This window comes from Hypomesus transpacificus, chromosome 3, assembly GCF_021917145.1.
Source record: "Hypomesus transpacificus isolate Combined female chromosome 3, fHypTra1, whole genome shotgun sequence".
Classification (NCBI taxonomy): Eukaryota; Metazoa; Chordata; class Actinopteri; order Osmeriformes; family Osmeridae; genus Hypomesus; species Hypomesus transpacificus.
The window spans coordinates 7,149,901-7,285,720 of record NC_061062.1 but is presented as its reverse complement, the minus strand read 5'-3'; the positions used below and the strand labels follow the sequence as shown (position 1 = coordinate 7,285,720).

At 47.2% G+C, this 135,820-nt stretch overlaps 13 protein-coding genes and 2 long non-coding RNA genes across 38 annotated transcripts in view; 7 read left to right on the top strand and 8 right to left on the bottom strand.

The window, feature by feature from the left end:
- The window catches only part of LOC124485555 (neuroblast differentiation-associated protein AHNAK-like), a 23,831-nt gene extending 4,918 nt beyond the window's left edge, over positions 1-18,913 (bottom strand). Inside the window, exons 1-7 of one of the 3 annotated variants that reach the window (XM_047047248.1) lie at positions 18,626-18,913; positions 13,598-13,635; positions 13,049-13,147; positions 12,777-12,893; positions 12,425-12,578; positions 11,988-12,157; positions 1-11,855 (exon numbers count right to left, since the gene is read on the bottom strand). The exon at positions 1-11,855 is cut by the window's left edge and continues 4,918 nt beyond it. In XM_047047248.1, coding sequence (XP_046903204.1) covers positions 1-11,855; positions 11,988-12,157; positions 12,425-12,578; positions 12,777-12,893; positions 13,049-13,147; positions 13,598-13,635; positions 18,626-18,680 — 12,488 coding nt within the window. In that variant the 5' untranslated portion in view covers positions 18,681-18,913. Of the gene's footprint in view, positions 11,856-11,987; positions 12,158-12,424; positions 12,579-12,776; positions 12,894-13,048; positions 13,148-13,597; positions 13,636-15,597; positions 15,677-18,625 lie in introns of those variants that run through there. The other 2 variants (XM_047047255.1, XM_047047263.1) reach the window with 2 other exon arrangements.
- Positions 18,914-26,688: 7,775 nt separating this feature from the next.
- Positions 26,689-31,924, bottom strand: LOC124465206 (cell division cycle-associated protein 4-like). Of its 5 annotated transcripts, none has more exons than XM_047016982.1 (3): positions 31,763-31,924; positions 29,211-31,209; positions 26,689-28,861 (listed from the first exon to the last, which is right to left on the bottom strand). In XM_047016982.1, exons 2-3 carry the CDS (start codon positions 29,391-29,393, stop codon positions 27,935-27,937), a joined length of 1,110 nt encoding a protein of 369 aa, XP_046872938.1. In that variant the 5' UTR covers positions 29,394-31,209; positions 31,763-31,924; the 3' UTR covers positions 26,689-27,934. The 5 variants fall into 5 exon arrangements, with proteins under 5 accessions (XP_046872938.1, XP_046872939.1, XP_046872941.1 ...); XM_047016983.1 differs by having other exon boundaries at positions 29,211-29,914; XM_047016985.1 differs by having other exon boundaries at positions 29,211-29,334.
- Positions 31,925-32,081: 157 nt separating this feature from the next.
- On the bottom strand, positions 32,082-34,632 carry LOC124466376. The gene is made up of 3 exons (XR_006955931.1): positions 34,426-34,632; positions 33,816-33,983; positions 32,082-32,779 (listed from the first exon to the last, which is right to left on the bottom strand). It is a non-coding gene; the product is annotated as an uncharacterized LOC124466376 (long non-coding RNA).
- A 327-nt stretch (positions 34,633-34,959) lies between these two features.
- Positions 34,960-39,216, top strand: ahsa1b (AHA1, activator of heat shock protein ATPase homolog 1b). The gene is made up of 9 exons (XM_047018380.1): positions 34,960-35,185; positions 35,886-36,076; positions 36,208-36,290; positions 36,466-36,583; positions 36,933-37,018; positions 37,116-37,241; positions 37,700-37,801; positions 38,009-38,060; positions 38,376-39,216. Exons 1-9 carry the CDS (start codon positions 35,106-35,108, stop codon positions 38,546-38,548), a joined length of 1,011 nt encoding a protein of 336 aa, XP_046874336.1. The 5' UTR covers positions 34,960-35,105; the 3' UTR covers positions 38,549-39,216.
- LOC124466486 (dr1-associated corepressor) lies at positions 38,570-40,926 on the bottom strand. Its single transcript, XM_047018381.1, has 7 exons — positions 40,885-40,926; positions 40,735-40,807; positions 40,421-40,514; positions 40,168-40,281; positions 39,903-39,972; positions 39,717-39,788; positions 38,570-39,361 (listed from the first exon to the last, which is right to left on the bottom strand). The coding sequence occupies exons 1-6, from the start codon at positions 40,924-40,926 to the stop codon at positions 39,744-39,746; spliced, it is 438 nt and encodes a 145-aa protein (XP_046874337.1). The 3' UTR covers positions 38,570-39,361; positions 39,717-39,743.
- Positions 40,927-41,581: 655 nt separating this feature from the next.
- LOC124466484 (phospholipase B1, membrane-associated-like) lies at positions 41,582-45,631 on the top strand. The gene is made up of 16 exons (XM_047018379.1): positions 41,582-41,640; positions 41,795-41,847; positions 41,942-42,047; positions 42,123-42,181; positions 42,332-42,399; positions 42,668-42,711; positions 42,822-42,942; positions 43,319-43,370; positions 43,455-43,535; positions 43,642-43,707; positions 43,960-44,051; positions 44,262-44,343; positions 44,655-44,756; positions 44,834-44,929; positions 45,025-45,096; positions 45,199-45,631. Exons 1-16 carry the CDS (start codon positions 41,589-41,591, stop codon positions 45,304-45,306), a joined length of 1,254 nt encoding a protein of 417 aa, XP_046874335.1. The 5' UTR covers positions 41,582-41,588; the 3' UTR covers positions 45,307-45,631.
- A 541-nt stretch (positions 45,632-46,172) lies between these two features.
- Positions 46,173-59,483, top strand: larp1b (La ribonucleoprotein 1B). 5 transcript variants are annotated; one of them, XM_047015541.1, is made up of 19 exons: positions 46,173-46,960; positions 47,956-48,017; positions 48,604-48,660; positions 48,811-48,985; positions 49,789-49,890; positions 50,432-50,540; positions 51,549-51,693; positions 52,269-52,446; positions 52,675-52,835; positions 53,180-53,221; positions 53,451-53,807; positions 54,879-54,993; positions 55,180-55,361; positions 55,645-55,751; positions 55,875-56,029; positions 56,563-56,707; positions 57,217-57,326; positions 57,446-57,573; positions 57,660-59,483. In XM_047015541.1, the coding sequence occupies exons 1-19, from the start codon at positions 46,588-46,590 to the stop codon at positions 58,395-58,397; spliced, it is 3,441 nt and encodes a 1,146-aa protein (XP_046871497.1). In that variant the 5' UTR covers positions 46,173-46,587; the 3' UTR covers positions 58,398-59,483. The 5 variants fall into 5 exon arrangements, with proteins under 5 accessions (XP_046871497.1, XP_046871499.1, XP_046871493.1 ...); XM_047015537.1 differs by having other exon boundaries at positions 46,174-46,960; positions 54,876-54,993; positions 55,878-56,029; XM_047015529.1 differs by having other exon boundaries at positions 46,174-46,960; positions 54,876-54,993.
- A 559-nt stretch (positions 59,484-60,042) lies between these two features.
- Positions 60,043-63,862, top strand: pgrmc2 (progesterone receptor membrane component 2). 5 transcript variants are annotated; one of them, XR_006955936.1, is made up of 4 exons: positions 60,054-60,429; positions 61,475-61,630; positions 61,726-62,953; positions 63,018-63,862. XR_006955936.1 is itself a non-coding variant. In XM_047018235.1 (3 exons), exons 1-3 carry the CDS (start codon positions 60,087-60,089, stop codon positions 61,821-61,823), a joined length of 597 nt encoding a protein of 198 aa, XP_046874191.1. In that variant the 5' UTR covers positions 60,043-60,086; the 3' UTR covers positions 61,824-63,862. The 5 variants fall into 5 exon arrangements, 1 of the variants encoding a protein (XP_046874191.1); XR_006955935.1 differs by having other exon boundaries at positions 62,986-63,862; XR_006955934.1 differs by having other exon boundaries at positions 61,726-63,113; positions 63,271-63,862.
- Positions 63,863-64,144: 282 nt separating this feature from the next.
- On the top strand, positions 64,145-68,114 carry asmt2 (acetylserotonin O-methyltransferase 2). 3 transcript variants are annotated; one of them, XM_047015154.1, is made up of 10 exons: positions 64,145-64,401; positions 64,792-64,883; positions 64,982-65,156; positions 65,486-65,615; positions 65,714-65,782; positions 66,233-66,351; positions 66,617-66,754; positions 66,891-67,013; positions 67,447-67,654; positions 67,787-68,114. In XM_047015154.1, exons 2-10 carry the CDS (start codon positions 64,803-64,805, stop codon positions 67,929-67,931), a joined length of 1,188 nt encoding a protein of 395 aa, XP_046871110.1. In that variant the 5' UTR covers positions 64,145-64,401; positions 64,792-64,802; the 3' UTR covers positions 67,932-68,114. The 3 variants fall into 3 exon arrangements, with proteins under 3 accessions (XP_046871110.1, XP_046871103.1, XP_046871118.1); XM_047015147.1 differs by having other exon boundaries at positions 64,753-64,883; XM_047015162.1 differs by having other exon boundaries at positions 64,753-64,883; positions 67,447-68,114.
- Positions 68,115-69,147: 1,033 nt separating this feature from the next.
- On the bottom strand, positions 69,148-71,412 carry LOC124462523 (zinc finger MYM-type protein 1-like). Of its 2 annotated transcripts, XM_047014134.1 has the most exons (3): positions 71,253-71,412; positions 70,701-70,979; positions 69,148-70,473 (listed from the first exon to the last, which is right to left on the bottom strand). In XM_047014134.1, exons 2-3 carry the CDS (start codon positions 70,966-70,968, stop codon positions 69,194-69,196), a joined length of 1,548 nt encoding a protein of 515 aa, XP_046870090.1. In that variant the 5' UTR covers positions 70,969-70,979; positions 71,253-71,412; the 3' UTR covers positions 69,148-69,193. The 2 variants fall into 2 exon arrangements, with proteins under 2 accessions (XP_046870090.1, XP_046870097.1); XM_047014141.1 differs by lacking the exon at positions 70,701-70,979.
- A 27-nt stretch (positions 71,413-71,439) lies between these two features.
- On the top strand, positions 71,440-86,394 carry jade1 (jade family PHD finger 1). 4 transcript variants are annotated; one of them, XM_047014120.1, is made up of 11 exons: positions 71,440-71,629; positions 72,938-73,027; positions 78,840-78,910; positions 80,501-80,658; positions 80,997-81,181; positions 81,311-81,522; positions 81,690-81,857; positions 81,973-82,089; positions 82,249-82,809; positions 84,105-84,222; positions 84,335-86,394. In XM_047014120.1, exons 2-11 carry the CDS (start codon positions 72,979-72,981, stop codon positions 85,183-85,185), a joined length of 2,490 nt encoding a protein of 829 aa, XP_046870076.1. In that variant the 5' UTR covers positions 71,440-71,629; positions 72,938-72,978; the 3' UTR covers positions 85,186-86,394. The 4 variants fall into 4 exon arrangements, with proteins under 4 accessions (XP_046870076.1, XP_046870066.1, XP_046870059.1 ...); XM_047014110.1 differs by lacking the exon at positions 71,440-71,629 and adding an exon at positions 71,808-71,953; XM_047014103.1 differs by lacking the exon at positions 71,440-71,629 and adding an exon at positions 71,808-71,957.
- A 2,521-nt stretch (positions 86,395-88,915) lies between these two features.
- Positions 88,916-100,838, bottom strand: nsd2 (nuclear receptor binding SET domain protein 2). 2 transcript variants are annotated; one of them, XM_047018318.1, is made up of 22 exons: positions 100,726-100,838; positions 98,728-99,341; positions 98,397-98,541; positions 98,100-98,260; positions 96,077-96,466; positions 95,758-95,959; positions 95,544-95,644; positions 95,260-95,353; positions 93,930-94,045; positions 93,549-93,641; positions 93,194-93,383; positions 92,856-93,056; positions 92,327-92,506; positions 91,940-92,096; positions 91,616-91,818; positions 91,229-91,332; positions 90,804-91,073; positions 90,580-90,696; positions 89,961-90,102; positions 89,750-89,856; positions 89,460-89,658; positions 88,916-89,332 (listed from the first exon to the last, which is right to left on the bottom strand). In XM_047018318.1, exons 1-22 carry the CDS (start codon positions 100,796-100,798, stop codon positions 89,145-89,147), a joined length of 4,047 nt encoding a protein of 1,348 aa, XP_046874274.1. In that variant the 5' UTR covers positions 100,799-100,838; the 3' UTR covers positions 88,916-89,144. The 2 variants fall into 2 exon arrangements, with proteins under 2 accessions (XP_046874274.1, XP_046874276.1); XM_047018320.1 differs by having other exon boundaries at positions 96,077-96,463.
- Positions 100,839-101,910: 1,072 nt separating this feature from the next.
- letm1 (leucine zipper-EF-hand containing transmembrane protein 1) lies at positions 101,911-118,139 on the top strand. 3 transcript variants are annotated; one of them, XM_047017259.1, is made up of 15 exons: positions 101,911-102,315; positions 105,855-105,912; positions 106,019-106,517; positions 110,244-110,387; positions 110,687-110,824; positions 110,919-111,122; positions 111,224-111,343; positions 111,545-111,676; positions 111,883-112,047; positions 112,493-112,612; positions 114,085-114,219; positions 114,664-114,857; positions 115,344-115,376; positions 115,785-115,923; positions 116,404-118,139. In XM_047017259.1, exons 1-15 carry the CDS (start codon positions 102,237-102,239, stop codon positions 116,551-116,553), a joined length of 2,310 nt encoding a protein of 769 aa, XP_046873215.1. In that variant the 5' UTR covers positions 101,911-102,236; the 3' UTR covers positions 116,554-118,139. The 3 variants fall into 3 exon arrangements, with proteins under 3 accessions (XP_046873215.1, XP_046873206.1, XP_046873225.1); XM_047017250.1 differs by having other exon boundaries at positions 112,490-112,612; XM_047017269.1 differs by lacking the exon at positions 115,344-115,376 and having other exon boundaries at positions 112,490-112,612.
- A 1,801-nt stretch (positions 118,140-119,940) lies between these two features.
- Positions 119,941-121,891, bottom strand: LOC124464799. The gene is made up of 3 exons (XR_006955763.1): positions 121,671-121,891; positions 121,350-121,471; positions 119,941-121,247 (listed from the first exon to the last, which is right to left on the bottom strand). It is a non-coding gene; the product is annotated as an uncharacterized LOC124464799 (long non-coding RNA).
- A 10,473-nt stretch (positions 121,892-132,364) lies between these two features.
- The window catches only part of fgfr3 (fibroblast growth factor receptor 3), a gene marked incomplete at its 5' end in the record, with an annotated part of 9,295 nt that continues 5,839 nt past the window's right edge, over positions 132,365-135,820 (bottom strand). The window contains one exon of the mRNA XM_047051706.1: positions 132,365-135,820. This exon is cut by the window's right edge and continues 20 nt beyond it. Coding sequence (XP_046907662.1) covers positions 135,673-135,820 — 148 coding nt within the window.

Genomic DNA, 135,820 nt, shown 5'->3' with positions numbered 1-135,820 from the left:
TGAAAATCAGGTAGTTGGACCTCTGCCTTGGCTTCAGGTAATTCAACTGCAGAGCCTGTTTTTGACAAACTTAAGTCAGTTTCAGGACGTTTGACTTTCGGCATTGAGATTCCAAACTTTGGCATCTTAAACTTGCTCCCTTGTCCATCAACGTCAACTCCCTTGCTCTTCACATCCACATCTATAGATGGAGCTTCTATATCAACTCCAGGTTCCTCCACTGACATTGATAGCTTTGCTTCTGGAACGTCAACCACACCAATTTCTACTTCTTTCTTTACATCAGGTACTGCCACAGTGACATGTGGAGATTCCAGACCAAATTTAGGGAGCTTCATTGTTGGTAGTTTGAATTTAGTTGGGGAACATGTCACTTCCATTTCACCTTCTGGTGCTTTAATTTTGAGTTCTGGTTCTTTGGCTTCCATCTTAACCTCTGGTAGAGAAATGTCCACCTCTGGAAGACTGACATCAACTTCAGGGCCTTTAATGTCTGGCTTTGAAAATCCAAATTTAGGGAATGAAAACTTCCTCCTGTTAACTTTCACGTCAACATCTGGAGCTGCTGCTTCCGGTAGTGCGGCATCACCTGAAATATCTTCAACTTGAAAATCAGGTAGTTGGACCTCTGCCTTGGCTTCTGGTAACTCAACTGCAGAGCCTGTTTTTGACAAACTTAAGTCAATTTCAGGACCTTTGACTTTCGGCATTGAGATTCCAAACTTTGGCATCTTAAACTTGCTCCCTTGTCCATCAATTTCAACTCCCTTGCTCTTCACATCCACATCTATAGATGGAGCTTCTATATCAACTCCAGGTCCCTCCACTGACATTGATAGCTTTGCTTCTGGAACGTCAACCACACCAATTTCTACTTCTTTCTTTACATCAGGTACTGCCACAGTGACATGTGGAGATTCCAGACCAAATTTAGGGAGCTTCATTGTTGGTAGTTTGAATTTAGTTGGGGAACTTGTCACTTCCATTTCACCTTCTGGTGCTTTAATTTTGAGTTCTGGTTCTTTGGCTTCCATCTTAACCTCTGGTAGAGAAATGTCCACCTCTGGGAGACTGACATCAACTTCAGGGCCTTTAATGTCTGGCTTTGAAAATCCAAATTTAGGGAATGAAAACTTCCTCCTGTTAACTTTCACATCAACATCTGGAGCTGCTGCTTCCGGTAGTGCGGCATCACCTGAAATATCTTCGACTTGAAAATCAGGTAGTTGGACCTCTGCCTTGGCTTCTGGTAACTCAACTGCAGAGCCTGTTTTTGACAAACTTAAGTCAATTTCAGGACCTTTGACTTTCGGCATTGAGATTCCAAACTTTGGCATCTTAAACTTGCTCCCTTGTCCATCAATTTCAACTCCCTTGCTCTTCACATCCACATCTATAGATGGAGCTTCTATATCAACTCCAGGTCCCTCCACTGACATTGATAGCTTTGCTTCTGGAACGTCAACCACACCAATTTCTACTTCTTTCTTTACATCAGGTACTGCCACAGTGACATGTGGAGATTCCAGACCAAATTTAGGGAGCTTCATTGTTGGTAGTTTGAATTTAGTTGGGGAACTTGTCACTTCCATTTCACCTTCTGGCGCTTTAATTTTGAGTTCTGGCTCTTTGGCTTCCATCTTAACCTCTGGTAGAGAAATGTCCACCTCTGGAAGACTGACATCAACTTCAGGGCCTTTAATGTCTGGCTTTGAAAATCCAAATTTAGGGAATGAAAACTTCCTCCTGTTAACTTTCACATCAACATCTGGAGCTGCTGCTTCCGGTAGTGCGGCATCACCTGAAATATCTTCGACTTGAAAATCAGGTAGTTGGACCTCTGCCTTGGCTTCTGGTAACTCAACTGCAGAGCCTGTTTTTGAAAAACTTAAGTCAATTTCAGGACCTTTGACTTTCGGCATTGAGATTCCAAACTTTGGCATCTTAAACTTGCTCCCTTGTCCATCAATTTCAACTCCCTTGCTCTTCACATCCACATCTATAGATGGAGCTTCTATATTAACTCCAGGTCCCTCCACTGACATTGATAGCTTTGCTTCTGGAACGTCAACCACACCAATTTCTACTTCTTTCTTTACATCAGGTACTGCCACAGTGACATGTGGAGATTCCAGACCAAATTTAGGGAGCTTCATTGTTGGTAGTTTGAATTTAGTTGGGGAACTTGTCACTTCCATTTCACCTTCTGGCGCTTTAATTTTGAGTTCTGGCTCTTTGGCTTCCATCTTAACCTCTGGTAGAGAAATGTCCACCTCTGGAAGACTGACATCAACTTCAGGGCCTTTAATGTCTGGCTTTGAAAATCCAAATTTAGGGAATGAAAACTTCCTCCTGTTAACTTTCACATCAACATCTGGAGCTGCTGCTTCCGGTAGTGCGGCATCACCTGAAATATCTTCGACTTGAAAATCAGGTAGTTGGACCTCTGCCTTGGCTTCTGGTAACTCAACTGCAGAGCCTGTTTTTGAAAAACTTAAGTCAATTTCAGGACCTTTGACTTTCGGCATTGAGATTCCAAACTTTGGCATCTTAAACTTGCTCCCTTGTCCATCAATTTCAACTCCCTTGCTCTTCACATCCACATCTATAGATGGAGCTTCTATATCAACTCCAGGTCCCTCCACTGACATTGATAGCTTTGCTTCTGGAACGTCAACCACACCAATTTCTACTTCTTTCTTTACATCAGGTACTGCCACAGTGACATGTGGAGATTCCAGACCAAATTTAGGGAGCTTCATTGTTGGTAGTTTGAATTTAGTTGGGGAACTTGTCACTTCCATTTCACCTTCTGGCGCTTTAATTTTGAGTTCTGGCTCTTTGGCTTCCATCTTAACCTCTGGTAGAGAAATGTCCACCTCTGGAAGACTGACATCAACTTCAGGGCCTTTAATGTCTGGCTTTGAAAATCCAAATTTAGGGAATGAAAACTTCCTCCTGTTAACTTTCACATCAACATCTGGAGCTGCTGCTTCCGGTAGTGCGGCATCACCTGAAATATCTTCGACTTGAAAATCAGGTAGTTGGACCTCTGCCTTGGCTTCTGGTAACTCAACTGCAGAGCCTGTTTTTGAAAAACTTAAGTCAATTTCAGGACCTTTGACTTTCGGCATTGAGATTCCAAACTTTGGCATCTTAAACTTGCTCCCTTGTTCATCAACGTCAACTCCCTTGCTCTTCACATCCACATCTATAGATGGAGCTTCTATATCAACTCCAGGTCCCTCCACTGACATTGATAGCTTTGCTTCTGGAACGTCAACCACACCAATTTCTACTTCTTTCTTTACATCAGGTACTGCCACAGTGACATGTGGAGATTCCAGACCAAATTTAGGGAGCTTCATTGTTGGTAGTTTGAATTTAGTTGGGGAACTTGTCACTTCCATTTCACCTTCTGGCGCTTTAATTTTGAGTTCTGGCTCTTTGGCTTCCATCTTAACCTCTGGTAGAGAAATGTCCACCTCTGGAAGACTGACATCAACTTCAGGGCCTTTAATGTCTGGCTTTGAAAATCCAAATTTAGGGAATGAAAACTTCCTCCTGTTAACTTTCACGTCAACATCTGGAGCTGCTGCTTCCGGTAGTGCAGCATCACCTGAAATATCTTCGACTTGAAAATCAGGTAGTTGGACCTCTGCCTTGGCTTCTGGTAACTCAACTGCAGAGCCTGTTTTTGACAAACTTAAGTCAATTTCAGGACCTTTGACTTTCGGCATTGAGATTCCAAACTTTGGCATCTTAAACTTGCTCCCTTGTCCATCAACGTCAACTCCCTTGCTCTTCACATCCACATCTATAGATGGAGCTTCTATATCAACTCCAGGTCCCTCCACTGACATCGATAGCTTTGCTTCTGGAACGTCAACCACACCAATTTCTACTTCTTTCTTTACATCAGGTACTGCCACAGTGACATGTGGAGATTCCAGACCAAATTTAGGGAGCTTCATTGTTGGTAGTTTGAATTTAGTTGGGGAACTTGTCACTTCCATTTCACCTTCTGGTGCTTTAATTTTGAGTTCTGGCTCCTTGGCTTCCATCTTAACCTCTGGTAGAGAAACGTCCACCTCTAGAAGACTGACATCAACTTCAGGGCCTTTAATGTCTGGCTTTGAAAATCCAAATTTAGGGAATGAAAACTTCCTCCTGTTAACTTTCACATCAACATCTGGAGCTGCTGCTTCCGGTAGTGCGGCATCTCCTGAAATATCTTTGACTTGAAAATCAGGTAGTTGGACCTCTGCCTTGGCTTCTGGTAATTCAACTGCAGAGCCTGTTTTTGACAAACTTAAGTCAGTTTCAGGACGTTTGACTTTCGGCATTGAGATTCCAAACTTTGGCATCTTAAATTTGCTCCCTTGTCCATCAACGTCAACTACCTTGCTCTTCACATCCACATCTATAGATGGAGCTTCTATATCAACTCCAGGTCCCTCCACTGACATTGATAGCTTTGCTTCTGGAACGTCAACCACACCAATTTCTACTTCTTTCTTTACATCAGGTACTGCCACAGTGACATGTGGAGATTCCAGACCAAATTTAGGGAGCTTCATTGTTGGTAGTTTGAATTTAGTTGGGGAACTTGTCACTTCCATTTCACCTTCTGGTGCTTTAATTTTGAGTTCTGGTTCTTTGGCTTCCATCTTAACCTCTGGTAGAGAAATGTCCACCTCTGGAAGACTGACATCAACTTCAGGGCCTTTAATGTCTGGCTTTGAAAATCCAAATTTAGGGAATGAAAACTTCCTCCTGTTAACTTTCACGTCAACATCTGGAGCTGCTGCTTCCGGTAGTGCGGCATCACCTGAAATATCTTCGACTTGAAAATCAGGTAGTTGGACCTCTGCCTTGGCTTCTGGTAACTCAACTGCAGAGCCTGTTTTTGACAAACTTAAGTCAATTTCAGGACCTTTTACTTTCGGCATTGAGATTCCAAACTTTGGCATCTTAAACTTGCTCCCTTGTCCATAAATTTCAACTCCCTTGCTCTTCACATCCACATCTATAGATGGAGCTTCTATATCAACTCCAGGTCCCTCCACTGACATTGATAGCTTTGCTTCTGGAACGTCAACCACACCAATTTCTACTTCTTTCTTTACATCAGGTACTGCCACAGTGACATGTGGAGATTCCAGACCAAATTTAGGGAGCTTCATTGTTGGTAGTTTGAATTTAGTTGGGGAACTTGTCACTTCCATTTCACCTTCTGGCGCTTTAATTTTGAGTTCTGGCTCTTTGGCTTCCATCTTAACCTCTGGTAGAGAAATGTCCACCTCTGGAAGACTGACATCAACTTCAGGGCCTTTAATGTCTGGCTTTGAAAATCCAAATTTAGGGAATGAAAACTTCCTCCTGTTAACTTTCACATCAACATCTGGAGCTGCTGCTTCCGGTAGTGCGGCATCACCTGAAATATCTTCGACTTGAAAATCAGGTAGTTGGACCTCTGCCTTGGCTTCTGGTAACTCAACTGCAGAGCCTGTTTTTGACAAACTTAAGTCAATTTCAGGACCTTTGACTTTCGGCATTGAGATTCCAAACTTTGGCATCTTAAATTTGCTCCCTTGTCCATCAAGGTCAACTCCCTTGCTCTTCACATCCACATCTATAGATGGAGCTTCTATATCAACTCCAGGTCCCTCCACTGACATTGATAGCTTTGCTTCTGGAACGTCAACCACACCAATTTCTACTTCTTTCTTTACATCAGGTACTGCCACAGTGACATGTGGAGATTCCAGACCAAATTTAGGGAGCTTCATTGTTGGTAGTTTGACTTTAGTTGGGGAACTTGTCACTTCCATTTCACCTTCTGGCGCTTTAATTTTGAGTTCTGGCTCTTTGGCTTCCATCTTAACCTCTGGTAGAGAAATGTCCACCTCTGGAAGACTGACATCAACTTCAGGGCCTTTAATGTCTGGCTTTGAAAATCCAAATTTAGGGAATGAAAACTTCCTCCTGTTAACTTTCACATCAACATCTGGAGCTGCTGCTTCCGGTAGTGCGGCATCTCCTGAAATATCTTTGACTTGAAAATCAGGTAGTTGGACCTCTGCCTTGGCTTCTGGTAACTCCACTGCAGAGCCTGTTTTTGACAAACTTAAGTCAATTTCAGGACGTTTGACTTTCGGCATTGAGATTCCAAACTTTGGCATCTTAAACTTGCTCCCTTGTCCATCAATTTCAACTCCCTTGCTCTTCACATCCACATCTATAGATGGAGCTTCTATATCAACTCCAGGTCCCTCCACTGACATTGATAGCTTTGCTTCTGGAACGTCAACCACACCAATTTCTACTTCTTTCTTTACATCAGGTACTGCCACAGTGACATATGGAGATTCCAGACCAAATTTAGGGAGCTTCATTGTTGGTAGTTTGAATTTAGTTGGGGAACCTTTGACTTCAACATCAGGTATTTGGACTTCTGCTTTGGCTTCTGGTAATGTCATGTCCTTGTCTGTTTTTGACAAACTGAAGTCCATTTCAGGACCCTTGACTCTTGGCAGTGAGATTCCATACTTTGGCATCTTAAACTTGTTTCCTTGTCCCTCAAGTTCAACCCCTTTGCTCTTCACATCAACATCTATAGATGGAGCTTTTATATCAACTCCAGGTCCCTCCAATGACATTGGTAGCTTTGCATCTGGAACATCGAACTCACCAATTTTCACTTCCTTCTTTACATATGGGACTTCTACATTAACATGTGGAGCATCCAGTCCAATTTTAGGGAGTTTCACTGCTGGTAGTTTGAATTTTGTTGGGGAACCTTTGACTTCAACATCAGGTATTTGGATCTCTGCTTTGGCTTCTGGTAAAGTCATGTCCTTATCTGTTTTTGTCAAACTGAAGTCCATTTCAGGACCTTTGACTTTTGGCAGTGAGATTCCAAACTTTGGCATCTTAAACTTGTTTCCTTGTCCGTCAAGTTCAACCCCTTTGCTCTTCACATCAACATCTATAGATGGAGCTTCTACATCAACTCCAGGTCCCTCCAATGACATTGGTAGCTTTGAATCTGGAAAATCGAACGCACCATTTTTCACTTCCTTCTTTACATCTGGGACTTCTACATTGACATGTGGAGCATCCAGTCCAAATTTAGGGAGTTTCACTGTTGGTAGTTTGAATTTTGTTGGGGAACCTTTGACTTCAGCATCAGGTAGTTGTATCTCTGCTTTGGCTTCTGGTAAAGTCATGTCCTTATCTGTTTTTGACAAACTGAAGTCCATTTCAGGACCTTTGACTTTTGGCAGTGAGATTCCAAACTTTGGCATCTTAAACTTGTTTCCTTGTCCCTCAAGTTCAACCGCTTTGCTATTCACATCCACATCTATAGATGGAGCTTCTATATCAAGTACAGGTCCCTTCACTGACATTGATAGTTTTGAATCTGGAACATCGACCACACCAATTTCTACTTCCTCCTTTACATCAGGTACTTCCACAGTGACATGTGGAGATTCCAGACCAAATTTAGGGAGCTTCATTGTTGGTAGTTTGAATTTTGTTGGGGAACCTTTGACTTCAACATCAGGTAGTTGGATCTCTGCTTTGGCTTCTGGTAAAGTCATGTCCTTATCTGTTTTGAACAAACTGAAGTCCATTTCAGGACCTTTGACTTTTGGCAGTGAGATTTCAAACTTTGGCATCTTAAACTTGTTTCCTTGTCCCTCAAGTTCAACCCCTTTGCTCTTCACATCAACATCTATAGATGGAGCTTTTATATCAAGTACAGGTCCCTTCACTGACATTGATAGTTTTGAATCTGGAACATCGACCACACCAATTTCTACTTCCTCCTTTACATCAGGTACTTCCACAGTGACATTTGAAGCATCCAGTCCAAATTTAGGGAGCTTCACTGTTGGTAGTTTGAATTTTGTTGGGGAACCTTTGACTTCAGCATCAGGTAGTTGTATCTCTGCTTTGGCTTCTGGTAAAGTCATGTCCTTATCTGTTTTTGACAAACTGAAGTCCATTTCAGGACCTTTGACTTTTGGCAGTGAGATTCCAATCTTTGGCATCTTAAACTTGTTTCCTTGTCCCTCAAGTTCAACCGCTTTGCTATTCACATCAACATCTATAGATGGAGCTTCTATATCAAGTACAGGTCCCTTCACTGACATTGATAGTTTTGAATCTGGAACATCGACCACACCAATTTCTACTTCCTCCTTTACATCAGGTACTTCCACAGTGACATGTGGAGATTCCAGACCAAATTTAGGGAGCTTCATTGTTGGTAGTTTGAATTTTGTTGGGGAACCTTTGACTCCAACATCAGGTACTTTGATCTCTGCTTTGGCTTCTGGTAAAGTCATGTCCTTATCTGTTTTTGACAAACTGAAGTCCATTTCAGGACCTTTGACTTTTGGCAGTGCGATTCCAAACTTTGGCATCTTAAACTTGTTTCCTTGTCCCTCAAGTTCAACCCCCTTGCTTTTCGTATCAACATCTATAGATGGAGCTTTTATATCAAGTACAGGTCCCTTCACTGACATTGATAGCTTTGAATCTGGAACATCGACCACACCAATTTCTACTTCCTCCTTTACATCAGGTACTTCCACAGTGACATGTGGAGCATCCAGTCCAAATTTAGGGACTTTTACTACTGGTAGTACAAATTTTGTTGGGGAACTTTTGACTTCAGCTTTACTTTCGGGTGCTTTAATTTTGATTTCTGGCGCTTTGGCTTCTATTTTAACCTTAGGAAAAGAAACATCCACCTTTGGAAGACTGACATCCACTTCAGGGGATTTCATGTCTGGCTTTGAAAATCCAAACTTAGGGAATGAAAACTTCCTTCTGTTAACTTTCACTTCAACATCTGGTACTGCTACTTCTGGTATTGCTGCATCTCCTGAAATATCTTTCACTTCAGCATCAGGTAGTTGGATCTCTGCTTTCGCTTCTGGTAAAGTCCTGTCCTTGTCTGTTTTTGACAAACTGAGGTCAATTTCAGGACCTTTGACTTTTGGCAGTGAGATTCCAAACTTTGGCATCTTAAACTTGTTTCCTTGTCCCTCAAGTTCAACCCCTTTGCTCTTCACATCCATATCTATAGATGGAGCTTCTATATCAACTCCAGGTCCCTCCACTGACATTGATAGCTTGTCTTCTGGAGTGTCAACTACACCAATTTCTACTTCCTTCTTTACATCGACGACTTCCATGGTGATAGGTGGAGATTCCAGACCTAATTTAGGGAGCTTAATTGTTGGTAGTTTGAATGTACTTTCTTTTCCCTTAGATTCAAAATCCTTGATGTCAAGCTTTATATCTGTTGGTTTTAAATCCCCACCTGTGTAAGTGACCTCCACTTTTCCCCCTTGAATTTGAATATCACATTTTGAATCACTTGAATCCACTTCAGGAACAAATTCAGGTTTCGACCATCCAACTTTGGAGATTGTCATCGATGGCTTTCTTTCTTTTTGTCCAATCCCCAAAGCAACTTCTTTTTGTATTTCATATTCAAAATAGGGGTCCTTGAGTTCAGCATCCGATTGTTGGATATCTACCATTTTTGATGCACTGAAATTCAGTTCAGGATCAGAGAGTTCAAATTTGGATGATGCAAAAGAGGGTAGTTTAAATTCGGCTGGGGAGACAGTGACTTTTTCAACTTTAATATTATACTCTATATTAGAGTCTGTAATATCAAAATTTGATGTTTTTCCAGATACCTCTCCATCTTTGATCTCATCTATTTTAAGAGAAATACCTGTCTTAGGGAACTGAATCCCAATTTCTGGAAATGTTTCATCCGATTTAACCATTCCAAAGCCAGGTGTTGGCATTTTTCCTTTCTTTGTCTCCTTATTTGATCCAGTTATGTCAAAACTTATAAGATTTCCCTTATCTGTTGTGGCTGGTATTTCAGATTCAAAAGGTTTTTCTATTGTGGCTTCTTTATGCTTTGATTCTTTTTGCAACTGGATGCTTGTATTCTGAACACGTCCTGTTGTTTGGATAGCTTCCATTCCAGGGATCTCTAAGTCCTCCCGTTTATAAAGTTCAATGGTGATTCCAGTGTTCCTGGGTATTGTTTTGTCCTCAGTGTAGGTCACAGTAATGTGTTCATGGCTATCTGAATCAGGAAGCAGTGGTTTGGGCAATTTGACTGGTGTAACTGTGGTTGTATTAATAGTTTCTGAATAGTAATTTGGTACGTCAGACTTTGTGATATTTTGGTCCTGTTTTGGTAGTGTTGTATGCACTGTCACTTTGACTTTTTCTGCCTGCACATCTGTTTTGGTAATTTCCTGGTGAAAAGACAGTCCTGAAATATCTTCATGTGGCAGCTTAAATCCAGGTAGTTTGGAGACAACTTCTTTAACCCTGTTCACATCAATCTCCATTTGTACAGTTTCAGCTTGAATTTCTTCAATAACATGTGTAAATACAGGTTTAGATTGTTTCATCACTTGGGATTTAGTTGTCAATGCATCTTCCATGCCAGGTATAACTAAATCTTCACGTTTAGGAAGTTGGTCTTTGAAATGTTTTACTTTGGGAAGTTGGTAATCTGAAATTTCTTTCTTCACACCCTCAACTTCTGCAGTATAATCTCTACTTCTTTTAACATTCACATCTGTAAATGTTAAAAGTTGATCAGATACAATGTCAGAAAGGTCCACTCGTGGCAGTTTGATTGTGGGAGTGATTTTTCCCTCAAAGTCGGTTGAAGCATAATTGATTTTAGTTTTGGACAGAAGATTAGATACATCCATTTTGGAATCCTCGATATTCATTTCAGGTAGAAGTGTAATACTGTCACTACCTGTACCCTGGATTTCTGCCGTCCGTGGCTTAGCTGTGCCCATGTCTCCAAGTGGTCCTCTTGTCCGTATACCATATGATTCTGTTAAATCTTTCTCTCTCACAGTCTTTGGGGATTGCCTGAGAAGCCCTACTTCTGACATGTCAAGAGACAGGTCTACTTTAGGCATGCTCATTTCAACATCAGTTGCCATGGTAGAGGGTAATATTTTCTCATGACTGGAAATGTTGATTGCTTCAGTGTTAACAGAGATTTGACACAAATCCAGTTCTGTGTGTGATACATCGCTATGGGTCATCGATATGTTTGTAAGTGGCTCAGTGGTCTCCATACTGGCTCCTAGAGTCTTAAGTCTTTGTGGCGAAGACTGAACTGTTACATCCTGTTTCTGTATGGATTTGTTCTTTTGACTACTAGCTGCTTTTTCTTTTCCCATGATCCTGAGCTTTAGTTCAGAACGCTCTTTCTTCTTCTTTGTCTTTCTTTCGGGGGATTTCTTGCCAGAGGGGCACTCTTGGTCAGTTATTGCAGCTGTTAAATCTGTTGTTTTTAAAGTTGTGTCCAAGCTGAGGAGCTCCAACTTGTATTGTGGGTCACACCCTGTCTCTTCTGGATCTTCTAACGCATATACCTGAGGTGATTCTCCTGCTGGACTCCCTGGTGGGTCAGGTGAGTGGATACCTGATGAGCCTTGCCCCTTCTCCTCTGCTCCTGGGATGTGTGCTTCCTCGTCAGCCTGGTCTACAGACCTGCTGAAGCGGCCCTTCATTCTCAGACCTGACAACTTCATCTTATGCTTTTTAGTCTTGGGCTTGACAGCGTCCTGAGTCTTGATCGGCGACTCTGTGTCGCTTGTCGTTGGGCTGAGCTCCAACTGACGGTGCTCGTCAGCCTCTGAGGAGCTGTGAGATCTCTTAAAACGTGACTTTCGTCCTTTACTAAAGGAGGGGAACTTAGGCCATGAGATCCGGCCATCACCCTGCCGTTTGGTCTTTCCACGTCTCCTCATCTCTGGAGAGGAGTCCTTTGCCCCCTGGTGGACAATAGAAAAGGAAAAAAATAGTTATTTTCTATTCAGAATACCACTGCTGAACTCAAAAGTTCTCTACAAAAGCAGAGAACACAGATAGTACTCATTATACAAGAATATTATGATAATAGTTACATTTACGATTTCAGAAGGCAAGGCTGGATCAGTTTCCAGGGTGACAGCTTCAATGAGTTTGCGTTTCAGACAGAACTCTACTTTGTAAGGCTGGGCTCGTTCTAGAATCTGGATAGCGTCTTCGTATGCCACATCCTCAAAGTACACTGTAGCGCTAATGATCTGGTCCCCTGCAAACACCCTTAGTTAATCCAGGTACACATTACAGTAAGAGAAATACATATACTGTTTATAAACAATATGTAGTTCATATAAAATTATCATATAATATTAAAAAAGTTAAATAATATTAAGTTATATTCCCTTGACGTTTTACACAATATAAACAGTAAAATTCACTACATCATGTCCAGCAGATACATTTATTCAAATTCTTCACAAATGAGCTGAAAGTGATGTCACTTATAAATCCTTGTTAGACATAAACAGCAACTCACCCTCCTTCACACTCGTGTTTTTGGAGGCAGGGGACTCAGGTCTGACTTCCTGAATGAAGAGGCCCTCCTTTCCTCCTCCCCTCACCACCAGACCCTCAGAACAGGCCTCTTTAGCTGTTTTCACTATCATCCCAGACTCTGACATATTCATTTCCTACAACGTTATAAATAAATAGATCATCTCTTTTAGTTAAGTTTTGTGTTTGATTATCCATGAAACATAATACAATCCGATGCTTAGTGGTATAATGCAATAAGTTCATACGCTACCACTGAACTAAACTCATTTGCATGTTCTACCACTGAGCTATACCCATCCTCATAAGAAAGAAAATTATGTGGGTAATCTTACCTCCAGCTTCCTCGTCTTGGGCGTGGAGCGCTTGTCAAACAGAGAACCGAATCCTCGCCCGGCCCTCTTTTCTTTCTTGACACTTTTGTAGAGCGGATCGTAAAGCTCCTCTCCACCCTGAAAAGAATTCAACCTTAGATCCTGCATTTCTCTCTAGATATCAAGATTACTTTATTTGTTCATAGGGAAATTTGACAAATGTCCAACACAAATTTCCATAGGGACAAATAAAGTCATCTTGAATGTCCCCACCCATAGAAGGTGCACTGCACCTGTGTGTCTGTTCCCGCTTCAGGAAACTCTTCTACAGGCGAGGATCCCTGTGGCCGTGGTCTCTCCTCCTCTACGATGTGGGACGGATCATCACATATCTATGGAGTCAGAAAACAACACATTATGGCTTTCCACCACCTTTGAGGCTACATGTTTACATGCTTCTTATGATGCCTGCTAATCTGTCTTTTCTCTGCATGTCCTATTGGAGATCCTGCTCTACCACTGTCTCACAAGTGACCACAACCACACACTTAATTGATATGCATTTACATAAAATATGATGTTTTGCTTCATTCTTCTAAATTGTAGTTGAGATATTACTATTGTTCCACCGTGCCTCATGTGGTTACTGTGCACAGTGTCCTGGATGCTGGTAATGCTGGCAATACAAGTTGATTCTGGCCACTGAAATACTTTTAGAACTAAACACTTCTGATCTTTGATTTGCTGCTGTATTTTCCATACGCACTATTTGTATGTCGCTTTGGATAAAAGTGTAAGCTAAATGAATGTAATACAACAGCTTCACAGCAACAGTAACTTACTGATTCGTCCTGTGGTCCCTGCAGCCTTCGGCTGGCCCCTGAAAGAAGGGTACAGAAAAAAGACCTTTAGCATTTCACTTTTTACACAACTTTGTCACTTGTTAAAAAATAAATATCATCGTAGATAAATGTTCCATCATCTGGAGAACATGAATAACCAAGATGCCGCATCTGGATTGTGTAGCCAGAACATTTGCCATGTTACAATAAACTCCGGCCCTGATGATGACATATTGTCATGTAGCATGGTGGTACAGACCCCGTACTGGTGACTCACAGCTCAGACTGGGACACTGACTGAGAGACTGGGTGAAAGACTGAGAGACTGGGTGAAAGACTGAGAGACTGGAGGGTAGACTGAGATACTGGAGGGTAGACTGAGATACTGGAGGGTAGACTGAGATACTGGAGGGTAGACTGAGATACTGGATGGTAGACTGAGATACTGGAGGGTAGACTGAGATACTGGAGGGTAGACTGAGATACTGGAGGGTAGACTGAGATACTGGAGGTTAGACTGAGATACTGAGTGTCCAGATTATTGGTAGCTTTTCCTGGAAAGATCTCTCTGGGGGACTACTGTAGCTTCCCCACAAGGCTGGAAAACAATCCACTGTATCGACCCAGAGTGCAGACAGCTGCTGACACCTGCTGACACCAGTTTCTGTAGGAGGAGGAAACATTTCCACCCAATCAATATGATCTGAATCCTGATCATCCTGGATATGTAATCATACTGCTTTATTTAACTTTTTCATTGTAAAGGTATCCAAAGTATCTGAGTGCAATGTTCTGTTTGTGAAATGTTCTGAGTGAAAGTACATTCCTATTCCCAAGGAAAATGGCTTGACTAAGACAGGAAATGATCTGTACAATAATAAATAAATAATATTAATGGTGTTATTGTAATTTCATATTAATTGCAAGTTCAAATGAATTATATTATTTTCACTATAATATTTGTTGGAATGCTGTCATCACTTAATCCAGTTTTGCCTCGCCCTACAAGACATGCAGTACCAACTATCGCCACCAAAGAACACAGTTTACTGTAAAATTGAAATGCATTGCTGCAAATAGACATTTTAAATAATGCATGTATATAATATGTTTTTTTATAAATTAATACCACATTGTTTTTCAGCTCTTACTTTTGAACTGAGAAAAATAATTTTTATTAGACAAAATGTATTGCATTCCTCTCGGGAAATGACGCTCTTAATATGCCGCAATTCAGCACTGTGATCAACATTTTCATTACTGGAACTGGGTCCAGTATCATATCACAGCAACAAGTCTTCAACACCTCCACAGCATCATAACCTCCACAGCCTCATCACCTCCACAGCCTCATCTCCTCCACAGCCTTACCACCTCCACAGCCTCATCACCTCCACAGCTTCATCACCTCCACAGCTTCATCACCTCCACAGCCTCATCACCTCCACAGCCTCATCACCTCCACAGTCTCATCACCTCCACAGTCTCATCACCTCCACAGCCTCATCACCTCCACAGTCTCATCACCTCCACAGCCTCATCACCTCCACAGCCTCATCACCTCCACAGCCTCAGGGCCGTAAAGACACAGCTAAACACATGGCTAAACACATTTAGCAGACAGAGAATATTGAACCCAATAAAGTCAGTGTAACATCTCTGTCCTGGTAAACAGTAAACAGGAAAGCCCTGCCCTCCAGACAGCTTTGACACAGTGCATCTGGATGGAGACAGGAGCTGTCAGGTGTCCAGTTAGACACAGAGTCTCTGCCAACTATTCTAAACACATGGAGAGGGCGTAGCTCAGTGGTTCAGCATTGGATTTATCTAGAGGTTGTAGGTTCCTGTGCGTTGCTTTACATAAAAGCGTCCGCTAACTGAACACATTATTATTATTACCGACAGCAGCAGCTGCATCATTCCTGGTATGGTGCTTTACAACTATCTTTGTTCCTTTGAATATCTTGCAGAGGAAATAGATACACAGACAGACAACTCACCTGTTGAAGTCACCTGTCGCTTTTAAGAAACAACCTGCGTTCTTTCTTCTGCCTCACACACACTGCAGCTGCCCCAGACTGGCCAGGGTGCACTTGGTTTGAGACAATGGCCAGCCTCTGATGGACAAATAAGGGAGGACACTGCCTCCTCTGTGGGTTACAGTCCAGTCAACTACATTAACAACACATCAATCTTTCACTGGAATGAGTAATACGCTATAGAGGGGAGTTGCAGAGTCTGAATTAGAGGAAGGTGTGGTTGGTTACACTTCTCTTGAGATAATACATTCAACTTGCATATTTAGATGTTAAGGCTTGCACATGATACAGCCAAAAAATGGCATTTGCCAAAAACATCCCTTGTATTGTGTCTATGGGGTCTGTACTGACTGGCTTTGTAACCTGAACACCATCATTCAAGAGTCTCCCAGACAACCTGGTGATCTGCATCTCTCGGTTGGTGAGGGGAGTGAGGGGGGAGGCGGGCAGGGGTGGGGACCCTTGACAGAGGCCCTGTGTTTCTGGGTATACACCAGAACTAAACACATCTAATCCATTTGTGGCCAGTGACCATAGCTTCACAGTCCAGACCTCTACTCCAGAGGGCCAGTTACCGTGCCAGCACAGCCCAGAGCTAAGCCCAAACCAGGGCTCTGCCTCAGACGGTGAGATCCACAGGTCACAGGTGTTTTGATGCAGAGAGTTAATTCACTGTCTGAAATCAAACTCCCAAATCGATGTGTTGGTACCAAGCCTAAATCATGTAAATCATGTTGTGTTCCAGTCTGTGTGAATGGCTGGTGTTCCAGGATCCTGTTCCTACATATGGCGTGACTCCCTGCTCAAATATTTGTGCTACGGGTGCTGCAAATGATAAGAACACCCACTATTGACCAAAAGTATCCAAATGTAATCACAAAGTAGATGACAAATTCAAAAATGTCCGATGCTAATGATAGATGACAAATCGGGTCATTCTACCTGTTCACCTGAGTTAGTTAAGCAGCTGGGTGAGACCACTGTATGTGTGCGTTACACCGCCTGGCTCCTGTGTGTGTGTGTGTGTGTTTCACGCAATGGCCCTCTGTTTGGCCTGGGCTGTCCTGTCTTTACACAGAAAAATAACTTTGAAATGTCGGCTAAAGAGCCATGTCATGACATAATTCTTTTTTTTTATTGTTGACTTCTGCAGATGTTGAGGCTTTAGATGTTTCTGAGCAAAACAGCTAGTCTTACATTTCTAATTAGCTTAAAACAGCATGGATTCACTGGGTCTGATTTCTCAATATGTTTTAGACAGCTTGTGAACATAACAAGCTCTCCCATGACCAGCATTACTACAGTCGAGTTAGTATCTCTCATCTCACAGTGCACCTGGGCAGGCCTGCCGCCTGTTAGCCGAGCTAATACAGCACATTACATGTCCAGGATTTACAGAGAACCAGGGATTCGATCCCTATCCAACATACACAAGCTTCTTTCAGCAGGGGGTGGCTTGTTTGTATCCAAATCATAATGAGATTTCAGCCTCAGGGGGAAAAATGAATTCGATTTTCCCCCTAAGGATAATAAGCACATGGGACTGTCAAGCCACATGCTTTCAATCTAAGCTGAAACATTGATACTAATCTGCCAGTAGCTTCGTCATGGTGTGCAACGCAGGTATGATGATGTGTGTGTCTTTCCACGGGAGTCCTTCTGTACTGGAACCAGCAGTGCCAAGGAATGAACACAGGAATAGAGCACGTTAGAGAAATAACCTAGTGAATCAAATGGAAACTCCCCTCCTACCGTCTACAAACGCTGTGGGAGGGGGGGGGGGGATGTACCAGTAGGATCACCTCGCAAAATCCTATCAGAGAGGAATGAACGCTTGATGTTTGTGATGTTTGGGCATCCGTCTCTCCGAGGTCAGAGCTGGTCTGGGCCTCAAGGGTGGGGCTCAACACAGGGGCTGAGCCTCTCATAAAGATTTGCCCTCCAAATCCTCTACCAGCCTCCATATGGGGATGACAGCGTCTACATGGTTTATAACAGCCTCTACATGGTAATAACAGCATTTCTCTGTTGATAACAGCATCGGTATGACTGATAACAGCACATGGTAATCACAGCCTCTATGGGGTGGTAACAGTCTCTGTTGGGTGATGACAGCTATAGGGTTATCACAGTCTCTCTTTGGGGATTACAGTCTCTATATGGATGACAAATAAAAAGCCTTACAAACCTTTGTCTGAGAATCAGAGATATGTTTAGTTTTCCTTCCTGTGAGCACACACACAATATTCAACATCCCATATGTCAATAATCAAATGTTCTGTGCATTTTTGTACTGTCAAAGAGTTTCGCACTTCAAACCATCCATCCATCCTGCTTAGATATGAAAGCTACAACATCTCAGAAAGATGAACGCTTTCCGGCTTCCAGAACACTGAATGAGTCACAAATATTTAAGACAATATTAGTCTACAAGTATTTAACACTGCTTCTCTGACTGTGATTGATATGTTACGATGACAGGACAGGTGCATGTAGTCCTAGTACTGAAGAGAACACCGTCGTCAGAAAACCATTCTCAACAGTCAATTGAGTTTCCCCAGTATGGACGGGAGAGAGCACACCACAGCACACCCTGCACACTGCAGACACACCCATGAAACAAACACTCGCTACTCAGCTGCAGCGTCCGCTCACTCCTGCTGAGTCAGGGGACCACTCACAGCAGAGAGGAGAGAGAGAGAGACCGAGAGAGGACAGACAGTGAGAGCTGTGAAACTGAAAGGGAGTAGTAAAAGATAACAGCAAGAGAGAGAGAGAGAGAGAGAGAGAGAGAGAGAGAGAGAGAGAGAGAGAGAGAGAGAGAGAGAGAGAGAGAGAGAGAGAGAGAAAAAGAGAGAGAGAGAGAGAGAGAGAGAGAGAGAGAGAGAGAGAGAGAGAGAGAGAGAGAGAGAAAGAGGAGAAAGAAGGAGAACCGGAACCGAGAGAGAAGAGGTGAAGAGATTAGAGACAGGGAGAGACGGATGCCCACCCGTGCTTGGCGAGGTGTGCCAGTTGGGGAAGGCGATGTGGAAGCAGTCACACATGATGGCTTCGTCCGGGTGTCCCTGGGAGTGAAGCGTCTGGGGCTGCGGCCAGTGGCGACGGGCTGCTGAGAAGCCTCTCTGTCCTGGGGCAGCCTCCCCTCAGTCGCAGCGGAGCGGGACGCGCACGCCAGAGAGAGAGAGACAAACAGAGAGAGAGAGGGAGCGAGTGAGAGGGAAAAGTTGTTGTCCGAGAAAAAGATCACTGCCGCATCCACAGCCTGGTCCACAGTGAAGTGAGGCAGCTCTGTCTGGATCCCTGCTGTAAACAAGGATCTCCGGTCCAGCTCAGTAACCCAAATATGGGAGATGAGGCTCCTCCCATACACAGCCCCCCCCCCCCCCCCCCCCCCCTTTGCAGGAGCATCGATCTGACCCATCAGGCAAGGACACTCCGGACAGCTCAGACCGGCTCTAGACTGGGACAGTAACGTGGTGAGGAGGCGCATCATTGAATTAGACTCAGAGCACTACTTGTGTTCAACTCTCATCATAACAGCTTGGCAGAGAGTCATGCTGGGAAGCACAGTTGTGGGGAAAACAAGAGGAGGAGCGTGGAGGCAGACACAAGCCCTTCCAGGGAGAGAAGAGGATGCTGCGGTGGGTGATGCCACAACTGGAGGTCCTCTCACTCTGGTGTCGTGCTTTCAAGGAGATGCTACCTCTTAAATGATTCAAGACCCCACCTCCAAAACAGAAGATGAGGCCGTGGCAGCACAGTTTCCTGTAGTCTTCGTAGGAATCGTAATTCACCTTGTGAATTGAAAAACAAGGGCAGGGCAATCCTGCAAGCCAAACCCTAACCCTAAATCCTACACTCTAACCCTAAGCCCTGAACCCTATACTCTAACCCTAAACCCTATTCTCTACCCCTAAACTCCAAGCCTTGTACTCTAACCCTAAACCCTGTACTTCAACACTGGACCATGTCCTTAATCATAAACATCAAGGTGGATAGGTAGGTAGAAAACTGTGGAAGGTGTGGAAGAAGTTTGAGATCCTGTAGTTTGGTTAGAGTTAGGGTTAGAGAGATGAGGTGGAGGAGTTTTAGTTCAAGTTGGAAGGGTACAGTGCCAGAGTTGTTTCGTCTTATTAGTTTGGGCTGATTCGTTTGGTCTAATGCCTGAAGGGGTTTGGAGCGGGTTCAGGGCCACGGCCCAAGTGGAACAGAACACATCCTGAAACCAGACGCTCATTCCGACAGCACCGGAGCTGAGAGCAGGGGGAGGGGCACTGGTCCAGCCATCACTGGACTGAGTGATGGCCAGAAACTAAAACATCAAGGCACTATCCCTGTTTGGCTGAGTGCTTGTAATCAATAGAGTAGAAATGTAAGCCAGCATCCAGAGAGAGAGCCCAGCCCAGAGACACACGGGCTGGCACCCTATCGGATGATAGACAGTAACAGAGTTCATTACACACTCAAATGAGCAGAACTAAAGACAGGTTTATGGTAACATCATTGTATAGGTGAAACGCATCTGGATGGTTGATAGTTGGATGGATGGATGGATGGATGGATGGGAGGTGGAACACTGTGTTAGAAGATAGGGCAACTCTTTACATATCTGCACGTTTTGATTGAACTGCCATGTAACTACATGGCAATACCTTCAAAGACAGAGTTACATAAGAAAATGACATAAATGACCGGACTTAAGACAGTGTCATTGTATAGGTGGAGTTAGAACGCTGTGTTAGAACGTTTCTGACCCATTTCTAAATCCTCCTTGCTGCGACAGATACAGACGGATATTATCTGTCTGCAGGCTCTTTTTAGAATGAGCAGCAAGATGATATGGCAGTATGTTTGGCTCCGGAACCACAAGCAGCTCTATGCTCGGACCTGTTTTTATAAGATCTAGAATATTAGAATAGAAAATCCCTTACATGGGTACAGGCAGCAACAGACGTGCAATGTACAGATTACATGTGTGGACATGCAGTCACAGACATGCACAGGCAGCTATCTGGAATTGTGCTGAGTCATGGTCTGAATAATTCATTGTGTCGTTTAAAGCACAAAGTCTGGCTGAACCCCTCAGAGTGCAGGCAGGGTAACAGGGAGGCAGTGAGAGATAAGATGCAGAACTCAGATGGCTTGCTGTTTACCTCAGAAAGGCATCGGTTCCAGGAAACATGATGTAAAAAACAAACCAGATTTTCCCAGCGACATCCAAGACTCACATGACTTCAGTGGCATGTAACACACACACACACAGACACACATACACACATACACACGTACACACAATACTGTACTCTCAGATGCACAACCTATGTCCATGACGATGGATTCACAGCAGTTAACAGTATTATGAGATCTGAAATGCATATTTGAGTTTTATCGTACACAGCGTGATCCTTTCGCATCAGCCAGATATGAAATCAATGTTCCTTGCATCTCTCCCCCTCCCAAGGAGCAGCAGAGCGTTCGCAGGTGTAGTTCCTCACCCTGAGGTGCGGTACCACCCTGGCCCGGCACAAAGGGGCAGGAGCACAGGAACAGTGCCTTGTCCTGGAAGTCAGACGGAACGGCATGCTTTGCAATCTTCAACAAGGGGAAAAAAAAAAAAAAATGTTTATTTTTATTTTTATAAAACATATTTCACATAATAAAATATTTTAATTTATGTTATGTTTCCACACGACTTAGGTCTCCTGGCTCCTCTCCACGTCCGTCTTGGAGAGCTGCTTCAGAGAAACACACAGCTCTCAGTCTCTGGGCCGAGCATGTGAGCGAGGTCAGAATGAAGACAGGGCGGCTGGCAGAGCTCTCCATACCTGGTGTCCACATCTTTGGAGTCAATCACGGTGGAATCTCCCTCTGGGACTTGAGTGGGCAGTGTTCCATCCCCGTGTCAATGTCGTGTGTGGCATGTTTACAGTGGTGGGAGTAGTGAAGCTGAGATCATCTGAACACAGTGAACACCTCTTGTATATTTGACCCGCCAATTTAATGCAGATGAATATTTTCGGCCTGATTATGTGAGTTAAGCCCCAAAACAAACCAATTATACCTAAAGCAGAATTGGCTACGCTAGAATGACATTCCGTTCATTTCTGGCAGATGAGATAATGGAATCAGCTGAACACACACTACAGATAAGAAGCTGTCTTCGTGCCTACAGGTTGTGTCTCCCTGGCCCATCTACCAATGTCTCTCTGGTGAGGGCAAAGTCAACCTACTCAATCAACAGGACATATCATGAGTTTACGAACCGTTATTCAATCTCTTTGTATTGTTGTATACAATTCTGTCACGTGATGGAGACTCCTTCATCAGCAGTGGGACGATGCTGAGGTCAGAGCTTTACGTGACAGCAGAGTGGAGCGATCTAATAATGCATGCACAGTCCCTAATTACCCAGGCTTATAATTCATTTTGAGAAGATTTGTTTGAAGAGTGGAGACCATGGATCTGGGTTGAATAGTATGGAGCTTGTTCTTCTGGGAGGACCAGGATGCGTCCTGGGGTGAGGCCAGAGGGGAGAGAGGTCCTGGGGTGAGGCCAGAGGGGAGAGAGGTCCTGGGGTGAGGCCAGAGGGGAGAGAGGTCCTGGGGTGAGGCCAGAGGGGAGAGAGGTGCACCAGTAGTTCTGACTGTGAGCCAGAGAATCACAGAGGACACGAGGACATCAGAATATGGTCGTATTCATGTATTTTTTCCATGAGTTTGGGTGGGGAGCTGTTCTTGAAGTGACCTGCTTTCTGACTTTCTGTTCTAACAAGATGTCATCTGCAGCAAGACCTGCCAACACAGAGTTAAGCCAATAGGTTCATCATAGCAGTCATACATTATTGACAACAGAACCCACACACAGTAAGTAGCCTGTACGACGGCACAACTTGACTGAGGGCCCAAACTATTTTTTCAAGTGGGGTCAAGAGGGGCCCAACAAAGAGTGTTCTGTGTGCAAATTATTACATGAATGAATCCAATTGCAGTGCCATGGTGACTAGACCTAGTAAATCAGTAATGGTTTACAAGCTAGCTCTAGTCCAGCATTTCAAAGGCATTGCCAGATCACCTTGTTTGCCTGTTGTGAACATGAAATTGTTCAAACGTTATGGTAAAATTCCTCCAGGATCACAATGATTCTTATTGAGTGACTTGTTGCTCTTGTAGGTTAGTTATAACGAGGTTAAGTCTTGTACTCGCTGTGAAATATTTTACTGTTGATTGTTCTTCTACAGGTACAGTCCTGCACTTTTTGTGGTTCATGTTGTTTTAATTTGTAACTTGTATAACTGCATGCTCTTATGGGTCTTCCCTTTTGGCACTTGTTTAGTTTTTTTCACAATGTATGCTTCATGTTTTGGCTGCTTGCAATGTTTGGGACTACCTCGTTGTTATGATCAGTGACCTATGCTCTTTTGTAGAGCTCTCTCTTGGAAGTCGCTTTGGATAAAAGCGTCTGCTAAATGCATAAGGTTAAATGTAAATGTAAAATAAAATAAAAATAAGATTAAGAACCCTCCTCCATGCTATATTGACTGTCTAGTCATCAACCTCTTACAGTGATGCCGTGACTAATACAACTCAGAAGGTTCACTGTGAATCGTTCACACCATTGCCGGTAGGCCCAAGTGACAAACTACACCACTGGTAGCCTAGCGACCCACTCCTGTCAGAAAAAGGTCCTCTACCGGGCGGGTCCTGACTGGTATTGGCTAGTAACTGTCCCACTTCCTGTTGAACCGGTAACACGTAATGGACTCAAAGGGGTAAACTGTTTATTTGAATGCATTTTATTGTGTGAAAAATAGAACGATTTATTTTCAGTTTGTAACTTCTTCCTGACTATACTGTAAGTAGAACAACCTTGCAGTGCGATATGCAACTTCACTGAGAACTCCAGAGCAAACTTCTGAGGGTAAAATTGTCAGAGTGTAGTAGTAACACCAACAGAGAATTAAGAGAATGGAATTGTGTTTTCGAGTCACATGAGCATCTGTCTTCTGTCTTCTAATCTTCCTGGATCAGTCAAAGGTGCTTTGAAGTATAGATGTACGGTGATTGAGTGGTGACAAATAAGTGTGTTTTGAATTTATGGATCATCGGGAGCCCCTGTGTGGTAGTTTGCCAATGTTTCTAGGTAATATTTGAATCTGAGGACAACAACACTGCCATTAGAGTGCTTTCTGGCCTGGACTACAAGTCTGCTGACACACCATCTCTAGCGTCACACAAGGTTGGGCATTTTTATCCGGTAACCTATTCAAATGTAATCGCTATTATACAAAAATCCCCCCTAGCCTGCCTGTTGTTAGTTCTGGGCTTAGCTGCCCTTCCTAGACTGCTTGTTCTGGGGTTAGCTTGCTGCCCCTCCTGCATGACTGTCAAGTGATGTAACTGCAGTTTATGTTATAACCACTAGGTGGAACTCTCTGCTCTGCATGTAAACATACTTCACCAGTAATCTCTATAGCCTGTGCCGAGCTCTGTGTACCAAGAAGAAGCACAGCTCCCTCCTATTCCAGCTCCTCTTATCAACACCAATGTGTCTGTCTATCTGTGTGTGTCCTCATCCCAACATCCCAGCATCCAACCTCATCCCAGCATCCAAGCCCAACAGAAGGTCCTCCTGCCCTGGCTCTGGGTCTGTCCTCCTGCCCTGGCTCTGGGTCTAAAGATTAAGATTACATGACTTTAATTCAGGAGAATTCGGTGCACTGGAGGAGACTGAGAGAAAACAATATTTAATAGGGCTGTCAAGCTATAAATTACTTTACTAACAGCGGTGCAGTTAAGATTTTGAGTAGCCTAATAAAAAATAAAATAATTCCAGACGATATGTGACTCAGGAGGGGGGGGGGGGGGGGGGGGCAGTGATTGTATCAGGGTGCCGTGGTCTGGCGCCACTGAGAACGGTACGCCCATCAGCAGTTCCATCTGGGGTTTTTTGTTTGTTAATTTTCCATTCACCGGGCCAAGTAACGTTTTGTCATCTGCGTTCATCTTTACAGAGCTACTGTGGACGGTTGTGGTGTCAAGGGGCATAGATCGCAATTCATCTGCGTAAAACATTTAGACACGTTTTTTTTCTACACGAATCAATAAAAATGTATGAGTTCTTTTGAAAAGTCAGTTATTTATATTTTATTGTTCTAGTCTGTTGAGGGTGGGTTGTTAGAAACCCAGTCACTGGTGTTTGGTGCTTTTCCCACTAGAGGAGACTACTCTGCCCAGATGATGCAACTCTGTACATGGACACAGCAACGCTGCGCTCCTCTGCTATTCCCTTACACGGCCACTAGGTGGCAGGCACCCTTGCTGCTGTCCAAGTAATGTGAAGTAGTAAATTATTTGTTTCAAACAAGTGAATACACACTTTTCATAGAGAACCCAACGCTAGTTTCCTCAAGGATCACAATGACTCTTGCTTAGACTGTTGCTCTAGTTGGTTAGTGGTAGCTGGTTTAAACTGTTGTATTCTATTTGAGTTAATCCTATTTTTATTGCTTTCCTACAGGTACACCTGCACTTAGAGATTAATGTTGTGTAATTTAACTTGTTTAACTACATGCTCTTATGGTTTCTTCCCTTTAGCACAATTTTTTTTTTGGGTTGTTCACAATATGTACTTCTTGTTTTTGACTACCCGCAATGCTGTGGGGCTATCTTGTTGTTATTATCAGTGACCTATGCACTTTGTAAAGCCCTCTCTTGGAAGTCGCTTTGGATAAAAGCGTCTGCTAAATGAATAAATGTAATGTAAATGTAATCTTGTTGAAAGGTATATTTTTTACATTTTATAAGTGCTTACCATGTGTCTATGATTGTTAGGATTACAGGAGGTTTAGTGATGCAGGGGGGTTAGGGGTGCAAAGGGGTCAACCAGAGTCCAATCCTGCCATGAAGAACTGCACTCTGTAGCACCTGGAAAGACAAGCTGGTGAAGAGGATTCAGACTGGCTGGGATGGGATGGGAGGAGTAGAAACCCTGTGTTGTTGAGCTCTGGTCCACGCTAGCTCTTTCCCTCTGGTCCTGGGAGGCTCAGGCTTAGGTAGGCTGGCCAGGTCACCTGGGAGGTCAGGGTGGGAGCAGATGACCTGGACAGGTCCAGCAAAATCCTGATCCCTAGTCCCAGCACTGTCCCTGGCCCCAGCTCCAGGCCAATCCCTCTACATCTCCTGCTGCACCTAACCCTAACCCTCCAGATGTGGAACAGCCTGGGCCCCTGGCCTCCCTGGCAGCTTTACAGACTTTGTGAGACACACACCTGCTCACACACCTGCAGGTAGGCAGCTCATCCCCTCGGTCTGTCTGCAGTTGCCTCAACGTTCAGACCTCTTCCTCAGTCCTTAACAGCTGCTGAGTATGAATTTCTTGAAGCCCGTCTGCCTGCCTGCCTGTCTGTCGGACAGTGGGGTTCAGATGGCTGAGTGGGTAGGGAATTGGGCTATTAATCAGAAGGTTACCGGTTCGATTCCCGGCCGTGCTAAATGATGTGTCCTTGGGCAAGGCACTTTACCCTTCTTGCCTCGGGGGGAATGTCCTTGGACTTACTGTAAGTCGCTCTGGATAAGAGCGTCTGCTAAAGGACTAAATGTGCAGTAGCTCAGGGCAGAGTTCCTATCTGGAGTGTCGTCACCGCAACAATGTTTCCCACATCACAGCATGCAACTCTGTCATTTCAGTAAGCGGTAGCCTACAGTAAAACCATAACATTCGTTTTGACCGTTTGGAAAACAAAGCCTTCATATCACGAGCATGGCTGGGGCAGCGAATGTGCGTCCATCCAAGTCCACAGTCAGCAAAGGGACCATGGACCTCCTTCTACAACGTTATCCACTTCAATACCAGAATGGGGTTAAGGTTTAAATGCACGGTTCTGTAGTCAAATAACAATATACAAGTCATGTCAAATGAAGTCCCTTTCACTGGGGCAGCTTGCCTAAGGCAGTTTGAGGCAGTAAGCAAACAGAAGGCTAGCATGCCAGTGTGTTAGAAGTGTAAAAGTACAACTAAAGAACTGCCTTAGAGAACAAAACTACACAAGAAATACACTTTGTACCTTTTATTATAAAAAATATTTACAAAGACGGTACAATGTTTTTTTCGGAATATAAAAAATGCATATACTTTACAACTGTTAAGGTCTTTGAAATTCCAGCTTGTGTTCAAACCAGAGTGACATCATTCCTGGAGGAGGGAGGAAGGTAACGAGCATGTTAATACTGTCTGACTTCACCAACACTAGCCTGAGTAACCTCTTCATCATGATCAGATCGAGAGAAACGACTGCCTATAGAAGAAAAAAAAAAAAGAAAAAAAACACAAAATACTGATATTATTACTGTCGAGTACAATCATGTGTGAATTGTATGAAAGAACTGCATAGAGTAGTAAGCCCATATTTGTTACAGAACAGGGAATGAAGATCTGTCTCAACAAAATACAACTCAGCATGTTTTTGTCTGTGTTGAATAAATACAAATAAATTAAAAAAAGGAAATAACTTAGGTGGGTTAACTCATAATTAGTTGTTTGTTATTCTACAAAAGTCAGAAAATATGGCTTATTACTGCAGATGAAAGGGTTAAGGTCCCCAGAACTCTCCCAGTTCCATGTGTAATACATGTTCCATGTGTTCATTCAGATGTGGAACCAGCCGACCAGCAGGCCCAAAGGAACCAGCCGGCCAGCAGGCCCGAAGGAACCAGCCGACCCGGAGGAACCAGCCGACCAGCAGGCCCAGAGGAACCAGCCGACCAGCAGGCCTGAAAGAGCCAGCCGACCAGCAGGCCTGGAGGAGCCAGTCTGATTCTGTTGCAGTCTGCTTGATACCAACCCATAGGAAGACAGAAGAATCTGGCTACATTAAAATCTTAAAACCTATCAAGGACAAATATTATTACATAATATTGGTAAATTTCCCAAGCTGTGTAATGCAAAAAAATATATTTCTATATACATACGTACATATACATATATTTCATTCATATTGGATTGACTCTTTAGGAAAATATGCATTGCGATTTGTTCAGCTCCTTTTGTCATGTAGTGTGGAATTGATCTTCAGTCCATTCAACAATAAATAAACAAAGACTGGAAAATATAGAATGTATGACAAAAGTGAACATAGAAAATATGTCAAATCAAAAATAAAACATCATGGTATAAGTAATCATTGCTGGCTTCAGATTTATAACCAAGTCTGATGTCATAACCCTTCAATGTCTAAAATGTGTAGAGGGGCTCCCCATCCATGCACACACAACGTGCAGTCTGGCATCAGGCTGGCTAGTCCTCAGGAGCCCACTATGATCTCCATGATGTGGTCCAGTTCGTTGAGGTCGGCTCGGCAGCTGGAGCCGGAGCTGAGGGCCGAGGGCCCGTGGGAGGACAGGCTCTCCAGGAGGTCGTAGGGCCCCATCTTAGGGGCGCTCTGCATCCCCGTCAGCACCGTGTCCAGGTCGTAGTAGGAGGCGTCCACGTCCGAGAACAGCTCCTCCAGAGCGGGGTCGGGGCTGGGCGCTGGGGTTTTAATCTCAAAGGTCCCAAAGACCTGCTCTGCTGTCCTGGAGTCTCCCACCAGCCTGTTGTCCCCCTCCTCGCCCTCCGACCCAGACCCGCACTCCTCGCTGTCCTCCTCCTCGTCCTCCTCCTCGTCGTGGTCCTCTTCCCAGCGAGGGTCCAGCCCAAAATTACCCGGCAGGTAGGGGGCCGGAGCCTGGGGGATGCCAGAGGACATGGTGACCTTGCCCTCCCCCTCCTCGACCACGACCTCCTCCTCCTCTTCGTCCTCCTCCTCCTCCTCGTCCTCCTCGTGGTAGCCCTCCTCCTCCTCCGAGAGGGGCTTGGGCCCCTGCTCTCCCTGCGCCGCTTCGGCCTGCCGACACAGGACCTCCGTGGCCACCAGGTGGTCGGCGGGGCACTGCGCCGCGCTCAGGGCCTGCGTCATGATCTGCCACGTCCCGTCCTGGGTCATCTCCTCCTGGATCTGCCGCACCGTGTTTGCGATGAGCACCGAGCGGCACAGGTTGGGCTCCACCAGCATGTGGCACAGCTGCAGCTTGATGAGGGACATGTCCAGCAGGGACTGGCGCTGCAGGCTGTAGGAGGAGAGCATGCGCATGGCCATGGAGCTGGACTGGGTCTCCTCGCCGGCCGCCCCCGGCTCGTCCGCAGAGTCGGAGAACTTGCGCTTTGTGCCCTTCGGGAACATGTTGCTTCTCTGTGACGAGGGGGGGGGGGGGGAAGGAGAAGAGTTACACGGGGCCCGGCTTCATCCAAAGACTAAACATACTGACACACACATACTGACAGTATCATGTGTTGTGTTGGCTGAGTTTCACAAGTCAACAAACGTCTATACTCTTATCATGAATGGAAAATCGTAAAAATGTGCTGTTAAGTGTGTAAAAAGGAGACGTTATTGATGGTAGACTAACAAATAGGCTAAATCTTAAAAAGCTGAAAAGACTGAATAAGGAAACTCTACAAGAAACTCTACAAGTGTTCGTGTAGGCTAAGTATAAAAACGGCTGGTTGTTGTTTTTGTTTTTTCTGAAAGTTGGCTATACCTTTCCTGTCGAAGGCACAGGCATTAGCATAGCACCCCGGTCCCAGCTGCTGCACGTCTCAACCTTTGTACAAGCAACAAGCAGCTTTTGTTCTGCACCATTTCTGCCCATTTTAGGCTGACTCCTGCTGGGCGGAATAACCACACTTTTAACAAACCCACTGAACCACCGGGAATGTAGCATGTTACCAATCAGCTGCTATGAGTGCGTTAAAAGTAAAAGCATGAGACAGGCCACGCTTAGAAAAACAACACAACGCCATCCCAGCCACACACTGCCACCTGCTGTCTTGGGAGGTTCAAATCAGGCACTCGCGTCGTGTTAACATGAGAAAATACGAAGAAAATATTAGTAAGACAAATACCACACAGAAGCACATGTGATATGTTTTCCATGTTTACACAACACACACCTTCACAACTACAGTTGCAGGGGGGGGGGGGAAATCAACAGACGTCTTTGATACATGAAGTCAACTTCTGATCAATTTGAACTTACTCAAGATGTCAGAAAACTTGCCTCAAGGTAAGCATGGCCGCTGACTCCCACGCACCAATAAAACAGTCACTATGGAAGGGGCTGGACTGAGTATAGTTGCTAGGTTTCCGACTACATGTCCCATCAAGCTGAGGGAGCTACCGGGAGGCTCTGCTAGGAGGGCGGACAGCGAAGCAGGTGGATCACTACTCCGCTACATGTACTATCTGAGAAGCAGCACAGGAAATCCAAGGGGAGGCAAGCATGTAACATTAACCAAAATATACAAGACACAATTTGAACAGAAGAACCTTGAATACAAAAAAAAGAATGTATAAGCATTAACTACACTATTCTAGATGACAGCAAAACAGCAGACGAGCCAATGATGAGCTGGATACCTGGTACTCAGGGGGGGGGGGGGGGGGGGGGGGGGGGGGGGGGGCAACACAGTACAACACTAGTAGTCTGGCCATGGAGCCCTGTACTGGTCTAACATGGACAAACTGGGGCTACTGAACCCAGGCATCACCCACCCACCCACCACAACAAAACTCATTTGACAGATTGTGAGTGCAAGAGTTTGTGATTGCTCGAGAAACATGAAGAGTGCAGAGAAGTCGTTCCAGCGTCAGTCAGTGTCAGTCAACATCTCTCCGTACTGAAACAGACCATGATATTACTGCCGCTGTACACGGCTGGGACCAACGAGAGCCCCTGGGGTGAACAGAGGAACACAGCAGCTCCGGGGGAGAGGGGAAACCTGCTCTTGCACAGACTCAAATGTCCTACACCATGACTAAGAGAATTCATAAAGGGGTCGTTACAAAAACACAACACGGGAGACAGACGAAGGGAAATGTGTATTCCCGTTTTTTCGTACAACGGTTGATCCTGTTAAAAGATGATAAACTATTTGTGAAAACAAAACGTGTACAAATGAAAGCAAAAATGAGCCCGGACGCAGATACAAATGCAGCTGTCCCTGTGCAGAAGCTGCATTAAAGCTTACTGGGTGTGTTTAACTAGTTGGCTGTCTGAAAACAAGACATGGGGAAGTAGTCGTGACAAGACAAGAAGGAAACTTGGAGGATAAAAATGTGTGGCAACTAAGAGGCTCCTCCATCAGAATACACACTGCAAGCCTAAAAGGGACCATTCAACACAAGTCTGTTAGGGCCTGATAGAAACTGATGAATAAAGATTCAATATGTTATTTAGATATAAAACATTGGTCAAGATAAGTCAAGACATTCATCTCACCAAATTGCATAAATACTGATATATTGAGATGTTAACTGTCTGATAAACAGTTATTCTGAACAAAGATGTCAATCTGAAACAGCAAACAACAATCGTAGGAAAAAAATAATACAGCTAACTAGCTAGTTTCACCCGAGTTCCTCCTTGTTAGCTGGCTCCCCTCCCCCACTATACTGACGTTGATAGCATTTCCTTCTGCTGCTGGCTCGGGTTATGTGAAGTATCAATCTGGCAACCCAAGCAGTCAAATCAGTGAATCCTGTAATGCATAATACATCGACAAAGCATTCATCATGATGCAATCAACGCGTCTTACAGTCGTATGTAACTAACTGTTCGTCCTCTGTCAAGTCGGTGATGGTTCAGCCGCATGCTTTGTCTGACGAGCACCATTGAGAAGCTAGGACGACAATGGAGATGAGGCCATTTTGAAATAACTAGCTCGCTAGTCTAGTAGGAAGTCAGAGCTAGCTAGTTAGCAGACTCGTTCAATGTAATACAATTATTGCTTTATGAAATTAGCTAACGTTAACTAGCAACCAAACACCATCCGCCTTAACTTGGTATATTTAGATGTATTTGCTTTGACCATCTTGGCTAGCTAGCGGCTGCGCCCTCCCAACAAGCGTCCTTCTATGTCATGCCAGACAAGCTAACGTCGTTAGCTAGCTAGGTGGCTAGCTAGCTCCAAGACTAGTTTCGGTAATCGCCAGCTAGTAAGCTGCCTAGCAAGCTAGCAAACTAGCTCATAAATAAACATCCATTGAGGACTTGAATAAATACATAAATATTAAAAAATAAATAAAGCATACCTTTTTTGGTTTTACTTAATACCGGTGTCGGTCATAGGATTCTCTGTAAATAGCGGGAGATCAGATTGGGATGAGATCATTCATGCCACGGCATCAGAACTGGCTAACCTTCTCGTCTCGCTCGCTAGGTCTCGCTGCTCGCCTACTCGAGCTTGTTGCTGGTACAGCAAGGCAGACAGGGCGCATGGGTGGGGGTGAGGGGAAATGGGGCGGGTTCGATGCATCTGTATCAGGAGATATGATGATTGATGAGTGAAAAGACAGTGTGGCTGGACCTTGGGTGTGAATACAGAGTAAATCAACGCTCCGGGCAATGTGATATGTTCTGTGAGAATCTTTTAATCTGTTCTATGATAATAATAAATAAAAAAGTTTACATTTTGGTATTTTACAGCTTGCGAAACACATCAGTAATAATGTATTTTTTCTTGCATGACCTGACCCGTTGTAGGTCTAGGTGTGTGTTTAGCAGCGGGGGTGATTCTAGTTTCCCCGACGTGGCTATATTCACCTGAACAAACCCTGTGTCCAGCAGTGGGAGCCATTGCCACTGTGAACTGAACTTGACTGAGCAATACATGTAGCAATTTATCACTAAAACCTTTAACAAAAACCTGGACTGAATTATTTCATATTTTTATTAATGCCATTTAATGGCATAGCCTTTGGCAGTTTGTGAAACGAACAACAAAACGACAAAAAATTGTAAATCCATTCAAAATCAGAAACAGTTCAACATACATGCAGAGGCTTCATTTTATTAGTCCTGGAATTGCTACGTCAATGTGTATTGGTGTTTAACTTCCCAGTTCATTTTCGATTTCAAAGGGGCATAATCAACGGGTGCAGACCAAAATACATCTGGGCACAATATGGGTACAGCTGTGGGTGTAGGTGTGTGTGAATGTGTGTGTGTGTGTGTGTATGGATATGGGTGTGTGTGTATGGATGTGCGTGTGTGCGTGTGTGTGTGTGGTGGGGCGGAATATCTTCAGAGGCAGCCTTGCAGACAGAGCTCTATTGACCATCAGAAGGATGCGGTCCGTGTCAAACGGAAGGGTGGATGTGGATGGAACAGGGGCGCCGTATAGGGGGGAAAAGTTAGGACAATTCCAAGTGACTAACAGGGGCCCAAATAAATTGGAAAAAACTATTATAAAATCATATTATATACCATCATTATTGAGTATATACATTAATTTAATACAATTACTGATCTCTTAATTTGTACTTGTTTTTTTTTACAGTAAACATCCATATTGACCGGCCACCCCTCTGTATCTGCATTAAATGGTTTGGTCCTGCCTAAAGGACATTTTTTGGGTGGCTTTTAATCTCGCATCAAATAGTGAACTGCATACTGCATGCAGACTTGCATGTACAAATCACCAGCAGTAAATATTGTGTTGTTACTAGTAGGCTATTGAACTACAAGAAGCTAGACAGTTGCAAGCCTTTAATTAGAGTTATGTAAAATCTTTGATGGGACAGTTCTAGGTCCTAGAGATGTGGTGGTGACAACAGCTGCGTAGAGGGGGCCCAACATTCCGGGCGGGGCCCCTGGAATGGATATATATATCAGTAACCATGGCAACCATAACTGTTTTGGCGTAATAAGAAGCAGCTACACTTATAAAAGGAAGTAGGCTTGACCTGCTCCAATACTGCACACTACTACTTCTGGTCCACTGCTGTTATCATGTTCATGATGTTCATGGAAGATCCTTTGCATGTCTCCTGCAATATATATATTTTCCAATAGGCCTATAGCTTTTTGAGTATCAAAGCATCAAGGTATCAAAGCATTTGTTGAATTTGATTTTGGTTCACATCTCACAAGTTCCTCCAAAAAACTATTTTTTGTGGTCTCACTGTCAAACTTTGTTGGCCTGTTTATTATCGTCATAGGTGTGTTCAGCCAAGACGATAAGACCACTTGAGTTGTGATATAGAGATACACTGAGTGCATCTGTTCACACTGATTCCAATAGCAGATATATTTGTATAATGTCCACGAATCAATCTTAATATTTTTATGAAAGTTGTGATTTACCACCACTTGCACGTCATCGGGCCTGTGGTCTTCGTGGCCCCGAGGGGTGTGGCCCCCGCCGCTATGGCAGGCGTCCCTTATTTCTCAGTATTGAAGGTGACAACCCTAGTCCCAGGTGCGGGCGAATGTCAGGCGAGTAGGCTACCTCCGACTGGGTCGCGGCCATGTCTGTACACATATTTAGCAAGGAAATATTGAGGCAAGGCAAAAAATGACTAACCTGCGGAACTGAATAATATGTTAAGAATCTTACGGATAAACATAGCTCAACCTGTGTAGAAATAGCTAACACCCTGCCTCCCTGGTAGCGTAATTGTGCTACAAATGGTGGTTTCAGCTTTAGGCTGACAATAATTTTTATAGTTAAAAGCCACAATCCATGTTTGAACTATTGACCACACAGTTTCAGGCTATACATTTTTTGCTATCCGATCAGGCCATGTTACTAGTCAATTCAACGATTGTTTTCGTGAGCAAAATTAACAACTTCATGATAGCTTACTCATCATCATTAATTTCTATAAATAAATACAATTATTAAAAGATGCAATTTCTGGAATATCTTGCTTCTTGTGTGATCCGCAAAATTCAGTTCAATGAAACAGCTCACATCACCACTGCAACTTCGATCCGTGTCCGCGACCGCCAGCAGCAAGAGAGGAACTACCGGTAAATGGTTGGTAGGATGAAAATAGCCTGGTGGAACAGCTCACTATTTGGCTTTCTGTTACCTCTCCCAAAGACTAGCCTACGTTTTTAAAATCTACCATTTAGGGTAATTTGTCTAGTTTGTACCTTTTACTCGTCGTTGTAACGAGTTGTGCATTTTTGGATGCCCCCCCCCCCCCCCCCCCCCCCCATCCCTCCCTCCCTCTTCTGCGAAACACGCACTCACGCACACAGGTGATGGAATGACTGCCAAGGGCAGAGCATGTAGAATGTACAAAAGCAAGCGTTCCCATCAAATAGCGCCAAATCCCGCTTTATAATTGAGATTGTCCTAAAGAATGTAACATAGATAATAGGCTAGGAATACAAATTGTCATGAATGCACCAGACAATATAGCTACAGTATTGTATCGGAGGAGTATGTGGAACTCAATCTTCGGAAACAACTGGGTACATATTTGTGCGTGGAACATGTTTCCGTTTCCAGCAAATTCTACGGCACATCGGCAGCTAAACGAGAGTAGGAAACGGGCCTGTCAGTCAGTCGTGAACGGTTACCGGTGGCGCGGTCTGCTCTCTCTTCCAACGATACTACAAGTGTGAGGCTACAGTTATCTAACTATGGCAAAGTGGGGAGAAGGGGACCCTCGTTGGATTGTGGAGGAGAGAGCAGACGCGACTAATGTCAACAATTGGCACTGGTGAGTTGTCTCGTTAGCAAGCTAACTTGGTTCACTAAACAGCTAAAGCAATGTAACAGGACAGTCAGCTATCAAGTCATCCATGATAGCTAATTATCTTTGTGCTTTAGCTTGCGAACCAGCAATACAATACTGCAAAACAATTAGAAGCATTAGCCAGAGTTACTGTTGTGTATTTTATTCATCTAGTCTATATCGCCAGCCAACACTAGCTAGCTAAAGCTAATTTCCTAGCCTGCTAAATTATTTGTGGTATCTGAACCAGCATTTACTAGTGTTTACCAGATTACAGAATGTAAATTAGCTAGCGATAAATGTATTAGATCACTGACGAAAATAGGTTAATGAATACACTGCAAGGTTATTCATGTTAGATAGTAGCATACCTGTCAGTCCCTTAATAAGGCTGGTTTCATCATACTAGCTAAGTTAGCAATGCTATATGCGTAGTTAGCCTGCAGCCAACATTTAATTTGGAAAAAAGATCATCGTCCAAATAATTCTCAAATGTACTCATAATTATAATATACTAGTGTAGGTCATAGGTTGCAGCGTGAAATATTGAGGCTCCTTTTTAAACAATTGAGAACTTGAGTATGTATCTCAGTAGTAAAGAAAAAAAAGGTGGCAGTAAATATGGGTTTGGGTCGTTATTAGAGTAGACTGTTGCCATCTATACACATGTTATTTGATTTTGCAGGACTGAACGTGATGCTACTAACTGGTCTTCAGATAAACTAAAATCTCTTCTGATGGGCGTGAGAGTGGAGAATGAGGAGGGTAGTGGGGAAGTGACGGAGGTCAGCAAGGTTGAAGGGGAGGCCTCTATCAACAATCGCAAAGGGAAGCTTATCTTCTTCTATGAGTGGAACCTCCAGGCTACGTGGACAGGTGTGTCTGGGAGGAAGGGTTGGCAAACAAAAAACTGTTTTGGTACATATTGCTTATGGAGATTGCTATCTGCACAGAAATCTATGTTCCCCATTCTTGAGGTGCTAAAATAATGTATGTTTGTCCACCAGGAGAGTCAAAAACGGGAGTCAAGTACAAAGGCAGCATTGATGTACCAAACCTGTCTGATGAGAATGAAATGGAAGACCTTGACGTGAGTCGAGTTGAGGACACAAAGCAAATGTATTAATTTGAACCCACTGCTAGGTGCGTCAGTAAGGGATCTACCTAGCACAGGGAGATGGGCAGTACCAACAACCTTGTATGTATTTTCTAAAAGTCTCAAGATGTGTCAACCAAACCGTTACTGTTTCTTGGTTTTGTGGTAGATAAGTGTGTCGCTGAGCAAAGATGAGCCGGACACTCCTCTGCTGGCTCTGATGAGAAGCACAGGAACAGAGAAGATCCGCGCAGTGCTTGGGAGCTACGTTGGCTATCTTAAAACAGGTGAGACTGTCCACAATGTCCATATATATCCAGGATGACACCCAATGTTCACTGGCTTTCATAGCTCCTCATATAACCCAGGATGTGCAGGGTTTAGCCCAGTGGTAGAGCACTTTGATGGGCGTGTGCTTAATGAAGACATGATTCCACGATATAGGTTCATACTGAGTGCTGTGAACTAGGGGGTTGACCGATATGCGTTTTTCAGGACCGATGCCGATTATTACAGATGATATTGTCAAATCAGTTTCGATACCGATGGCCATAAAAATGCTTAATAATGGTGCCTATTTGGCCACGCCGATAATCGGTCAACCCCTACTGTGAACGTCCCGCTGTGTCGTTGCAGAGTTCACCCAGGGCATGATCTTGCCAACGGCCAATGGCATGTTCCAGCATACCTCACAGTCCAGAGCCAGCGTGAACAAAACTCAGGTTGGTGCAGCTAATCTCAGCATCAGAGGATGAAGAATATCTTCTTAATAACCATTGTGTATGTGTACTCCAACCACTGTGTCCTCTACTGTAACAGATTGGCACCAGCAGCTCCACCCCCTCTGCCCACGCCGGGGTGAAGATCCCCACCTGTAAATTCAGCCTGAAAGAGACATTCCTTACTTCTCCACAGGAGCTGTACAGAGTATTCCTCAACCAGGAGGTGAGATGCACCTTCACACACCTGTACTGTGCCAGTCCACAGTTCACTGCAAGTCAGGAAGGAAACCCTGGATGGTATATATAAGCATGGTGATCGACTGGCTGGGAAATCATGGACATTCATGAAACCTAATGTTCTCATAGGCTTAGCTATATGTAACACCTTTTCTCATAGGCCTGCATGGGTTAACATAGTTGCATGTTCATAGGTCAGATGTGTTCAAAGCCAAAACTCCAGAGATATTCTCTTAATGTGAATTATTTGGGACATAGACATTGTGGCTACTGAGACATATCTTTGAATTGGTCTCGTCAGTGTTTGTAGATATTCAATTGAATCACTCTGTGTAGATGGTTCAGTTGAATCAGTCTCTCTGTGTGGGTAGATTGTTCAATTTAATCTGTCTCTGTGTGTAGATGGTTCAGTTGAATCTGTGTGTTTGTTGCGTGCATAAGTAGATGGTTCAGGCATTCACCCACGCTGCTGCAATTGTGGAGGCAGAGAAGGGTGGAAGATTCCGTATGCTGGATGGGAACGTGATTGGTGAATTCCAGGATCTGGTAAGAATATTTTCCTGTCCAGTAAGATCATAAAGGGCTCTTATCTTCACCTCTCCTGGTACACCTCTCTCCTGGTACACCTGGTACACCTCTCTCCTGGTACACCTGGTACACCTCTCTCCTGGTACACCTCTCTCCTGGTACACCTGGTACACCTCTCTCCTGATACACCACCTAGTAAACGTCTCTCCTGTTCCTATTGCTCAGGTGCCTGAGGAGAGGATAGTTATGAAGTGGAGATACAACACCTGGCCAAGTGGTAAGTTGTGTTGTTGAGTTGAAGATGTTGTCTTGTAAACATATTGCATTTGAGATAGGAAAGGCCAACAATAACAACACCATATCATCAGAAGGATCAAACATTGTAGTTGTAATGATATTGTTGCACTGTGTCTGGGCAAAATACTGACAGTTTCTTGACATTATTGTACATTGCTTTGGGTAAGTGTCTACTAAATGGATAAGATGTCATAAACACCATGTACATTTCAGTCTCCCATGCTTAGTCACACATCAGGCATGCACATCCAGAACCCCATAACGTGACCTCTCCTCTGACCCTAACGTTCTTCAGAGCATTATGCCACGGTGACCCTGAGCTTGTCGGACCGCGGCAGTGAGACGGAGCTGGCCCTGTGCTGCCGGGGCGTCCCAGAGAACGAGGAGGAGAGGACCAGGGAGGGATGGCAGAGACACTACTTTGATTCCATCAAACAGACTTTTGGATACGGTGCACGGCTCTACTGAAGACCATTATTGTATTATGTCTTTTTGGGGAGGGGGGGGGGGGGGTAGGGTTAATGCGCAAAATGTCTAACTGAAAGGTTATGGTATTGATTAAAGCGCAAAAATACAGTAGCTGTATATAAATAAAGTATTTGAATTTTAGAGGTGATTTCCCACTGCTGTAAGGAACATAAGGAGCTTTGTCTCAAAAGCAGCAGAGGGAAGACTGACATGATTCAAACCACAAAATGAATTGGTCTCAAGATTTAGATATTGAGTTATTACAGGGAACAATAGTTTGGTTGTTGGTTTTTGTTTCATCGAAATGTCATGCTTGTTATTTTGAAAATAAATGTTATTTTTACTCATCTTTCATCTTTGAAATGAACCGTGTTAAATTACACGTTCAAAGAGCGTAAAATGTTCTGTTCATGAGACTGGTCTCTGAATTTGGAACATCTTACAGGATTGTCATCTTTTCAGACTAATTTGGTCTGAAAGTGCTGTCTAAGGATTGAAAGACCTTTTAAGGGGGCTTTTTCAATTTGTTTGACAAAAAAGTACATATCTATATTTGACACTTGGATTGGCCTACAGGTGTCTCAGTTTAACAACAAATCATCAGCAGTACTATGGTTTGCATCATCTGTCAGTAATTTGTTGGAAAATTATTAAATTGTTGAAATGAACTGTCTGTGCATATTCTTTATTCTGTGGGTCTTAAGTTTGCTTAAATACTTGGACCCCTCATTTGAATCATTAAGAACACTTCAAATATTTGGAATGTCATGTAACAGGTTGTTTTGTTGCAGCCCCAGTGGACAAATGATCCATCTGTAATCAGATATACAACAATGTTTTCAACAGCATAATCCAACTAGAAAAGCAACAAAGATGATCAATCCTGCCTTGTTGTTTAATGGTTCATATTTTCTCCATTTGGGTATTTACAAATAGCACATTTTTGTTCATAGTTTATAAAATTTACAATACCATGTTATTTATTTTCAGCAATATTGGCAACAGAGCCTCTCACATTCACAATAATACTCTCACATTTTACTTATCAGAAACATATCACATTTACTTTTACAATGCCACCCTGGCATTACAAATGATTGGATTTCACATGAATAAATAAACAAATGTATAATTTAAAAGAAATGTCATTGTAGGGTTTAGGTGTTACCTAAGCAATAACAGATGAATGTTCTCGTCACAGAATAGCTCCCAAGCTGATAAACAAATCTGAATCCATGTCCTGAAAAACAGGATGACATTATGCCATACCAAGCATTTCAACAGAGCAACACATATGGGATCCTGCTCTGAAGTCAGAAACACTGCATGTTCATGTTCAGAGGGTAATACCCACCCTGGAACTGTTGTTGTTTGACTTCTCTCCAGCGTCATGCTGTTTGGCAGAAGGATCCTGCTGTTTCCTTCTGCGAGGGGCCAGATGCAATTAGGAACAACACATTCATTTACCAAGCACTTTTAACCACAGTGATGTACTGAGTGGACTGAACCTGTGACCTCTAAGTCTGCCATCTCATTCTCTAACCACTGAGCTATCCCCATTCCAAATTCAGATTTTTGGTCAACAGAAAATGACTGTATACTATGACGGTTTCTCTTACCTAAATAGCCACTTCCCCTTCACACCGGTCTCACCCTGGGTTGACATGGATCGAACATGCTCAGTCATGTTCTTCAGGAAGTCAAAGAGCTTCTCTGACTCCACACACTGCTTCCTGTACAGACACCAAATTAAAAGGTAGAAGTATCAAATCAAATGTTCTTTGTATAGCCCGTTTTACAAGCATGTCACAGAGCCAGGGCTCCAGAAATACCCACAGATCACATGGTTGGGCCAAGGGGGTTGATACTTACATGTGAGCGATGGACAAGACTCTACTGCGCTTCGACTGGGTGATCACCCAGGTCTTCGTCAGCAGTGATGCCACAAACAGTTCCACAGCCCGTGCTGATGTCCGTAGTTAAAGACAGTAGGCTAGGTAGGCTACATCAGTGGTGTGTATGTTTGTTACCTACGCTCATGTATGATGACACCTAAGCTTAACGAAATCTACGCCTCCGTGGTACACATTACTGACGCTTATATTCGCATCAACTTCACCAGATCAATGACAGAAACCCAATTGAACTAATTGACCGAGTAAGCATTTAACATACCTAAAGGATACATATTATCACAGGAACTGCAGCAGCCATTTTCCCCACCTCAGTATCTCTCTGCATAATTTTCTTAATGCGACCCTGCATGGAGAGAGGAAACGGTCACCTGGAGAAAGTAGGCTGTTGTTAGTGTCTGGCCTAAAGGTTTGGTTACTTACAGGTGGGAAGCGCACGTTGTATTTTTTCTTCTGTCTAGGCATTTTCATATGAAAGCTCCAGTATAAGCTTACATTTTGTAAACATTAGGCGACACTTTGTCCAGTTATCTATTTGTTTACCTTTCATAGCTGAAGAAGACGTTCTGAACTCCAGCGCGGGGGTTGACCTTCCCCCTCCGCTCCCTGACCCTAATCATGACCCCGTACATTGAAAAACTAACTGTATATTTTCGATTTACCTAAATCTAAATGGTGCCTTATTGAAAATGAATTCCAAATTGATTCACAAATAGTCCCAACATCCGAATCCCTATAAATCTACACAGGTGTAAGAAGACATTCTAATAGCGACTCCCGAAAGTCAGGCCACCCGTCCATGTTGGGGAACCTCGAGCAACTTCACCTGATTCAGACGGTCGCACATGCTGTAAATTCATTGTACAAATGTCGTTTATTTTCATTACCTACTGATACTATATATTTTTTGTGTCAGTCGTTTAGTTGTTTTTATGACTTCATTTTTATTGGTATAATTCCCAATTATTGACGAGTGTTTGCTAATCTGATCTTTTCAGAAATGTAATCACCACGTTAATGATCATAGAACTATTATAATCTCACAGAGGGCCCTAAATAAGGCTCAAGGTTCTCGAAAAAAGTCGCCTTAATACAATTACACTCACCTTTTTCTTGCTGGTGCAGATATGATCATTGGTGCTGTAGTGTTTGTTGCCTGTGTTGCCTCCTGTGTCGATGGTAAGATTTAGCTTATTTTGTATAGAGAATAAGACTATCATAATCAGTACTAATATAACATAATTTTCTGTAAACACAGTCTGTAACAAGACACGGACAGACTTCACTACTGCTGTGTGTTCTTACATGTATTTATACATGTATTCTTTTCCAGGCAATAACTGGAGGGAGGAGGACAACCAGGTGCTGTGTCCTGAGGAGAAGCAGGTATCCCTTTCATTGTGTCCAAACCAAAGACACCGTCTATATTAGAAATGCCTTGCATGTACTACAATGGTCACCTTGGCCTCTGCATCGACAGTTGGAAAAGACCAGAGCCCAGCAGCATGGAGAGACCAGAGACCGGCAGTTCCACCCTGTGTTCCAGTGCCCAGACATGAGCCCTTCCCCCTCGATCCCCACCTCAGGTTAGACTGACTACAAAGCATCTGCAACATCAACAATAAATACATTCAATTGAATATGTGCTCATTCATTTACAGTTGAATATGTTAAAGCAGCTGATATCAAAGTCATTGCAGCTTTGGGAGATTCCCTGACTGTAAGTATAATGTGATTTTATGAGTGCAATGCATGAGGGCATCCAATGATAAGTAATGTGTTAATAAAAGTGTCAGTATTTACATTTGTTGGGCTTTGACAGTCCCTTATGTTATTAAATGGTTCAGCATACTCTACACTATTGTTGCAGACTGCTATTGCTGCTAATGGATCCACAATTCTATCAATTCCAATTGAACATCGTCACCTGTCATGGAGGTAAGGAGCTTCCCGTCTGCTCATTGGTCATTGGGCATGACACTTCCTGTCTCACTGGTCAGTAGCATGACATTTGGAAAAGGGGTTTATCAAACAGCAAATATTAATGGACATTTGGTTTCTCCAAGTGTTCTGTTCCAGCATGTCATTCTGTTGTTGTTGATGCTGATCTATGGGTATCCGTGAAGCCCTCTATGAAATTGCATGCAAAAAGGACCATACAAATTCTATTTAATTTGACTGCAATTCTTCAACTTGTTTTGAGCAGCATTGGAGGGCATGGTACATACAGTGACATTATCACCCTTGCAAGTATGTTATGGTGTATCCCCATTTTCACATTTAGAAAAATTCAAAAACTCAAATAATGCCAACTCCATCTCTACACACCTCCTCCTATGCATTACTCTTTCTGGTTACAGATATTGTCAAACTCTTTAACCCCAAAGTTCTGGGCCCATCTCCTGTGAGCACTGTCCATGGATACCCCTCCACCATCAACCAGACAGGCTTCAACTTTGCTGTCACTGGGCACAATTCTCTGTGAGGGACTGGTATACAACATTACTGACTGTCTGGTACACAACATTACTGGCTGTCTGGTACACAACATTACTGACTGTCTGCAAACCAATGGTAGCGGAGGAAGCAACAACCTAAAACTAGCAACCTTGATGAGAACTTATTGTTAACAATATAAATGTTATTATATCTGTCTGTTATTATATCTGATGTGTCCAGACAAGATAGTCTCTCTTGTAAAACACCTGTTTGCATGTTAGGTCCAAAGATCACCTTTCTTTCACTCTAACACAGAGATTAATGACTTTATACTGATGGTACTGATTAGTGGACTATTTGAGGTGAGTAATGAGTGACACAGTTTTTCACAAACTAATCTCACAGTTTCCTCTCACAGAAACGTATCTGAGCAGACAAGACACATGATCGACACATTCAGATCCTACCCTGTAAGCCAGAACTCTTCATAAACCTTGATAAGTGTTTCTGATTTTTTTTGTTACTTCAACACACTTTATAATGTAAATCTCCAGGGCCTGAACTTTGAAGAAGATTGGAAGCTGGCAACGATACTAATTGGAATGAATGATATCTGCGATTATTGTAAAAATAAAGTATGATATTTGGTATCTCTCACAGAATCACCATTCATCCATCCATCCATCATTTAAATGTCAATGTATGTCCACGTGGAGTAATTACACACTTTACTGTCCATAGACTCTCTTCTCCCCAGACAACTTCCTCCACTACATGACAGAGTCTTTGGAAATGATGATGGCTGAGGTATGATCCTCATGCAACAGTGGCTCTGGGGCTCTCAGGTCCAAAGCTAAACATGAGGTGCCTGAGGTTTAGATCTCTGTAAAAAAGAAGAAAAGAAAACAATTATTTATTTAAAATGTTGCCCTGTGACAGTCAAATATCAACGTTTCTGTGGTTGGACCTCAGTAAGATTCTGGCTCTACTGTTTCTGAGACCATAAAGGGTGGCTGGGTGTGATCCTGTGGCCTGTCTACTGTCTCTGTGCTGCTGCAGGTCCCCAGGCTGATAGTGAACGTGGTGCAGATCTTCCCCATGGAGCCCCTCAGGGAGGTTCAGAGGCCCACCCTGGGCTGTCAGCTGCAGAAGTACCCTCCCTGTCTCTCACCTCCACTTTCAATTGTTTCACATTTAGACATTCCATTTAGACCTATTGATGGGAGTTAGTTACAGTTATATGGATGTGTGACTAATACAAGAGCAGTCATAATTCAATGCTGACAGAAGCATTGGGCAGGTTTGCTTTATTTGCAGCAGAACATTTTGTAATCGAGGATGCTGTCATATCCTGTTCACAGGAGCTTCTGCTCCTGCCTGGTGTTACCTGAAGAGAACTCACCTGAGCTGAAGGAGCTTATAGAGGTCAACCGTGAGTTCCAGGTGTGTGTGTGTGTGTTATGTGTGTGTGGTGTGGCCAGTTGTGTGTGTGAGGTATGTATGTGTAGTGTGTGAGGTTTGTATGTGTGGTGTGTGTGAGGTACGTAGCATGTGTGCGTGGTGTGGCGTGTGTGGTTTGTGTGTGAGGCGTCTGTGTAGTGCGTGTAAAGTGTGTGTGAGATGTGTGGTGTGTGGTGTGTGGTAAAGCCCTCCATCCAGGTGTCCAGCCTGTGGATGTCTAGTTACTCTCCAGTGAACTGATCATTTAAACCTCTTTGGTTTCTTTCTTGTTTTTGATATATCTTTGTATCCAGAGGAAACTGAAGCAACTTCTGCACGGCGATCATTTCTTCCGGAAGGACTTTGCAGTGGTCCTGCAGCCGTATCTAGGGAACGCTCTACCCTCGAGGCTTCCAGTACGTTCTAAACACAGAACTTTTCATATTTTTATGATCTGTCAACCTCTCCTGACTTTGTTTTCTCCTTATTAAAGAACGGGAGTATCGACTTGAGCTTCTTTAGCCCTGACTGTTTTCACTTCACTATTAAAGGACATGAGGAGCTGGCCAAGGGGCTGTGGAACAACATGGTAACTCTACAATCAACATGAAATAAATTAACTTTTCACATATAAAACTGTTTCTGTTGCATTGTCTGATTTTGCTTGTTATCATTTTGCTTCAGTTTCAACCAGAAGGCAAGAAAGGGCTGATTATGAGCTTCACAGACCCTATCAAACTCATCTGCCCACCTGAGGTACACCAACAGGAAATATCAAGTGTGGTAATTAAATGTTCAGTGAGCAATGATGTCTGGGATTTCTCTAATGGGATCTGTTATGTGGTTGCGATGCTGCAGGATCATCCTTACATCTACACACGACCCACGTCTGCTGCCGCCACCCCCTGCCTGGGCTCCATGGTGATCCTGATTGGACTGTTTCTTACCGAAGTCTCTCTGCACTGAGAGACTGGAATTCCTTTATTGTCATACAATACAATGAAATTGATTGGCAATCCTAATGGAGCATTCACACATATCAAACCGCAATGTGATAAATACATGAATGAGTACAATATCTACTGTAATTTGACATATGCTTTTACAGTGTCTAGTAAGACAAACAACACTTCTGTTTTATTTGAGATAAACAGTGATGTTAGTGTTGTTGTTCTGGCACTGTTTTGTAATATACTGTCCAATCCTTGGCACTAACTACTGTAATGCCGTTCGAACTGTGCAAGTTTAGTTATTGATTATCTGCTGCACTTACTATACACAACAAAATCTACTATTTGTATGTTGCTTTGGATAAAACACACACACACGTATCTGATGACGTCATCTCACACTCCAATGTGCAACCATCAAACATTGTGGTGTTTAAGCACTTCAAGTCCAGTGAATAAACTGCAGTGAACTGCCTGAGGTAAAGGAAGAAAGTTAAAGTAAAGTAGCCTATTAGTTTCCTACACCATCAAAAGGCTGTGTGACAGGCAGCACATGACAGCTTCAAAAAACATTTGACTGGTAGTGTAGCCTACAGATGAACCTCTAAAGAATTGGGTTTATCATCATAAACAAACATGAAAGATTCATATATATCCTAAAGGCTAATCATTGCGACTCCAGACACGATGACATCACACGACACATTATTCCATAACAGTGTTTGTTAGGGTTATTCGTCATAAAATCATAGGTTACAAAAGCGCAAAGTAATAAACGATATCGGCACTTTGGCCACGTCAGTTATGCATTTGCTACGTTTTATTCTAGTCGTAGCACTGTTTGCCCGCATGGGGCAGCGTTAAGTTGTTGTTCGCTGAGACTGTACTAGTTGACCCAGCCTGCGAGTTGCTACTTTCTTTCTGTCAAGTAGCTAGCGTGGAAAGTTGAAATCAGAGGTTGTCAAGAGGTCGTCATATTTGTGTTGTTGTTTAAGTAGCTAGGAAGTCAACTATTTAAGCTGATATGGTACATGATGGCTATAGAAAGTGAACTGTAAGTTGTATGTTGATATGAAACAACGGATAAGGGCAACAGAAGGTAACGTTAACGTTTATTGCTGGCTTGCTGACTACTGCATGGTAGCCATGCAGCTATGCTAGCTAGCTAGCCAGCAAGGGTTGTTTACAAGTTATCAGTCCCAAAATTTTATTCCGACTTTGAATTACATTTTAATGTGATTACCACATTGGCCTTTACGCTGCGCTGGGTTGAAATAGTTGTTGATTAGAAACTGTCATGATGTCCGCCGAAGTTGAATGTGGTTCGAGTTTGACAGCGAACTGTTCAAGTAGGGGGGAGAACCAAAACAGTGAGCCGCAGCCACATAAATCAGATACAACGCTCCAGCACGAGGAGACCCATACCAGTCCAGGACTTGATCTTAATGCCAAACCAAACACCGAAGCCTTGAATGTTCCGATGGATGTGCACGACACTTGCAAAGCTAATGATAAAGAAAACGAGAACGCCAATCACAACAATGTGGACTCAATTGACACGGCGAAGAAGAATGTTGTTGAAGCACCACCGCCTAAAGTGAATCCATGGACTAAAAACAATACAGGTCGCGTATCAAACAACACAGTTGCCTCTAGTCCACAAGATAAAGGTACGTGTAAGTAAGGGACACTGAACTCAAACATGATGGAAGTTGTGCCAAACATATGGCGGCGAGAGACGCTAGCTAAGGTACATGCTTTCTATTCATCGCAAGCTCAATATAGCTACACAGCAAGCAAAATTGCTTATCGAACACGTAGCTATTGAGCTAGTTGCTAACTGAGTTAGCTGCAGAAGGGTGACGTCTAGTTGGAGTTCTCGTTCATTTGTAGGAACAGTCGTGTTTTCGCTGAGCCGATGGTGGCGCACCTTGCCCCTACCATCCCCCAGCCCAGCTCGAATTGCTCAGGAGCACGTGGAGTGCTGACAACTGCTACTTCTGTGCTTTAGTAACTAGAGTAATTAGCGCAAGCGTAAACCACACTTGTCGCTATTAAGTTTCATTGAGGAACAATGCTAATACAAGCATAATATTTAATAATATACCTAATCCAAATATAAATATAATACAGGTGTTTGCGTCTGTCACAACAAACAAAGTAGATGCTATAAACACATTAAGTGTTTTTTCTCTCCAGTAAAGCTTATTGTGTATTAGTTGGACATAGTATTTGGATTTGGCATGTGGTAAAGTGTTGCTCTGGACGTTTTAGGTTACACCCTGTGATAGGTTTGCGTTCTTATCCTGCAGATCGTCTTCTGGGCTGTGATAGGACGGGAGGCCCAGCCTATGGGCTGCTGCTTCACAGCCCTGCCACAGATTACTGACTCTTAAAGAACCACCTTAACAACGTGAAGGCTACACATGGCCAGCATTTCGGTCACGTCATGACATTTTATTTTAATGTCACAATATGTAACTCAGTGACAGACTATTTGTCTGCCGATCAAGAAATAGGTTTTCATATTATTACACCATAAATGTAGAGCACAAAACTGCATATTTGCTTCAGATTGTAAAAGTTTCAGATTATGGTTGAAAGCGATGCTTGACAGGGTACCCGTCCATTCACATTCTGAAACGAAATCACTTTATTTCCACAGAGCAACAAAACCCTATGAAAGTTATCCGTGCAAGCAAGCCTATGACAAGGAAAACGAGCAAGGTAACACACTGGCCTGTTAACACACTGTTACTAACATTATTACACACTGGCCAGTTCACATGCCATTATTAAAACGGTTACAGTTCTGCAGACCTTTGCTTACCCCTAAAGGTTTCATTAAAAGAGCCTTTTGTTTTACGCGTACCCAAGTTTGTCCAGATTTTATTTCACTAGTGAGTAGGTTGGTAGCATTGTGTGATACACAAGTGTTTCTGCATCTGTGTGTCAGACCTTGACCTGATACAGAAAATGTCAACATTTACACATGCAGTGCTGACTAGCCTGGGCAACTGCTTATCAGCAGAGTGGATGGCCATGTGGAGTTGTTGCATGATTCAGCGGTTGAGGTTACTTTTCGTTTGACATTGTTTTGAAAGACTGACCATAGTTTCTGTTCAGTAATGAAGTGAAGGCAGGTTATTTAGGATAGGGTTCTAAAAGTGTTTAATAGGATAGGGTTCTATATCTTAAGTAGGAGGGTTCTGAACAGCGGAACATGGAATGACATGGCTTCTATTGAACCCTAGTGTTTCTCAGCAGAGTGCATCTGTCATCATTACCTCCTCCCTTTTCTCCTCTACTTCAGTCTAGTGATTTCAGTGACATTACCAACTGGCCCACTCCTGGAGAACTGGCTCAAGAGGTAGGACTCAAGGATGTATGAGAGACAATTAGCTAATGGCATCTAATTCAGCACATATTGTCCAGTTCCCAGGTGTTGTAGAGACGACCGTCAGTCAATATGTTGCCTCATTTTAGTATCCATCAGCAACAGAATGTGGTTCATGCACAGGGGAGGAGAGAGGGTAGCTGGCGGAAGGAGAGGAGACAGGAGGAGCCAGAGAAGGTCCTGGATGGGGGCGAGAGCAAGGAGAACCATCAGGCTGAGCATGTGGGAGAGCCGGCCCAGGACAGGGGGCCAGACCAGGGGGAAGACGCCCAGACTGCTGCCCTGAAGAAGAGAGGAGGTGAGATGACAGGATTATGGAGCACCTTGTTTATCTTGACCAAAACATGAAGTTCCCGATTCCTCACAGCCATCCTCAGAGGACGTGACCACGGAGCCTGTTTATCTCAACCATGAGTTGTGTCAACCTTTCAAGACCTAGCTATGAGTATGTCAGCTATCCCTTTCCAGAGCACAGACGTCCTAACTGGTTTAAGCCCGTTATTTTGCTCCGTTCATCGGTGTTCCATTAAGGGCCCCCCTCTCTATGCCCCACAGTACCCCCATCTCAGCCGCGTGCTGTATCGATTAGTATGTTTATATCTGTGCATCGTTAGGTAACAAACATAAGTGGCCTTTCCTTCCACTGGAAGAGCGTTTCCGGGGCGATGATGCAGAGGCACCAAGCTCTGTAGAACATCTCTCTCCCCATGCGGGCACCTGCTGGCCAGCCTCCTTCCTGTGAGCGCGGGTGTGTGTGTGCTTCCTTCCTCCTCAGAGTGTGTGTGTGTGCTTCTGCCCTCCTAGGAGTGTGTGTTTGTGTGTGTGTGTGTGCGTGCTTCCTCCGAGGCATGTATGTGTGTTTCCTTCGTCCTTAGGGTGTGTGCTTTCTCTGCCCCATGTGACCGTCTCTTCCCTCCTATTCTAACCGAGTACATCTCCCCCCCCCCTGATGCTGAATCAACGACGGCCTTGAAAGCTTTGCCGAGAGCTCCAGGTGTACCTGTCTGCCCTAATGACGACCTCCCCTCTGACTGCCTCAGAGTGTCAGTACCTGCACAGGGCCACAGCCCTCTAATGTGTGTGTGCTGGTGCCTCCTCCAGGCTGGAGGAGAGAAGGGCGGGACAACGCCGACGACAGTGTCCGTGGCGGCGGTCCGAGGGGCCGAGGCAGGGGGCGTGGCCGCGGGAGGGGGCGTGGCCGAGGTGCGTAGACGTCAACTTTGTCAAGGTTAACCACAGCGGCTGAAGGTTTTAGTTCATTGACATTTTATGGATGGTTCATGGAACAGACACTGTTTTTTTTAAGTGACACAAATAGTGCATTTAGAAAGCACAACAAATGATCAAAGACCAGAAGTGCATATGGTGGTCAGAGTTGGAAAAACAATTACCAGGCAGACTGATCACATCTCAGCTACCAGGCACAGTGTAAAGTAACCACATCTCAGCTACCAGGCACAGTGCAGAGTAACCACATTTCAGCTACCAGGCACAGTGCAGAGTAACCACATTTCAGCTACCAGGCACAGTGCAGAGTAACCACATCTCAGCTACCAGGCACAGTGCAGAGTAACCACATTTCAGCTACCAGGCACAGTGCAGAGTAACCACATTTCAGCTACCAGGCACAGTGCAGAGTAACCACATCTCAGCTACCAGGCACAGTGCAGAGTAACCACATCTCAGCTTCCAGGTAAATAATAATACTGTGTCACCACTTTGCACATCCCTGCCCTCCCCGCAGGCCGCTACGAAGGCGGCTCCGGCGCTCCGGCTGGGTCCAACATGGTGTATTACTACGACCAGATGTGTGTGGATGAGAAGCTGCTCAAGGACTACATCAAACGCCAGATGTGAGAGCTTACCTAACACACCCAACACTGACCCTAGCCCAGCACACCAGCCGACCCTAACCCTAACCCAACACACTGAACAGGCTAAACACTGAACACACCTAGCCTCCCTGAACTAGGGTTGCGAAGGGGCGCACAATTTCCGGTACATTTCCTGAAACTTTCCATGGGAAGTTAAGCTGGGGAATTTTGGAAATATTTAAACTTGGAAACTTAATGCAAATTTAAAAGAATTAATTGGAATTTTGGGGTAATTTATATTAACTACCATATGCAATGTGTTGAACTAGAATTGTTTTATTGAACAAAAAAGCTATAAAAGTGACACTGCCTTGTTAGCTGTGATGCAGTGCAGTTGTGCATAGGGCCAGCAGAGGGCAGAGTTCATGCCTCACTGTGAAGCCAGGCCGAGAATAGTGCTGATGAGTGCCACGATTCTGACTAAATATAGCTCCAGTAGAGCAGGGGAAGGGGGAGGGGGGGGAGGAATCTGCAGTAGTATGGAAGAGAACAGGACTTAGTGGGTCTGTAGAAAGCATTGTTCCTCCAGTGCTATTCAGCCTGTTCCCCCTGCTAAGACACAACCACTTACTTTATGCCCCAGGCTCACTTTCCGTACACCTGCCCTACACCTGCCCCACTCACTTTCCCTACACCTGCCCTACACCTGCCCTACACCTGCCCTACACCTGCCCCACTCACTTTCCCTACACCTGCCCTACACCTGCCCCACTCACTTTCCCTACACCTGCCCTACACCTGCCCCACTCACTTTCCCTACACCTGCCCTACACCTGCCCTACACCTGCCCTACACCTGCCCCACTCACTTTCCCTACACCTGCCCTACACCTGCCCTACACCTGCCCTACACCTGCCCTACACCTGCCCCACTCACTTTCCCTACACCTGCCCTACATCTGCTTGTGGATGGGGTGGGTCTGATTCTGTATGGGGTAGTGGAGACCGTGTTCTATGTTACTGACAGTGGTTGTTTTTTTTGTTCCAGAGAGTATTACTTCAGCCTCCACAACTTGGAAAGAGACTTCTTCCTAAGGCGGAAGATGGACACCCAGGGCTTCCTGCCCATCTCCCTCATCGCTGGCTTCCACAGAGTCCAGGCTCTCACAACCGACCTCAGCCTCATCCTGCTGGTAACTATCTAGAACGTAGGATCTAGAACATATCAATAACCCACCATCTGGAACTGATCATCTTTAACCTGTCATGTAGAATGTAGAATTTAGAATCGATCATCTAGATCAGTGGTTCTCAACCCTGTCCTCAGGGACCCCCTGTCCTGCTTGTTTTAGATGTTTCCCTGTTCCAACACACCTGATTCAAATGCATGTTCGTTACCAGGCTTCTACAGAGCTAAATAACGACCCTTTTATTTGAATCAGGTGTGTTGGAGCAGGGAAACATCTAAAACATGCAGGACGGGGTACTTGAGGACCAGGGTTGAGAACCACTGATCTAGAACATACCATATAGAACCGCCTCTCGCAACTGTGGTCCTCAGGGCCTGGACTTTCAGGGCTGAGAACGAACCGTCCAGAACCAGATCTATCTGTGATAGGCTCATTTCGGCCTATGAAATCGGCCGGGCTTTACTGATCCCCCAGAGCCATCAGTGACAGATGCACAGTCTGTGTTCATCTGCCTGGTGTTGGCCAGTAAGACTGGGTCTTGCTGAGGACTGTGTGTGAGCATGGCTTTGTGTCCCCAGGCCCTGGAAAACAGCACGGAGGTGGAGGTCATCGATGAGAAGGTTCGCTGTAAGGTGGATCCAGAGCGCTGGCCGATCCCCACGCCGGTCACGGTGGGATCTCCACGGACTGACTTCTCTCAGCTCATCCACTGTCCTGAGTTTGTGCCTGGAAAAGTCTTCATCCCTCTCAATACTGGTGAGTCCTGCTCATCCCTGCCCACACTCCATAACCCTGGGGAGGTTTGGGGGAGTACATCTTCTAATACAGGAACAATAACAACAACCCTGCATTTAGCAGACGGTTCCATCCTCAGCGGCACGCGGTGGGATTCTCACCTCGAACCTCTTGATCTGCAGTGACACGGTCTATCACGGAGCTATACTCCTCCCTCGTGTTCTGACCGTGGGATGGTTCTGCCTCTAGGTCCTTCCCCAGGAACCTCCCCCGTCACAGAGGGCATCAGCCAGCCTGCCGGTCAGCCAGCCAGCCAAGGCGCAGGGGTGTCTCCCAAAGCCAGCCAGCCAGACCCCGAGGCCTGGATCCAGGTGGAGAAGCGGCACCGCAACAGCTCAGGCAGGATCAAGGTGACCTCCCCCCCCCCTGCAGGAGAGCCTCCTACAGCTCAGCCAGAACATGTTCATTGGGGGGCCAGATGGGGTTGTGGGGGCGGCACATTTGTCAACATTGTTTTCGTTGTGGAAAGTGTGTTCGACTTCTGCTGGATGGGGAGGTATTTAGAAGAGCTCAATGTTCAGTGTGTGCTATGCCACTGCTTTCTTACTGGAAAATCCACTCGTCACCTCCCCTAGTCCTCAACACCTACCTCACCACCTCAGTCACCGCGTCTGATTTTTTGTTCTTCGTCTGCCCTCCTATCTGTTCTTTCCTTTCACTTCTCCTCACCCCTGGTCATCGGCGTCACGTTCAGGATGTGGAGTCTGCTAGCTCCTGCTTCACTGCTCCAGTCTCAGTTGAGTACCCTCCCCCTCCTGCCTCCCTCCCCCATCACATCCTCTCCCCCTCTCGTTTACCTTGTCCATCTGCCTCTCTTCTAAAACTAACCCACACGTGCTCCGGTTTTCATGTTCAAACTGTTGCTTCCAGCGGTAGTACTCCTCATTATTGCCTGAGTTAGGAAGTCTGTGTCACGACAAGCTCTGCGTGGGGCCAGATGAGTAACGGTGGTTCTGTCCTTGCAGAAGCGTAGCGGGTCTCCCCCGGACAGCAGCAGGGGCCCCCAGCAGGCCGACCAGGAGGAGCTTGACTTCCTGTTTGACGAGGAGATGGAGCAGCTGGCGCCGCGGAAGAACACCTTCACCGACTGGTCGGACGAGGACTCTGACTACGAGCTGGACGACAACGACGTCAACAAGATCCTCATCGTGACGCAGACCCCTCCCCAACTGCGCAAGCACCCTGGCGGGGACCGCACGGGCAGCCACGAGTCCCGGGCCAGGATCACGGCCGACCTGGCCAAGGCCATCAACGATGGGCTGTACTACTACGAGCAGGATCTGTGGACGGGGGAGGAGCCTGCAGAGAGCTCCGCCTCCAAGGTAAGCTCTCCTATGACCTTACTGCAGCGCATGTTTGCTGACCGTGGTGGGCTGCATTTGACTGCATTTAACATTTTCAAAAAAGGGCAGAGGGTTGTATTTTTCCGTCCGTGAAACATTCTGAATTTGAGCAGCAGGTAGCCAATAGGAAGCCAGCTCCTCCTCAGCTGGGTCCAAACACGTAGACTGTCCTTCTCAGACACCTAGACTGTCAGGCAGTGGCCCACACTTCTTGAAATGGACATCTTCCCAAAATAGACCACAATTTATCACCAACTATGTCCAAGCGGAACATGGGACATGCAAGCTCGCACTCACTACACATGCGAACACACGCACTCACACGCACCACACACTCGTGCACAGAGCTTGGTTTTCAGGCTTCCTTGTGTGTGTTTATGAAACAGGGGGAGAGCCAGTAGAAGAGAGGAGAGAAGGACAGGGTCAGAGAGAGAGAGAGAGAGAGAGAGGAGAGGGCCACCTGTTGAACAGCAGCAGACACCTCCACGGTCTTTTCTCAGCTCATAAACCAAGACATTAAAACAGAGAAACGCATGGTCAGATATGTTTGGTGTGGTTCTTCTTGAATGAAAGTAGGCTTTCGTATGTGATAGTATGGAACGCTACATCAGTGTACATAGTATGTAGTCAGCAGAGCCGCAGCAAGGCCAGCTCTTCAGATTACTGCCTATCCTAACCCTACCAGGTAGGTGAGAACCCACCAGCTGACACCAAGGTCACCTGTTCCTTTCTTCTTTTTCCGACGTTGGTAAAAGTTCAAAGTTCTGTCCGGATAACGCATGCAGAACTTCCCATCTGCTCAGCACATGTCTGCATCTCACCACTCCCTCTCACGACGCCCCTGGTTCCAGAGACCAGATCTTAACTATCTACAACCCAACTGACAATACATGTAAACCTTTATTTGATTTTCCCTTTGGATGAAAGTGTCTGCTAAATGAGTCAAACGTAGTGTCACAGTCTGGCAAGCTGTTAGGATACTTTGTGATGGACAGTGTGATATTGCTCCTCAGGGTTCATGCTCTGGACTTGATGTGCTTCTCTCAGCAGGAAGTGGAGACCTTCAAGAAGTTGAACGTTATTAGTAAAGATGAGTTTGACACTCTCACCCCAAAACTCCCTGTTGACCCGAACCAGGAAGTCCCGCCTCCTCCTCCGCCTGCAGGTTAGTGTAGTGTCACACTGCGTTGTCATGGTGGTCCACAACAGCCCTTCTCATACCCAGTCCAGTCATACCAAGTAGAGGTACAGATGAACCTTTTAAAATATTCCTCTGTCTGGACTTGACTGGCACTGCACAGGGACGCCTTTGCATGCAGTCCTGTTGACCGCTATCTCCTATCGCTTCCAGAGGAGACACTGGAGGAGCCCGAGAGCGTTGCCCACTCTCTGCCCACCACGGTGCCAGCAGGCTCCCCCAGCGCCCACCAGCCCAGCACCCCCCGGACCCCCCGCACCCCTGGGCGCCAGGACCCCAACAAGACCCCCCGCTTCTACCCGGTCATCAAGGAGAGCGGAGAGGTGGATGTTCAGGTGAGGGGCCTCGAGAGGCCGGGGCTCTGCCCCTCCTCTGAAGGATGTTGCTTGGTTTTTTCTTATTTGTTGCATGTCCAAAAATACAGACCGTTCCTAGACCCTAACCTTCAAAAACGGTTAGAACGATGCTCTTCTGATCCTTGATGATCTGTTCGACTTTCTATATGCACCGTTTGGAAAGTATGTAGCTTTGAATGAAAGTGTTTATTACATGTATTAGCTGGTTTGAATATTTGGTCGAGTGAGTTGTGGTGATGCAACACGAGTGTTGCTGTCTCAGACCCCCAGGAAGAAGAAGACCAGGCACAGCTCCAACCCCCCCCAGGAGAGCCATGTGGGCTGGGTGATGGACTCCCGGGAGCACAGGCCTCGTACATCCTCCATCAGGTCCTTGTCACCATACTGACACCCCCACTACTAACACCACCACCTCCTACAGTGGGAACAGTCACACGTGGCTGTCCGCGGTCGTTGTTGTGGTTACTCACCATGCCATGTTTTTCCCCACAGCAGCTCCTCCCCCTCCGAGGGTGCCCCCCTGGCTGGGAACTATGGCTGCACCCCCCAGTCTCTGCCCAAGTTCTGGCACCCCTCCCATGAGCTGCTCAAGTCCAGCGGCTTCACCCAGCAGGGCTACCACAAGTACCGCCGGCGCTGCCTGAACGGTACCACACCCCACCGACACATCCCTCTCTCTCTCTCTACTAATAGACACATCCCTCTCTCTTCTACTGGACACATCCCTCTCTCTTCTACTGGACACATCCCTCTCTCTCTCCTACTGGACACATCTCTCTCTCTCTCTCTCCTACTGGACACATCTCTCTCTCTCTCCTACTGGACACATCTCTCTCTCTCTCTCCTACTGGACACATCCCTCTCTCTCTCCTACTGGACACATCTCTCTCTCTCTCTCTCCTACTGGACACATCTCTCTCTCTCTCCTACTGGACACATCCCTCTCTCTCTCCTACTGGACACATCCCTCTCTCTCTCCTACTGGACACATCTCTCTCTCTCTCTCCTACTGGACACCTCTCTCTCTCCTACTGGACACATCCCTCTCTCTCACTCCTACTGGACACTTCCCTCTCTCTCCTACTGGACACATCCCTCTCTCTATGAAACAGACTGCTCAGATGAGGAGGGCTGCCAGTAGTGTGCTTGTAGCGAGTGTTCTGTCTCTGGTTTTCTCTAGAGAGAAAGCGGTTAGGTGTGGGCCAGTCCCAGGAGATGAACACCTTGTTCCGCTTCTGGTCGTTCTTCCTGCGAGACAACTTCAACAGGAAGATGTATGAAGACTTCAAACTGTTTGCTGTTGAAGACGCAAAGGAAAATTACAGGTAGTGGGAGAATCTGAAGCTGCCAGTGGTGTTTCAGTGGTTTAGTTGAGTGTTTTGTACTGAAGCTTGTTCATGGTGAAGTGTCTGGCTGTTGAAAGGTTCCGGGTGGGTGACTCCCAGTCCAAGAACATAGTTGTGTTTTTGCCAGAGGCTCGTAGAAGCACGTGCCAAGCAAACATTCCTGTCTAAACACAGTATGTAGGTTGAACAGCAGCACACCAGTTTGGGAAGGAAGATGTGCCAAGTCCGAGGGTGTGCCTGTGGAGCACAACCACTCTACGCCCTGCCCCAGAGCCAAACAACCGGTTTACATAGTTATGGATCAGTTAGATTAAAAAGCACTGGTGATGAGGAGAAATGTCATTTCCATCCATACATCTACTTTCTTTCCCCATTTTTGTTGATGACTGAAAAACTGCTATAGCTAAGATGAATGCATCAAGCAATATAGATAAACATGATATTGGAGTGAATTGCCCCTTCACCACTTGCTGTGCTTGTGTTCCCAGGTATGGGCTGGAGTGTTTGTTTAGGTACTACAGCTACGGGCTGGAGAGGAGGTTCAAGCAGGACTTGTTCAAAGACTTTCAGGAAGAGACCCTGAGGGACTGTGAGAAGGGTAAACGCTCACTTTACTGATTTATCTCCTCCCCCTCAGGGTTGTCCCCTCAGTCATTTATCACATTGCGTGCTACGATGACATTGCTTTACAAACACTGTTGTATGTTTAATGTGTAGGCCAACTGTATGGCTTGGAGAAGTTTTGGGCCTTCCTGAAGTACTCCAAGATCAAGAACCAGCCCATTGACCCCAAGCTTCAGGAATATCTAGGGAAATTCAAACATCTGGAGGATTTCAGAGTTGATGTGAGTTTTATGATTTGTCTTTGTTTATTTCCATTAGGAATGTCCTCTATGTGCTTATTCTCAGGCTGTGTGTGTGTGTGCTCTAGCCTCCCATGGGGGAGGAGGTAGTCAGAAGAAGAAAGGAGGCAGCAGAAGAAGGGAGGCGCAGAAGACATCTTCTCAACCTTCAATCAAAACCCTCCCAGACCTCCAACTCTCCATCCAAACCCTCCCAGACCTCCAACTCTCCATCCAAACCCTCCCAGACCTCCAACTCTCCATCCAAACCCTCCCAGACCTCCAACTCTCCATCCAAACCCTCCCAGACCTCCAACCCTCCATCCAAACCCTCCCAGACCTCCAACCCTCCATCCAAACCCTCCCAGACCTCCAACCCTCCATCCAAACCCTCCCAGACCTCCAACCCTCCATCCAAACCCTCCCAGACCTCCAACCCTTCATCCAAACCCTCCAACCCTCCATCCAAACCTTCCCAGACCTACAACCCTCCATCCAAACCCACCCAGACCTCCAACCCTCCATCCAAACCTTCCCAGACCTCCAACCCTCCATCCAAACCCACCCAGACCTCCAACCCTCCATCCAAACCTTCCAAAACCTCCAACCCTACATCCAAACCCACCCAGACCTCCAACCCTCCATCCAAACCCACCCAGACCACCAACAAGTCTTCATTTGTCGGTGATGTGGGAGCTCCACCACCAGGCAGTAGCCCCCGCATACCGAGAGCTCCCAGGGAGAAAACCAAGACCCTCACTCCAGCTGAGGGGCGCAAGGGAGAAGCTGGCAGTACCAAAAAGGAAACTCTCGCTCCACACAAATGAATGTGTATGTATGCAGTCAGGTGGAATGAGAGAGCAGGGCCTGGGGGGAGAAAGCTGAGCAGGCCCCAAGAAGCTTTGACGCTGCATAGAAGGAATTTGATTTGATTATTGGAAGATCTGCATTTGATTGTTGAACATGCATAGATGGTTGGCTAAAAGTTATCATGGTTCTTGACAGCTCCAATGTTTACACAATTAATGCATTCCTGCATTGTATTTGCAGTGTTCATTTTCTAGGCTGCCTTACATTTCAATACATATATTTCACCATCTGAAGAGTAACAGTGACATCTGATAAACTTTAAGGTTTAAGTCGAGTTAGCCATGATAGTGCTTTGGTGCGTGGTCTTGATTTGAAGACATTAGAATGCAAATATGTTCCTATTGTGAGTTTGAAGAACAGTCTTCAACTTGTCAGTTTTGGAAATAGGTGCCACTTGCATACGTTGGATATAATGTAAGTTGGATTAATAAACCAAAATGCCTTTACAGACATAATATCCAAATTATTTAGATACAAGGAATAGATACATATTTAGTATTTAAGATGTACGAATTTTAATGTGTTGTGACTATTGGCCTTCTCAAATTAAACAGATGAATATTTTGGATGAATTGCTTTTATCATGGCTTATTGAGCATACAAAACTCATGTCTTGAAATCTATTAGAAATAGGATAATTTATTGTTTTAACTGGTTAATTTGAACATGCCTAGTTAATCATTATAGTTGTTTCGTGCTTTTAATGCTTGATTATTAAACAGGAGGAAAGGGGACAACCAAGTCTGTGTGTAAGCCAACAAATCTGATTTGAATGCTCTTAACTTTATATCAATGTGTGTGCTGCGCTCGGTGTAACTTGATATTTACCCTCCCACCAGGAGGATGAAGCTGAAAGTGTCACCTATTGGTGAATGTACATACTATGCAATTCAGTGGAAATTATTTCTTTTGATTTGGATTTTATTAATTATTTTTTGTGTGCGAATGAGTGCTGGTTTGTCTTTTTTTGAGCAAATATGCATGTAAACGCCAGACATTATTGTAATGAACTGTAAAAAGACATAAAGAAGTAATTGATTGTCGAAATGTGTTTGTGTGGTTTGTTGCCATGATGCATTTTTACCTTTTTTTCCCAGTAATATGAAGTGGTATTTCTGTTCTAAAACAGTTGCAAATGTCTAAGTTAAAATAAAAGTTCAAAATGAACTTCAATGCTACTTTTAATAAGCAAACTCTTTATGAATGACTTGTGTTTGTCTGATGTAGTGAGATCTTACGTAACGCACAAGACCAGATAGCGTGGACTGGAAGTTTGTCAGACCGTGACTGTTAGAATGGCAAGGAAATAACCAAAAACAGTATATTGTTATAGCACAAAATTGATAGTAATTTCACAATCAATTGGATTTCCATTTTGATCTTCAAACAAAATGTTAAAAAAAGTTTCTATATGATTGCCATCATATAGCATCATACATATAACACACCAACAGATGTGTGTACACTCATCAAATGGTCTATTGTTTGGAAATCGTCGGATCCTGTTTTTGTCAGCAGGGCAGAGCCTATATAAAAAACACTGCTCCCAAAATGGAATGACAAATATATTGACGCAGGCCAATCATATTTGATAAGAAGCCCAGAGTAGGCGGGCTTATTCTTGTGGGTAGGTGCTTTCGTGCAGTATGGCGGACGATGGGGACAGTTCGAGTGGACCAGTTGACACAAGTGGCGGGCAAGGGACAACAGATGAGTCGGAAGGACTCAGTCTTGGAGCGATGTTGTTGAATGTCAGTATTTTAGTTATAATAGTTGCGGTCTGTTATGTAGTTTATCGGCGATGGGGTAGACGAATCGGTGCTGACGCGGCCCAGGCAAGCGAGGCCTCTTCTCTTCCCAAGATGAGAAGACGTGATTTCACTTTGGAACAACTAAGTGAATACGATGGACTTCAGAACCCCCGAATCTTGATGGCAGTGAATATGAAAGTCTTTGATGTTACCACCGGCAAAAAGTTTTATGGACGAGGTAAGGGCGCGGTCGTAGGAGAGTGGATACATTTCAATTGTAGATGCAGCTGTAAACTACACGGAGACAACGGGTATTTGGGCGCTATAAAAGCTAGCTGGCTGTAGCTAGAAGCTAAAGCGCGAGCTAAATGAGGCTAATCATGATGACATCCATTTCGAATTTATGGGCATGTCGCATCATGGTAGTATTAGTGGGTTTGCTGGTTGGATTAGCTAGCTACTTTGCTAGCACCACAGCGAGCTACCAGCCTAACTTACCCATGTGAAATAAAACTGCTACTCTACGTGGCTTGCTGGAAACGGTGCTAGCTGTGTGTCATCCTTATGACGAGATCCGCTGCTTGCTGCTTAATAGCTAGCTAACATTAGCTATTTCCGAAGTTCTCATCTATGGTTTAATCTTCAGATGAGGGAACCAGTTGCAATATAATGCGATGTCTAGCTAATTTGATCTCTTGGAAGAAACCTTGTCATCTAGGTGTACCGCCTACGTTATATAATTGTTCACACTACTAGCTAGCTAATTGTTGGCTAGCTTCTTGACGTTTGGCGAATGTTACTGCTAGGTTGCCGGAAGAACCGATGTTGACATATACATGACAGGATCAGTTTAGCGAAACTAGCGTTCAGCAGAAATGTGAAGTTAAGTTGTAGACTCGTTAGGGTTGTACACTGTCAGCAGTACAGGGGACTTGTAGTTGTAAAGTGTTTTTGCTACAGTGCCTAGAAGTGCGAACCATATGGCATAGTGGCTAGCGTCACGTATGCCAACCAACCAGTCAAACTGGAAAATAAGGAAGTTATATTCAAAGCATTTAAAACGTAGGGGCTAAATATGCAATTGATCCTTATACAATAAGGCCTAGCCTTCATACTTTCCTTGTCAGGCTGCTAGACCTTCCCAAGGCTACGTATTCTCACATGCACATCAGATGATGCATTAGTGTGCACTTGTGAAGTTCAAAATACTGATAATGCTGTCAACAGACCTCAGTTTGAGAGGCTGTGTGCTGAGTTTTTGTTGTTGTTGGCTGTTTCTGCAGACGGCCCTTATGGGATCTTCGCTGGCCGGGACTCATCCAGAGGGCTGGCGACTTTCTGCCTTGAGAAAGATGCTCTTAGGGACGAGTATGATGATCTGTCTGACCTTAACGCAGTTCAGATGGAGAGTGTCAGAGAGTGGGAGATGCAGTTCATGGGTGAGTGCCTCATTTCATTCGTGTATATTGTCAGTTTATAGCTCAGTAATCGACCATGATATTAACTTGCTCTTCATTTCAATGTATTCCTGCAGAGAAGTATGATTATGTGGGGCGGCTGCTGAAGCCGGGGGACGAGCCGTCTGAGTACACCGATGAGGAGGACATCAAGGACCACCTGAAACATGACTGAGCTGAGCGCCTGCCTACCAGAGCCAGGACCCAAACAGCTGCAACAGCCTCCCCAGGCCTCCCCGGGCCTCCCCTCCTGCCTCACCCTATCCCTGTCAGGATCCGCAGCTGTTCTGGACAGACTGTCTCTCCAGGCCCTGGTGCCTACTGTAGACCTCCATCTTTCAGATTACCACCAACAGAAAAAGATCATGACAAACTGTTAATGGGGGATTTTAATGACAATAACACGTCTGGGATTTGAGCTTAACGTATATTGAAAAAGGAAAACAAAGACAAAACCATTTTACCGTTTTTTTCTTTTCTTCTGGGGATGTCACAGTTGTATTAATGTGAAGCAACCATTATGGTTTTCACAGTGATGGGTGGCGCGTGTGGGTCTTGACAGTCAGAATACATTGGTCGAGGCGTGAGATCGGGAACTGGTTTCGTTCTGACACACCCTTCACCTCAAATGCTTTAGCATTCGATTTGGGAGCTTATCAATCAATCAATTAATCGTTTGCCTATTGGAATTCTTTTTCTTTTTTTGTGTGTGAAAGAAGAATAAAATGTAAATGTTTCCCACTTGGAAAGGCAGTGCAGTGCCCTAACCAGAGGTCCTGGAGGGGAGTCACCTTTTCCTGTTGTGTCTGTAGTGTGTGCACTACTAGTTATCTCTGGTTGTAGTGTGTGCACTACTAGTTATCTCTGGTTGTAGTGTGTGCACTACTAGTTATCTCTGGTTGTAGTGTATGCACTACTAGTTATCTCTGGTTGTAGTGTATGCACTACTAGTTATCTCTGTTTGTCACCATGTGATTGTATGTGTGGGCTAGCACAGTGGGGAGGCTGGGAGGGTTTAAAGGTCATTGCCATAAAAATATATTTTGAATAACTGCAGACCAGTTGATTGGGCAAACAAAGGGAAGGTCAAATGACAGTTTTAATCAATCAGCTGTTTACATGCCTCTCAAGTCAGCTCCAAGTCTGTAGATCCCCCCCAACATGGTCAAAGTATTAATTGTGCCTTATTTTGTTTGTTTTATACAACTTAAATCCTGACCAGTCAAAATGAGGCAAGAGGTTGGATAACCATCCCTTCATGATTTTGTTTCATGGAAGTGTTGGTGAAGAGGCTTCCCAGACAAGGTCTGCAGACTAGAAGAGGGTTTCCAGACAAGGTCTGCAGACTAGAAGAGGGTTTCCAGACAAGGTCTGCAGACTAGAAGAGGGTTTCCAGACAAGGTCTGCAGACTAGAAGAGGGTTTCCAGACTAGGTCTGCAGACTAGAAGAGGGTTTCCAGACTAGGTCTGCATACTAGAAGAGGGTTTCCAGACAAGGTCTGCAGACAAGAGGGTTTCCAGACTAGGTCTGCAGACGAGAAGAAGGTTTCCAGACTAGGTCTGCAGACTAGAAGAGGGTTTCCAGATTAGGTCTGCAGACTAGAAGAGGGTTTCCAGACTAGGTCTGCAGACTAGAAGAGGGTTTCCAGACAAGGTCTGCAGACTAGAAGAGGGTTTCCAGACAAGGTCTGCAGACTAGAAGCGGCTTTGCAGACTAGGTCTGCAGACTAGAAGCGGCTTTGCAGACTAGGAAGAGGCTTAGCAGACTAGAAGGCACGCTTTCATCAGTCCAATCACAGGCTGGCATATTCCCCATGACAACCCTGTATATAGAGCGTACAAAGTACTCAGTGTTACTGCCATATTTATGTAGTTGGTGAACTCCATGCTGTGTTGTATTGGCCAGAAGCCCCAGTGGTTTATGCTTTTCCTTTCCATGGTTTCTTTACTGAAGTTCTTTTTAAATGTGGGTGAATTTTGAAAAGAACGTTAAAAGTGCTGCGGGTGGGATGGGGTTTGGATAGGTTCCTATTTGGTAAGAACAGTTGCTTATCTTGTAAATATATCTATCATTTTATTAAAGCATGTGCAACAATTGTGAGCTATGCTGCATTCCCGCCATGTCATGTATTTACGGTAAATGTTGGGTGTGTGTTCACGCGCCAGAGACAGGAAGGGATTTGTTCATGCATAATAAACTGATTTGGTTAATAATCTGTTATCATGTCATATCTGGAAAAATAACTGTGCAATGTAATGATGATGACAAAGCAAACATTTGTGAAAATGGGGATGGTCTTGGTGAGGTGACACAAAGTGCTCTATATAAACCTACATACAACATATCGAAACAAAATGGATAGTTCCTGGATAAAATGTTTCACGAAAATGTCCATTCAAGGACATTTCATCAACTCTCAGCCGACAGTGTCCCCGTCCCCCCGTAGATAACCATGATCATGCTCAGTAGCGCCCCCAGTATTGTTTGCAGGCCCGTAGCAGAACTGCCTTTTGTCAGTTGCGTGGTCGTGTGCTGAGGCCAGGCAAAAAATATTTTAAGATCAATAATTATTAAGAGGAATCAAGTACACTTTAAAAAACAAGTTTCATCTCCAGTGAGATGGTTTGATAACAGATTGCGAGCCCGCAGGCCGTAGCGTTTGTGAATCAACAACTTTGGGGTCAGCGATTTACGTAACAGCTCGGCATTCCTTGTTTTCAGGACCGCTTTGTAGGTGACTGCATCGTTAAAGGTGAGGCTTATGTGGTCCAGCTCGAAACCGGCTGGCATCATCCAACGCCACTCATTATTTTTTGTATGTTACTGAATCGTAGTGCAATTAATTAGTAGCCTATATGTATTACATAATGACAGGCGTCACAGTTCAACATTCGTTTCACAGGGAACACGTAAATGTTTATCAAGTTTTTTTGTTGTTCGAGATGACCGGACCTTTCAGCATGTAAGAATAGCTCGACTCGCGTGAAATCTTTCCTTGTTTAGAGCACAATCCCCTTCCCATTTGAAGATTGTATGAGATGCACCGTCATCCATACTGGAATGGATGAAATAATGTCAAACTACAACCGTATTTGCCTTGCAGCTTAGTGTGTGATACATGGTCACAATTTAATCCTGGTAGAAGGGAAGACCATGGCTGAGCATCTGTCCCAGAGTGAACTCGACTATCCTTTTAAACTTTTGGAGTTTTTCAACGGCTTCAGAATCTCTAAGGTATTTGGCCCGCCTTTCCTTTAACTATATGGTGTGAAATCTGTCCCAAGTTTTTCAAGTGTTTCTGAGCAATTACACCCAGATTCACCTGTATTTAGGTGATATTCTCAGCATGTGAGCTGGGGGTGTTCGACCTGCTGTTGCAGTCCCAGAGGGCTCTGAGTGCAGAGATGGTGGCGCGGGAGCTGGGCACCAGCGTGGACGGAGTGGAGAGGCTCCTGGATGTGCTGGTGGGCATTGAGATCCTGGAGGTGGAGACAGTAGAGGGAACAGGTGAAGTCCATATCACTAAGAGTGACATGGGGATGGGTGTAGCTCGTGGGGATGGGTCAATGTTAGAGCATGGGGATGGTAATAGCTCATGGGAATGGGTATAGCTCAGTGGTAGTGCCTAAGGATGGGTGTAGCTTACTGGTAGAGCATTTGACGGTAAATCAAGAGGTCGTAGGTTCAAGCACCTGTACATTGGTTTTTATAAGTATCTGCTTAATGACATCAGACCTAGTCTTGTTCTATATATCTGGACACTCTCAGCCCTAGTCCTGTTGCCAGTTTGAAAGTCTCTTGAATAATTGTTTAAGAGTCACGTTTTTTGTTGTTAGTTTTCTACAGTAGCACTGATGTAGCAAACCTGTACCTCGCCAAGGGCAGTGCCAAATCTCTTCACGACATGATCCTGTATCAGTCTCAAACCATCTACCCACTCTGGAACCACCTAGCAGATGCCGTGAGGTAGGGTGAAGGCTGCAGCAGTGAGCCTTCGCGACATTCGCTATTGCTTCCAATATACAACGTCAGGCTACGGTTGATGGTTCAATTTGATCATACAGGGAAGGGAAGAACCAAAACCAAAAGACGTTTGGCCTTTCAGCGGAGGACATCTTCCAAACCATTTACAGGTGAATATGCATGTATCCAATGCAAAGAGTCACACATACTCTTAAGTAGATGTGCCAGGATCGTGACTGTACATGTTGGGTTTGAGTGTTGTCCATGTATGGAGAGTGTTCCCATCCTATTCAGGAAGGGCACTAATACCTCTCCTAAAACACTTGATGCCATCTTTTCTCTCGGTCCTGTGACCAAGTCAGCAAACGCCCCATTTCACAACATGCCTCGAGCGCTTTCTTTGTTTCCTCTTCTCGTCTTACATAGGATTGCTTTGTGCTCCAGAAACTAGAGCTGTGACTGAACACCACACACCAGTGCTTCCTATCTGTCCCTTCGGTGGTTCTGCTGCTGGGTCCTGCTGCAGGTCAGCCCTGTGGTTCTGCTGTGGTTCTATTGGTGGTCAGACCTGTGGTTCTGCTGTGGTTCTATTGGTGGTCAGACCTGTGGTTTGGTTGCAGGTCAGACGAAGAGATGCTGAAATTCATGGGTCTGATGAACTCAACGTGGTCCCTGGATGGACACGACGTTGTGACGGCGTTCAACCTTTCCAGTTTTCCCACAATGGTCGACCTCGGAGGTGAACAATTAAAAACACAATTATTAATTTAAATATTGCCCGCCTCCAAATGTAAAATGTTCCAGAGCTCTGACGTAGGTCTGTGTTTGGACCTAGCTATAACTTCAACTGACGTTGGTGAATCTCAGTTTACAAATTGGATATTTAGAGGGCTGGTTACTATTTAAGTGCAAATTACTGCAGCGGTGTCCATGCTAATGGACATTAATACATACGATGATCAATAACAATAAAAAAAATCCAGTTTGAGATGTTGTGCGTCCAGGTTGTTCGGGAGCATTAGCTCGTGAGCTGGCCCGGGCCTACCCCTCCTCCTTGGTCACAGTGCTGGACCTGCCCAAGGTCATCCACATGGCCAGGGAGCACTTCTCTGAAGAAGGGGACACCATCCTCTTCCAGGAGGGTGAGCATCAATCCATTGAATCCTATCACGACGTCGCCTCTCCAGTCGTGCAAGTGCTGTTCTAGCATGTTTATGACGTGTGCCGCTGCGACGTGCTCTGTTTGGTATGGTGACGTGTTCTCTGTTCCGTGTGCAGGAGACTTCTTTGACGGGGAGATCCCAGGGGCTGATTTGTACATCCTGGCGAGGATCCTCCACGACTGGAAGGAGGAGAAGTGTGAGCAGCTGCTGAGGAAGATCCACGCCTGCTGTCACCCAGGTGTGTGCTGTTAGCCCAGCCTGGTCCTGCTGCCTCCCAGGTGTGTGCTGTTAGCCCAGCCTGGTCCTGCTGCCACCCAGGTGTGTGCTGTTAGCCCAGCCTGGTCCTGCTGTCAGCCAGGTGTGTGCTGTTAGCCCGGCCTGGTCCTCTGGGCCAAAAGGAACCAGCAGTTACTCTGGGGTGGCACCTTTATCAACATTGTGTAATCAACTGTTGAATGGGGGCATTTAGAAAAACTCAGTGTTTGCCAATCCATGTGAGGGGCCAGAGGGGTAAATACAGACCGTTCTTTGACTCTGACCATCGAAATACACTGTTAGAACTCTGCACTTCAGATTTTCTGCTGTAGTTTCTATAGGCGCTATTTGTATGTTCTGCTTTGAATAGAAGTGACTGCTGAGTGGATCAAATGTAAATGTTGTTCCTCGTGTAGGTGGGGGAGTTCTCCTGGTGGAGGCTCTGCTGTTTGAGAACAGACGCGGTCCTGTCATGGCCCAGATCTTCTCCCTCAACATGCTGGTGCAGACCGAGGGCAAAGAACACCCTCCCTCCCAGTACTCACGCATGCTGACCGCCGCCGGCTTCCACAGTGTCCAGGTCTGCCGGACCGGGAAGTCCTACGACGCTATCCTGGCCATCAAGTGAGCCTCTCCAGATTAGACAGGAGTCATGGAGCAGTGTGGTAAAGCTACCTGGGTCAGATAACTTGTTTGTGAAAAGCAGTTTGGTGTCTGCATGACCTTGCTTCTCTGTGCTGGTTCCTATGGTGACAGCTCCCTCCACAGACCTCTCTTGCCCCTCCGTGATCCAGCGTGTTCCTTTCAGATGTCCGGGAGGCAAATGTTGGTGTCTACATCTCGTAACGACACTGGTGATCTTGGACATTTAGATACATTTCCTATTTGTGTTTCACAGTAACCATATCACTGTTTCTGATATCTACCTGAGATTCAGCATTGCTTCAATCATAATTGTGAATAACATAAGATCATATCCATTAACTCACAAATAATTACAGTATATCTGTATCCTTAATGAATACTATTCATATTAATGTAGGTTTAATCAAGTAGTTTCTATTAAAATCTTTGTCTCACAAAATGATTTCGGTTGTGTTCATCTGTAAACCTAGCCAGTGTCCAATGTGTGGTGCTGACCTCTAGATTGAACATCCACATTGAGAAGGCGTCCCTTGTTTTATTTTAATCTTGGTTTACAGCACATTTAAGCGTTACGTCTTTTAACAATTATCCTTTAAACTTGTAATAGTACCAGCTGTCTGCCATTTTCAGAAACAATGACTGTACTTGATTTGTCTTCCCAATGATTTTATGAAGACTACCCCCACCAAGACCGGGAGTAAAATTGTGTGCCCAGCGGTGGGGGTTCTAGGCCATTTGAAATGGGGGGCCAGTTGTACTGTTAGAGGGGCCAGTTACATTAGACGTTATTGCTGTCATACCATTTTCTTCACTGCATTGCACGCATTAACAGACAAAAGACAATGTTTATTATCATTCAACCATTTATTTGCATAACTTAAATGCACATTTGCATTACATATCAGTCACAGCAACTGTATTGTACGGTTTTTGTGTTTTTTTGCAAAAAGATCAGCAAATTCATCTAGATTCAAGGCCTTTGCCCTCCTTGACTCGATACTTAACACACCCACATTTCTTAATCTGTCATCTGACATTGTGGACCTGAGATACGTTTTCACCAGCTTTAGTGCAGAAAAACTCCGTTCACAAGAAGCAGTGCTAACAGGGATTGAAACAGCTATCTTGCACAGTTTAAAGAGCTCAAAGAAAACTTCTTTGTAAGGCTCGATGACTAATGTCAGCTCTACTACACTGGAGGGTCTCTGCATGCCACTCTGTATTTTCCTTTCTAAAACTCTTTTAAAATTATGTAGTTCATGCCCCAAGTCCTGAATATTTGATTCATACATTCTAGCAAATGGCAACAGGGACTTCTCTTTGAGAAACACATCACTTGTAGGGTTTAGAGTTTGGATGCCATTCATTATGTCACAGTTTTTGCTAGAGAACCTTCTGTTAAGCTCAATGAGCATATGATCTAAAACAGGGTAGAAAAGGGTTGTACGAAAACTGCCCTTTTCTCGTTCTGAATCTGACATCTGACCCACTGTACTGACTACACTGTCTCCATTAAATTTAGAGCGTAGCTTTTTTGGTCGTTTTGCAGGGGTGTGTAGCAGTATCACATTGTTGAGCTGTGTTCGACACTTCATTCCATAGGTCATCAAAAAATGACTCATCCCTGTAGTCATTTAAAGTTTGAACTAAGGCTTCAACTAACCCAACAGCCTTTGACGGGTCAAGTGATGGAGACTGTAGCATATCGGATACAAATGTTGCTTCTCCAAACACTTTATGGAGTGTTACAAGGCACACAATGAATTGTAAATCCATCTGTGCAAGCAGACCTCGTGCCTCAACAGACCCGTCACTATTGTGTTCTTGGACTATGTCTTGCAGGACTCGCTTAATGGCAGGCAATCTATCAATAATTGTATGTAGAGTCATATATCGACATGCCCAGCGTGGGTCACTTAGTATCTGAAGCTCTCGAGGTGCACCTGGGTACATCTCTTTTTGTATGCTAAGCCATTTTTGATGCACATATGACCCAGATGTGAAGACATATAGTCTTTCTAGTAAGGAGAAGAACTGTCCTACCTCAGGGACTCCTTTGACAGTCTCCACTAAAACTAAGTTTGAACATTGTGCACTGCTGTGGATGTAAAAGGCATGCTTTGCTTGTTCTTTAATGCGTGCCTGGACACATGAATGCTTGCCACTCATAACTGAAGCACCGTCATATGCTTGGCCTACTAGGTTGTTTTTGTATTCAAGACCATTACTTTCTAATATGTTTATGATTCTGTCAGTAAGCCCTGCTGCATCTAGTCGATCAGCCGATTCAAAGTGGAGAAAGCTCTCATGGACAGCTCCACTGAAATAGTACCTGATGACTAGAGATATCTGCTCCTTTTTTTTTACGTCTTTCGTTTCGTCTACCATTATGCTAAAGACCTCACTATCTTTCACTTCTTCTATAATTTGTGTTCGAACCATGTCTGCCAAACAACTCAGAACCTCATTCTGAATCCCTTTGCTTGTATATGTTGCATTAGGAATGGAAGTCAACCTTTTTTTCACAGTTGTGTCATGCTTAGCTATTGTTTCTAGAATGGCCATGAAGTTCCCTTTATTATCTGACTCTGAAGGCTCATCGTGTCCTCTTTGTGCAATGTTTTGTGTGGCTGTAAGTAGTAGTACTTCTCCTATTGTTTTAATATAGTCCCGATTTTCTTGAACCTGTTTGTTGTGTTCCTTGTTTAGGGTATTTACATCAGAGTCCCCCATCAGAGTTCTTGGGTATATGTTCATCATTGGCTGCACCAGTGGTTCCTCCTGGGATTTGCCAATATCTGCCAAAGAAAAAAGTGTATAATTAAAAGTATCTATTTGGGAAATTTTTGATATACCATTGACATCGGACAACTTCTGAAATCCATTTGTTATCTATATTACAAGCCCAATAGCATGTTAAATACGAATTAATTTCAATTACAAACCAACTCATTTCCATACACCATGTTAACGGACTACTTGCCCTGCTTTACAAGTAACCAGAGATTTACTCAACATCACAAACCTGATGGTCCACTGCTTGTGGACGTACGTGGCTCCTCTATTGGTATCTCACTCTCAGCCTCTATGTCCCCCTCAGCCTCAGTCTCTCCATCTGTCTCACTTTCCTGCTCTACTGTACCTTCACTCTCAGTCACTCCATCAGACAAGTCTTCCTGCTCTCTCTCTGCACGCTCTCTGCTCTCTCTTGCTCTCTCCACACCTGAACCATTTGGCTCTGTCTCACTGTCTTTTCTTTGGAAGAAGGACATGATGTCCTTCTTTCTCTTCATTTTGGTGAGATCTAAAGAACAAAATAAATGGCGATTAAGCTTATTAATTCATTTACTGAACACAACGGACTTGCTAGGTACTACCCTTTATGTTGTTTACCGTTACAAACAATGCGTTTACTGAGTGTGGTTATGTAAAACACAACACCATGAGTCTGAAACATGTTTTATCCTTTTTCATACTGCCAAAAAGTAACAAACGGACAGGTCAAGATTCGCTGATCTAACGTTACACTTCTGTTATGCATTTAATACAAATACAACAAATGAACAATTTTACTCACCTCTATATTTCCTTCGTTGTGCTTTAACTATAATATTCGCGCAGAATTTCTTATAACTTCTGAATAGAAAAAACTTGCAGATGGTGTGTTGTGTTCTGCCTAAAGCAGTCCCTCTAGAAAATGTGTGGGTTCCATTAGTGTTCCGCGTTGCCACTGTCGACTACGGATATGAAAAACGTTAGAATTTTTTTCATGTAGAATAGTTATGTAAGTTCAGACTCCACATTTAGGGTGACCACAAGGGGGTCTAAGCTTCCAGTGATCAACGTGACTATGTGTTAGAGAATACATTTCTACTGATTTGAGTTCAGTGGAGGAGAGACCTGTTCGTTATCACCACCAGAACTACAGTTATACTACGGACACGAGTTGCGAAGGTGCAGTTTGGATTATTTGTCGTGATTAAGTGTTTCAAACTGACAATTTACACTCACTCAATTACAGCTGATATGATCCAAATAACAGGGTGGGCACTGATAATTATGGAAGAACTGAAGTTATGCATTACAACTTGTTTTTCAGTGTGAGTGCACTCTAGTGGCGTAAAACAGTAGTTTAATAACGACCAGCAGTAAATAGGGCAGAGTCGACTTCAGGCCGACAGCGTGTCAGTATATTTGGAATGCTGCTGGTCGGACTGAACTCACTGCTGCTTAAAACTACTCAAACATTTTAGACCAGCCGCACCTGCCGGAAGTTCTGTAGGTACTGTGTATTTAAAAATAATTGTACATTGGTTTAAAATACTAGCATTCTGCCAGAAGTTGGCTCAGTTCATTGAAAACTAGTGTAACTATAGTGGAAAGCTAGCTAGCTAAATAAGCGGGTAACGTAAACCCGTCGCTAGAAACAGCATCAGCAACGTCATTTAAAATGGCGCTAAAGATTAAGTTCACTGGGCGAAATATGGTATACTGTATCCACTTTGCATATTTGTTATGATGCAAGTTTAAGTAACGCTATAACATTAGAAAAGTAGCTATACATGTTCAACAATATTGTTTTTGTACGCTTTAATGACAGCTAACTACTTAGCAGGCTAGCTGACCACGCACAGTTAGCTAGCACTATCTTGTTAGCCGGCGAGCTACACAACAAAAAATCGTAAATCATCAGATAGAACCATTTGGCCTGGTTGTTTCTTGCTATCCAGACAGTTGCTGGTTGGCGAAGCTTGAGCTTGTGGGTGTTTTACCACAAGCGGCGCCTCAATTTGTGCTAGAATTCTAGCAGATGTGTTTTACTTCAAAACTAGCTAGACTAGCAAATAAGTTCTAGGTTTTACATGTGGGGGCTGGAGTGGTTAGATTTTGTTTTTGCACTGCGTGTTTACCTTATGACTGCTCTTCTGATGTGGGCTATTATGACGCGTTTATGTACACGTGTTACATTTACTGAAAGGAGGGTTGCACGTTTGTCAGACTGCTGGTTTAATTAGTCTCTTGTGGGTTAGCGAGCGGGCTGCACTGTCGTTTTAACACGCATGACAGGTCTCATGTTTAGTGACAAGCAAAATGACATCACACGCTTTTCGTCTGAATCGTGTAAACAAACAACATACAGTAGCCATATTCCACAATGCGAGGATTATGTTATGCCAGCTATCAAACGTGTATTGAACATTTACATCACGGCATCTGCTCTATATTGATTTATTAAATTACTTATGATCGCTCTCCTTTCAGACTTACCAGAGACCAGTACATCACATAATCATCCCAGGAACATGAAGAGAATCCGACATGACAGCAGCAGCGAGGACTCAGACCATGGAAGTAAGCAGCCTTCAGCACAGAGCATGCTTCAAACAGCCCTTATTACTTGACTATTGAATACAAATGAATCTGTTGCAACTAAATAAGAGGATTGATGAATGTATACTCCATGTTCAGGGAGGCAACAGAAGCATAAGAAGAGAGAGCAGCCTTACTGCCTGAGGAGCAGGGAGAGGCGTGGCCTGGGGAGGCTTAGAGAGATGTCTGCAGGTTAGAGGAGCAGGGAGAGATGTCTGCAGGTTAGAGGAGCAGGGAGAGATGTCTGCAGGTTAGAGGATCAGGGAGAGATGTCTGCAGGTTAGAGGATCAGGGAGAGATGTCTGCAGGTTAGAGGATCAGGGAGAGATGTCTGCAGGTTAGAGGAGCAGGGAGAGATGTCTGCAGGTTAGAGGATCAGGGAGAGATGTCTGCAGGTTAGAGGATCAGGGAGAGATGTCTGCAGGTTAGAGGATCAGGGAGAGATGTCTGCAGGTTAGAGGATCAGGGAGAGATGTCTGCAGGTTAGAGGAGCAGGGAGAGATGTCTGCAGGTTAGAGGAGCAGGGAGAGATGTCTGCAGGTTAGAGGAGCAGGGAGAGATGTCTGCAGGTTAGAGGATCAGGGAGAGATGTCTGCAGGTTAGAGGAGCAGGGAGAGATGTCTGCAGGTTAGAGGAGCAGGGAGAGATGTCTGCAGGTTAGAGGTGCAGGGAGAGATGTCTGCAGGTTAGAGGAGCAGGGAGAGATGTCTGCAGGTTAGAGGATCAGGGAGAGATGTCTGCAGGTTAGAGGTGCAGGGAGAGATGTCTGCAGGTTAGAGGAGCAAGGAGAGATGTCTGCAGGTTAGAGGAGCAGGGAGAGATGTCTGCAGGTTAGAGGAGCAGGGAGAGATGTCTGCAGGTTAGAGGAGCAGGGAGAGATGTCTGCAGGTTAGAGGAGCAGGGAGAGATGTCTGCAGGTTAGAGGAGCAGGGAGAGATGTCTGCAGGTTAGAGGAGCAGGGAGAGATGTCTGCAGGTTAGAGGATCAGGGAGAGATGTCTGCAGGTTAGAGGAGCAGGGAGAGATGTCTGCAGGTTAGAGGAGCAGGGAGAGATGTCTGCAGGTTAGAGGTGCAGGGAGAGATGTCTGCAGGTTAGAGGAGCAGGGAGAGATGTCTGCAGGTTAGAGGATCAGGGAGAGATGTCTGCAGGTTAGAGGATCAGGGAGAGATGTCTGCAGGTTAGAGGATCAGGGAGAGATGTCTGCAGGTTAGAGGAGCAGGGAGAGATGTCTGCAGGTTAGAGGAGCAGGGAGAGATGTCTGCAGGTTAGAGGATCAGGGAGAGATGTCTGCAGGTTAGAGGATCAGGGAGAGATGTCTGCAGGTTAGAGGATCAGGGAGAGATGTCTGCAGGTTAGAGGAGCAGGGAGAGATGTCTGCAGGTTAGAGGAGCAGGGAGAGATGTCTGCAGGTTAGAGGAGCAGGGAGAGATGTCTGCAGGTTAGAGGAGCAGGGAGAGATGTCTGCAGGTTAGAGGAGCAGGGAGAGATGTCTGCAGGTTAGAGGATCAGGGAGAGATGTCTGCAGGTTAGAGGAGCAGGGAGATATGTCTGCAGGTTAGAGGAGCAGGGAGAGATGTCTGCAGGTTAGAGGTGCAGGGAGAGATGTCTGCAGGTTAGAGGAGCAGGGAGAGATGTCTGCAGGTTAGAGGATCAGGGAGAGATGTCTGCAGGTTAGAGGAGCAGGGAGAGATGTCTGCAGGTTAGAGGAGCAGGGAGAGATGTCTGCAGGTTAGAGGAGCAGGGAGAGATGTCTGCAGGTTAGAGGAGCAGGGAGAGATGTCTGCAGGTTAGAGGATCAGGGAGAGATGTCTGCAGGTTAGAGGATCAGGGAGAGATGTCTGCAGGTTAGAGGAGCAGGGAGAGATGTCTGCAGGTTAGAGGAGCAGGGAGAGATGTCTGCAGGTTAGAGGAGCAGGGAGAGATGTCTGCAGGTCAGAGGATCAGGGAGAGATGTCTGCAGGTTAGAGGAGCAGGGAGAGATGTCTGCAGGTTAGAGGATCAGGGAGAGATGTCTGCAGGTTAGAGGAGCAGGGAGAGATGTCTGCAGGTTAGAGGATCAGGGAGAGATGTCTGCAGGTCAGAGGATCAGGGAGAGATGTCTGCAGGTTAGAGGAGCAGGGAGAGATGTCTGCAGGTCAGAGGATCAGGGAGAGATGTCTGCAGGTTAGAGGAGCAGGGAGAGATGTCTGCAGGTTAGAGGATCAGGGAGAGATGTCTGCAGGTCAGAGGATCAGGGAGAGATGTCTGCAGGTTAGAGGATCAGGGAGAGATGTCTGCAGGTCAGAGGATCAGGGAGAGATGTCTGCAGGTTAGAGGAGCAGGGAGAGATGTCTGCAGGTTAGAGGAGCAGGGAGAGATGTCTGCAGGTTAGAGGAGCAGGGAGAGATGTCTGCAGGTTAGAGGAGCAGGGAGAGATGTCTGCAGGTTAGAGGAGCAGGGAGAGATGTCTGCAGGTTAGAGGAGCAGGGAGAGATGTCTGCAGGTTAGAGGATCAGGGAGAGATGTCTGCAGGTTAGAGGAGCAGGGAGAGATGTCTGCAGGTTAGAGGAGCAGGGAGAGATGTCTGCAGGTTAGAGGTGCAGGGAGAGATGTCTGCAGGTTAGAGGAGCAGGGAGAGATGTCTGCAGGTTAGAGGATCAGGGAGAGATGTCTGCAGGTTAGAGGAGCAGGGAGAGATGTCTGCAGGTTAGAGGATCAGGGAGAGATGTCTGCAGGTTAGAGGAGCAGGGAGAGATGTCTGCAGGTTAGAGGAGCAGGGAGAGATGTCTGCAGGTTAGAGGAGCAGGGAGAGATGTCTGCAGGTTAGAGGAGCAGGGAGAGATGTCTGCAGGTTAGAGGATCAGGGAGAGATGTCTGCAGGTTAGAGGATCAGGGAGAGATGTCTGCAGGTTAGAGGAGCAGGGAGAGATGTCTGCAGGTTAGAGGAGCAGGGAGAGATGTCTGCAGGTTAGAGGAGCAGGGAGAGATGTCTGCAGGTTAGAGGATCAGGGAGAGATGTCTGCAGGTTAGAGGAGCAGGGAGAGATGTCTGCAGGTTAGAGGAGCAGGGAGAGATGTCTGCAGGTTAGAGGTGCAGGGAGAGATGTCTGCAGGTTAGAGGAGCAGGGAGAGATGTCTGCAGGTTAGAGGATCAGGGAGAGATGTCTGCAGGTTAGAGGTGCAGGGAGAGATGTCTGCAGGTTAGAGGAGCAAGGAGAGATGTCTGCAGGTTAGAGGAGCAGGGAGAGATGTCTGCAGGTTAGAGGAGCAGGGAGAGATGTCTGCAGGTTAGAGGAGCAGGGAGAGATGTCTGCAGGTTAGAGGAGCAGGGAGAGATGTCTGCAGGTTAGAGGAGCAGGGAGAGATGTCTGCAGGTTAGAGGATCAGGGAGAGATGTCTGCAGGTTAGAGGAGCAGGGAGAGATGTCTGCAGGTTAGAGGAGCAGGGAGAGATGTCTGCAGGTTAGAGGTGCAGGGAGAGATGTCTGCAGGTTAGAGGAGCAGGGAGAGATGTCTGCAGGTTAGAGGATCAGGGAGAGATGTCTGCAGGTTAGAGGATCAGGGAGAGATGTCTGCAGGTTAGAGGATCAGGGAGAGATGTCTGCAGGTTAGAGGAGCAGGGAGAGATGTCTGCAGGTTAGAGGAGCAGGGAGAGATGTCTGCAGGTTAGAGGATCAGGGAGAGATGTCTGCAGGTTAGAGGATCAGGGAGAGATGTCTGCAGGTTAGAGGATCAGGGAGAGATGTCTGCAGGTTAGAGGATCAGGGAGAGATGTCTGCAGGTTAGAGGTGCAGGGAGAGATGTCTGCAGGTTAGAGGAGCAGGGAGAGATGTCTGCAGGTTAGAGGATCAGGGAGAGATGTCTGCAGGTTAGAGGAGCAGGGAGAGATGTCTGCAGGTTAGAGGAGCAGGGAGAGATGTCTGCAGGTTAGAGGAGCAGGGAGAGATGTCTGCAGGTTAGAGGAGCAGGGAGAGATGTCTGCAGGTTAGAGGATCAGGGAGAGATGTCTGCAGGTTAGAGGATCAGGGAGAGATGTCTGCAGGTTAGAGGAGCAGGGAGAGATGTCTGCAGGTTAGAGGAGCAGGGAGAGATGTCTGCAGGTTAGAGGAGCAGGGAGAGATGTCTGCAGGTCAGAGGATCAGGGAGAGATGTCTGCAGGTTAGAGGAGCAGGGAGAGATGTCTGCAGGTTAGAGGATCAGGGAGAGATGTCTGCAGGTCAGAGGAGCAGGGAGAGATGTCTGCAGGTTAGAGGATCAGGGAGAGATGTCTGCAGGTCAGAGGATCAGGGAGAGATGTCTGCAGGTTAGAGGAGCAGGGAGAGATGTCTGCAGGTTAGAGGATCAGGGAGAGATGTCTGCAGGTTAGAGGAGCAGGGAGAGATGTCTGCAGGTTAGAGGATCAGGGAGAGATGTCTGCAGGTCAGAGGAGCAGGGAGAGATGTCTGCAGGTTAGAGGAGCAGGGAGAGATGTCTGCAGGTCAGAGGATCAGGGAGAGATGTCTGCAGGTTAGAGGAGCAGGGAGAGATGTCTGCAGGTTAGAGGAGCAGGGAGAGATGTCTGCAGGTTAGAGGAGCAGGGAGAGATGTCTGCAGGTTAGAGGAGCAGGGAGAGATGTCTGCAGGTTAGAGGAGCAGGGAGAGATGTCTGCAGGTTAGAGGAGCAGGGAGAGATGTCTGCAGGTTAGAGGATCAGGGAGAGATGTCTGCAGGTTAGAGGAGCAGGGAGAGATGTCTGCAGGTTAGAGGAGCAGGGAGAGATGTCTGCAGGTTAGAGGTGCAGGGAGAGATGTCTGCAGGTTAGAGGAGCAGGGAGAGATGTCTGCAGGTTAGAGGATCAGGGAGAGATGTCTGCAGGTTAGAGGATCAGGGAGAGATGTCTGCAGGTTAGAGGATCAGGGAGAGATGTCTGCAGGTTAGAGGAGCAGGGAGAGATGTCTGCAGGTTAGAGGAGCAGGGAGAGATGTCTGCAGGTTAGAGGATCAGGGAGAGATGTCTGCAGGTTAGAGGATCAGGGAGAGATGTCTGCAGGTTAGAGGAGCAGGGAGAGATGTCTGCAGGTTAGAGGAGCAGGGAGAGATGTCTGCAGGTTAGAGGAGCAGGGAGAGATGTCTGCAGGTTAGAGGAGCAGGGAGAGATGTCTGCAGGTTAGAGGATCAGGGAGAGATGTCTGCAGGTTAGAGGAGCAGGGAGAGATGTCTGCAGGTTAGAGGATCAGGGAGAGATGTCTGCAGGTTAGAGGATCAGGGAGAGATGTCTGCAGGTTAGAGGATCAGGGAGAGATGTCTGCAGGTCAGAGGATCAGGGAGAGATGTCTGCAGGTCAGAGGATCAGGGAGAGATGTCTGCAGGTTAGAGGAGCAGGGAGAGGTGTCTGCAGGTTAGAGGATCAGGGAGAGATGTCTGCAGGTTAGAGGAGCAGGGAGAGATGTCTGCAGGTTAGAGGATCAGGGAGAGATGTCTGCAGGTTAGAGGATCAGGGAGAGATGTCTGCAGGTTAGAGGATCAGGGAGAGATGTCTGCAGGTCAGAGGATCAGGGAGAGATGTCTGCAGGTTAGAGGAGCAGGGAGAGATGTCTGCAGGTTAGAGGAGCAGGGAGAGATGTCTGCAGGTTAGAGGATCAGGGAGAGATGTCTGCAGGTTAGGGGCAGGCTTCGGACATTCAGTTCCCTGCGAACAACACTATCCCCAAAAAGACATGTTGATTTACACAGGAGAATCTAAGCAGGTTAGAGTAACGCATCTATAGCAACAGGAAGGGTTCATTACCGAATAGTTTCAATGCAACTAAATGAGTATATTCTTTTTGTTCTTTTAAGGTAATTCCACGTCCTGGTCGCAGCAGTCTAAATTGCTCCATAGAAAAAGTCAGGGGACCAAACCCTCAGAGGTACAACCTCTTCCCTCTCTCTCCTTTCTTTGTCTCTGTCTCTCTCCCTCGCTCTGTCTCTCGTCTCTGTCTCCTCTCTATCTCCATCTGTCTCCCTCTCTCTGTTTCTATCTCTTCCTCAGTTCAGTTATATCACTGAACTGAACTATCACTATATATATATCCAGCAGCTACCCCCCCCCCCCCCTTTTCAACTGAAAGTGCTTTATTGGCATGTTAAGATATATTTCAAATAATGCCAAAACAAACAGACTGTACAGTATACATATAGTAGATATGACACAAATACAAACATACATGTACTTATACATACACATGGTCATTGCAGGTTCCTACATACTTTGCTTCCAAAACTGCCAACAATTATGTCAATAATTATATTTCTTCTTTTTTTTTCTCCATTTGATCATCATTTTGGTGAAGTATGTTGTTTGAATATCTCTATGAAGGTCACATTTGGTTAGGAAGCTAACCAAATGCCTCTCCCTGTGATTAGACTGACCACAGCCTCTCCTCCCTGGGCGGTAGGTCTGCCTGTGATGGCCTCTACGGCCAGGCTGTGCTCACTGTGTCAGTACATAGTTACTGTCTTCTTTAGGTTTGGATCAGACAGTTTGCCAGTGTGTACTGTTTGTACACAATGTCATGTCATTCTAGTTAGTTCTGTCTTTTTTTCTGAGTGCTGTCCTGAGGTGTGGCAGAGTCGCTCTGTGAACTGACCTTCTGGACCAGCTGACACTTATCTCTGTTCCTCTTGGCAGTTCAGGGCTTGGTGTTGGTAGAAGTAGGGATTGGCCTACTTTAGGCCAATTGAAGACATGTATTTAGTTTTGCTGTGGACTCTGTGGTGTTTAAAGAGTTTTGATGGGGTGTGTCAAACTCTTGCTGTGTTACTGGAGCCTACCCTTCTGCTCTAGTGCAATTGGTTCCATTATTTGTTTGATTATTTTCAACCGTGTTTTAATACTTAAATGAATAGATTTTATAGTATAGAATGATTTTTGATATTTTTTATTTGATTTAGTTTTATTTCAGACATATCCACATACAAAACAAAATGAAAAGCATGGAAATACAACAAACAAAAACTACGTTTTCACAAAAAAACAAAACAAACAATTATTTTTTTATCTGTGTTGTTGAGATATGCCTGAAAAGGAGCAGGAAGAAGTTTACACTTATTTAATCCTGCCCCTTTCCTCCACACCACACTTGCCATTTACATACAACCCTGCTCTTCTGACTTTGTCTTTAACCTAATTTACAGCCACGTAAATGGTCAATTTAGATCCAAAAATGGGTGGATTCTATGATAGTGAATCCCTGTGCGAAAGTAAATCTTTTTGATCTTTTTATCAGAAAAGGGCTGACAGAATGACTGGAGTTGGTCCAGGAGTTTTTGTATTAGAAATAAATCTATGTCTCTGTGTCTCTCCTTTCCTCTCTCCCTGTCTCTCCTTTCCTCTCTCTCTGTCTCTCCTTTCCTCTCTCTCTCTGTCTCTTATTTACTCTCTCTCTCTAAGTCTCTCTCGTGTGACACAATGCTAGACGTTCCCCTTGCTGACTCTGTCCTCTGACCCCATGGCGCAGGTGTTCAGGACAGACTTGATCACAGCCATGAAGCTGCATGACTCGTGCCAGCTGGCCCCAGAGGAGTTCTATGTGCTGGCGGACCCCTGGAGGCAGCAGTGGGAGAAGGGGGTGCAGGTGCCGGTCTCCCCCCAGTCCATCCCCCAGCCAGTCGCACGGTACGGCAGCACAGACCCGCTCCCTCCGCCTCTCATACTCCCCTTCTTCTGGTTATTGTTAACAGGTCACCAGGCTAAACAATCCTAGTAAGATATCATACTTATCATGCTATAAACGCTGTACTATGCAGTTGCAATGATATTGTATGGTTATTTTGCACTGTGCCTGGTCAAATAGAGACCGTCCCTTGACTCTGACCATTGAAATACTGTTAAGATGAGGAACTTTTTGATCCTTGATTTTGTTGTTGTTGTTGGGCTGAACCTCACCAATGCCCTGCTTTAAAGCGCGTGCTCATGGTTCTGTGAATGACCCCTGAGGCCCCGTGCTCCTCCAGGCTGGCAGCGGACCAGGGGACGGAGGCCCGGTTCACCCGGCCCAAGGGCCGCCTGCGCTCGCCGGGCTGCCCGGCGCTGGGCTACGTGGACGTCCTGGCGCTGGCGGAGGGCACGTGTCGCTACGACCTGAACGAGCAGGACGTGGCCTGGCTGCACGTCGTCAACCAGGAGTTCTGTCGGATGGGTGAGAACCGCCCCCCCTCCACTCCTCATGACACATCCAGCCCCCCGCCGTTCCAGTGTAGGGATGCCCCGCGCTAAACGTGTCGTTGCCATTGGGGATGACCGTGTGACCGCCGTTTGCTGCTTGTAGGGATGCCGGTGCTGGACGAGATCACCATGGAGAGGGTCATGGAGGAGTTTGAGCGCCGTTGCTATGACAACATGAGCCACACCATGAAGACGGAGGAGGGCCTGGGCATCGAGTACGACGAGGACGTGGTGTGCGACGTGTGCCAGTCTCCTGACGGCGAGGACAACAACGAGATGGTCTTCTGTGACAAGTGCAACATCTGTGTGCACCAGGTAGGCTGTTTGGTAACCCTCACCCAGGCCAGGCGGGTAGACTCCCCTGCTGGCTCTGGATTTATTTATATTTGTGGGTTTGTTTCTGTTTTGGTGTGGTTAAGGTGTGTGTGTATGCTGTCAGTGTGAATGTGTGTGTGTGCTAACTGGCCCTGGTCCCCTGGCAGGCGTGCTATGGCATCCAGAAGGTTCCGGCTGGGAGCTGGCTGTGTCGGAGCTGTGCCCTCGGCCTCCAACCCCGGTGCCAGCTGTGCCCCCGGGAGGGCGGCGCAATGAAACCCACGCGGAGTGGAAGCAAGTGGGTTCATGTCAGCTGTGCCCTGTGGATCCCAGAGGTGAGCCCCCCCTGACCCTGGGGGTCGCTGAGGTGTGACCCCCCCTGACCCGTCTGGTTCTCCCACGGTAGCGGAGGGATGACTACAGACACCTTCCTAACGTCTATTTCTGCAGGTCAGCATTGGGAACCCAGAGAAGATGGAGCCCATAACCAATATGTCCCAGATCCCCAGTAGCCGCTGGGCGCTGCTGTGCTGCCTGTGTAAGAAGAGCACCGGAGCGTGCATACAGGTGCTCAGGAGCCCCCCACACCAACACATGGAACTCTAGGAACGTGTTCATTGTGCAGACATTGTCCTATATCACAATGATGTCACACACAAAAAAAAAACACGATTCATGTCTTTTCCTATTGCATTCACACTGACTCTATTTTCACCTCCCCCTCAGTGCTCAGCCAAGAACTGCCGGACCGCATTCCACGTGACGTGTGGCCTCCACAACCGGCTGGAGATGAACACCATCTTGACCGAGGAGGACGAGGTGAAGTTCAAGTCCTACTGCCCCGAGCACTCTGGACCGGAGGGCAAGTCCAGGGAGGACAGCCGGCCCAAGGAGAGCCAGGGGGCCAGAGAGAAGCGGAGGAGGAGGAGGGGGAGAGTGAAAGAGGAGCAGGAGGAGCAGCGGGGCCCCCCCCCGGGAGGCCTGGACATCCAGCAGCAGCGGCAGGAAGAGGAGCAGCGGGTCAGCCTGCGGCGGCTGAAGCTGCAGCAGCTGGAGGAGGACTTCTACCAGTGCGTGGACGTGGGGGAGGTGGCCCGGTGCCTGGACGTGGCCCAGCAGGCCGTGGACTTTGTGTTCCAGTACTGGAAGCTGAAGCGGCGGGCCGGCTTCAACCAGCCGCTGCTCCGGCCCCGGCAGGAGGAGGAGGAGAGCCTGGAGCGCTGCCAGCACGCCGTGCTGCTCAGGAGGCTGCAGCTCTTCACGCACCTGCGCCAGGACCTGGAGAGGGTAGGTCCCCCCGCCGCAGCCCCCTGCCCCGCCCCCCTAACCTGCCCCACCCCCCTAACCTGCCCCGCCCCCCTAACCTGCCCTGCCTCCCCATCTCGCCCCACACGACCCCCCTGCCCCACGCCGCCATCCTGCCCACGGCGCGCCCCCCCTGGGAGCAGGTGCTGGGTGCTGTAGCATCAGGGAGGAGGAGGAGCTTAAACACATGGAGAGCAGACAGACAGGAGAATGAACCTATGCTGCCGATCTGTGAAGGGATGCTACCAATAAACACGCAGTATAGTTCAACATACGTGGCTGTTATCCTGTCTGATGCTGTTTAGGGAATACGTTGTGACGTTAATCTGCCCTCAGGAGCACGCTACACTGGTGCATGTCAACTTTCACGTCTTGAGTTCCTCATAAATAGGAAGTAAACGTCTGTGTTTGCCAGTGCATGCACACATGGAGAGGAACAGTCTAGACAGACACTCAGAAGCAGAACTCAGTAGATGCAGGGGATACGCCTACAGACAGACTCAGAAGCAGAACTCAGTAGATGCAGGGGATAGTACGCCTAAGACAATATCTAAATATAGAACTTTTTTTCACTCAGCAGTTTTTGAGAATTGTGTAGGCTAACCTTTTAAAGAGTAACTTAAAGGCACAGTAGGCAATTTTGTTGAGAAGCACTTTTTGTCATATTTGCTGAAATAAACTTTACATCCTGATAGCAACCAGTACATCTAAAGGATTGACATTCAAATTGAATCAATCTGGTATCTGTGGGACTGTAATAAACACAACTCTTTAAGGTTGGACTGGCACTAATGATTGGACGGCATTCAGAACAAATGCGATGATTGGATGGGCCACTTATGTCTACCTACCTTCTGGCAGTAGTCAGGGAGCATTTTCGTCCGTTCTGGGGTAGTTGCTTTGAAGGTAGGGGGTGGGATATTTTGGTTTGAATCATTTCAAGCTCAAGCAAAAATTGCTAGGTTGGCAGAACTTGCCTATCCTGCCATAACTTTTAATTCTGAGTTAAAGGTAAAGCACAGCTGGACTCAGTGGTTCTCAGTGGTTAGGGTTAGCCGTGGAGTCTGACCCCATAGCCAGGGAATCCAAGTGAAGTCCATGCCTAACAGTCTCTATGGTTAAGGTTAGTAACCGTTTTAAGGTTAGTAATGGTGTCTATGGTTAAGGTTAGTAACCGTTCTAAGGTTAGTAATGGTGTCTATGGTTAAGGTTAGTAACCGTATTAAGGTTAGTAACGGTGTCTATGGTTAGGGTTAGTAACGGCGTGTAACCTGCAGGTGCGTAACCTGACCTACATGGTGACGCGGAGGGAGAAGATGAAGCGAGCGCTGCTGCGTGTTCAGGAGCAGGTCGTCCAACAGCAGCTCCGACAGCTGGACCAGCAGCAGCTGACTGGTGAGTGGCCTGGCCTCGCGCTCTCTCCTGCCGGGCCCGGAGCCAAGAGGGCCTGGCATTCCTCAACACCTAACCAAACCTAACTGTTGGAATGATTTGTCGTTTGGGTCAGGTGATGCGTCCACCAAGGCCTCAGAGGAGAGGATGCCTCCGGAGTCAGGTGTGAGATCTGCTCGCGGCACCGCGCCCGCGCGCGGCTCAAGAAGGAAGGAGCGGGGGAAGGCGGGGCACAGGAGGAGTCCAGTCCAGGTGCCAACCAATCAGAGAGGGAGGGAGGATCAGACCACGCCGGTCAAGGAAGAGGACGTCCACACCAGACTGGAGCGTCCGGATGAGGTCCGCTCTCCCCGAGCGCAGCCCTCTGGGGCCCGAGGCAGCGTCTGGGTGGGAGGCCCGTACCCAGACATGCAGCAGCGGAGGGTCAGCGTGGTGCTGACCAGGCTAAGGCCAGATGCCGAGCAGCAGCAGCACACAGAGCAGAGGAGGAGGAGGAGCGGACGCAGGGAAAGGTCCCTCCTCCAGACCAGAAGCAGACTGGGGACCTGTGATAGAAACTCCTCTGCAGAGGACAGTCCTGGTGACTGCAGACCATCCACTCAGCCGGTGTCAGCGCCCGGCAAGCCCCCAGGGGGCCAGCGGAAGGAGCCCTGCGCTCGCGCCAACGGTCTGCTCTCTGCAGCCGTGGGCAGCCATCTGAAAAACTGGGGGAAGTTCCGAATCCCCAGGAGGAGTGAGAGAGTGTCGGAGACGCCCACCCAGCCCAGCAAAGTCCCCTGCGGGCCTGCTTGCAGCCCCAGGGAGCCCTCCTACCCCAGGACGAGGCTACGGACCGGGACTGAGGGCAGCCTCCCTGGGGTGGAGCCGTGCGTGAGGAGGTGTCACTCTCACCAGCTGCGGGGAGACTCCGCCCTCGCCCGGCGCTACTGCGCTGACATCATCCGCCAGGGCGTTCTGGCCTCTTGATTGGTTAAAAAAAACAAAAAGGAAAAAAAAAAGGGTAGAACACTTGAAAGTGAGGCTGGGTAAGGGGTAGTGGATAAAACTAAACTAGCTGGTAGTCTTATTTTGTTTTAGCGAAGATCGATATATGTATGTTTTTGGTAACATTTGTCATTGTGATTCCTTATATTTTCTCCATAAAAGTCTAGTTGAGAAGGCTTGATTATGCCAATCACAAGCTATTACAGAGTTAAGACTATCGCTTGGGTACATAAGCAGAGTATATTTTTTTCAAAGCTAAATTATACAACAATTGCAGAGTCGTCAATTGTTGGCAGTATGCGTGTCCTGGAATCAAGTGTTAATGAGAATTATTTCAGAGGTATTCTGGGATGGATGAATACACAATCTAATTGTGTCCTGTAGTTTGTATACAGGAAGTCCTATTCTCATCAACACCCTTCACTTCTACAGCCCAGAACCTCAACTGAAGGAAGTTGAAATAACGTGCCTAGCTTTTATTTGAAGCCCTTTGCACTAAGAGTATGGCACCAAATTGTCAAAGATACTTCTCCTTTCCGTTTTACTTTTTTATTTTTTACACTGAATCAGTTTTGCTGCTGCTGTACTGTTATGCAAAGTAATTAAGTTTTGTCACAAATAAATGGAAACCCTTCAAGCAGTGCCATGTCTCTCTTTTGTAATGAATGATTACAGCCTATTGGTAGAGAGGAATTACATCATACTTCATGCAGATGTGTTGACTTTTATTGCATGATTCAACAGTTAGGAAGGCCTGCACAAAAGGGCATCAGCACTGCAAACATACAAGAGCTGTATGGTATTTACAATAGAACTTAACTATTCCCACTTATACAGTATGTACATATTAGTCTCTGGTTACTATGACAGTAGTTACAATACCCCTAATCATACACTTCAGCTCTACTAATTACAGTGCTCACAAAAAAACGACATTCAGCCATCCCATAATCACTGCAAGGATCCACACACAGCATGTGCAGGAGACTAGCACCGCAGGAGATTTGATCTCACGTTCATTACAGGTCCAAAAAAAGACAGAAATAAAAAGGTGCCATTTTAAACAGACTTCTCTGAACTTCTCATGGTTTAAGTCTTTAAACGTGACTCAACTGAAACGAGAACAAAAGCCAAATGCTGGAACATCAAGCCTCATAACATCTCGTCCAGACTGGCTAAAACCAAACATCCCTCAAAATATAAAAAAAATACAATAAAAGAAGGATCTAGTACTCTCAGTTCCTTACAGGAAGGATGCTGTAGTAGTGGTCATGCAGACCCTCCCTATCAGGACCAGGGTCCACACCACAGCCCCTCCCCATCCAGGACCAGGGTCCACACCACAGCACCTTCCCCCATCAGGACCAGGGTCCACACCACAGCACCTTCCCCCATCAGGACCAGGGACCACACCACAGCCCCTCCCCATCAGGACCAGGGACCACACCACAGCCCCTCCCCATCAGGACCAGGGTCCACACCACAGCCCCTCCCCATCAGGACCAGGGACCACACCACAGCCCCTCCCCATCAGGACCAGGGTCCACACCACAGCCCCTCCCCATCAGGACCAGGGTCCACACCACAGCCCCTCCCCATCAGGACCAGGGACCACACCACAGCCCCTTCCCCCATCAGGACCAGGGTCCACACCACAGCCCCTCCCCATCAGGACCAGGGTCCACACCACAGCCCCTCCCCATCAGGACCAGGGACCACACCACAGCCCCTCCCCATCAGGACCAGGGTCCACACCACAGCCCCTCCCCATCAGGACCAGGGACCACACCACAGCCCCTCCCCATCAGGACCAGGGTCCACACCACAGCCCCTCCCCATCAGGACCAGGGTCCACACCACAGCCCCTCCCTATCAGGACCAGGGACCACACCACAGCCCCTTCCCCCATCAGGACCAGGGTCCACACCACAGCCCCTCCCCATCAGGACCAGGGTCCACACCACAGCCCCTCCCCATCAGGACCAGGGTCCACACCACAGCCCCTCCCTATCAGGACCAGGGACCACACCACAGCCCCTTCCCCCATCAGGACCAGGGTCCACACCACAGCCCCTCCCCATCAGGACCAGGGTCCACACCACAGCCCCTCCCCATCAGGACCAGGGACCACACCACAGCCCCTCCCCATCAGGACCAGGGACCACACCACAGCCCCTCCCCATCAGGACCAGGGTCCACACCACAGCCCCTCCCCATCAGGACCAGGGTCCACACCACAGCCCCTCCCCATCAGGACCAGGGTCCACACCACAGCCCCTCCCCATCAGGACCAGGGTCCACACCACAGCCCCTCCCCATCAGGACCAGGGTCCACACCACAGCCCTGAGGGCTCATCTGGTTTACGTAAAGTTATGCTTAGAATCACATTGGTTCACTTCTATTAGGTAGTTTCACTGATCAAAAACATCAAATCACCTGGAAAGAGATACCCAATCCAACTACACTGAACAAAAAGAAAAAAAGAACAAAAAAGAAAGAATCTCTTAGACTCATACGGGTAGGAGACACACCTGGGGCCTGCTGTCTAGCCTGTGATGCTGTGGCTGCAGGTATTGAGGGACAGCAGCAGGGATGTAAACAGGGGAAAAACTTTTCAACAGTCAAAGCCAACTTTCAGCATTCAACTCTCCAGTTCACACTTCAAATTACTTGTCATTACCTCCCCCTCTTTAACTTAATATTTGTCTGGCTCCACATGCTCTTACTCAAAGCAAACAGCCCAAAAATCAAATAAAAAACTTAAAGAAACAGCCTTTATTTAAAAATAACTAGTAACAGAAAAATGGTGTAGTTGTCTATACTTAAACGTACCCTACTACCCATAGTGTCGTTAAAAGATGTGACATATAGAAAATACAGAATCGATTTAGCAACCTGTTACAGTACTAATAACGTTCTAGTATTATTATAATTTTGGCCTTTCATATATATATATATATATACACACACACACATATATAATCCTCTATTGTTTGAGATCGTTGATGTGGGTGGAACAGTGTAAGGGAGGAGGGGGGTGAGGAGGGGGGGGCTGGTTGGGGTGTAAGTCTGAGGGGGTGCTTTACCACAGCATGAAGTTGCCTCAGTGCAGACGAGTTATAAACAACTAAAATACAAAAACGACAAAAAAGACGAACAAATTTAAGACCCCAACATGAGGGGGTCCCTGGTGGTGAGGGGGACCCTGGTGGTGAAGAGGTCCCTGGTGGTGAGGAGGTCCCTGGTGGTGGGGGGTCCCTGGTGGTGGGGGGTCCCTGCTGGTCAGGAGGTCCCTGGTGGTGAGGAGGTCCCTGGTGGTGAGGAGGTCCCTGGTGGTGGGGGGTCCCTGGTGGTGGGGGGTCCCTGGTGGTGGGGGGGTCCCTGGTGGTGAGGAGGTCCCTGGTGGTGGGGGGTCCCTGGTGGTGAGGGGGTCCCTGCTGGTCAGGAGGTCCCTGGTGGTGAGGAGGTCCCTGGTGGTGAGGAGGTCCCTGGTGGTGGGGGGTCCCTGGTGGTGGGGGGTCCCTGGTGGTGAAGAGGTCCCTGGTGGTGAGGAGGTCCCTGGTGGTGGGGGGTCCCTGGTGGCGAGGGGTCCCTGGTGGTGGGGGGGTCCCTGGTGGCGAGGGGTCCCTGGTGGTGAGGAGGTCCCTGGTGGTGAGGGAGTCCCTGGTGGTGAGGAGGTCCCTGGTGGTGAGGAGGTCCCTGGTGGTGAGGGGTCCCTGGTGGTGGGGGAGTCCCTGGTGGTGAGGAGGTCCCTGGTGGTGAAGGGTCCCTGGTGGTGGGGGGGTCCCTGGTGGCGAGGGGTCCCTGGTGGTGAGGAGGTCCCTGGTGGTGAGGGGGTCCCTGGTGGTGAAGGAGCACTGAGGAGAAGAGATCTGCGGTGCCCTCTAGTTCTCATCTTGAGGACATGATTGTGGGGTGAGCTTCCTGCCCAGAGGAGCCCCTAGGCCTGCTGGTCTCTGGGCGGGGCGGAGTCTTCGTGCTCCTGGCAGCAGAGCTGCCCCGTGGGGGGCCAGGACTGCAGAGCCCCCTCCTGATGAGCCCTGCAGAAGGAGTTGGGGCACAGCTGGCAGAACGCCTCAGAGGTTTTCCCGCAGACGTCACAGTGGTGCCAAGGGCAGTCCCAGCGGCCTGCAGGAACACAACCATACAGGTCACATGGTAAACCAACCACAACAGTCACACCTAAGCACTGATCACACTGCCCCCCCCATATCCCCCCCCCCCCATATCCCCTCCCCCGTCCCCCCCTTCTTACCAAAGGGCCTCTTGATGCGGTCCAGGCAGGACAAGTGGTAGGCCTTGGTGCAGCTTTTCTTGTCGCAGAGAACCAGCTGTCCTCCGTCTCCACAGCGGAAACACTCGTCCTCAGACGGCTTCTTCCCATCGTTCTTCGTCCGCCGCCTCTTCACCTTCTTCTTCCCCCTCTTCCCTCCTTTAGGTTCCGCCTGCCCGCTCTACGGACACACGCCCACATCAGCCCCTGGGCGGAGCCTCCTCGCCCAAACAGGTTCTAACCCCACCCCTCTTCCCCAGGGTTTTGCTTACCTTGGGCCGGTCGCCTAGGAAACCGCTGCAGTTGGGCGCCCCGCAGCGACACACTGTCTTCTCGTTGCCAAGGCAATCCAGGTTGTAGTTGAAGGTGAGCTCAGTGCCTGGACAGCAGCAGCACATTTGAAGTGGTATTAGAAACATGTGAATGTGTCACCTCAAAGCCCCCGTGGTGTTTGAGCAGCAGCTGTGGAGAGGCTCCACCCACCTGCCGGGATGTGGCACACGGCAAACAGCCCCACCCTGGTGTCTCCGTTCACCGTCCACTTCTGGGTCTCGCAGTTGGGCTGGCAGCTGTGGTTCATGAAGCGCGAGTAGTTGCCTTTGGGCCCGGCGTCAATGATGCGGTCCTGACAACACAGGTGCAAGCTAGGAACCACTGGTGTCGTCACAATCCTCAAAGTTTGACTTTGATACAAAACCTTCCCTTAATATCTCAATACCAATACTGAAAGGCACACAGCAGAAACCTAAAACATCAGGACAAGTTACAAAATACTACAGAATATGAAACTTTGTTTTTTCAAACTCATTCTTAGTTAACTTTTTTTTAAACTTTTTTTTCCCTCCAAGCAATATCTCGTGATATTCTGCTTACGTAGTCCCCACTCCTTCAACAGTAATAGCTAGCTGCAGTAAACATAATAACATGTTGTGTTGTTTTCTATAATGTCACACATAACTTGAGTGTAACACTCCCAAAGCAGCACAGCTGTTCTAGCTCCCGGGCCAGGGCTTTGCCACGTGCAGACAGACCCAGTCCCCCAGCGAAGCAGCACCCAGCCCAGACAGACTCCTCCCAGACCCGGGGGGGGGGCAGGTCTAACCTTGTAGATGGTGAGCATGTAGAAGTGCGTGATGTCATTCTCCTGGGCGTGTCTGATCCTGGCTCGACACTCCTCCTCGTCGATCAGCTCGCCCACGTACTCGTTCACAAACTCCCCCTGAGGGACGCATACGTGAGCCAGCAATCTGACGTGACAGCGACCCCAGCTCTGACACTCACAGGCAACACAGAGCGGTTCCTCAGAAGAGAAAGAGAGACACTCACCTTCCTGATGTCCCTGAGAGAGACTAGACCCCAGCCCTTGCCGGCGGTCTTGACGATCTTGGTCTCGGGGTAGAGGCGCTTGGTGAAGTCCTGGTTGCAGCAGCGCTCGGCGCTGGGGCACACCTGGGGGTGGCACTCGTACATCAGCATGCGGTTCAGGCACTCGGACTCGAAGCCGCACGGCTTGTCGTCGCTGGGCTTGCAGTTGCACTTGGGGATCTCCGACACGTCGGCCGTGTACACCTGCACCTTGCCAAACGGTTTGTTGACCTGCAGGGACACATGGGGCACGTGAGGACGCCGGTTACCCAGACAGCCAACCTGCGAGGCAGGGGGTGGAGGAGAGGAGGAGAGAGGGGGGAGTAGAGGAGAGCAGGAGGGGTGGAGGAGAGGGGATGGGGTGTGGAGGAGGAGAGGAAGCCGACCTTGATGTACTTATATGGAGGTGGCTTCCTGTTGTTCTCCTGGGCCTCCTTGGCCTCACGCTCCACTTTCGTCTCCTTGAAGCGAGTTTCAGCCTCCAGGAGAGCTGCACACACACACGCACACACACACACACACACACACACATCAAACATCAAACTTTATCTTCACATGCATCCTCACCCCCTCCACCAAAGCTTTGAGCTATTAGCATCAGGAAGAAGGTTCAGAGTGCCTCTGGCTTTAAGGTCAATACATATACAAAACACATCACACACACTCAATCAAAAGAACATTTTCTAACATAACATATTAGACAATAAAGCTTTCTGAATCTTGAATCTTACAGAGGGAGAAGTTGAAGGACCAAGCTGGGTACCGGTTCTTACCGTTCTTGAAGACCTTGCCGATGCCGGTCTTCTGGTGCTTGTTGCTGCGGTCGCCCTCCATGTAGGGGAAGACGCGGCCCTGGTGGGTCCAGAAGTAGTCCCTGGAGCCAAAGAAGAAGACGGGGAACTCTCCGATCTGGTGGCGCAGGTGCTGGATGTTGGTGGGGATGGAGCGAGGGTGCCTGATCTCTGCAGGCCACCACCTGTGGAGCACAGCACACTGCTGTAGGAGGTGTGAGGTCTAAGGTGGCCGTGGTTACGGTCCGGTCTCTAAGGAGGGCCATGGTTACGGGGTACAGTCTCCAGGCGGCCGTGGTAGCTGACCTGTAGTTGCCCAGCTTGACCCAGATGATGTCGCGGTACTTGGGCTTCTTCCCGGCCCGGCAGTCGTTGCAGAACCAGCTCCCGTCCGGCATGGCGATGTTCAGGCAGTCTGGGTGGAATGCTGCAGGACATGACTCGCAGCAGAGCAAACGGCCGCCTGCAACACAGGACACGCTTCCACCGTTATAAGTCGCTAGGAAGTAGCTCGGCCATTTAAAAAACTTGTGCAGGACGTCCCCTATCGGGATTCCCTCCGTCTGATCGGTAGTCGACAGCATTTTCACGTCACCTTTTGGTATTTCTGTGGCTCGCTTGGAACCCCTCGGGGCACCTGATTGGCTAGCTACCTTTAAAGCAGACGTACGAGGAACCTGATTGGCTAACTACCTTTGGAGCAGACGAAGCACCAGCTGACATTGACGTGGGAGTGGTGGCTGTAGCCCTTCTTGGCAGAGAAGTGGTTGGTGCAGACGATGGCGTTGGGGCTGAGCACCTGGCTGCCGGCTGCCACGCACAGGTCCCCCGTGTGATAGGCCACAGGGCAGCGCAGGCAGCGCGTCATTCTCCCTGCAGCAGCCAATCACAACACACTTCAAAATGTACACTTCCTGGAATGATTAGTACTTACCGTGATATGGTATCGGTACCAAGTGTGGTGTAGTATTCATATTGGCACCGGGTGTGGTGTATTAGTATTACAGGGTTACCGCTCAATTCAAGGTTATATTTTCCAAGACTTTTCCTTGTCTTTCCAGGATATTTTGCATTATTTTTACTTCAGGAAAATAAAGCCCCAACTCAACATTTTCTATACTGCTATCCTGTCATCAGAATCCATAGCGGTGTTAGTATGTTAGAGTACTGGGTGTAGTATCAGTACAGGTACTGTAGTATCAGTCTGGGTGTGTGTGTTTACCCTTGGAAGCGCGGGGCTTGGCGCGGCAGGCGTAGTGGCAGCTCCTGCAGGTGTGCAGCGGGCAGCGGAAGCCCTTGTTGTCAAAGACCGTGAGGGCGTCCAGACGCACGCAGGCCTCGTGGTAGAACTTCCCACAATGCAGCACGGTGCAGCGGCGCACCTCCCCCTCCCACTGCTTACAGGAGAAGCACACGTGCACCCCTGAGGGGGGAGGGGGAATAAGGAAAGACTCAGACTGGGTTCAGTGTCATCTCTCAATCCTTTCCTCCCTTCCTGTCTAGTCTGTGTGTACTAGTCAGTACTGGTAAACAATCCTGGATGTTAGGTGGTGTTCTGACCTGAGGAGCACTGGGAACACAGTAGCTTGCCAGGGGCCATGGGGGCAGGGCTGGTGGTGTGGAGGGCAGGGCTGGAGGTCTGGAGGGCAGGGTTGGTGGTGTGGGGGGCCGGGGCCAGGCAATGCAGGTGGAAGCTCCCACAACACAGACCCTCACAGGGGAACACGTCTTCCCCGGACAGCTCGCACACCTGTAACAACACAAGGTAGCCTCAGTCCTTATAGTCCTTACAGCACGTTCCCCTCAGGACCCCGGGTTCCCCCCAGGACCCCGGGTTCCCCTCAGGACCCCGGGTTCCCCTCAGGACCCCAGGTTCCCCTCAGGACCCCGGGTTCCCCTCAGGCGGGGGCCTCACCTGGCAGGTGCTCTCCTTCTTGGGCCCTGTGTGTTTCTTGGTGCCGTCGATGCTGGAGCTGGGAGAGTCAGGCCGTTCCTCACTGCCTGAGACCTGCACGACAACACACACACACACACCTGCTCTAAGACACACATCTACCTCACAGCCGCATACCTTGCACATACAGTATATATTTCTGCTTTCTCTTACTTAATGGTGCATTTATTTATTGTGTGATGAATTGTGTTTTGTACTTCTATATATTTGTATCGTAAACTGTTTGGATAAAATGTACCAAGAATTTCACAACAGGTCGTACTGTATATGGTTATGTATGTCACCAATTAACTTCCACTTAAGTGTTTTTTAAGTAGCTCCGCCCAGGTGGACCCTGCTCACCTCGGGGTCAGGAACGGCTGGCGCCTTCCTCCTCTTGGGCTGGGTGGGAGCTGGCTGGAGGCCTGTATCCTGCCTCTTCTTCCTCACGCGCTTGGGCTTGTCAGACAGGATGTCCTCTGCCGAGGTGAGGAGCAGAGCGGGGTTAGCACTCCCATGCAGCTGGTCTGAGACACCAACACAGATCACTACATGAGACACCAGCACAGATCACTACATGAGAGACCAGCACAGATCACTACATGAGACACCAGCACAGATCACTACATGAGACACCAGCACAGATCACTACATGAGACACCAGCACAGATCACTACATGAGACACCAGCATAGATCACTACATGAGAGACCAGCACAGATCACTACATGAGACCAGCACAGATCACTACATGAGACACCGGCACAGATCACTAGATCACTAGATGAGACACCAGCACAGATCACTACATGAGACACCAGCACAGATCACTACATGAGAGACCAGCACAGATCACTACATGAGACACCAGCACAGATCACCACATGAGAGACCAGCACAGATCACTACATGAGACACCAGCACAGATCACTACATGAGAGACCAGCACAGATCACTACATGAGAGACCAGCACAGATCACTACATGAGACACCAGCATAGATCACTACATGAGAGACCAGCACAGATCACTACATGAGACACCAGCATAGATCACTACATGAGAGACCAGCACAGATCACTACATGAGACCAGCACAGATCACTACATGAGACACCAGCACAGATCACTACATGAGACACCAGCACAGATCACTAGATCACTAAATGAGACACCAGCACAGATCACTACATGAGACACCAGCACAGATCACTACATGAGACACCAGCAGAGATCACTACATGAGACACCAGCACAGATCACCACATGAGAGACCAGCACAGATCACTACATGAGACACCAGCACAGATCACCATATGAGACACCAGCAGAGATCACTACATGAGACACCAGCACAGATCACTACATGATGGTGACCAGCACAGATCACTACATGAGACACCAGCACAGATCACCACATGAGAGACCAGCACAGATCACTACATGAGACACCAGCACAGATCACCATATGAGACACCAGCACAGATCACCATATGAGACACCAGCACAGATCACTAGATCACTAGATGAGACACCAGCACAGATCACTACATGAGAGACCAGCACAGATCACTACATGAGACACCAGCACAGATCACTAGATCACTACATGAGACACCAGCACAGATCACTACATGAGACACCAGCACAGATCACTACATGAGACACCAGCACAGATCACTAGATGATAGTTACCAGACAGTGAAGACTTATTGGTTCCCTTCTTCCTGGTTTCCTTCCTGACCTTCTTAGTGTTTTTCTGCTTTGCTGTGGCAGAGCTGTCTGGGACCTGAGGGGGACATACACATCATTACAGAGATGCACACTAGCCCTTCTACAGAGACACACACCAGCACACTAACTTTACTAGCACATACTAACTCTACTAGTAACATATCTGCACACTAGCTCCTCTAAAGAGATGCACACTAGCCCTTCTACAGGGCACAAACAGGCCACCACTGACTCTGATAACAAACCTTGAGTTTTTCAGCCACTTTGACCCCTCTGTGTCTCTTCCTGGGTGGCTCGTCAGCCGATGCCTCCAGCGCTCTCTTAGAGGGCTTTCTCCCCGGCTTACCTACACACAAACACAGCTGTAACATCTGGACAGGCATGATTAGCATGGCACTTTTGACAGAGAAACATGTGGGGTTCTGGTGGTGAAGCGTGGTGAGACCCAGACAGGCTCACCTCTGGGGTCAGCCTCCTGGTCCCCTGGAGCGGGCTGGGGCTTCTTCTTGGGGGAGGTGTTGGCTTCTGGGATGCTGGCAGCACAAGGCAGCGGCTTGGACCGCTTCTTGCCCCTCCTGACAGGCGGCTGGGATTCCAGTCGGGACTTTTTCGTTTTCTTCTGAGATTCAAGTAATTGTGCGTCGGTTGTTATGGGTGGATCCTGCAGGAACACAGCACGCCTCATGTGACTTCCAAACATGTTCTCGTAAAAACACACAGTCAGCAAAAACACAGTTAAATGATTTGAGGATAATAATAATTAAACTCTATAACCGACCTGTGAGAGGGACTGTGTTGGAGGTTCTTCTTTGGAGGAGTTTAAGGCCTTGGCTTTTTTTGCAAGCGGAGAAGCAGTGAGCTTGCGTCGACCTCGCCTTGCTGTGGCCTCTGTGTTTTGGGGGCGGGGTGTCCTCTTCCCCACAGAAGTGCTGTGTTTGAGGTGGGCGTTGGGGGCGGCAGGGCCGGTGGGAGCTGGCGGAGTCGCCTCGGGGCCGTCCGGGCTGGAGGGCAGGTCCTCCAGCACGCAGGGGTTCAGCCGGGGGCCGTCGGCCTCGTAGATGAAGCTGAACAAGGCCAGCCGCTCCTCCGGAGGCAGGCCGGCCGCTCTCTGGGCCTGGCCCATCGCCAGGCTCCACTGGGCCCGCAACTTACGAGGCACCAGGGGCTGCTGGACACAACAGATCACTGCATCATAAAGACTTACAGGATCAGGTGAAGGGTTTGGGTTATTGGGTATATATTAGAATATACGGGTAGGACTGCTGTCTTTTGAGTTGGTATGTGGCTAATGCTAGGGTCCCTCTACACCCCGTTTACACAGAGTGAGACTGCTTCAAATTCTACTGCACAGATGTTTTCAAACAACCTTGCTGATTGGTTTGAACAATATTTCATGCAAAATGTTTAGTTGTGAATATTTTTTAAATGTCAAGTGTAAAACACAGGTACATAAGAACTCCAATGAAACACAGCACAGTTAGTACAACTATGGGGTAGTGTGGAAGAAATTGGGATTTCCTGTGTGCTTATTAGTCATTGGATACTAGTTACCAAATGCAAAATAAAGACTAATTCAGACAAATAATTTACTTATTTTTCGGTTGCATTGTTCATCCATTTTAAAATAAAAATATTTACTAGCCAATGGCGACTCAAGCTTCATTGTGTCCGTAGAGGGTTGAGTTAGTATGTTCTCATGTGAGTTTGCTATTAATAAGAGTACAGTGTTTCCCACAGATTAGAAAGCAATTTGTGTGCGTGTGTGTGTGGTGGGGGGGGGGGGGGGGGGGGGGGGGGGGTAGTTACACAGAACTTATTTTTAAAATATATTTGTATTATGTTGGATGCTGTCCTCCTCTCCTCCTCTTTCTGGTTGAACCCTGAAAATATTGTAAACAATTTCTGCATGCAGGTAGCAACGCTGCTGCTAAATAACTATTTAGCTGGTCGGCTCCATGACGCCGGGTAAGTAGAGCTTGTGAGACAGCTCACCAAAAGAACGATGGGGAACCCACTTGTCTAGCCGATTAAGACATGTTTGTGGGTACCCAGCGAAAGGTAACCTCAACTTTCCTTGCCTTTAGCTACGGTACTAATGCTGAAGGCTCGCTGATATCGCATAGTCTCGTTGTTAACGTGTGCTGACATTGTGATTGTGTGTATGTGAGAGACGCGTGAGTGACAGAGAGACGGAGGGAGAGCAGGGAAAGGAAATGCAGCTGAACAAACATGCTGCGTGTTTTAAATATATATATATATATATATATATATATATATATATATGTGGCAGCTGGTGTTGATTCTGTGGCGCACCGCCACAAATTTGTCTATGCGTGGGAAACACCGGAGTAGATTGTGTCTATGTGCCAGGGTTAATAGATGTTTGGGGTCAGGAGAAAGTACTGGGTAAACATCCCTTGTCATGACTACAAGGACAACTCCAACTATAATCTCTCTAGTCTGAGAGTGGTTCTGGGCTGGGAGCTGTGAATCTTTTTCTCTGAGACTGTTGTAACATCATTACTGCCCAAATATCACTATCTATGTTTACATTCTTGTGCCCTGTAAAAGATGGTCCACCGGCCTTCAGAGCTGAGAGAGACATGATTGGGACCTAAGTCTGGTGTTGTGTTGTAATTTATTGTCAGAGGTCTGGTTTTCTCTACCAATCTGCAGATTTATAATACTTATTAAAATCCAGAACTCAACTGAACTTAGTCACTCCGTTTATGAAGAGACAGACGAAACACTTTGTTCATCTATAGCGAGAAGGGTAGCTTGAGGCGCCTAGAGGAAGGTACCTTCTGGAAGACTGCAGCGGTGGGCAGCTTTTTGCTCCGGCATAGCTGCTGGTACTGGTCCTCTCCCCTGAAGGACACCATGCTCCTCTCCAACATGTAGCCACGCTCAGGATTATCCCCAAAGTACTGGACATGGTACAGCAGTCCTGTCCTGCAGTTCACTGCAGACATGCACATACATACAGAGGCACACACACACACACACAGACCGTCAGATGAACCCCTAAAGTACCTCTCGTTTCTTAATGAATGAATGTAGACTGCCTTAAAACGTCACCAGGACAATGTGTTCTGTACCTTTCTGTTTGTGTTTGAAATGTTTGTTGAGTTCTGGGTCGATGGTGACCATGCAGGGCCACCAGGGGGAGCCTGACACCTTGGTCCACACCACGTCTCCCACGGAGAACACCACCTGCACCTCAGCCTTCTGCTCTGGAGACACCTGGAACACAGGGCAACATCACCCATTACGCTCACATCACATGGTAAACACTTCCATCCCCTGTTACACACTCCTGTGTCACACTCCCTCTCATCACGTTCGACTGTGGATCAAGAGTTTGCAGGTTCGAATCTCCCTGGTACATCAGCAAAATTGGTATGTTATTCCATTTTAAAAACCCCTGACCTTTGCTGCTGCAGATATTTCCCTTGGATGAGGCCTGGGAGACACCACCGCGGGGACGAGACAGAGCCGGGGTTTGGTCTGAAGCTTGGCCTTCACAGTCCTCCTCTTCCTCCCAGCCTTGGACTCGTCGGCCGTCCCCAGGAGGCCTTCGGGGGCCAGGTTGGGCCCCTCGGCACAGCACGGCTCAAAGCGTGCCACCTTGCCTTTGGCTACCATCTGGGTAATCTTGAGCTTGAGCTCGGGAGAGGCACCTTTCCGGGGGGGGCTGCCGTGCTGCGGGGGCGTGTCAGCCCCTTTCAGGATGGGGGGGTCGGGGGGGCACAGTTTGGGAAGCTTCTCCTGGTCCCCATTCAACACCCGAGAGGTAAGGTCTTTAAGCCTCTCGTGGCCGTGGCTGTGGGTGGCCATCTTCTGCAGGACACTGTCCTGGAGCGTGGCAGCCAGCTGGGCCGCAGCTTTGTCCATGAGCAGGGCAGGGTCGCCCCCCAGGTCTCCCCGGGCCCTGCGCCCTGCCAGGGGCTCACCTGGCTGCTTCATGCTTACTGGGTTCAGGGGAGCAGGCATCAGAGGCAGGGATCCACCCTTGCTATCCATCCCATCCAACACTAGACTCACTGTATTAAAAGAGGTTATTGGTCAGATTCAAAATGTAAATTCCAGTAGAAAGACAGGCTTTCCTAGTGGCAGGAAATGTCTTCATTAAGCAGATGATAACATTTTTACAGCCAGATCAAAAAATAGCAATTCACAATACAAAAACATTTATGACATGAAGAAAAAAAACCTGTCAAAACGATATGCTTCAAGGTATGCACCTGTCTTCACAAGCCAACCTCAACGTTCATCTAGAACGGAATAGCTGCAGTCTCGGTCGATAACATGCATTCGTCGTAAATTTGACCTCAGATAAATTAAGACCATTATTCATAACATAACGGAACTGAAGTCATTCAAATGAAATATAGCAAAGCAGTAACGTCTTACGGACAAACGAAGGGCCACAAAGTTCTCAGCCTGAACCGTTTGCGACCACGAGCAAAGAGGGTTGCAGAATCATGGCCAGAGCGGTGCAACCACATGCACTGAATCACTAGTGGACAGCGTGCACTGACGCCAACAGCATCCCTGGAAAGCCGCGGAAATTGTCTCATCGGACCGACCAGCAACCTCAGATGAATCCATTCATAACTATTTTGAAAGTCAGTTAAATAACTACTTTCCAAAATTCATCAGTTAGTTTGGCTTGGTCTACATGGATGACTCGCCATTACATATGTGCCCCATATACCACTTTGCTTTCATGGATAGCGAGCTAGCTCCAAACTATGTGGCTAACTTTTGCTAGTAGTGGCTACCATCCGTCACAGCTCATTTATTCAATCTAACTAGCTAGCAAACTTGCTAACTACCGTGTCGGTGACAACATTTGCACTGATATGTTCAGAAACATGTAGTGCATACAGTAGGTTGGCTGGCTAGCGACATTTGGTAGACAAAACCAATTTCCTCTAGTAGCCGAGTGACAAGACAGGTCAAGTCCAACTGCTGGATTGAGTAGCAAATGAATGGACACCCAACTGTTCCACCGAAGATTGTCGTTAGCTGTTATTAGGTAACGTGGGCTCGCTGACTCAAAAAAACAAGCGTTTATAGTCAACGAGTACAATAGTTAGTTATACTAATAGTTTTATACACTCAGCGAGCTATTTAAACGACACATTTGGGTGATGTCACTAACAATTAACATGTCGTAACCACCGCCAGTTCAAGTTGGCTGGTTAGCTAACACGTTCCCTTCCAGCAAACTAGCACAAGCTAACTCGTTCCACATTCAGTGTTAGCACAGTAGCAATAGCATTCATAAGAATACAGTAAGACCTGCTTCATGCTAGCTTGTTAGCCCATTGCTAATTTGCTTAGTAATTCAGACATGCTCTTTGAAACATTATCATACTGTTACATTTCGAATTACATGTACTGAACATTTTGTTTATTTACCTGTTGATTTTCCCGATAAATTATTCAACGGAGAAGTAGGCTTTTTCAAACATGTTGAAAACGACGATTTCATTCAACTCGAATCAAAGCTTGCGGGAAACTCTCCTCCCAATCAGCGCGAAAAATGGTCACTTGCGATTGGTTAGGAGTAGATGGAAGTTCAACCGGGATCTTTCAAAAACCAACCGTATCTAATGGCATCTCCACTGTTAAAAACAATTCAATATTTTTTTTTTTTGCCATTGCGGGACAAGTTAGTCATAGACAGCTCTCTCATTTTAATATTTTAAAATCCAATAAAAAAATATTACATGTTATTTTACTGTATCGTGAGAGAGAGCGAAGTTAAGCATCACTGACGTCACATAAAGTAGCCTACTCGCATTTCTTACCCGCATCGCCAGCGATAAACTATGGCTTATCAGGTCATATAATTATGCAGCTATTTGCTATTTTTGTGAAATATGCTGTTTTTCTTTTAAGGTACACAATAATGTTATGATCATACAAAGACTGTTTAACGGTGGTTGGAAACGTTGGTAACTTCTCGATTAGATCATGTGAAATATGATGAATGCGTTCTAACTTAGGCGTAATACTTTATGTATAGCTGATATTATGCTTAGGAACGTTTAAAATGAGGCTATATGAGTATTCTGTACTCCCTTCAGTGCTACAGGTTTTAAAGAAGTTGATTGACAGCTCCACTGACCGCTCAGAAGTTGAACTCGGTAAAATCGCTCAGATCATCGATGTATATCGTTTTGGTCTCTGGTGTTCGCCTACGAAAATACCGGCGACTGAGGAGTTCTCCAACACCCAAGAACCAATGTATTCTGACCAATTACCTGTCTGGAATAGTCTACAGGCAGTGAAGAATATACATTACAATGAAAGTTATAAACTTTGCTGAAGACAGGCCATTAATTAACAGTTCAAATTAAATAAGTCAAATGGCTTATTATGGATGAGAAGTCCTGATATTTCAGTTTTTGTGTCTATTTGCGTGCTCTTTTTCTCATCCGTAAAATCCAACAATTGGTCAAAAGCATGGATCATGGTGCTATATTGTCTGATTGGGTTAATGACGAATTTACTGAAAGGAACGAAGTATTGTGCTGTCCAGCTTCACAGTCAAAAATCGCCGTTTCCCGGCCGGGTTATAAAACGTGCGCTCGTATAAACAAATGGAGCTACGCAGCGTTACATCGGAGGTTGAACCAGAATCGCCTGGGAAAGAGCCATTCACTGGTGAAGCGGTAGCCTGGCTTGTCAAATTGGCGATGAAGACGGAAGCCAATGGGTTACGAGCGCAATTCACCGGCTCATCTACTGGAAAAGGAAGGTCATGGATCGAGGAGTTTATGAAGTTCTAAATTAAGTCAACTTCTTAGACACGCCCTAACATATTCGTCTCTGAGTTGATACCAGTTCATTTGACTTCAGCCAAGTAGTCTCGCTAGCTCACGCTAGTTAGCTAGTTAAGCGTTAGTTGACACTGAACCATCAGCATGGCGTTAATCTTGTTTACGAGGTCTCGAGCTCCATTGATGAAAACGTCGAGGTCGTTAAAGAGCGAATTCCGCAAAGGTAAGAATGATTATATGGAAACATGTCAGAATGAATTAACTTAACCTTTGATTATTTAGGATGGCGATACATTGCTTGTCCCCTAGACAGAATAAAATCTTAACATCAGTCATCATCACTCGTTACAAGGCCAGCTTTGCTAGCGAGTTAACAGTAGAGACGTCACATATATTTGAATAATGTGGAAGATGAAGGTTGATTATTGTGGAGTGCGAGCTAGTTTATTTCCAATGTAATGTAATGGCACTTTGTGTGTTTTAATGGTTCCTAGTGATGGCCCCTTCCTTCCTATATTAATAATTTTACGGTACCTCAGCAAGGAGTGCCCGACTATGTCATCTCTGTTAGCAAGTGATAGTCTAGGTTTATGTAGTGTTTAGCTAGGCGGCTAGTTAACAAGAGCTACTTGCACCCCAGTTTCAAAACCCCGTTTTAGCCGGACATATTTACCAATTTACACACAGATACGGTATCATATGGATACATTTACAACACGTATTTGTTCAAGTCAAAACATGATTGTGAATAACTGAATATCTAGCTATCTTCGTACTTCGAATAGGAATCTTGAAGAGGGGTAGACCTACGTCATCCGTGGCCAGGTTATTTGAGGACAGCCTATGCTACACTGCCACCCTTCTACCGCTGCAGTCTGCCAGGGCACTGTTTCTGTCTCTGCAGACAAGAACAGACACGCATTTTACGAGGAAAAATCACCCGATCCTAAAAAGCGAACTTAAGGCTGGATAGACAAATGTTTTATTTGTAATGAGACATTATGGTAAACCAGTTTCAGTTTCAAGGGTATTGAACATGTCTGCTAACTGAAAGGCAGGCCTTAGGGCTTGTAACTATGGCTAAATGAGGGTTCTTTTGACAGGCTTTGTGGCCTTCAGGTGGGTCTTTGTACAAGGCCAGAGGTATATTCACAATCTTGAAGGCATGTTTGTAGTGATAAGCACAATGAACTTCAGCGTCTCCGTGTCATCTGTCATAGACACAGGAGTAAAATACAGGTTTTGGAAGCTGTTCTAACTGGCCAGATCAAGCATATCCACACTACAGAGCAGAATAAAGTAATATGCTTATTCTATTGGTCCTAAACATACAGGCATTGGCATGGCTGTTTGTAGTCTAGTCAGGCAGAGCGAGGTCACAAGCAAATCTATGAATGTGACAGGGGCAGTGATTTGTGGGTTGTATCTAGCGTTGTCTCCTCATTATGCAACAAATGGCTATAAAAAGATTTGGTAGGGGGACTGTACCTGGTGTTTGGCCCAGACACAGGGGTTTCCACGTGAGGGAAGTCAGGCCTGGCCTCAGATGAACCCAGCCCAGACAGCCCTGCAGTCACCCCCCTTATCCCATCACTGCAGCCCCCTGCCCCCAGAACGCGTTTTGAATTACAGAAGGAGGGGGGGGGGGGGGGGGGGGGGGGGGCGGGGGCGGAAGAACAAGGGAGAGGCTCGTCAGTGTGTGTGAAATTGCGACATCCCTGCAATGGACTAACTAGAGTGGCACTTGGACCTTGGAGTCTAGCTGTGGAGTAAAAACCAGGGAAGTGATTAGTCAGGGTTACTGATGTGACCAATGTCCAGCCTCCTATCACCTGCTGAAGGGGTGCTGGGGTATTTCCTCACCCATCTAGGAGGCCCTGGACTAGATGAGGGTGAGGACCGAGGGATGTTAGTAAACATCGCCAGGAAATAGTCCAGGGTGTTAAGAGGCGTTTTGAAATGTTTTGCGATGTTGCGAAAGCAAAGGAACATCCTCTTGAAGCGTTTGGTGTGTGATGGAAGGATCTCTATGAATCCTGAAGACGATACAGTGCTGTCGGACAGCAGGCTTCTGTTCACTGAATTGTCATTGTGACCGTTTCCTACATCAATATCATATTGCTTGCTGCACATTTTGTGATGGTCTTTTCACCCGAGATTTGGCATGTTTCTTTAGTCTGTTCAGGGAGTGTGTTCAGGCTGTGGTGTAAGAGACAGCTCTCTCTCATGCAACCCTATTACTATTCGGGTAAAAAGCTGTGGTTTATGTAACTCATTCCAGGGCGTTCCAAGGGAACACAGCGCTGTGTTCTTAACAGTGAGAAAGGTGATGGGATTCCAGTACACTCTGTTACACTCGGCCTAGCATGTAGCCTACAGGCCTGGCTGTGCTGGACATATGAGGGGCTTAGAAAAGGATACAACCTGCTCTTAGAGGCCTGCTTTTAGAGGATGTTGGTAGAGAGCTAGCGATGGTTGCAACAGAAAATGATGGTCGTGTTCAATCCCAATGAATCAATCCAGGATGCATTGGGAAAAGCAAATAAGAAAAGAAGCGCAGTGACAGTCATGCTAGCTGAGGAGCGGAAGATCTTCAAAAGGCTCCCGCACCCTTTAAGTCCCCTGATTATTAATGACTATTCAAATTAATGGAAGTTAAAGTTAACTTTTGTCTCCTTTTTTGGTGATAGAAAAAGTATCAGATGCGTGCGTAGGGGGTTAAATATTGGCCAAACAACCAAAACTTATTTCCCTATGGTTTAGGGAAGATGGGAAACAGAACAGTGTATTAGCATGAACCAAATAATGCCAATACAAATTGAATTACAGTTATTTGACTCTATGGGTTAAATTAGAGCAAGAATGGTCAAAGTAAGGTTAAAATGAACAACGCATTTGATAACATTGCAAATGGATGAAATTCAATACAAGGCCAACGTGTTAAAAAATGAAGGCTTTAAATCTGACCTACTCTACCATTGTCATTGTAAATCAGAGAGAAAAGAGAAGGAGTACAAGGGAGAACAGAGGAGAAAAGTCTCAGGAGATAAAGAACCCACAGAACAATGCTTCCCCATTCCTTTTATACACGAAATCAGACCACTTCTTGACCCTTCTCAACATAAGACTAGCAATGCACAGTAAGTTACACAGTGGGGTGTGAGAGCCATCCAGTAGAGACCCTGTCGAGCACCTCCAGATTTTAGCATATGAGAGGTGGGGGCAGGGTGACACCCAGCCTGACATGTGACTCAACTGGGGTTTGATCTGAACTGTCAACTGTGTTGTGATCCTTTGCACCACTATTTGCTGGTGTACATCTACCGTCTGAACACTACTACTTAAACACTGACAGCAACAGCCCCCTCAACTACTAAAGGCCAAGTTACCCAGACATCAATAACATAAACTTACAAAATAACATATATTTTCATTTATTTAACCAAAACGAAAACGCTTTAAATCTGCTGAATACAGGCAGAGAAAAATCCACCGCAATGGATTCATCCAACCTTTGCTTGGTGATATATTTGACATATGGCCCAACCCCATGGTGGAGGCAGTCTGTTGTTGACGTAAGGTCTAATCTACTTCAGTGACATAGCAAATTACATTCTGGGACTGTTCCAACTGTGAATGTTACTGGGAAGATCATGCAGACACATATTATGTATCCGCCAAGGGTAAGTATAGCCTGGTTTGGTGTGTGTGAGATAAATTGTGTGGCGGGGGATTATCATCAACATGCGTTTGTCTCTCCAGGGAAACTGCAGGATGGATCCAGCCTCAGCTGTTCTGCACTCAAGCTGTCCATCCACAGGTAAGCTCCTGTCAGACGGTACGGACACTAGGACCATGCGTGCGCGTGGAGCTGGGAGGAGGCAGGTCCGGATGTCTCCTAACTTCCCCCTCTTCTTCTCCTGTAGGGACGCCCTGCAGGCTGGCAGTGTGGCCCCAGCCCCTTCCGTCTGCCCCCCCCTGCTCCTCACAGAAGGCCTCCTGGCCGCAGACCCCCCCCGGCTCTACTGCATCATGGCAGCGAGCTCCTCTTCACAGCACCCCTCTTCCTCCTCCACTCCGTACCCCGCCCTGGCCGCAGGGGTCCGCTGGACGATAGCCCGGCCGCAGACGCACACGCAGGTGCGCTGGATTCACGCCTCGGGGCGGCACTGGGACAACTCCAAGGTGGAGAGGTCCCTGCGCTCCCTGAAGGACAAGAACAAGAAGCTGGAGGAGGGCGGGCCGGTGTACAGCCCCACCCTGGACTCGGACGTGGTCAGGAGGACCATCAGGCAGCGCGTGGTGGACGAGGTCAAGCACTACTACCACGGCTTCAGGCTGCTGTGGATCGACACCACCATCGCAGGGCGCATGCTCTGGAGGGTGCTGAACGGGTCGCCGCTGACACGCAGGGAGAGGAGGCAGGTGAGGCTGGGGGGTTTGGTCTCTGGGAACGGCTTGGTTAGAAGATGCCAGGGTGGGGGGAGAAGGGGGGGGGGGTGAGTGATCTGGAAGGGAGGAGTTGACACCATTCTCCATGTTTTGAAGAAGTTTCATGCTCATTGACGTGGACAGTGGGGTGCATTTGAATGCAATTGCGTTTTTTCGCCATTTGATTTTTGTGTCCATAATTCTGACTCCAATAGATAAAACGAAGGCTGGGCCTATTTGGGTGTCGATGAGTAGGGTTGGGGTCTGGAGGCCAGTGTCTCATGTAGGTTAAAGGTCTAGAGACCAGTGTCTCATGTAGGTTAAAGGTCTAGAGACCAGTGTCTCCATGTAGGTTAAAGGTCTAGAGACCAGTGTCTCCATGTAGGTTAAAGGTCTAGAGACCAGTGTCTCCATGTAGGTTAAAGGTCTAGAGACCAGTGTCTCCATGTAGGTTAAAGGTCTAGAGACCAGTGTCTCCATGTAGGTTAAAGGTCTAGAGACCAGTGTCTCCATGTAGGTTAAAGGTCTAGAGACCAGTGTCTCCATGTAGGTTAAAGGTCTAGAGACCAGTGTCTCCATGTAGGTTAAAGGTCTAGAGACCAGTGTCTCCATGTAGGTTAAAGGTCTAGAGACCAGTGTCTCCATGTAGGTTAAAGGTCTAGAGACCAGTGTCTCCATGTAGGTTAAAGGTCTAGAGACCAGTGTCTCCATGTAGGTTAAAGGTCTAGAGACCAGTGTCTCCATGTAGGTTAAAGGTCTAGAGACCAGTGTCTCCATGTAGGTTAAAGGTCTAGAGACCAGTGTCTCCATGTAGGTTAAAGGTCTAGAGACCAGTGTCTCCATGTAGGTTAAAGGTCTAGAGACCAGTGTCTCCATGTAGGTTAAAGGTCTAGAGACCAGTGTCTCCATGTAGGTTAAAGGTCTAGAGACCAGTGTCTCCATGTAGGTTAAAGGTCTAGAGACCAGTGTCTCCATGTAGGTTAAAGGTCTAGAGACCAGTGTCTCCATGTAGGTTAAAGGTCTAGAGACCAGTGTCTCCATGTAGGTTAAAGGTCTAGAGACCAGTGTCTCCATGTAGGTTAAAGGTCTAGAGACCAGTGTCTCCATGTAGGTTAAAGGTCTAGAGACCAGTGTCTCCATGTAGGTTAAAGGTCTAGAGACCAGTGTCTCCATGTAGGTTAAAGGTCTAGAGACCAGTGTCTCCATGTAGGTTAAAGGTCTAGAGACCAGTGTCTCCATGTAGGTTAAAGGTCTAGAGACCAGTGTCTCCATGTAGGTTAAAGGTCTAGAGACCAGTGTCTCCATGTAGGTTAAAGGTCTAGAGACCAGTGTCTCCATGTAGGTTAAAGGTCTAGAGACCAGTGTCTCCATGTAGGTTAAAGGTCTAGAGACCAGTGTCTCCATGTAGGTTAAAGGTCTAGAGACCAGTGTCTCCATGTAGGTTAAAGGTCTGGAGGCCTGGCCTGTGTGGTTCCCGGGGATCAGCAGAGGCTGAGTACGGATCCAGGACTTTTCAGACACAGTGTTCCGACTTGTTTAATCCAAACCCTCTCAGATCTGATGGGATCAATTATAGGAAATGAGCCCAGTGTGTTCTCTGTGGGTACTGCTGCAGGATTACAGCTCTCCAGGAAGAGCCATTACCCCCCTCACCTCCTCCCTGGTGACCTACTTGACCAGCAATCCACAAGGCCTAAACTAGCTACCACAGGCTTCCACGACTAGCTGGTCTAGGCTAGCTAGCTGCTTTGACTAGGCTAGTAGGCTGCTTTGACTAGGCTAGTAGGCTGCTTGGTCGAGGGTAGCTGGTGGTGTGCGTGTTTGTTTGGCCTTAGTAACGTGCCGCTCTGCTCCTGGCTGCAGCACGGATCACATTGAAACACAAAGCTCTGTCCTCACCCAGAGAGCAGGTTATTTGAGGCAACACCATTCTGTCCTCTCCTCTTTATCTTTCATGATACTGCAGAAGTTTCATCTGAAACTCCCTCTGGAATGCATCACAGGGGTGGTCTTCGATGTGACAATGAGTGAGGCCACATCCACACCATCATGTGACCTAGCCTGGCTCCCCTAACCCTCCTCCCTGCAGAGGAGAGGGGGAGGGGGAGAGCTGTGGTCAAGGGGAGATGGGAGGAAGAGAGGGAGAGGGGCGCACCAGAGAGACAGATGGGGGATTGATGGGGTTAACCCCAGCTTATCTCAGAATTTGATTCATTATCTTGAGACTTGATGGTGCCCATCCTCAGTTAGGGATCTGTGTTCCCTAAGTGTGACTTCACTGTGACCCCCCCCCCCCCCCCCCCCAGCCTCTAGTCCGGCCTGGAACACAGTTTTCTTTTCTGTTGAGAGTTGTTTTGAACAGATGTTGGTTTACAAGAATGCTCACTGTACCACATTGAATAACTAGCCAATGAAATAGGGGGGGAAGGCCAGTTGCCGTGGTGATGTATGGCCAGTAGGTAAGAAGTGCTGACTAAAGAAGTGCTAGGCCTATTATGGGATGAAGTGGGGTGATTGTTGAGAGGGACAAAGAGAGGGGAGATTAGGGGGGCAACATTTCCCCCAAAACTGCTTCCCTCTGCTGGATGGCTATACACACTGCATCAACACCTGATGGCGTCACTTCATACCAGGGCAGCAGTTCTCAACCCTGGTCCTCAGGGACCCCATATTTTAAACACACCTCATTCAAATGAATGGGTCGTTATGAAACTCAGCAGAAGCCTGGCTATAACCAATTTATTTAAATATTATTTACAAAATAGCTTTTATGACTAGATGATATGGAGGTTGAGTACTTTTGGCTAGAGAAAACATTGCCTGTGTTGTTGAGGAAAATCTCTGGCCTGACCCTGGTCAGAGACAGGATTCTGACCCAGATTGAACAATACTGTAACATACTCAAGCCCTGTTACCCAGGGGAACATGCTTTGTTTGTTTCCTTGTTTTCTTAACCTTTGTTACCCAAATTACAATTTACAGTAATTAATTTGTGCAGTTGACTAACAGAAGAACTACCATTTACTGTATACTGTTACTACTACAGTAACAAGAGCTCAAAATGCAATTGCTGTATATTGTAAATAGAAAATTAACAGCCAGTAAGAAGGACAATTGCAGTATTTGTGAGTTTTATGATTTACATCTCATCAAACTCATGAGGTGGAACATATCTAAAATTCAGGGACACGTTACAGTCAATGGTTCATGAAAACCTTTTTATAAGTGTTTTCAATTCCTCCCAGCAGTCTGTAAAGGGGTATTCAGAAAGTTGAATTCATTTGAGGGCTTTGTGTGTATTCTGAATGCAAAGTTAGTTTCTACAACAGATAATGGCCGGGTTTCCCAGATTCGTTAAGAAGCTCTTAACGCTAAGAGCTTCGTAACGAATCTGGGAAACCCGGCCAATATGGTTTTGACTACAGTGTTTGATTTTGGGTCAAATGTCAAGGGTTTGGCCAAACAGAGTAGGTATGAAGATGTGTATTTGGAGTAAAAACACAGAACACATTCAAGAAATGTGTCTTGGCAATTGAGAAAAACAAATCACCAACTGCATCACAGGCACTGTGCACTAGTGTGACCTCAATGTGAAGTGTTGCAAAGCAGTTACATGCCAGTTGATATAACCTTCATGTAAAATGCATCTCTCATAAAAACAACTTGTTATGCAGAACCACACAGCTCACGACACACACTTTGTTGCAAATATTCCCCCAGTTCCTGAGGACTTGCGCTGACGTCTTCAGACTCCTCCCCTTCCTGGTCTTCATCATTGTTCCCTTCATGGAGTTCCTGCTTCCTGTGGTACTGAAGCTCTTCCCCAACATGCTGCCCTCCACGTTTGAGACACAGTCTAAGAAGGTACGGTTCTCTAACCCTCAGCCTTTCTCTGACCCCTTGTTCAGCTGGTGTAAGGTCATCTTCTATTAAGGAGGCTGCCTCACCTACACATAGCTCTAATCCCATCATAAGCCTTCACCAAAAGAACTGTCACTACCCATAATCCCCTGCTGCCCTCACTCTTTCTGACCCAGGAGGAACCATAGATATTTATATATATATATATGGGTGGAACCCTTCCCTCAGTATTTAGACATAATGGTGTCATATCCTCTCTTATACAATCCCCTGTGTGTGTGCGTGTGTGTGTGTGTGTGTAGGAGGAGAGGTTGAAGAAGGAGCTGAGGGTTAAGCTGGAGATGGCCAAGTTCCTCCAGGACACCGTGGAGGAGATCGCCCTGCGCAACAAGGCGTCCAAGGGCAACGTGACCGAAGAGTTCTCCACCTTCTTCCAGAAGGTACCGTCCCCGGCCTGTGTAACCGCCCCCTCTCTTCTCGGTGCGACTCCAAGCCTCTCTAACCGCTCTCTGTGGCGTGTGTGTGTGTGTGTAGATCCGAGACTCAGGCGAGCGGCCCAGCAACGAGCAGATCATCCGCTTCTCCAAGCTGTTTGAGGACGAGCTGACCCTGGACAACCTCACGCGGCCCCAGCTGGTGGCGCTGTGCCGCCTGCTGGAGCTGCAGTCCATGGGCACCAACAACTTCCTGCGCTTCCAGCTCATCATGAAGCTCAGGACCATCCGCGCCGACGACAAGGTCGGCCTGCCTCCCTCCCTCTCTCTTGCCCCACCGGACTGGCGTTCCCCCTGATGTGTGTGTGTGTGTGTGCTAAGCAGCTGTGTGCTCTGGCCCTCCAGATGATCTGGGAGGAGGGCGTAGACAGCCTGAGCGTGACGGAGATCCAGGCAGCGTGTCGGGTCCGGGGGATGAGGTCACTGGGGGTGACAGAGGAGAGACTGAAGGAGCAGCTCCGACAGGTGCTCACACGCACGCCTCACACGCCTCACCCACGACACACACCTCACGTACACGCCTCACACACGACGCACGCCTCACGTACACGCCTCACACACGACACACACCTCACGTGCACGCCTCACACACGACACACACCTCACGTACACGCCTCACACACGCCTGCCATAACATCTCCACCCTTGGTGTTGTTGTTGTTGTAGTGGCTGGAGCTGCACCTGAAGCAGCACATCCCCACCTCCCTGCTGCTGCTGTCCAGGGCCATGTTCCTCCCAGACACGCTGTCCCCCGCCGACCAGCTGAAGACCACGATGCAGAACCTGCCCGACAACATGGTGCGTCGGCAGGGCCACTCCTACTCACTCAGAGCTTCAGTTTGCCGCTGGAGTTTGGTCCTAAAACGGCTCAAGCATTTTTTGTGTCGGGTAGTATGGTTACCCATATCTTTGTGTCACTACCCGTGTGTGTGTCTCTGACTATTGATCTTTATCGTGTGTGTGTGTGTGTGTCACTCCTGGTCTGTTTGCGTGCATGCCCACAGGCCAAGGAGGCCCAGTTGCAGGTGGCAGAGCTGGAGCTGTCCCAGGTGGACAACAGGACCAGGCTGGAGACCAGGCTGCAGGAGGAGGCTGCCCTCCGCCAGGACCAGCAGGACAGGCTGCTGGAGAGACACAACGACACTCTGGACAAGGAGCTGGCTGCCAGGGTAACACACACACACACACACAGGACACAGACCCAGTCACACACACACACACAAACACAGACTCACACACACACACACGCACACACACAGGACACAGACTCAGTCACACACACACACACACACACACACACACACACACACACAGACTCAGTCACACACACACACACACAGGACACAGACTCAGTCACACACACACACACACACACACACACAGACTCAGTCACACACACACACAAAGTCACACACACACACACAGACTCAGTCACACACACACACACACACACAGGACACAGACTCAGTCACACACACACACACACACACAGGACACAGACCCAGTCACACACACACACACACACACAGGACACAGACCCAGTCACACACACACGCACTGTGGGAGCAGGGTGTTACAGTAGGAGCAGGATGAGGACATGTCTTCCTCCAGCAGAACGGGGCAGTGATGGACGCGGAGGCCAAGAGGAGCCCGCTTAACCCTGAGCGCGCTCTCTCCAGCGTGGACACGGCAGAGACCCTCCGAGACCCCGCCCCAGTCCTGGAGGGGGTTAAGGTAAACGCACATACTGCCTTAACACAGCCCACACACACACACAGCCCAGACACACAGACACAGCCCTAACACACCACACCACTACACACACACACAGCCCTGACACTGCCCGCCACACACACAGCCCTGACTCTCACACTGCCCTCTCACCTGTGTCTGACTCATCTATCTCTGACTCAACTGTCTGACTCCTCTATCTCTGACTCACCTGTCTCACACAGTTTGAGTGGCAGAAGTACATCCATATTCAGGTCAGACTCCAGGCTCTGACCCTCCCCTGTCTAGTGTTGGCTGTCTAGTGCAGGCTGTCTAGTGCAGGCTGTCTAGTGCAGGCTGTCTAGTGTAGGCTGTCTAGTGTAGGCTGTCTAGTGTTGGCTGTCTAGTGTAGGCTGTCTAGTGTAGGCTGTCTAGTGCAGGCTGTCTAGTGTAGGCTGCCTAGTGTTGGCTGTCTAGTGCAGGCTGTCTAGTGTAGGCTGTCTAGTGTAGGCTGTCTAGTGTAGGCTGTCTAGTGTAGGCTGTCTAGTGTAGGCTGTCTAGTGTAGGCTGCCTAGTGTAGGCTGCCTAGTGTAGGCTGTCTAGTGTTGGCTGTCTAGTGCAGGCTGTCTAGTGTAGGCTGTCTAGTGTAGGCTGTCTAGTGTAGGCTGCCTAGTGTAGGCTGCCTAGTGTTGGCTGTCTAGTGTAGGCTGTCTAGTGTAGGCTGCCTAGTGTAGGCTGCCTAGTGTAGGCTGCCTAGTGTAGGCTGCCTAGTGTTGGCTGCCTAGTGTTGGCTGCCTAGTGTAGGCTGCCTAGTGTAGGCTGCCTAGTGTAGGCTGCCTAGTGTAGGCTGCCTAGTGTAGGCTGTCTAGTGTTGGCTGTCTAGTGTAGGCTGTCTAGTGTAGGCTGTCTAGTGCAGGCTGTCTAGTGTAGGCTGCCTAGTGTTGGCTGTCTAGTGCAGGCTGTCTAGTGTAGGCTGTCTAGTGTAGGCTGTCTAGTGTAGGCTGTCTAGTGTAGGCTGTCTAGTGTAGGCTGTCTAGTGTAGGCTGCCTAGTGTAGGCTGCCTAGTGTAGGCTGCCTAGTGTAGGCTGTCTAGTGTTGGCTGTCTAGTGCAGGCTGTCTAGTGTAGGCTGTCTAGTGTAGGCTGTCTAGTGTAGGCTGCCTAGTGTAGGCTGCCTAGTGTTGGCTGTCTAGTGTAGGCTGTCTAGTGTAGGCTGCCTAGTGTAGGCTGCCTAGTGTAGGCTGCCTAGTGTAGGCTGCCTACACTAGGCAGCCTAGTGTAGGCTGCCTAGTGTAGGCTGCCTAGTGTTGGCTGCCTAGTGTTGGCTGCCTAGTGTAGGCTGCCTAGTGTAGGCTGCCTAGTGTAGGCTGCCTAGTGTAGGCTGCCTAGTGTAGGCTGCTTAGTGTTGGCTGCCTAGTGTAGGCTGCTTAGTGTAGGCTGCATACTAGACTCCAGGTCTGTGTGTGTCAGAGTTGAAGCTCCCCCTCTGCTCCGCCAGTGCGAGGAGATCACCAAGGAGGAGATCGACATGCTGAGTGACGCCTGCACCAAGCTGAAGGAGCAGAGGAGGCTGCTGTCCCTGGAGAAGGAGGAGCTGGAGGACCTGAAGGACGACGTCCAGGAGTACAGCGAGGTGAGGCGCTAGCCCGGCACGGCTCTGTCTAGCCCAGCACGTCTCTGTCTAGCCCAGCACGTCTCTGTCTAGCCTAGCACATCTCTGTCTAGCCCAGCGTGTCTCTGTCCACCTCGGACGTTTTCACTGCAACTCTGCATGGAGATTTGGGGAATGATGTGGATCCGTACTAGTCACGGAACAACTACAGTCTTTTATGACACTTTAGAAACACTTGCAAATTGCAGAATGTCGGCAATCGCTAATTGAAGCAGTGACTGTTGCCCATAAGAAATTAAGCTTCTATCGCTCAACCCTAACACACCTACACACACACATCTACACATGCATACACTTACACAAACACTGCAGCTCCTCACCAGGTATGTAGCAACACCGTGACCTTTGTCTGGGAACTGCTTCCTGTGTGTGTGTGTGTGTGTGTGTGTGTGTGTGTGTGTGAAGGATCTGGCAGACCTGAAGAAGGAGCTGTGCAAGTCTGGCCAACAGAGGGCAGTAAAGGAGTCCATGGCCAGCAAGCGCCTGTCCAAGAAGGTCAACCACATGATCGGACGCATCGGCAAGATCATCACAGAGCTGGAGCACGACAAGGTGGTGCTGGACGGCCAGATGGACCGCGACACCACGCCTCCTGTCGGGTAAGAACGCCCGCTCTATGGAACGCACTACACCCTTCTGGAACATTATTGAAGCTTTAAACACCTTCTAGAACATGCCGGTAGAACCGGCAAATGCATTCGAGAACATTTTAGAATCAGTGCCGCACATTCCGGAAAACGCGCTTCATTTTGTGCAAAAAAAAACGGTGGACACATTCTAGAACATGTAGAATCCCCGAACACATTCGAGGAAAAGGATTCTCCTTGTCCACTTAATGTTTTAGACCATACACGATCACTAGACATCGTCCAAAACATGTATAATCAATCCAAATGATAGAACATACCTCTGGAATCCTAGTGTTGCTAGTAGTCACCCATTCTGGTCACCAGGGGGTGCTGTTGGAATGTGTCCAGCCCTGATGTAGATGTTGCAGTCTAGTGTTAGAGTGGTGTGGAGGTCAGGCTGGGCCTTCAGGCTCGGCCTCCAGGCTCCTCAGTTCCTAACACATCTGTGTTTCACAGATTGTTCTCTGAAAGACATAGCGCCCCCCGCAGGTAAGACGCCCCGCGCCCTCCCTCCGCAGTACACAGTAACATTGGAAGGAGGAGAACTGATTGATATGGCATTTTGGGTGTTTTTCTAATGCTGTTCATCTATTCCGGATGCTCCGAATGTGCATTCCTGATCACTACCATCAGACAGACAGCATCCCGATTTAGATTTTTTAAATTTTAACAAAATAATTTTCATGAATTATAATTCGCTACTCAGTCATATATTGTGCTTCATTGCGTATCAGCGTGCAGAGCCGGAGAGAGAAGCGTTTTCCAAGCTGAGACTAGCTTTGCTTGACATTCTTCCGTGCATGGGAGCCTGGGTGTGTCAGGCTGAGGCCCCTCCTCCACGCTGTGGCGGCCAAGCCGACCCAACGCCTTCTGGATCTGTGTGTTCCTCTTCCGCAGGGAGAACCTGGTCAGCATCAGCGAGCTCATCAGCGTCATGCGGCAGATCCAGAACATCCCGGAACACAAGTTGCAGAGCATCGCTATTGCCCTTGACGACAACAAGGACGGCAAAGTGGACATCGATGAGGTCATCAAGGTACGAAGGCAGGGCTAGGGCTGATGTGGCAGGGTTCTCTCTCTGGGTTCTTTCTCTCTGGGTTCTTTCTCTGGGTTCTCTCTCTCAGGGTTCTCTCTCTGGGTTCTTTCTCTCTGGGTTCTTTCTCTGGGTTCTCTCTCTCAGGGTTCTCTCTCGGGGTTCTTTTTCTGGGTCCTCTTTCTCTGGGTTCTCTCCCTGTTCTCTCTCTCTCTTTCTCTGGGTTTTCTCTCTCTCTGGGTTTTCTCTCTCTTTGGGTTCTCTCTCTCTCTGGGTTCTTTCTCTGGGTTCTCTCTCTCTGTTCTTTCTCTGCGTTCTCTCCCTGTTCTCTCTCTCTGGGTTCTCTCTCTGGGTTCTCTCTCTCTCTGTTTTCTCTCTCTCTCTCTCTGGGTTCTCTCTCTCTGTTTTCTCTCTGTCTCTGTTCTCTCCCTCTCTCTGTTCTCTCTCTGTGTTCTCCATGTGACGGCGGTGTTGTCCGTGCAGGTGGTGGAGCTAATAGACAAGGAGGACATCGACGTGTCCACCAGCCAGGTGGCAGAGATGATGGTGCTGCTGCAGAAGGAGGAGAGGCTGGTGGAGAAGGAGAAGGCCAAAGACAAGGCAGAGAAGGAGCAGGCAGCTACGCAGCTATAACAGGAGCTCTGGCTGGGGGTCACCCCTCCGTCCTGACCCCCCCCCCCCCCCCCCACCAGGGTTACCTCCCCCCCCCCCATCACGGTTAACCCACCAGCTACACCCTCCATCCGTCATTGGCAGGTGCCACCTAAATGTGTCTAACAAAGAAATGTCCTCCTATTCCAAGTTCCTCAAAGCTGCTGACTTGCTTCTAAACGCACAAAGGCAGAAATAAGTACAACTCATTTACTACCTGGATCTAAGTATTTTAGGGTTTTTTCAGCAGTTAAACGGTTGGTCTCCTATCATGCACTGGCTGGAAAAGCTTTGCTAAAATTGGTTTGGAAAACAAGATGTTGAAATTTGATGTGAATCTTTCTTGCCTTTTTAAGTGAATTCAAACGCAACCATTCCCCAGACACGCTTCATGACCGCACACAATCACGTTCACCTCCATCATTCCACTCAGACGGCGTACCATTTGCTTTGATGTTTTTGTTTGGTTTGCATCAACGTGTTTTTGATAAACGTATTATTTATTGCCAATGTGACATGGAGGAGTAGCACATTAGGAAGGTGGACGTGCTGACTAGGTGCTCGGCTCTCACCAGGGCTGGATGTAAACACGCAGGGCGGAGGAAAGATGGCCGTGCAAGGTTGAGGAGAGGGAAGGTAGAAAGAGTGGAGAGAGTTCTGACGGTGTATTTGCACTACAGTGGGTTGCCTGCAAGACGAGCTGGAGCTGTGCAGAGGTATCTGGAGGTGTCCAGGGGGTACCTGGAACGGCCTAGTGGGCATCAGGGATAGCTGGGGTATGCGGATGTGCCCTGGGGTATCTAGGGCAGCCTGGGGGTATCTGGAGGGTGGAGGTGTCCTGGGGAGCAGGACAACAGCATGCTCATGGGCTCCTGGTCTCCAGACTTGGCCCCCCTGCACTATTGGGTCCAGAGGCATTCATATTTAAAGCAACAAGTAAACTATACTAATTGCTTTTAACTTTTGGCGCTTTTATGAGACATTTTGATTGTGTACGATGTAATATCAAAATAATACGTTAGGGCAGACATGGAGCTGTTTCTGTTGCAACAGCTGCTTTTGTTTGAGTCTTTAGTTGTCAGAGGCGTAAGAAAGTGGATGCCACCGGGAGATCGGCACTGAACCTCAGTGCTGCCGAGGGCTCCCTCTCTCTCGCTCAGACCAGTGTTCTCTGCGGTTCTCGTGGCGATGACACCATACTGTGGTGAGAAGCTTGTATTGTAGAAGTGTCGATTTGCAAGACACGTTGCTGTCAAATTGATTTGCTCAGAATGTATACGTGTTCTCAGGACCCTGCAGCTAATGCCAGATATATAGAATAGTAGAATGTATTTTCTGTTATTTATGCGTATGAACTTATTGCAAAGACGAGCTTCAAGTAATATGAGATATGGACATTAAGTAACTGAATCAATATGTTTATTTTGCTGACTTGACTTGAAATCTGCACAGACAAAAGTATATTGGGACATAAATCAAGCGTTTATGTAATTAATTAACCTTAACCAAAAATAGCACACCAGTGTTTTTAATTAAATGTTTTTGATCTCTGAATGTTTGCGTTGCGTTTTTGTTTTTGATGTTGTCAAAAACAAATGCATGTCTCGATCCTCCTGCCATCCATCATCCCTCCCCATGCCGTCACACCCCTCGCTCACCCCCTCCCCACGCCTCCGCACCCCTCGCTCACCCCCTCCCCACGCCTCCGCACCCCTCGCTCACCCCCTCCCCACGCCTCCGCACCCCTCGCTCACCCCCTCCCCACGCCGTCACACCCCTCGCTCACCCCCTCCCCACACCGTCACACCCCTCGCTCCCCCCCTCCCCACGCCGTCACACCCCTCACTCACCCCCTCCCTGTGCCGTCACACCCCTCGCTCACCCCCTCCCCACGCCGTCACACCCCTCGCTCACCCCCTCCCCACGCCTCCGCACCCCTCGCTCACCCCCTCCCCACGCCTCCGCACCCCTCGCTCACCCCCACACCGTCACACCCCTCGCTCACCCCCTCCCCACGCCGTCACACCCCTCGCTCACCCCCTCCCCGTGCCGTCACACCCCTCGCTCACCCCCTCCCCACACCGTCACACCCCTCACTCACCCCCTCCCCACGCTGTCACACCCCTCGCTCACCCCCTCCCCATGCTGTCACACCCCTCGCTCACCCCCTCCCCACGCCGTCACACCCCTCGCTCACCCCCTCCCCACACCGTCACACCCCTCGCTCCCCCCCTCCCCACGCCGTCACACCCCTCACTCACCCCCTCCCTGTGCCGTCACACCCCTCGCTCACCCCCTCCCCAGGCCGTCACACCCCTCACTCACCCCCTCCCTGTGCCGTCACACCCCTCGCTCACCCCCTCCCCACGCCGCCACACCCCTCTCCCCCGGCCCCTCGCTCACCCCCCTCCCCGCTCCACATGGCCACACCTGCACAGTGGTTCTGGTGATTCTAACCCGGGTCAGAGCTGCACAGGATGGCTGGCTCTGTCCCAGCACAGACCCAGAGAAACCAAGTCACAGTGTAGTAGAGAGATCTTTTTACTCTCCTGATCTCAGACCAACCCGTAGCGAGGACTTGTCTAGCCTTGAACGCAGAAGCACTTTGAACGTTAGAGATTTGCCTAACATGTTTTCAGAAAGGTACAGTTTGTCACTGCACTATTGAGGTGTTTAAAAAGCCTTGGGAGTTTTTTAGAGTTTTCGACTGTTTATTGAGGGTGTGTAGATATTTATAACTTGTGTGGGGGAGGAGTATCAAATAAGTTGAGGTCTATTGGATTTCAGTTGTTGGGTGATTTTAATAGTCAAATTTATAAGAAGTGTCTTAAACTGAATTGAAGGTAAGTAGACCTGACGTATGGATGTGTGTTGTGTATGTGAAGCACAGTTAATGCGCTGAGGTGACGGTACACCGGCATGAATGTGAGGGGGCTGCAGGAATGTTCCAGAAGGCCTTAGTGAGTGCACAGGACATGGAGCACAGCATCTGATCTGGTCATGTGTAGAGCACTTGTACACAAAATACCCCAGACGGCTTCACAGGGCCACAGATCCGCCACTGTGACCCACCTGAACCCCCACCTGAACCCCCACCTGAACCCCCGCCCGAACCCCCACCCGAACCCCCGGCCGAACCCCCACCTGAACCCCTACCCGAACCCCCACCTGAACCCCCAGAGAAGATGAGGAACTCCCAAAGACTAAACCCAATGGAAGGTCTTAGGAGAAGTGGCAGTGAGGGATCGCTGCCTCCAGAGATGGCATCTATGGTAAAACCATAAGTGATATCAAAGTTCAAATATATATATATATATATATATATATATATATATATATATATATATACACACACACACACATTGTCCAACTTCCCCTTCTTGTTTGACCTCCCTCTGTGCTACAGGTCAAAATTGAGTCCGTGTAACAGGAGATCGAAGCACATTTTGCACAAACACATAAGTACCAAATCATACAGGAACAGTCTTGTCTGGAACCTCAGCCAACCGGGTTGATATGCTTGGATATCATTTGAAGCTCTTGCTGATGTAGGCCCACTGACACCTGATATGCTCACACAAGCAGTTTTATACATACAGTACACATGCAGCAAGTACACCAACAGTAGTATTTACTATGTATACTCAGCTGTCTTGCACACACTTTAGAGCCTGTTAGTTGTAGACTAGACTGCTTCAATGGAGGATCTCCACAGCCACAGAAATGCTTGTCTTGCTGTGAATAATTAGGATGTTAGCACACAGTTTATTATGTAAATGACTTGTGGGCAATACTTTATATTAAGTTTAAATGAACTACCATGCAGCTACACAAACACTTGGCATTAAAGTTACATGAACTACCATGTCATCACAAAGCAATACTTAACAAGAATGTAGGCACATTGCTGCTATGTAGTAGCACTTAATTACAGTTTAGTGGTACAAGTAATGACACAGGTGAAACCTGGTATGGGGATGGTTGAGCTATGCAGGGGTAAGTGGATGTTAACATTGATCTTGTTTGGTAACAACATTCAACTGCCAGTTTCCAACATCCCCTCACCCCTTACGCCCCTCCTCGATACTTCACTTCTTACACTTAACCTTCACCGCTAACACTTAATACCATTGAATGACTTAACATTTTAGATACATAGGAAATGCTATTACAATGCTGTGTTCATGTAACCTTAATGTAAAGTGTTTCTGATTTTGTAAATACGATTTCATCCCAAAAACCTGACTTGTAAAAGGTGAAGCAGGGCATGTTTGCCCCTCTGCTGTGTGGCTTCAGTGTCGTCATGACTACCTGCACCTGCCGTTGTTGTGAAATATCAGACGGGACCGGCTGAGCAGGCTCCACGCAGTAGAATCAAACACGCCCGGCTCACAGGACTGTCTTCAGGAGATGGCCTGTCAGACTGGAACCTCTCACCTCCCCTCATCACGCAAACACCCATCACTGGGCGACGTCTATGTACAACGGGACTGTACTTGACGACAAACATCTTGTGACAGAATGTTTCATAATGCAGCTCTCCATGAGGGCCTGTTTCTCTGAGGAGAATTAAGTAGTCGACACAACTGTTCAGATGTCAGAGATGCCAGACGGTCTTGCTTTTACTTTCTGCTTTGATCGACGGGTTCTTGAAACTTATTTTGCTTCTCGGTGGACTGAAGACGTGAACACATTAAGACATTTGGATTGTTATGTATCCGTCATAATCATGCTGTAACTCATAACAAGTGTTAAACGCAATAAAAGGATCCACAAACCTGTCTGCTTCCTCCTTCACTGTGATGTCCTTCCTTCCCACCAGGGGCAGTGTGGCACTGCTGCTCAGACAGCACCAGGAGTCTTTCTTTCCCTTGGCTAACGGGGGGCTTGACCTGGGGAGCTAAGACAACGGTCGATGTTTAGATTTTCAGAGTTATGAGGTTCTTGTTTTTTCAATAAAAGCAGACACAGCACACAGCATATTCAATGGGGGCATGAATGTAGTTTTTACATTTAATTTGGCGACAATATTCAACAAAATAGCCATAGTGATAAATACAAATGACCACAAGGTGATGACAAAAACGTCTTTCACGCACCAAGGTGAAACACTTCAGCCTCGGACAGCGCTCCGGCACCACTGCCGCTGTGGACGCTGGACATGACGACTCCGTCTTCATAAAACGAAGCAGCAGAGGGTAAGTGCTCCATGAGTGAAATTAGGAGGTTCCTCCACGACGTCCTCATAATAGGAAGACTATCATGTGCGAGCACACACACCCGGTCCGCCATCCTCCCTCACCAACAGGCCCAGCCGGTTCTTTGCACACAGCACCTCATTTCATCACCGTCTCTGTACCCACCAGTGGCGTAACTATAGGGAGTGCAAGGAGTGCAGCTGCACTAGGGCCCGTGGCGAAAGGGGGCCCGTCCTCGATCTCACCGTAAAAGTGAGACAACCTGACCGGGCAACTTCAGGCAATCTGACCGGGCCCCTTGCACCGCTGCGATACCGCAAATTGAGGTTCACATATGATCCAGTCTTATCAATTCGCAAACATTTCTCAATTATGGTGTCAGTTATTCAGAATTATGAGCTATCACCTGCCCAATAAACATTTAAAAACAGTCAGTGTTAACAACAGCAAATAATTAATTTTTCCTCATTTGCCTTTTGCTGAATTAAACAAATGTCGTTTTTATTAAGTAATATTGCCCTCGAAAAATAGCAAGGATGTCTGGGTAATATTGTTGTCAAAGATTCCCGCCCACCCACACACGATTGTTCCCATCCAGTTGTTGGAATACCACAGACAGTTGTTGTTGGGATACTACAGTTGTGTTGCATTAGCGTTTTTAAGCGAATTAGGCTACCCCATGCCATGCCCTTTAACATAAAAGTGGCTCCAGAAAGCGGCAGGAACGAAAAGAGCAAGATGTAAGGGTGGCAAAGCTGTCAAAACTATCCTCATTTGGATTGTGGCGAAGCGTGTTGAAGAGGACGCTACGTCTGACCCCCAGCCCGGCAACAGCAATGAGTGTGAAACTCAGCCACCAGGGTAGGCTAATAATTACATAACGTTTACTGTCTGGTGTATGCAGTTGACATGGCTATTAAACGTCATAAAAATGCACATATAGGCCTAGGCTACCAGGCAGCGGCCAGGTTAGATATAGTAAACTATGTTCAGGATGTAGTCGGAAAATAGCTAAAGCTAGATAGACTAAATGTAAACTAGCATATCTAACGAACATAAAATCAAATATTCACCATCGAAGTGACAGTTTGTTTTTTAATAGTACCCAGATAGCACACATGACAGATCGAAACGTCATTCATAACGTCGGATAAGCGTTGGTAAATGATCAGATTTTCTTCTCATCTCTGTGCTCTATTTCAAACGTCGCAGATATGTCGGCTCATGACTGACTGTTCCATTATGCTCATTCCATGTTGTAGCAAGCATAATCTAGAGCCAGAGACTCGCGAGTCAGAGCCGTTCACTTTTGAAAACAGTCATCTATCTTCACATAGAAGGAGCAGTCGTTACCCTTAATTGTACATCATGAGTAGCCTAAATTTCCTTGCGCATCGCTAAACTGAAAACTCAATAATTTCGCCTGACGATAGGTCGGTAAGGGGCCCGTTGGTGAGATCTGCACTCGGGCCCGCCAAGTCCTTGTTACGCCGCTGGTACCCACGGGTGGTGAACTCTGTAATTGTCAACTTGTTATGGTTGAAAGGAATTGGTCGAATTGGCCACTGCAGTAAGGGCGGATAATCAGATGATGCAAAGCCACGGAAATAAAGGATTACAGGAGAAGCAGGGTGACTTACAGGGACGGCGAAGTAATTCTGTAAGTGGCTGGTTTCGTGTTGGCAGACTTCGGGCTCTCGCTGGTTGCCCCAGTGTGGGAGAGGAGCTGGGGGGGGGGGGGGGGGCTGTACGGAGGACTGTGTGTGTGTCCGGTAAGGGGGACTGTTATTGGCTGATGCTGAGGAGAAAGAACAGCCATCCTTCCAGCAGGAGATTGAGCCCTGCGATCTGATGGCGCACTGTGGGCGGGGCTTGTCCGTTAAGCGCTCCCGGCTCTGTGGCCGTGTCCCCCGCAGGCCGCACCTTCTCCACGGCGCTCTCACCATGTTTGCGACATCGGAACAGATGGTCGAAGAGGGAGAGTTTATCACCGCTGCAGCCTCCACAGCCATCTCTCCCAGCCTCCACTCCACTCTCAAGGCCCTGTTCCACTCTCAGCCCCCCCACACCTACCTCCCCCTCTCTGGGCTCAGGGTATGATCTCATGCCTCATCGACGACAGCAGAAGCCTGTGAACTCACGAAGCACAGGTCCACATGCCTCTGGGCTCATTGTGGAAATGGATAAATGTTTACCCAGCAGCCCTGCCTCTCCCTCGCTGTGCTTGATAGCTTTGTGCTCCTGTGTGTCAGAGTAGCTTACCTCCTTACTGGGGCTCTCTCAATCAATACGCTGTCAGAACCTGGCTGTAGGAAGCACCGGCAGAGTGTCTTCATTCAGCTGAAGCCTGTCTGGATTACTGACACTCAGTAATACTGACAGTAAAACTGTTCGGGAGTCATTTCTGATGTGCATGTAGCTGGTGCGAGGGAACAAGCTGAGAGGCGGGGAGAGAGGTGGGAGTGTTGGGGTTATTAGGAGGAGAAGAGGAGAGCGAGAAGAGGGAAGGAGAGAGGAGGAGGGTGAAGGTGAAGGTGGTTTATTGGATGCTTCCAGGCAGCTGTGTGCTTCTCAGGGATTCATTAAGCCTCACTGGGACCACACACACACACACACTCAGTACCTCAACACACACATACATACTGACCCAATACCTCAACACACACACATCATGGGTTCAATGGAAAACACTCAAACGCCTCAGAACGAGAACAGGACGATCCTCAGACGCTCTGGTCAGATGGGGCTTCAAGACTGGCCCAACCACCTGTGAATGTGGAGAAGCAGACCAGACTATGGAGCACTGCCTTGTCTGCCCTCTACTACCCAACCCTTGCAGCTCAAAAGACCTTGCAGGGTTTAACAAAAATGCAAAGGACCTTGTCAAGCAATGGGAAACTGCCATATAACTCTCACCCTTCAGTGAAACGAAAAGAAGAAAAGACACACACATACACACACACACACACACACATACAAACACACGCACACACACAGACATACAAACACACACACACACACTGACAACTGAGTCTCTCCAGCAGCAGAGCAGATAATTAAGCTGTTCTACATCTCTCTCTGGGCACTGTAGTTTCCTGCCTCATCTTCTCCAGAGCTCTATCAGCTGCCAGCCTCTCCATAGCTCTCAGCCTCTCCAGAGCTCCCAGCCTCTCCAGAGCTGCCAGCCTCTCCAGAGCTGCCAGCCTCTCCAGAGCTCCAGGCTGGAAGATGATTATGAGCTGTGATAATCGTTGTAGACAAGACAACAGAGGACCCATGTGAGATACTGTAATAGAGGCAAGATGATACAATCATGGATGATACAGTCTGGGTCACCTGGGAGAGGAGAGAAGAGTTCTACAGATGCCATGCTGTAGCTTTCAAATGATATATTTTCAAAATCACACGATTAGTATTTGTGAGAAGGATGTCACTTTTATCCTCTTAAAGTTGTTTTTTCGGGGGAAGATCTGGACTCACATGACTGTGTCGTCACTTTATTTCCTGAATAAGCTGATAATTAGAATGAGATCAGACAAGCAGGCAGGCAGACAGACAGACAGAAAGGCAGGCAGGCAGGCAGGCAGGCAGGCAGGCAGGCAGGCAGGCAGGCAGGCTGGCAGGCAGGCAAACCCTCTCTTCCTCCACCCCCCCTTCTCTCTACCTCTAGAGAGAGCGGTGGAAGGGGGATGGTAGAGGGAATCGGGGGGGATTGGGAGGGACAGCCCTCCTCCTCCAGTCTCTCTCTGTTCCTGTGCCAAGGTGCCAGCAGGTCGTCCAGGAGAGCCGGGCCTCATCTCCTCTCTTTATCCTATTCTCTCTCTCTCTCTCTCTCTCTCTCTCTCTCTCTCTCTCTCTCTCTCTCTCTCCCTCCCCCCTCTCTCCTCTTTCTCTTTACATGCCTCTACCAGTACCCACACTGGACTGGCAAATGACATGTCACATGGCGTAAGGTAAGATAACAGAATCTGAACCATACAGAGACCCCCCCCCCCCCCCCTCACTGCAGGTTGGCATGGAATACAGACGGCAGCGAGCCAGGTGGGCTCCTGCTGTCTCACTACATTTTCATTTAGAATGCTGTTCCCAGCATGTCTGAAGGACATTCCCTCCCCCTGCCTCTGCCTGCAACACCCAGCTTCCCCCTGCCTCTTCCTTCCTCCCCCTGCTTCCCCCAGCTTACGCCGCCCACCGTCTCTACCTCAGCCTCCCCTGCCCCCTGTTTACCTGATAGCCTGGAAAACTTCTGGAACGTTCTACCCCTCCGCTCCTGCCAGCAACATGACAGCTGGTGGTGGCCAGCAAGAAATCCCTGCAGAACACATTCATACATGTTAGGTTATTTAGCATGTTCTCACAGTGCTGTGTGGTGGGTTCAGAAGCTGTGCTAGGTGTTCTGGGAATTGACATGACCCTGAACCAGGACCAGGACAAGAACCAGAACCAGAACCAGTATGAGGATCAGGACTAGAACCAGGACCAGAATCAGGACCTGGACGGGAACCAGGAGCTACCTCCTCCAGGCAGCCTGCAGTGGAGCTCCACAAGGAATCTTTAAGACTCTGACTCTGTTTTACTTCCCCTGTCCTGCCTCTCCCCCCTGCCTCTTCCCCCCATCCATGTGTTTCTGTCCAGCTTAGCAGTTGGTTAGCATCCCTCCCCCACTCATCACAGCAGAGACCTGGAGACAGGAACAGCAGACCTGGAGACAGGAACAGCAGACCTGGAGACTGGAACAGCAGACCTGGAGACAGGAACAGCAGACCTGGAGACAGGAACAGCAGACCTGGAGACAGGAACAGCAGACCTGGAGACAGGAACAGCAGACCTGGAGACAGGAACAAAGGAACCTAAAGTAAGATGAACAATGTACAACAATGTACAACATAAAATTGTAATAAAATATAAAATATAGAATTGAATTGAACAAACAGAACAATATATACATGTATGGTAGAGCTTTTGACAGGTACAGAGTGAATGTATCTGATAAACATCCTCTAACCAATGCTTGAAGCACCACAAAGACAAGCTCACTAAGTGTTTCCACAATGCAGAGCTCTGGAGGTGGAGCTTATTGGCTTGATCAATTTTCACATCTGGGAAGATGTTTGTGAAATAGGATTGAATAAGTATACTAGTGTTGGCTGATTTCCTGGATCCTCAAGACCATCGTTTCTTCCAGTTGAATTTCTCAGGTCAAGATCTCAGGAGAGACATGAAATGAAATTTCAGATTGTGTTCCAGTTGTTGATCATGGGAAAGGTCATGTGTTCCTCACCTCCCTATCTCCTGTGACCCCCCCCCCCCCCCTCCGCCCTCTCTCTCCCCCTGATCCCCCCCTCCTCCCCTCTGGTCAATACTGACCTGCTGTGGGAGAGAACCCCTCGGTATCTCATTAGCTATATCATTAGACAGACAGCTGTGTGTGTGTGTGTGCGGGGGGGGGGGCAGCTGGGAGGGGCTGGGGTGTAAGAGGGGGGGCAGCAGGGAGGGGGGAGTTAGGAGGGGGGTTAGCTGGGAGGGGGAATGGATGAGGGGGGGGGTCCGCTGGGGGGAGTGGAGTGGGGGGGGGTGTCAGGTGACCCTGACTGCTGGTGTAAAAGCGCCTCATTTAGTCAGAGAGCAGTAGCAACATGACACAGAAATGTACAATATTTGCATGACATACAGTAATATCATGTACAATATTAACATAACTTAATAATATTGTATACTTTGTTAACACGACATAGTAATATCACATACCAATACATATTAAAACGATATACATTATTAAATAATAAAATAGTAATACCACACCATTAATAAATAATTAAATTACTATACCAAGTACTATCTATTTTAATGCACATATCAATATCACATGAGAGATTAACATGACAATGAATGTCATATACAATATGAAATGATGTGACATAGTAACGTCAAAATAATGAATATAATGTAACGTAAAGTAGACGGTTTTATCCAAAGTGGCAGAGGGAAGGTTAGACCCTGTGCCCTCTAGTTCTGCAGCCAAATTCTCTACTATTGAGCTCTGCTGCCTCCCCTCCCACCCCCTCCTCCTACCTCCTCCCACCTCCTCCCACCTCCCTCCTTCCCTCTCCTCCTCCCAGAAGAGCGGCGCTTCATAGCGGCTCCGTCTCCACAGGGCTGACCAGGATGACAGCTGCCAACACACAAAACAACAGAGGCCATTTTCTTCTGGATGGATCCATGTAAAATTTGTGGAATGGCCGTGATTGTATTGCGGTTATATAGAGTTACATAATATGAACATCTCTGGCTCCATCTGCTGCACCTCCCTCTGGTTCTCCTCTCCCATTAGATCCTCTCTTTATTCCTCTCTGTCTTCCTCTCTGTCTGTCGCAGACACATTGTTCATATCTACACACTCTCCACTGGAAACAGGACTCAGAAATGGCCAGTCCGTCACTCCACAACTGAGGCACACTAGTGATTGTGTTGGTCAAATAGAAAATCGGATGATCTGTAAAATGAAATGGTCCACTCCTGTTAATGCATAAGGTTGTTTTATTGTTCTTCCGTCTCAAGGGCTTGAAGAGGGTGTGGTAAGAAGAGCTTTTTAAAGGATGTGTCAAACCCTCAGCTGAACAGCTGTCCAGCTGTGTTACTGCCCCCCCCCACACACAGACACACATGCGTGCACACACACACATCTCTGACAGTAAAAGCAGAGTGGATGCAGGGCACAATGTTGCTGCCCCTCTGACAGCCCCACTTTTCATCTCCTTGACTTAATTGCTTTCACTCTGAGCTGCTTTCCACATCTCCTCCTATGGCCTTCTCTCTTTCCGTCTCAAGGAGCTGCACTCTTTCTTTTTAATTCTCCCTCCCCTCCCTCCCCCCTCCCTCTCTCTCCCTCCCCTCTACCCCTCTCGCCCTCCCCCCTGGGGTGCTAGCTGAAGATGAAAGAAGGTGTCATGGCAGTCAGGATGACCTCCAGGCTTCTCTATCCTCTGTTCCACCCTTTCCCGTTCACCTGAAGCTCCCTGCCCCCCACCCTTCACTCCCACACCCCTCCTCAACCCCCTCACTCCCCCACTCCTCCTCACCCCTTCGCTCCTCCAACCCTCCTTTCCCCCCGTTCCCTCACCCGTCCCCCTATCCAGAGTTGTGAGATGCAGGTTTCGCCCCTCTCCACGAGGGGGGAGGTAGCTGCAATGATTACTACTCCTCTCTTCTCCTCCATCTTCCTCCATCCTCCTCCCTCCCCCTCCCTCCATTTTCACAGTGGTGGTGTATTTGGTAGCTGGGCTGTGTCAAGCAGACAAGCTTCAACTCACCACCACACCTGACAGGCACTCCCCGTTGCTAGGCAACAGCTCCACATCCTCCCCCTATCGCACTGTCTCTTTATACTGCAGCTGTTTTGTTTTAGCATACATGCAGAAAAAACTGGTGTTTCGCTCAGCATTGGACTTGACTGCACATGGGTGTCAGCAGGAGGAGAGAGGTGAGGGAGGGGAGAGAGGAGGAGAGGAGAGGGAGAGAGGAGGGGAGAGGAAAAGAGGGGAGCGTGAGAGGAGGAGGAGAGTGGGGTAGGGAGAAGAGGAGGGGAGAGGAGCAGGGGGTGAGTCAGGGATCCAGACTGAGACTGAGGACCAGGAGAGACAGGCTGGGCCTGCCTCCAGACCCACACACAGGGAGAGCGGAATCAGCCGTGGAAGCATTCTACGGCAGTTCATTTGAACCAGGAAGCACGCTTTTTCACAGCGTCAGCAGTTTCTGGCAAGAGCAGAGAACAAACAAGCTTTGGTAATAGCGTGTCAGTGCTGTTCCCTCTCCTCTCCTCTTCTACCCCTTTGCTCCTTATCCTCCTCACTTCCTCCTCTCAGCATCCTCCTCTCCGTACTCTCTAACCTCCCCTTCTCCCCTCTTCCCCTTCCTATCATCCCCTTCTCCTCCTCTCCCTCTCCCTTTCTCCCCATTCTTCTCTCCTCCTCTCCCTATCCTCCTCTCCTCCTCTCTTTCTCCAGCTAACAGGAAGAAGGAACTGACTAAGACCATCGATTGGCCCGGCCGGGGCCCACTGACCCAACGACAGTTGTCATGAGAGCAACATCAGCTCCAGACAGACCAGAGATGTTCTAGGTTCTGTGGCTGGTCCTGGTTCTGCTCCCGGACTCAGTCACAGAATATTCAATCTGGCACCTGGCCGTCTCCACGAGCAGATTATCAGTCATGCTCCCTCTGGTCTCAGAGATGCCCAGAACACGCCTATACCAGGATAACCATGTCAGTCAGGACCTGAGAGAGCCAGAGGGAGACAGAGGGAGAAATAGAGAGAGAGAGGGAGAGGGAGAGGGAGAGGGAGAGGGAGAGGGAGAGGGAGAGGGAGAGGGAGAGGGAGAGAGAGAGAGGGAGAGGGAGAGGGAGAGGGAGAGGGAGAGGGAGAGGGGATGAAGTCGGGGGCTGTTTGTTTCTGTCTTATTTGAGAGAAAATGGAGGACAGTGTTTGCATGTGGAACCACTTCCCTCCGACTAATGACTTCTAATTTCACGGCAAATAAAGTCAACAACTGTGCTTTACAAAACTGCTTTGTTCAGCAAAGGCCACAACATCAAACTACTTGACTTTCCGCTAAACTAGAGGTGAAGTAGAGCCTGACTTGTGTTTATCTCCGTAAGACTTAAAATGTTGACGCATTGAACATTCTGGCTTGTTGTTTTAAACCTTGTCAGGGAACTGTTTGTCTCTGTTCTAAACGCTAGTGTGCGGTTCCTGAGGGATGTACAGTATTGGTACCAATATATACACTCAGTACAGTATTAGTACTGATACACGCATCCACTACAGTATGAGTATGAATATACACATGCAGTACAGTATGAGGGAAGTAAATATCTCCACCTGCAGTCCTCTCCCCCGCAGCCTGCTGTTCCTCCCAGCTGCTGTGCTCATCACTCCACGGCACGCCTGTCCTGGGCACAGACACGCTAATCCAGGATTCGGCACACTCACTCGGACAACATTCCGAGGTCCGCTTACAGGAACGTAACCCTTCTGCTCAGTGTGCACAGGAACACTCATACTCCCACGCATACATGCATGCTCAGACACACACACACACACACACACATCCACACTCAGATACACATACACAGTAGCTAACTGATGTATGGCACAGTCATGTTACGTAGCTAGCTGCAGTCATGTTCAGTAGCTCACAGCAGTAGGCCATGGCACAGTCATGTTCAGTAGCTTACTACAGTCATGTTCAGAAGCTAATTGCAGTAGGGTACAGTTAAGTTCAGCAGCTAATGGTAGTCCTATTCAGTAGCTAACTACAGTATGGTACAATCATGTTCAGTAGCTAACTCCAGTCATGTATATACTATAATGTTTGGCACTATAGCCTAATGTATGTCACTGTATATCACCAAACATGGGGGCTGGGGATGAGAGGGGGATAGTTGAGGTGGGAGAGGGGGAGGAGAGAGTTGGAGTTGAGAAGGGGGTAGACATGAAAAGTATTCTCAAGTGCGGTGAACAGGACTAAACCCGACTACATCCAGTCTCTCGTCCAGCCTTACACGCCCACCCGCCACCTATGGTCTTCTTCGGACAACCGTCCATTGGTCCCACCTCTCAAGAGCGCCCGCTCCCAACCCAAGCTTTTCTCTTGTCTGGCCCCCCAATGGTGGAATCATCTCCCCACCTCCATCACAGATGCTGACTGTCTCTCCACCTTCAAGAAAAGGCTAAAGACACACTTGTTCCGGGAGTACAACGGTACTTAAGAAAGAATTGTTGGTTATTTCCACCAGGAACACAAGAAACTTATTGAGGGACTCGCTGCACTTGTTGGTTAGTTGTAACTGATTTAACTGCTTGTACTTGTTGTGAATCATATTATTGTTGCTTGCTTTTCTCCAGGTACACTCTAGCACTCTCGAGGATCATGTTGTTTAATTGTTTAATTGAAATGTGTTTAACTACATGCTCTTCTGGTTCAACCCATTGGCACTTATTTGCTTCTCACAATGTATGGTCATGTTTTGGTTACCCGCAATGTTTTTGGGGCTCCCCCATTGTTGATGATCATTGACCTATGCACTTTTTGTAAAGCTCTCCCTTGTAAGTCGCTTTGGATACAAGCGTCTGCCAAATGACTAAATGTAGATGTAATGTAATGCAAACACCTTCCAAACAGAAACATCACTTTAGAGGGAGAACAAGCCTCCCTCTCAGGGAGTGAATGGAACGCTTCAGCACAGGAAGTTCCACTGAGGGCAGGATGCTGGCCCAGGACGCACTGCAAACAGGAGGACAGAGAGCTGGGTGCATGTGTGGGGGCTGGTGCGAGGGGGTAGTGGGCAGGTGTGGGGGCGTTAGGGTGAGGGGTTGGTGGAGCAGAGTGGAGCAGAGTGGAGTAGTCTGTGCGGGGCAGTCAGTCAATACTGGGGTCACCTATGGGGTCACTTCTGGAGTCTACTGCTATACAACTATACATCTTTCCTACTATACATTTCAACGACTATATTAATATGCATCCACTCAGAGTGCTGTGAGAGGCTGGTCTATTACAGTGCTGCAGCATAAGAGAAATGAATCCACTGACACAGGAAACCTGTAACATGTTTATTGGAACCCAGTGACAGCATTCTGTAGTTTGTCAGAGCAGATCTGCAAGTAAGGAAGTAAGGAATCCCTGGGGGGGATTCTACTTGTATAGAATTGTTATGCAAATGGACAAAAAAACATTTTAACCAAACAGTAGTTAGTTCCACCTTTCCACATAATTATGTTAAAGACAGGAAAAAAGAAGGAAACAATTATTTTGGTAGCTAATCATTAGTTCCATGAAACTATTTGAGAATGTGATTTAGTTACTTCATTGTTGTAAACCCCTAAGTGGAATGCACATATGAGCAGTATGTAAGAAGACACTGTCAAGAAAAGTTGTCCTTCCTTAGGCTCTTTAAGACAGAGGAAGTCACACAGCTATATCAACTCTCCTCATGTACATACAACTATAAATTAAGATATAATATCTCATGGGGTCAAAGCTGCAGTGAATTGACATTGCAAACAGGCCACACCTACAAACAAACAGCCTATCATACACAGATTACGTTTCAGAGACCAGAAACCATGTTCTCTATCTCAGACCTGCAGTGAACCAAGCAGAACTGAGCTGAAAAGGTTTGACTACTGCAAGTGAATGCCGCCCAACAACAATCAGCAAATGTCAGGCTAAAGCAGAGTTGCTGAGAGGTGGTCAGTTGTGGGAGTGAGTCAGTGGGGCCAGAGTTGGAGAGGGGGAGTCAGGAAGTGAGGGAGGTAGTGATACTGATGAGCTACGCATTGACACCTGTTAGATACCAGTCTAGATCTGTTTAAACTTTTACCTCAGGCTCAGCTTGTAAACTTTCACCTCAGGCTCAGCTTGTAAACTTTCACCTTAGGCTCAGCTTGTAAACTTTCACCTCAGGCTCAGCTTGATAAATACAACAATAATTATGCAGTGGGAGCAGCTGGAGGCCCATTAGAACACAATGTTCCTGTTATACTGCTATAACTTCCTGTTATACTGCTGTAACTTCCTGTTATACTGCTGGAGCTTCCGGTTACTCTGCGGCAACTTCCTGTTATACTGCTGTAACTTCCAAGTATGAAGCTTGGCCTCAGCACACAGGCAGGAACAGACCAGAGCAGACAGACAGATAACTCCACAGGAATGCTCGATAACTACTTCAGGCTCCCCAGAAAAATAAGCTAATCAGATTGTTGTAAAGTTCTCTTACCATAAGGACAGCTTTTACCCACTGGGGAAGAATAAAAATCAACCTCACCAGCTTCATCAGATCCAGCGTTCTGTCCACTCCAACATTCAAACGTGATTGAATCTAATAAATGTATCCCCTCAAAGATTCCAGGCACTTATAGAATGGAACCATGGCAGCTCTGTGAAAAGGAAGCACATGGACATGGGATCTGCTGTGGTTCCCAGCAGGAGCCAGTAGGTAGTATCGGGTGACTGCACCTTCAAAGGGCTGTCTGGGGTCAACTAGAGGGCTCTCTGGGGTCAACTAGAGGGCTGTCTGGGGTCAACTAGAGGGCTGTCTGGGGTCAACTAGAGGGCCGTCTAGGGTCAGGTAGAGGGCCGTCTGGGGTCAGCTAGAGGTCCGTCTGTAGTCAGCTAGAGGGCCGTCTTGGGTCAACTAGAGGGCCGTCTGGGGTCAGCAAAGGGCTGTCTGGGGTCAGCAAAGGGCTGTCTGGGGTCAGCAAAGGGTCATCTGGGGTCAGCAAAGGGCCGTCTGGGGTCAGCAAAGGGCTGTCTGGGGTCAACTAGAGGGCTGTCTGGGGTCAACTAGAGGGCCGTTTGGGGTCAGCTAGAGGGCCGTCTTGGGTCAGCAAAGGGCTGTCTGGGGTCAGCAAAGGGCCGTCTGGGGTCAGCAAAGGGCTGTCTGGGGTCAGCAAAGGGCCGTCTGGGGTCAACTAGAGGGCCGTCTGGGGTCAGCTAGAGGGCCGTCTGGGGTCAACTAGAGGGCCGTCTGGGGTCAGCTAGAGGGCCGTCTTGGGTCAACTAGAGGGCTGCATATTCAGGGCATCTGCCAATCCCATAATCCTCTCCTGCCCTCCCAGCCCACATGACTCTGCTTCCACCACAGAGCAGGATGGCTTCACATAACACCACTCCTAGATAAATACAATTAAGACTGATTTGGCACATTCTTGATTAACTATGCTGTAGCATCATTTAGCACTTTTTCAACATTTTGTTCTTAAAATTGTCACCCTGTGTTGGCACATGACTTACAGACAGACAAACAGATAGACAGGCAGACAGACAGACAGGCAGACAAGCAGACAGACACATGATGAACAATATTATCACAATGTAGTTACTGCTTTAGCAGAGATTTGCTACGTGAAGGATGGACCACCTAGAAGGTTTTCATTCATATCAACCCTACAGAGGGACATTAACTGCACATTAACTTTTTGAACAAGGTGAACACTCAATCCCATCCTTTACTTTCATGATGTAAATCTGGGTTTTTGCTTGTCTGCATGTTCCCTACATTCACTTGACTGTAAACAAAATATGGATTAAAAACCAGAGAAGTGAAATCAGCCAGATGTGAAAACAATAATGCTGTTCTGCTGTAAAATAAGTTACAAAATTGAAATAAAAATCTTTGCATACATTACAAAACTTCTAAACTGTGTTTCTCAAACTTTAGAAACACATGTTAAGTCTATAAATATCTTTACAAATATACATGTTAATCAATCAAATAAACCCTTTCTATCAATTTAAATGAATAAATGTTTACATGAGCAAGACAGTGTATTCTAGATTGCAATGCTTTGATTCTAAAACGTTTACATTTGTTTTCATTTTAAGCACATGGCTGTTTTGCCAGCAATATGATACATATTTGCATTTATATATTTACAAATAAAAACATTTTAGATGCATATAAAACCCCCAATGCTAAGTGTCACTCCTATCAACAACCTTGACTAAAACACTAGTCTCTGTTCCAGGAAGACCGAAGCTTCGGCTGTGCTGAGGAGGGGGTGAGATCAGAGTGTCATCGGAAGAACTTGGTTTCTGGCTCTGCTGGTACATTGCACGTTACCAGTGTTGTCCAGTGTCCATGGTCTGATCCTCTGTTCTCTATAGGCACAGATGGTTTCTCCCTATACTCTGTCAATACCAAAACACTGGCCAAGTAAAAAAATATAATCTTTGATGAAGAAAAAAAAAAGAAAAAAAAAGAAACATCCTTCAAATGATCAGACTCTTCCTCCGCCCAGTTGGCAGGGCTGGCAGGAGGAGGAGACTGGGGAGTATTGCTGCCATGTGGCGAGGAGGAGGTGGGGAGCAGATCCCGACCACCACACACCCCCCACTCCCGGAGTTTAAGTCCGGACGACCCCGTTAGTCTGGTGCTGCTTGGTGAGGCAGGGGTGGTCAGGGAGGGGGTCGGGGGCAAACACAGAGTCATCCCCCGAGGAGGAGCAGGTGCTGCTGGAGTCCTGGCAGGCTGGGGAATACTGCTCGAACGGC

What these genes read in the sequence shown, in the direction of transcription:
- LOC124465206 (XM_047016982.1), bottom strand. Translation starts at nt 29,393, where the DNA reads ATGCTACATTCCCGGTGGTTCAGTGGGTTTGTTAAAAGTGTGGTTATT. An exon ending in CTGTGCCTTCGACAGGAAAG is followed by an intron (nt 28,862 to 29,210) that starts GTATAGCCAACT and finishes CCCTCGTCACAG; the next exon opens with AGAAGCAACATGTTCCCGAA.
- ahsa1b (XM_047018380.1), top strand. Translation starts at nt 35,106, where the DNA reads ATGGCAAAGTGGGGAGAAGGGGACCCTCGTTGGATTGTGGAGGAGAGA. An exon ending in ATGAAATGGAAGACCTTGAC is followed by an intron (nt 36,291 to 36,465) that starts GTGAGTCGAGTT and finishes GTTTTGTGGTAG; the next exon opens with ATAAGTGTGTCGCTGAGCAA. An exon ending in ATACAACACCTGGCCAAGTG is followed by an intron (nt 38,061 to 38,375) that starts GTAAGTTGTGTT and finishes AACGTTCTTCAG; the next exon opens with AGCATTATGCCACGGTGACC.
- LOC124466486 (XM_047018381.1), bottom strand. Translation starts at nt 40,926, where the DNA reads ATGCCTAGACAGAAGAAAAAATACAACGTGCGCTTCCCACCT. An exon ending in GTCTTGTCCATCGCTCACAT is followed by an intron (nt 40,282 to 40,420) that starts GTAAGTATCAAC and finishes GTGTCTGTACAG; the next exon opens with GAAGCAGTGTGTGGAGTCAG. An exon ending in AAGGGGAAGTGGCTATTTAG is followed by an intron (nt 39,973 to 40,167) that starts GTAAGAGAAACC and finishes GGCCCCTCGCAG; the next exon opens with AAGGAAACAGCAGGATCCTT.
- LOC124466484 (XM_047018379.1), top strand. Translation starts at nt 41,589, where the DNA reads ATGATCATTGGTGCTGTAGTGTTTGTTGCCTGTGTTGCCTCCTGTGTC. An exon ending in CATCGTCACCTGTCATGGAG is followed by an intron (nt 42,400 to 42,667) that starts GTAAGGAGCTTC and finishes TGTTTTGAGCAG; the next exon opens with CATTGGAGGGCATGGTACAT. An exon ending in CTCTACCCTCGAGGCTTCCA is followed by an intron (nt 44,757 to 44,833) that starts GTACGTTCTAAA and finishes TCCTTATTAAAG; the next exon opens with AACGGGAGTATCGACTTGAG.
- larp1b (XM_047015529.1), top strand. Translation starts at nt 46,588, where the DNA reads ATGATGTCCGCCGAAGTTGAATGTGGTTCGAGTTTGACAGCGAACTGT. An exon ending in ACCTCAGCCTCATCCTGCTG is followed by an intron (nt 51,694 to 52,268) that starts GTAACTATCTAG and finishes TTGTGTCCCCAG; the next exon opens with GCCCTGGAAAACAGCACGGA. An exon ending in GCCTCCTCCTCCGCCTGCAG is followed by an intron (nt 54,994 to 55,179) that starts GTTAGTGTAGTG and finishes TATCGCTTCCAG; the next exon opens with AGGAGACACTGGAGGAGCCC.
- pgrmc2 (XM_047018235.1), top strand. Translation starts at nt 60,087, where the DNA reads ATGGCGGACGATGGGGACAGTTCGAGTGGACCAGTTGACACAAGTGGC. An exon ending in CAAAAAGTTTTATGGACGAG is followed by an intron (nt 60,430 to 61,474) that starts GTAAGGGCGCGG and finishes CTGTTTCTGCAG; the next exon opens with ACGGCCCTTATGGGATCTTC. An exon ending in GTGGGAGATGCAGTTCATGG is followed by an intron (nt 61,631 to 61,725) that starts GTGAGTGCCTCA and finishes GTATTCCTGCAG; the next exon opens with AGAAGTATGATTATGTGGGG.
- asmt2 (XM_047015154.1), top strand. Translation starts at nt 64,803, where the DNA reads ATGGCTGAGCATCTGTCCCAGAGTGAACTCGACTATCCTTTTAAACTT. An exon ending in GGAGACAGTAGAGGGAACAG is followed by an intron (nt 65,157 to 65,485) that starts GTGAAGTCCATA and finishes TTTTGTTGTTAG; the next exon opens with TTTTCTACAGTAGCACTGAT. An exon ending in CACCTAGCAGATGCCGTGAG is followed by an intron (nt 65,616 to 65,713) that starts GTAGGGTGAAGG and finishes TTGATCATACAG; the next exon opens with GGAAGGGAAGAACCAAAACC.
- LOC124462523 (XM_047014134.1), bottom strand. Translation starts at nt 70,968, where the DNA reads ATGAAGAGAAAGAAGGACATCATGTCCTTCTTCCAAAGAAAAGACAGT. An exon ending in CACAAGCAGTGGACCATCAG is followed by an intron (nt 70,474 to 70,700) that starts GTTTGTGATGTT and finishes TTTCTTTGGCAG; the next exon opens with ATATTGGCAAATCCCAGGAG.
- jade1 (XM_047014120.1), top strand. Translation starts at nt 72,979, where the DNA reads ATGAAGAGAATCCGACATGACAGCAGCAGCGAGGACTCAGACCATGGA. An exon ending in ATCCCCCAGCCAGTCGCACG is followed by an intron (nt 80,659 to 80,996) that starts GTACGGCAGCAC and finishes GTGCTCCTCCAG; the next exon opens with GCTGGCAGCGGACCAGGGGA. An exon ending in TGCGCCAGGACCTGGAGAGG is followed by an intron (nt 82,810 to 84,104) that starts GTAGGTCCCCCC and finishes TGTAACCTGCAG; the next exon opens with GTGCGTAACCTGACCTACAT.
- nsd2 (XM_047018318.1), bottom strand. Translation starts at nt 100,798, where the DNA reads ATGAAATCGTCGTTTTCAACATGTTTGAAAAAGCCTACTTCTCCGTTG. An exon ending in GTCAAGCTGGGCAACTACAG is followed by an intron (nt 91,819 to 91,939) that starts GTCAGCTACCAC and finishes TGTGCTCCACAG; the next exon opens with GTGGTGGCCTGCAGAGATCA. An exon ending in ACATGCTCACCATCTACAAG is followed by an intron (nt 90,103 to 90,579) that starts GTTAGACCTGCC and finishes CTGTGTTGTCAG; the next exon opens with GACCGCATCATTGACGCCGG.
- letm1 (XM_047017250.1), top strand. Translation starts at nt 102,237, where the DNA reads ATGGCGTTAATCTTGTTTACGAGGTCTCGAGCTCCATTGATGAAAACG. An exon ending in CACGCAGGGAGAGGAGGCAG is followed by an intron (nt 106,518 to 110,243) that starts GTGAGGCTGGGG and finishes ATATTCCCCCAG; the next exon opens with TTCCTGAGGACTTGCGCTGA. An exon ending in ACGTCCAGGAGTACAGCGAG is followed by an intron (nt 114,220 to 114,663) that starts GTGAGGCGCTAG and finishes GTGTGTGTGAAG; the next exon opens with GATCTGGCAGACCTGAAGAA.